The sequence below is a fragment of the Protomyctophum parallelum genome (assembly GCF_964188405.1).
Source record: "Protomyctophum parallelum genome assembly, chromosome: 12".
NCBI classification, from domain to species: domain Eukaryota; kingdom Metazoa; phylum Chordata; class Actinopteri; order Myctophiformes; family Myctophidae; genus Protomyctophum; species Protomyctophum parallelum.
In genome coordinates, this window is record NC_139712.1 from 18,788,429 (window position 1) to 18,911,035 (window position 122,607).

At 44.0% G+C, this 122,607-nt stretch overlaps 3 protein-coding genes across 3 annotated transcripts; 1 reads left to right on the forward strand and 2 right to left on the reverse strand.

Moving 5' to 3' along the window:
- Window positions 1–25,399: 25,399 nt before the first annotated feature.
- Window positions 25,400–41,986, reverse strand: cdk13 (cyclin dependent kinase 13). Its single transcript, XM_083777672.1, has 15 exons — window positions 39,613–41,986; window positions 38,571–39,155; window positions 38,282–38,449; window positions 37,753–37,892; window positions 36,487–36,657; window positions 35,804–35,993; window positions 35,349–35,405; window positions 34,990–35,091; window positions 34,801–34,878; window positions 34,541–34,657; window positions 33,332–33,463; window positions 32,571–32,770; window positions 31,500–31,937; window positions 31,058–31,183; window positions 25,400–27,106 (listed from the first exon to the last, which is right to left on the reverse strand). Exons 1-15 carry the CDS (start codon window positions 40,845–40,847, stop codon window positions 26,391–26,393), a joined length of 4,455 nt encoding a protein of 1,484 aa, XP_083633798.1. The 5' UTR covers window positions 40,848–41,986; the 3' UTR covers window positions 25,400–26,390.
- Window positions 41,987–47,997: 6,011 nt separating this feature from the next.
- ralaa (v-ral simian leukemia viral oncogene homolog Aa (ras related)) lies at window positions 47,998–55,640 on the reverse strand. The gene is made up of 5 exons (XM_083778515.1): window positions 55,537–55,640; window positions 51,781–52,031; window positions 50,417–50,625; window positions 49,189–49,363; window positions 47,998–49,096 (listed from the first exon to the last, which is right to left on the reverse strand). Exons 2-5 carry the CDS (start codon window positions 51,892–51,894, stop codon window positions 48,974–48,976), a joined length of 621 nt encoding a protein of 206 aa, XP_083634641.1. The 5' UTR covers window positions 51,895–52,031; window positions 55,537–55,640; the 3' UTR covers window positions 47,998–48,973.
- Window positions 55,641–73,040: 17,400 nt separating this feature from the next.
- On the forward strand, window positions 73,041–119,434 carry LOC310867906 (F-box/LRR-repeat protein 7-like; the record flags this gene model as incomplete). The annotated part of the gene is made up of 5 exons (XM_083778076.1): window positions 73,041–73,470; window positions 86,406–86,498; window positions 113,174–113,472; window positions 114,558–114,924; window positions 118,698–119,434. Exons 1-5 carry the CDS (start codon window positions 73,434–73,436, stop codon window positions 119,432–119,434), a joined length of 1,533 nt encoding a protein of 510 aa, XP_083634202.1. The 5' UTR covers window positions 73,041–73,433.
- Window positions 119,435–122,607: the final 3,173 nt, after the last annotated feature.

Genomic DNA, 122,607 nt, shown 5'->3' on the forward strand with positions numbered 1-122,607 from the left:
GTGTAAATCTGCCAAAAGAATAACATCCACCTTCACAACACTGGAAGAACTGGAAGAGAGAGGCAGAAACGGAGGCACCACGTGAATTATCAGTGGTGGAACTCAAGTATCAATAATGCAATGTAGAACTATACTCCGTAATTCAAAATGTACTTGAGTAAAAGTACAAAAGTATCGGTATCAAAAATGTACTTAAAGTACCAAAAGTAGAAAGTAGCCTGATCATTGTGCAGAATGTCTCATTTCAAATTTTCCAATGTATAAAAAATATTTTAAAAATAGACGATCTACAAGCCCACAATGCGTCGCGTCGCATCATTTTCAAATGACCGAAATGTATTATAGGGAAATGTATTATACTGTAGGGCTGAAGGGGTTAGTGTATGTTTTGTAATAATAACCATAATCTACAAAGTAACTATAGTAAGTAAAGTTTTCAAATAATTATAGTGGAGTAAAAGTACAATATTTTGCCTCTGAGGATGTAGTGGAGTAGAAAAAGTATTGGGAATTGGGAAAAAAAAGTACAAATACATAAAAGTTAGTAAGTACAGTACTTAAGTAAATGTACTTTGTTACTTTCCACCACTGAAAAAACAACAACCACCTTCACAACACTGGAAGAACTGGAAGAGAGAGGCAGAAAGAGCATTACATAATGCTGGTGTTTAAAGTGATATATATATGGGGTAAAGGTCTACTTATTATCATTTTATTATATTGTGTTTACTATCTGGCTGCATCAGCTTTACATTGGTTTTCAGTGCAGTAATGCATGAGTAATATAATATATCTTTGAAGAAACTCAACTTGTTCACTTTCTTTAATTATGCTGTCATACAGCTGCATGGTGTATTGCGGAGGGGTCTTGTTGCGAATTCAGTGAGCACTAACTATGAGACCCTGCAGATCACGTCTGAGTGTGTGTGTCTGTCTGTCCCGCTGTGACACCACCCGCCCGCCACCAGAGGGCGCAGCTGTAGCACACACACACACACACACACACACAGTAGAAAACTTAAAAAAATTACTAACTAAAAAGAAAAGAAAAGTACGTAATTTATTCTAATTGTTGTTATTGCAATTTACGAGCTGCGTTCGCTTCCCGCGTTTGCGCGTCTTACTTGTATAAATATAACATCTACTGATGCATAACCTTGGACACATCATTAGTGTTGTTATATCTGGAGTCATTGGATGTTTCGGGTCATCCAGGCGACTGGAGGCGGTTTCATGTTGTACTCTTGAGACTTTTACAGATCTATTACGGGTACATTTCGTTAAATTTTACGCCCTCAAGAGTGAACTTTGAAAGTGTCGCTGTGACCCAGGATCCATTAGCCAACGAGGATATTCGACGACAATCACAATCACAATCTTGAGAGCTGAAAAATAAACTGGATCATACCGTTCACTGAATGCTTTACCCTGTGATGCTGATACAAGCCAATTAAACATTTCATTATTCTATGCAGTTGCTAATGTTTATGAGATATGGTTCTTGTTATGACAGTCTCAAGGGCTTCTGCCTTCAAGGCTGATTGTGTCTTATCTCAACTGCTAAACTCTGCTTTAAAGTCACTGAGGAGAAAGATATATCCTTTGAATGGCACTAAATCTGACACGGAGGTTCAATTAAATGTAGATTATTAATCGTTGCACATAATATATAATATAATATAAATTTGGGAATACATTACATACAACAATATAAAATATATATCAATTAAAACCCTCAAAGGGCTATAAGGCTCTCATCACACCATCTTCATATCGTCTCTTAACCTCATAATGTCCAAAACTGTTTCAGAAGTCAAATTCAAGAGCAGCAAAAGCGGCATGTTTCGAGCTTGGGGACAGTAATGATGGAGTTTGATAAAAACCTGATAAGCTTATTGAGTACTCGTTATCAACATGCTTTGGGCTTATCAAGCCTGTTATCGAGCATAGCGGCCCATGACGTCATGATTAAACAATCAAGACAAGATCAAGAAATAAATGTAATCCATGCTGGCACAAACATGTCGCTCTAAAAGTGTATTCATACATCCAACCAGCACTGTCCGGGTAAACAAAATTACGCTTTTGAATTGGCGGTACACATATTAACCAGTTAACAGTTTCTTTAATATTATTTTATTGGTAAAAAGGTCAACTGCCTTCCATCTGTTAGAGAAGTACTGTATTTGAAGGCCCTATAGTAAAAGATACTGGTTCTGTTAAGAATATATTGTCTCCCGTCTTTTCACTAAATAATAGAAAATGCTCGATATGTTCGATAAGAACCCGGCTAATGGCTCAATAAGCCGATAAGGCTTATCGAGCCGGATAGATGTATAAAAAAAACTTTTGAAACAGCAGATCTAGAAGCTATACTGTAGCTCACAATGCATCAGACTGCTCTGACCCCCAGAGGACCACTACATTTAAAGGAACATTCAGTGATTTGGGTGATTTGTGCCTTTTACATGTTGTAAAAGGCATCTATTGCTGCCTTTTACAACATGTCTACTACTTAGCAATTAATTCCTTGTAAACAAAAGAGGGGAGATGCAACAGCGAAAGCCCTGTCCCCCCCCCCCCCCCCCCCCCCCCCCCCCAGGTACGGTACTTGGCCTTGTGGACCATCAGGAGGTTGACTTCACTGGACCTGAGGGGGTGGGAGGGGAACATAAGGAAGGAGGGGACATAAGGAAGGAGGGGACATAAGGAAGAAAGAAAGTCTCTTCATAATCTGCTGCACCATCAGGCTCTGCAGTGGTATGGGGCTAAATGTCTGTGTTGCGCCGATATGAGTAATTTGGATTATGGATGATAAACCCTGTGTCATGAGGCCTGCGGGACTCGGCATGCAGGCACGCGGGCCTCTTCCCCCCCGCAGTGCGAGCCAATGTGTCCCATGGACACGTGCACCGTGCACGTCCATGGATGTGCGCAGGGCAGCATTGCCTAATGGAATCCATGCAGTCAGCTTGAGGCTGATACAATCGTCGAGTCACACTACTGCCGAGGCTTGATAACGCCGCTCTCTCTCTCTCTCTCTCTCTCCCATTTTTTAGGAGCCTGGAGAGGCCCGGCTGCACGATGGTACATATTAATACTCCACGACGTTCGCTTGGCGATAAGCAGCTTGGATATAAGTATTCATTTTTATATGAAAGCACTTTGTTGGCGCCTGCAGCTGGCTTCCCTAAAGGAATAGAAGGCAATCTCTATAGTTATTTTCCTTTCGGCCCGATATAAGAAGCATTATCAGGAAAACAAATGTTCCGTCCCTCGGTAGCCTGCGTGCCACTGCCAGGTAAAGATGTATCACCTGAACCGTGTGGGACGGAAAATGCATAGAATGCATGTTCTGTCCCGGCTTACCACACTGGTTCCCAAACAGTGGGTCGGGACCCATTTGTGGGTGCCTTTCTTTTTTGTTTCCTATATATTTTGTTTGTGGCCTATTTATTATTTCAAAACATTTTCAAAAAGCATTAAAAATTGCAGATCTATAAGCTCACAACGTGCCGTTTCGCGCTGCGCTGTGAGCTTGTAGATCAGCTATTTTCACTATAGTGAGGGTCCCGGTCAAACGCCTAATTTCCCTTTTCAGTCTTGAGCTAAAAGGTTTGAGAAACTACAGTATACTACAGCCCTACAGTATACTATACAGTGAGAACAGGAGCTACACACCAACATGAGAGATGAATAGAACAGGGTACTCGAAAACTTCATCCGCTTCACTTCGGTTGAACCACTTACCCCCAGTCTGTACGCCCAGAGACCATACTCTCCCATCCAGATCGGGGGTGCTGCAGTGGTCAGGGAGTTCAAATTATTGGGGGTGCACATCACTGAGTTTGAGGATCTCTGCACGTGGGGCAGTACAAATGGAGCGGGTGGTGAAGGAAGCACAAAAACGCCTCTACTTCCTGAGAAGACGCAAGAAAGTTGGCATGGGCCCCCTCAAAGTCCTAAAAGCTTTCTACAGAGGCACCACAGAGAGCATCCTGACTGGCTGCCTCGCTGCCTGGTATGGCATCTGCACCGACCTCAACCGCAAAGCAATGCAGAGGGTTTGTGGCCCCCGTCGAAGCCGTGTACGACAACCGTTGTGTCAGCAAAGCTCATGGAGTTTGCCGGGTGGAAAACGTTTTCATCAAAGCCACTGGAAAAAACATGACCGAGTATCTTAGAGTAGCTGATTAGATTAGATTATCCACAAGGGAAGATAATTTTGTCTCGGGTTAAAGCATACATTAAAGACAAGACAATAACAATACGTAAAAATAAATACACCACAATTAAAACACCCAGCAAAGTACTTTTCTATTCTATAAAAGTTAAACTGATTCAAAATTTGTAAAAGCAATGTCCTCTCCACACTTGGAATGCTTTGTTTGTGTATAATCCTGTGTCCATGGAAGCTATTAGCACACAGAGTCCAGCCCATCCAGGCACCTGTGAGCTTGTGGATCATCTATTTTCAAATTGCTGAAATGCATATATAGGGCTGAAATGGCTGAAATGTATTTTTAAATAATTGTAATCTAGTTATTCACTAGGAAAGACCAAGCATGGTATGGTCGTTTATCGGTGCGTCGCATGCGAAGCATGGAACGTGCAGCATAAACGGCCACGGCATGGAAGTACGTTAGAGGAGCCAGCATGGAACATCTAAGGTCATCACTACACGCGAGCGTGTAGATAGTCGGGGGCACGCATGACATTGGGAGGTGCCGGCGTGATCATCTAAGGTCATCGCCACACGCAAGCGTGCGGCTTAGATGCACGGGCACGGGACGTGGGCGGTGGTGGGATTGAGGGGTTCGAGGGGTTGTGGACCCAAATACTTTGGCTTGGGGGGTCGAGGCGTGCGCCGTGCGAAATGTGTAGAAACCCCTCTGGAACCTACAGAGAAGATGGTGGTAGAAGAGAAAAGGAGAGGGAGGGTGGCTTACTGCAAACTATGCACGCCGCCGTTTTTTCAAACTGGTGTTTAAGTACCCAGGGTGATTGGTGATGTAGGAGTGGTCGGCCTGGTTGGAGGTGGGTGAGTGGTTGGCACGGGTGGCACAGGAGGGTGGTGATTGGTTGTCTTTTGCTTGGTCAAACCTCCCGAACATCAGTTGTTCAAACTCCATCTAAAGTTTCCAAATAAATGTAGTGGAGTAAAAGTAAAATATTTGGATCCGAGTTATAGTGGAGTAGAAGTAAAAGTATTGGAAATTGGGAAACACTCAAGTAAAGTACAAATACCTCAAGTACAGTACTTAGTAAATGTACTTAGTTACTTTCCACCACTGAGTATGATCAAGTAGACCATTAAAAAACACAAAAAGTTTGAGATAAGAGGTTTCTGCCCGACAGCAACAATACGCTGTATGCTACAGATAAGTTGACGGAGAGCTTTGACCTTGAAAATGCACGGATGGGCTCTCTGTCTCACTCTGCAGAGTGAAAAATTAATATTCTATTACTCTATAAAATATGAATGGGAGCCGCTTTATAAGAACATTCTGGTCACACAGCTCATGCATTCCTAAATACTTTTTGGGTAACAATAACAGGCTTGGCCTACAGTATAGCTTCTCTCACTGCACGCACAGACTGCATACAAAGAGGTTAGGACGACCACACTTATAAATGGAGTAGTTCGCCCCAAAACATGACTTATTTTATATAACTTAAACACCCCATGAAGCCTTAAATTCATGGAGATTTATTTGTCACGTTCCTGAGCCAATAACTTTGAAAAATATTGGCGTAGGATTGCAACAAAAACTACAAAATCTCCATCAAGTTGGGTTTCCTGAAGGGTAGAGGCTATCGTGTTGTTGATCCCCCCCCTATATCACCATCAACAACAACACACTGGAAGCCGTTAACACCTCCACCTACCGCGGGTCCACCATCACTGACAGCCTGTCACTTGATGCTGAACTCAGTAGCCGCATCGAGAAAAGCTTCCTCTACTTCTGGGAAGCTCACAGATGTTTCGTAGACCATTTAGGCCTAAAAAGAAAGTCATCTGAAAGAGTATATTATATTCAAAGATTTGTGCCGCATTCACGATTATTCAAAAATAGCAGATCTACAAGCTCATAGCGCGCCACCGAGTCAAGTGGCGCGCTATGAGCTTGTAGATCTGCTATTTTTCAATAGCTAAAGTATAACACAATGCTTAGTTAAAAAAACACCAAAAGGGGTTTCCTTTTACGCTCTCAAGAGATAAAGATCGAATAAGGGTCCATTTGGTTATGCCAGCTCTTCCATCATTTAGCTGGGGACCACCTGGAAACCCCTCAAGGACCACTGGTGGTCCCCTGGACCACTGGTTATGTTTCATCCAGAAACGTAGATAAACAGATATTTCTCAGCATCAGTATTGCATGAGTAATGCGATTTCCCGATGACTTCACTTGTCAAGGGCTGGCATGAGAGGACAGGTGGCAGGTGTCATATCTTATTTGAGCAGCCAAATGCGTCGTTCGCTTTTCGGGTGGGTGGTTTTCTATATACGGTGACTTCTCTTTATCTCTCCAATGTGTTGTCGAGCGGGTCACACCCCACCTCCGGCTGTTAACTGACACGGTTGTCTGGCTGGATGCCGTCTGTCCATGATGACGGCTGGTGTCCTTTCAACCCTCCCAGGTGGACAGAGCTCATCCCCAATCAGAATCTATTCCTATGAGTCACTATAAATAGAATAACTAAAAGTCAAACTAAAATACATGGCATGGGCCGTGGCTCAGTGGTCCAGGCACCTTGGCTGGTAATCCAGTCTGGCAGAGTGCCGCGGGTTCGACTCCCGATCCCGACGGACTTTACTGCATGTCTTCCCCCCCCCCCCCCCCCCCCCATCTCTCTCCCCATTTCCTGTCAGCCTACTGTCTGTCCCTCCATAAAAAATATAAAATAAAGGCGAAAGCCACAATTTTTATTTTTTTATAATACATCGCATGGATGCACCTGGGACGTATCCTCAGTGATGTATCCCAAGGTCATCAGGGTTTCGGGTCTCCCCACATCATACCCCTCACTCAGGTGACCCAGCCGGGGTGATCAAGTCCCGAATTACGTCCCAGTAGCTACCCTCGATCAGTCCCATTAGGGAAAAACCAAGGCCACACAATCCATTCCTCCTGAACTACTCTGCTGGGACTGGGAGGTACCATTCCACCCGTCTCTCCGGTGGTCACCAGACTATTCCTGGTTGTCACGTAGTCTATTCCTATGAGTCACTATACACAAAAATGCATTGCATGGATGCACCTGGGACGTATCCTCAGTGCTGTGTCCCTGTGTGTGTATCCCCCCCCCCCCCCCCCACACACACACACACAGGAAATTTGTAAAAAATAATATCTCTGTGAAGACTTGTTTCGTTTTTGAGCGGTGCCAGCCACCCCTACAATTAACCGACCAAGTGTGTTTGACCGTCCATATGAGCACGCCATCAACAGCGGCAGCTGATACAAAGATGCAACCCATTACACTAATTAAACACTAATTGACACAGTGCAACACATGCATACGCACAGACACGGCACACATGCGCGCACGCAAAGCAGGACCCACTTACCTGCTAGAAGAACGATCCTGGCCTGCCCTGTGTTTAAAGAGACATTTGTTAGGCTTGGGATGGAATTAAGAGTTTTTTAACCTGTAACATTTTTGTTCTTGGATATAAAAACATCCAATTAAAAGGTAAACTAAAAAGCTAGTCCGGAATTCTCCTATAAAGAGTGAGTTCCCAAAACGTTGGTTCCAGTCCTCCATGCATTCATCCGTCTTACCAGAGTGCACACTGGACAGCGGGAAAGAAAAGGTCATGCCGTTAATGCACAAAGTGACAGCAGATACATCACCTAAATCTACGGCGACTTTTGGCCATACATCCCCACACACGGGCACCTATAGTTTCATTGGAGAAATAAGGCAAATTGAAAAAACAGGAGTGATGAGAGATTGCCTGGTGACTGAATCACAAACATTCTGCTGGGACTCTACTTTCTTATTTACGATGTGAATGTTTGATGTATTGACTCGCACAGCAACACATTCATATACACAGCATATACTACTACTTCTTTCCTAGGAAAGATGATGGAATGTTGTAAGAAACCCGAACCACAGACATATAAAAGTCACTCTCCCAGTCATTTAACCCATTTTTTCAAGGACCACCAGAATTATCTGTATCTGGCCGCAAACCCCCATCTGAAAAAACAGAAGCAAAGATTTGAGTTAAAAACTTTCGCTCTGAAAGAATGTATATTCAAAGATTTGTGCCACAATAAAAACAAATATTAAAATATAATATTAAATATTAAATATAATGTATTATTTTTCAATAGCTAAAGTATGACATAATGCTTAAAACACCAAAAAGGGGTTCCCGTTCGGAATCCAGACCAAAACCCATGAATCAGCCTATATCCTATACATGATTGTTAGCCTTGAACTGTTTCGGATGCCCCCTGTTCTCCATTTCCCCCAACCCTCCCACAGCTAGAATGGATCTGAACGGAGCTGAAACAATTCAAGGCCAACATGCATGTTGGGACAGGATTCTATAGGCTGATTCATGGGTACTTGGGTCTGGATTTGTCCTGTAATAGGGCGACTCCAAACGCTGGACACTAGTTACTCCCATAGAATGCAGAAAAGTCTTTACGCAACCATTTTGTGATTACAGTCACACTAGGTTTTCCTCTTCCCCATGCAGCCCACATCACCGCCCGATCTCTCTCTCTCTCTCTCTCTATCTCTCTCTCTCTCTCTCTCTCTCTCTGACTCTCTCCATCTTTCTCTCCTCCTTTCCTCTCGCGTCGTCTCCATCACTCTTTGTCCTTGTGTGAGTGATTAGAATGCACAGAGCCTGTCCGTCTGCCGTCTCATTAATCAAGCTCAAGAGAGACTGTGGTGGACACTGAATATACAGTTTGTCCTCATCTCTCAGCACACTCGACACACAAAAAGCTTCCACTGCACAAACCCCTGCGTCTGCGTCGGGAGGTCATATATGGACTAATAATTAGGGCGAAAGGTTAGCGATCTGCTCTTATATTATACCCTCACTCGCTTCAACTGAACAATGAAGGACTTATTTTTTTTGAGAACTCGTGTCCCCATATCGTCTGTTAAACCATGTGTCCAAAACGTACATACTTTTCAGGATTCAAATTCAAAAGCATCAAAAGTAAACGGATCTACAAGCTCGAAATGGGGGTTGGGGTGGCCCGGGGCTTGCGAGAGAGACAGAGACAGACGAAACCCAACTAGGCTGGGCGCTGTCCTAGTAACACACCTGATACGTCCATATATGGGTATATATGTCACTATGACTCGACTAAGACAATATTAGTCGGAGAATGAATGAACAAATGAATAAAAACGTAGAAAATAAATATTGCCTTAACTGGGTATCTGGGCCAAGGTCTTTCTACAGTCCACTAAATGAGTTTCCACCTTGCTGGTATCAGCTCACCACAAGCAGCCTTTGTATTCCTCAGAGGGAGTGTACCGTTTCTTTTGTAATTCCTCGGAGTGAACTGTGGTCTTCTTCTTCGTACAGCAACATAATTTCCAATCCACTCGTTCCACGTTGCTGTTCCTCCTGAGACAAAGGCATGTGAGGGTCAATTAACCTTGCTGTCTGCTCTCATGTCCCTGCGTGTCTTTTTGGGGTGGTCCACAGACTCCACACAGGCCCAATTCTGCTGCTCCCAGAGCCATTAGAATTCAGCTCAACTCCTACTTCAACCTTCTGCCACACACACACACACACACACACACACACACACACACGCAACCCCAGTGGTTCTCAAACTTTTCTTTTTCATGCCAAGGAGGACCCTCAAATATTTAACCCCCATGTGTGAAAAAAAGTTGCGCCATGGGACTACCATTAAAAAGAAAATTGAAGTTATGTGGTCAACATTTTTCCAATACTTTCAAGATTGAACTAAAACATGTTCAAAAATAGCAGACAAGCCACATGTCAGATGTAGGCCTACGGCAAAAAACGGAGCTTGTAGATCCGATTTAATTTACACAGACAATGACAATTTCTAGGTCGTAAGTCTCTCTCTCTCTCTCTCTCTCTCTCTCTCTCTCTCTCTCTCTCTCTCTCTCTCTCTCTCTCTCTCTCTCTCTCTCTCTCTCTCTCCACACGCCACAGCACAGCGCAGTATACAAGCACACAAATGTAGGTAAATGTAACCATCCCACAAAGGCATATCGATTCCATTCATTTCAACCAGAGTAATTCTCCAGGGTTCAATTCCTACATTTCACGGTCCGTTTGATATTTCTTTCCACTCCTTACGGAAATGCATTTTGTGTTTTCTTTGCACAATTGACTTTAATGGCTTCTGGAGATTGTTTTGTCACAGTTAAGACAACGATAATGTGTTGGTATATATCAGACAGAGTTAAGACAACTATAATGTGTTGGTATATATCAGACAAATAACACAAGTAACTTGTTACAGGCCATCTAAGCCTTGTCTCAACATGATGCCCATAGTGAATGTTGCATGCTGGGAGGTGTAGTTGTTTTGCTGACTATCCACTCCTTCAGACCTTAGAGTATATATTAATAGACGGCACCCGGAGGAAACCCTGAGGCGAAATGGACATAGTGGCCGAGTTTGGACCCAAATCGTGAACGCGCTGGTCCGTTGCCTATCATTGCGCACGTTCATGATGACACGTGAACGCTGTTTCATAGGCTACGTGAACGCACGTGAACACGAGCAATGATAGTCAACGGCCCAGCGCGTTCATGTGTTTGAGTCCAATCCATCCCAGAATGCACTCTGTTCCTACCCGGAAGGAGGAGTGAAATCGCCTCATGCGCTTTTGAGCATCTTAATGCAAGTGGATGGGAGGAGAAACCCGGTGCCGTCTCTATTCATATATACTCTAAGCTTCAGACCTGTCACACTCACACAGCCCATTATTAAAATACATTTCCAGCCACTCACCCTGTCAACGCTCAATGACACAACACCATACACAACTACTCTCCATCCATCCATCCAGCTTCAACCGATTACTCCGAGTTGGGCAACAGTTCCAGCAGAGAGCTCTGCTCCAGTCTCACCTTTCCAGAGCAACATTATAGCCACTTCCTCCTGGGGGGGGGGGGGGGATCCCGAGGCGCTCCCAGGCCAGTGTGGAGATGTAATCCCCCTCCCCCCCCCCCCCCCTCCTCTGTCCTCTGTCTGCCACAGGGAAGTGCAGCGAGGATCTCCTTAGGGAGACGCTTGGGATGCATTTCTGTACATGTTTGTCACTAAGTTGACAAGGCCAGCAGTATATGAACGGAGTCAAGCTGCTGACTCCATGCTATTTGACAACAAGTGCATGCCCGAGTCTGTGCGTCAATCAACAAAACCCACTCTGTATCCTCTGTGTGTGTGTGCGTGCGTGCGTGCGTAATAAAAGGCAGAGAGGGCCCCCCTACAATGTAGGGGGGGGAAAAAACTCATTTCATTATAGTCCCAAAACATGTCACGTCAGATACACTCTACTCATCAATATTCCATCTCGTCTTGTAAAGCACAAACAAATTGGCTCTACTACAATACAAACATGGACTCAAGTCACTTAACCATGAGCCGGGTGGACTGTGTGGTGGAGTCGTTGGCCAAAGTGCTGAGTGGGGGACTTTACACAGTCGGGTCAGATCTGCGTGATGTAAGCTTTATCATTGCCGTGTCCTTCCAAAAGAGGTTTGGAGGGGTCCACATCGACAGGGACCAATCACATTTTAACATAATGCTGCTTCATAATGACTAAAGTGGCCTTCAGTGTCAACGGTCAGGTGTATATTATAATAGCCGATAGCGTGATGTTTATACGGGGCTGCCTATAATGGGCTGGAAGGTCATGTGAGCTTAGTTTCAAGGTTTGTATATAAAGCACTCCTAAACCGTCTTCATCTGAGGTAGAATAAGACCTGCACGCTCCAACTGATATCACAGGCTATTTATTTATACCCTAGAGCAGGGGTCCCCAAACTACGGCCCGCCATGTCATTTTATGTGGCCCGCCTGCCTCAAGCAAAAAAAAGAAAATGTTTTTTCTTTTTTTTTATAACCAAAATATAGGATTTTTTTTTTTTTTCATTAGCACTGGATGAGAGCAAATAATTAGAATAATAAATTAAGATAAATTTGTATTATTGCTCTTGTATTGCTATTGGAGACACTGGGGGGGACACTGGGGAGACACTGAGGGGACACTGGGGAGGCACTGGGGAGGCACTGGGGAGGCACTCAGGGGGACACTGGGGAGGCACTGGGGAGACACTGGGGAGGCACTCGGGGGGACACTGGGGAGACACTGGGGAGACACTGGGGAGGCACTCAGGGAGGCACTGGGGAGGCACTGGGGAGGCACTCAGGGGGACACTGGGGAGGCACTGGGGAGACACTGGGGAGGCACTCGGGGGGACACTGGGGAGACACTGGGGAGGCATTCAGGGAGGGAGGCACTGGGGAGGCACTCAGGGGGACACTGGGGAGGCACTGGGGAGACACTGGGGAGGCACTCGGGGGGACACTGGGGAGACACTGGGGAGACACTGGGGAGGCATTCAGGGAGGGAGGCACTGGGGAGGCACTCAGGGGGACACTGGGAGTCACTGGGGAGGCACTCAGGGGGACACTGGGAGGTACTGGGGAGACACTGGGGAGGCACTGGGGAGACACTCAGGGGGACACTGGGAGGCACTGGGGAGGCACTGGGGAGACACTCAGGGGGACACTGGGGAGGCACTCAGGGGGACACTGGGAGGCACTGGGAAGACACTCAGGGGGACACTGGGGAGGCACTCAGGGGGACACTGGGAGGCACTGGGGAGACACTGGGGAGGCACTGGGGAGGTACTGGACATTTCATATCACACACACACCATGATTCACTAGGCCCCTCAAAAAAGAAACAGCTTGGCATGGCGCGATTTATTTCAAGCATGGCGCAGCGCCATGCCAACAACATTGTGCAGGAAACCCTGGCACTATGCAGCCCTGTAGGGCTGCATGTACAGTACGTGCACTGGTTATTAATATTTGGTTATGTGTGGCTTTCTGGAGAAAAAAAAATGTTTACGTCGTCACACTTTTTCTGTTACAAACTGACCCCGGCCCCCATCAGAGAAGGGAAAAGTTATGTGGCCCTCACAGGAAAAGGTTTGGGGACCCCTGCCTTAGACAGACACCCGTGGAAAAACTGCAGCACAAAACAAATAATATTTCTAGCACAATACATTATAGGCCTAAATGTAATGAATTATGGATGTCCTTGTTGGCAGCCATTTGCTGTCAAAGTGTTCATGAATTGTCCATATTAATATATGTCCACATGTCGCATAAACACACACAACGATGCAATGACGATAACTGTACAAACAAACAAAATAACAGGTGACATACCGCGTGCGCCTTCAGCACATAGTTACGTTATTTTCTTTTTTTTATCTTGTATTTTGTAGAGAGCTGTGACATCATGTGAATAGCTCCTTTCTTCTCTGTACCTGTTTGTTCTGACAAGAAATGCACAAACCCCAACAGGTGAATGTAATGTCACGCTAATTAGGGTCTCATGATATTTTGCCCATACAACAGTCAGACCACAATAAAGCACATCAAATGTAGATAGCGCTGTACATACAAATACAAATAAAATACAGTTTGTCACCCGAAACACAAGCCTGAGTTATAGGCCCCTACTTGACAAACCTATAGTCGCCCAGGCACCTACTGTACCCTGTGCAGCTAAGGTTAGCACCATCCATGCCTCTGTTTAAGTCTCACATGTGAAACTAGTCTACACAGAGTGTTTTTCCTAATTTCCTAAACCGTTCTATAGGTTATTGTACATACTCAAATGCGATTATGTATTTATATATATATATATATATATATATATATATATATATATTTTTTTTTTTTTTTTTTTTTTTTTTTCAAAAAGGGGAAAAAACCTTCCAACCTGCACACTCCAGAGAACAGAGACGGACAACTTACTGCATCATCGTATTTATTAGCACGCCGCGTTTCGCCGTGAGCTATACAGAAGTGTGAGTGTGTAAAGCATAGCCTACATTGACATTCATTATACAGATCCACCCCCCCAGGCGTAGTATCAATGATTCAATTAATTTACATGTATTCGATCTGTTTGTTCTTCTGTGTCTGCATATATACCATCTTGGTCTGCAGAGACAGATGAACAAACAGATCCAATTTGATCTGTCTGTCTGTCTGTCTGTCTGTCTGTCTGTCTGTCTGTCTGTCTGTCTGTCTGTCTGTCTGTCTGTCTGTCTGTCCGTCTGTCTGTCTATGTGGCCTCATTCACACGTATCAAACACCAATCAAGGAAATGTTTTGTCGTTTTTACGACAACGACCAAACATTTGCTTGATTGGTGTTTGATACGTGTGAATGAGTCCTGTCTGTCTGTCTGTCTGTCTGTCTGTCTGTCTGTCTGTCTGTCTGTCTGTCTGTCTGTCTGTCTGTCTGTCTGTCTGTCTGTCTGTCTGTCTGTCTGTCTGTCTGTCTGTCTGTCTGTCTGTCTGTCTGTCTGTCTGTCTGTCTGCCTGCCTGCCTGCCTGCCTGTCTGTCTGTCTGTCTGGATGGGGTACAAACAGCTGCAATACCACTGGGTGACCTAAAGTGGCACTGTTGGGCAGCCTAAAAGGGCCATTCACAGTTTCACCCTGCGCAATATACTCATACTCATATCCATCATGATAGATAACTCTGTCAGGATACAGAATACATTTGAAATGGGCAGACACAACTTTAGTGGGCAAGCGGGATAAAAAAAAAGAATCGAGAAGGGGCCTTTAAATCAAGACATGCTGTCAAAATCAACACCGGGCCGTAGTGAAGGCTAGGGACCTAACTCTAACCCTTGACCACATGGTGACTGGATCTGCCACTGATTGTGTGCCACCGCGGGCAGCAGCAGCAGCAGCTTGACCTTTCAAACAGAGCCTCGGCTAACAGCGCGACGTGACAACATTATAGACCCGCTATATAGAGTTATAGACCCCCTGGAATGGAAGAGCTGCCCTTTAAAAGTCCATCATCATCATCATCATTGATCTGTTTGAGAGGCTTGGCCTTCTCATCGTATCATTCATTGCATGTTAACTAAAAATCGCCCCCCTCTCTAAAATCAAAGGGCTCCGATAAGATTTCATATTTAGATTTAGAATTTTAGATTAAGGACATCATGAGGCAGATATTCTTTTAAACAACATTTATTTACAAAAATATTTAGATTTTCATTATCGTGAGAACGATGGCTTCCATTTTCGCATTGCAACTTTTCAGGACTAGAAAGCCTGCAGTTTCTATTAGCTTGTATTCCCCATCGATGATGTCACTGGAAGACGGTTTCTGAACTTCCCACACAGCCCTCCTATGAGACGCAGACCGAGTAGAAAAAAATTGTGCAATTTTTTCATGATTATTAGTGAGGACCTATTATATGAAGATAGGTTGAAAAGTGGTGAAGTGGTCCTTTAAGTAGATCTTTAACTCCTGAAAAAGTAAAATGAAACGGACCCTTGACACACACAGACGTGTGCGCATGCACACGCACACGCACACGCATGCACGCACACACACACACACACACACACACACACACACACACACACACACACACACACACACACACACACACACACACACACACACACACACACTTTGTTTGAACAATGAGCCATGTAGTTTGAATAAAAATGTAATCACACCCGTGTGAAGTGAGGGGCGCTCTTATCATCATAGTATCATACATCATCTCATTCCGGCCAATCACAATTTGCATCCTCACCTTCGTCTTCAATGTTTGTGTTCACTCAAAGATGGCCATTCAAAGTCAATGGCATTCAATGTTTGTGTTTACACAAACTCTCAAAGCTGGACAATTATTGTCAATGGGAATTTATTCTTTGTGTAGGACAAGAAATAGCCAATTTGCTTTGTTGTTTTTGTTTGTGTAGCCTAAGATGAAAATTCACACTAATATATCTAACAAAAACTGTGCATTTTGTTGTCCAACCTACATTATATACACCATGTGATGAGAACTGTCTCCTTTAGTTTAGGGCAGGTATTACATTAAATTATAAAATACAACGTCTACCTGTCAGTAGAGCTTCATAAGAACATGCTTATGGGATGAAACCCTTAAGCTGTCATTGTTGGGTTCTTGGGGGGAAATCCTTGATAGCAGAGCTTTTCAATTTCAACACCTCCCCACATCTCGCTCTCTGGTGTTTCAGCACCACCCTGTGGGTGATTTGAACATTACAGCTGTAACAAACGTGTGTGTGTGTGTGTGTGTGTGTGTGTGTGTGTGTGTGTGTGTGTGTGTGTGTGTGTGTGTGTGTGTGTGTGTGTGTGTGTGTGTGTGTGTGTGTGTGTGTGTGTGTGTGTGTGTGTGTGTGAATGGGTGCGTCATGAAAGGCACAACCCCTGGCTCAGAAAATACTGTCACACGTCATCAGTAGGGATCTTCAACAGGGAGTCTGGGACCCCTAGGGGTCCCCAGAGTTTCTAAAAGCTTCCCATAATAATACTTGGGCTAATATTTGGGTGGCTGTGCATGCTCAGGAGGTAGAGCAGGTCGTCCAATGATCCCTGGGTCGGAGGTTCGAATCCCGGATCCTCCTGTCTACATGTCGAAGTGTGCTTGGGCAAAGACACTGAACCCTACATTCAGTACATTGCCTCCAATGAGTTGGTCGGTGTGAGGTTTCCACCATTGGTGTGTGAAGTGAGGACACTGGTGTCGACCGTTCGCCACTTCACCAAGCGCTTTGAGCACTTGGAAAAGCGCTATAAAAACGCAATTCATTCAAATGCAATTCATTATTACTGTAGCATCTTTTCTTGTCCTCATTTTACTCCCTGTGATCTCAGTCCCCTGGTGAGACTATATGATGCTGCCAATTTGATCAAATGCTGCTGTCAGTTGTCTGTAATCCATCATGCACACTGTATTAATCACAGACTGGCTTCCATCGACGCTACACGATTAGCTCTCTAGAATGCAATCAACTGAAAGTTAATCGCTTTCTCATCAGCAGCGACGTGATGATGTGACAATTCTGACAAATGTTTGGATGGCGAGGGTGTGTGTTTGAAATGAAATGTCATCTTTTAGGCCAGGCCCATGGGTTCTTCAACAGGGGGTCCATGACTCCTCTAGGGGGTCCTCAGAGTTAGTACAGAGGGGCTGCCAAATCTCTGTACGATAGGAATGTTTTTGAGGGGCGCTAGCCCCTCCAATACACATGGCTTTTGTAGATTACGTCATGACAGGCGACAGCCAAGTCTATGGGATTTTTGTTTAGGGCACTATGTGACAACGTAAGACGTCATGTGGCCGATATAAACACATCTTGTCATCTTGTAACTGATTTTGTTTCATACAAGAAACAAGACGGGATGGATAAAGGAAAGAAACAGTACAACTGTAAATAGTGTGGAAAAAGCTTCACAAGAGACTGCAAATTGAACCAGTGGTCCATTGAACCAGTGGTCCAGAGACCACCAGTGGTCCTTGAGCAGGTTACAGGTGGTCCCCAGATGAATGATGGAGAGTTGGTAACCAAATGGACCCTTAATAATTGAATTATTGTTAAACATCTGCATTACTTAATTTACAACTGTTACGAAACGGTTCAAGTCTAGGGGTTTTACTGCCCGTAACATGTATGAAAGAACAACACGGCTCATAAAAGAGTATTTGGTTTAATACTCAAATCAGAATAAGTTACAAAGTGGCTTAGTCCATGACAAAATGGTGAACAGAATGCCCAGAATTATGGAATGACTTACATGACTGATGAACAAACGACACAACCTAACACACAGACAAATGGAACTACAACTAAACCTGACATGAAACACATAAGCAGTCGGCTGGAGGGAAGGCCACACGCTGGAGTGCTCCCACACCACACGCAACAGTGTTCCCACCCCGAAGTCCAGGCATAGAGTGAGCTTTATAGTCCAGGAAGCAAGGCCTGAGCTGCCACAGGACCAATCCGAGGGCTGATCAGGCTCCAAGCCAGGCCCTCCTCAGGACGGCAACACATTAGGGACAACAATGCTCAGCACCTGCAGGGGACAGAAGCAACAACCAGTACCAGGCAAGATAATAGGCGCTCCTCCTATAACCTAGTACCTGCTAAACAAGCCTACTAATAAATATATATAGATATGATAGCATCAGCTCTATATATATTCATCATCATTAATCAAACATAATCAAAACAGCCAACAGCTGTCACAACAACGAATTTGAAAACGGGGTATTTTATTTTATTTTTTATCCCACAGTTTTGTAAGCCATTTTTTCACCCTGCTACTGCACATTTAACATCTTTATTTGTATTCACATTTTCTTGAACACAAACAATAGTGGATGCGCAAACTTTTTTTTTTGTTTTTTTTGCGGCTTACGCCTTTTATTGATTTTTGAAGGGACAGACAGTAGGCTGACAGGAAACGGGAGAGAGATGGGGGGATGACATGCAGTAAAGGCCGTGTCGGGTCCGGGAGTCGAACCCGCGGCACACTGCGACTGGATTACCAGTCCGGTGCCCAGACCGTTAAGCTACGGCCTGGGCCGTGGATGCGCAAACTTGAGAAAACTCTACAACAAGTGCTTCAGGATACAGATCACGGGTACAGAAAGCATCGCCTTCTCCATATATGGCGACTGCCAATTATTGCAGACACTGAACAGAATTTTGCCGATGCCTTAGCTCATGCCTGCAGGCCCCTCACGACTGATTTGTGGACATTACAGAGGCTTCCAAATATGAACACAAGTACACACACACACACACACACACACACACACACACACACACACACACACACACACCCTCACACACACACACACACACACACACACACACACACACACACACACACACACACACACACACACACACACACACACACACACACACACAAGGGATACAATACAAGAACACAAATATTTACAAGGTGCTGTACAGAGTGCAATCAGCAAATCCCGGATGGTGGAACAACATCTGGTGTGTTAGCAGAGAGAGAAATTTCAGTATTTTCAGTACAGAGTTTAAACATGGAAGGTTTGACACAGGAATGTTTGTACATTCTCACAGACGGTGTAAAATGTTTAGATATGTCCTTTGTTATGAGATCAACTATTCTGTCGTGGCGTGCTATGTAAAGCCCTTTTATAGGCATAACAGCCATTTCAGAATGTGTGACATGGTTTCTGTAACGAGCCCTGTGGTCAGTGTGGTCAGTGTGGTGTGATGCAAAGCAAGTGCCCCGAAACGTGAAGGAAACTCGCCAGAATGAGCTCACGTTGTGAGCTTGTAGATCAGCCTGCGGACTCTGAGAACATTCAGAAACTTGCAGCTGCAGCTGATGAAAGTGCCCCGAAACGTGACGAAAACTCGCCAGAATGTGAAGAAGCGTCGCCCCCGCGGCGACGCTTCTTCACATCTGGCGAGTTTTCGTCACGTTTCGGCGAGTTCTCAAGATAACTCGCCAAAAAGGGTAAATGTGGCGAGTGTTCTTGTTACCCAAGCAATGAGGTGCATGGGTGGAGGGGAACCAGAGGGAAAGGTTGAGTTTGGTGGGGAGGATCTGTAGCCTGGCTTTTACTGTAAAGGTGATTAAATGAGAATTCCATGCTAGAAGGCTTTCTTACCTTTATTTGTAGTCGTTACGTCCCCACCAAAGAGGTCCAGGTGTTATTTTGTGCAAAAGCGCATTATTGGCTATTTCCACTACCATAAGCCCTCAATGAATTGCATTGAATTGCATTGAATTGAATGGGGCTATGGGGTGTTATGCTAATTAGCTTATTTCCATCGCTCAAATATCTATATTTTTTGTATATATCCTCTCTTCATAATGTAAATAGTATCCCGAGCGGCACACTTTACTACTTATTTAGATGGAAATAAGCCAATTAGCACAAAAACCCAACCCCCATTGAGGGCTTATATTAGGGGAAATAGCCAATAATGCACTTTTGCACAAAATAACACCTGGACCTCTTTGTTGGGGACATAACAACTACAAATAAAGATAAGAAAGCCTTCTCATTGAGAGCAGTGTTCCTTAGAAATGAATGGGAAACAGAATGGTCAGCATGGGGAAGGCAAGCCAGTTTCCCCTGGAGTTTGACACACACACACACACACACACACACACACACACACACACACACACACACACACACACACACACACACACACACACACACACACATGGGTGAATGGGTGAATGTAATGCACAATCTCTGTAAAGCGCCTTGGATAAAGGCGCTATATAAATGCACCATTTACCATTTACACACGTGCTGATAATCTAGAAAGGAAATGATTGATGGTGGTGGATATTATTACACGTCACATGCTTTCTCTTTCCTTTCTGATAATCTGATCAGGAGAACTCGTTAGGACCCTCCCACCCCCCACACACCCCACCCCCCTGCTACTGCACACACACACACACACACACACACACTGTACACACACACACACACACACACACACACACACGCGCGCCCAATTATACATTCCTTAGTCACACTTCTGTTCAGGAAATGACCTTGTTGGTTTTGTCTTACTGGAAATCATAACAATGTAAACTTCCACATTGTGTCAGAAGTTGTTGCGCTGTCACCTACAGTATGATGTCAGTATGATGTCACCACATTCACAGGCAGCTAAAGTAACTTGTATTGAAGCGTTCCAGTCATTTCAACAGCTGATCGACTGACCTGATCTCTTTGGAATGACCGCCACTATTAGCAGCTCCACCATGAAAGAGCAGGTTGCTGTCTTGGAGGAGCAGAGGATAGAGGTGAGTCCATTATTCAAACTATAAGGACGATTATTCATTCTAAATGTGTTTTCATGCCAAGGACCCCCACAAGATTATAGGTATTCTGAAAATCTGAAAATGTTTTGTGTCCCGGAGACCCCAGAAGAGAAGATTTTTATTTATTTGTTTCAATTTTTAAAACAAGTCTAGACACAGTGTCACTTTGTACCGCGCTGTGAGCTTGTAGATCTGCTATTTTTGAGAACCATTGTTCTAAAGCACAGCTCCTAGCTTGCTCTAACATTTTCAATGAACTGATAGACACAGTGTGTCACTTTGTACCGCACTGTGAGCTTGTAGATCTGCTATTTTTGAGAACCATTGTTCTAAACCACAGCTCCTAGCTTGCTCTAACATTTTCAATGAACCGATCATGAATTTTCCTCCCTTAGCTCCTCTGTATTAACAGGAAATGGGCCGAGCAGTACCATTCCATGATTCAGTTCTATGAAAAAAAGGTGAGATGACAAGAACAAACACATTTCACTGTATTTTAGTTTCTGTTGAATTATATGTACAATGGATATGGTCGGATATTTATTTTGTATACTATTTTCATTCAAGATTTGTAAAAAAAAAAAAAAAAAAAAAAATCTTTTACCAATATAATTTATATACTTTTACCCAAGTAAATTTTGCATACAGAACTTTCTACATTGTGGTATTGATACTTTTACTTACCGGTAAGTAAAGCAATAATGTAATACTTTGTCCACCACATAACACGATGCCTCCTCCCAAACACTTGTAGGTTTATGGACTGAAGGCTTTATTAGCTCAACATCACCTCCACCTCCAAGCTGACGATGATCTGCTGCCTCAAACCAGAGAGACGGCCATGTTGGTAAAGACTGAAGATATACACATCAAAGAGAAGATGGTGAGTAGGTTACACAATTTGTTGCAGCATTTATGTATTACAATTATACTATTTATAGAACTACTCAGCCCTATAGACTTTTATCTGTTGTTCACTATATTCAGTGGTTCCCAAACTGGGGGTCGGGAGATCACTCAACAGTAAACAAACCGACATATACAGTTTAATACCAAAATGGCCAAATTGTCAAATATTACATAAGAAAGAGCTGAGGCAAACATTGTGAAAATAATAGGCAATCTACAAGCTCACAATGGCTTTGCGAATGCGAGGCGTTGTGAGCTTGTAGATCGGCTTGTAGTCAAGATATTTTCACAACATTTTGCTGTGGAACCGAGACAAAAATGAATGTATGCCTACAATTCCAAGTGCTTGTCAGGGTGGACAGTCCACAGTTCTTATATAATTATTCTGGGGACTTTGCGACCTGAAAATACCTGTAACTTTAGTTGTGCACTCCCCCCCCCCTCCTCCTCTCCTCCATTTCCTTATATGGGAATCTGTCGACTCATCAGAGGTCAAACCCAGAGTTACTGACCTCAACCCAGCAAGAAGAAGTCCAGAGGCTGAGAGAGCAGAACAGTGCTCTGACTAGGAGGGGGCAGCGACAACACGAGGAGATCAAACGGCTTAATAAGGTGAAGTTATGCAATGTTTACAACATATAACAATATTTATAACAGTTTTAACATTTGCTGTTATAAAAGGCCTATAACTGTGTTCTGATTGCACTAAACTCATCCCTTTTCAGGCTCTTGAGGAAAACTTTCAGTTCTCTGGCACTCCCAAAGAGGGCAGTGAAACACAGGAGTGGCTCTGGAAACATCAGGTAGGCCAATAGGCCCTGGCTTAGAAAGACAAGAACGTTTGTCCCAAAACATGCTCGCCCCGGGTCAAACCTGGCGACCCAAAACACGCTCACCCCAGGTCAAACCTGGCGACCTCGGAATGGTCGCCACCAGGTATTCCTAAACGTAACCTCAGTTAAACTATGCCCGAATCTAACCTTCTTAAAAGTAACCTCAGTTAAACTATGCCTGAATCTAACCTTCTTCTTAAAAGTAACCTCAGTAAAACTATTCCCGAATCTATAACCTTCTTCTTAAAAGTAACCTCAGTTAAACTATGCCCAAATCTATAACCTTCTTCTTAAAAGTAACCTCAGTAAAACTATGCCCAAATCTAACCTTCTTCTTAAAAGTAACCTCAGTAAAACTATGCCCAAATCTATAACCTTCTTCTTAAAAGTAACCTCAGTAAAACTATGCCCAAATCTAACCTTCTTCTTAAAAGTAACCTCAGTAAAACTATGCCCGAATCTATAACCTTCTTCTTAAAAGTAACCTCAGTAAAACTATGCCCGAATCTAACCTTCTTCTTAAAAGTAACCTCAGTAAAACTATGCAAAGCCTAACCTTATTCCTAAACGTAACCTCAGTAAAACTACAGTATAGGCTATGCCTAAACCTAAACATATTCCCTACCTTTTAACCTCAGTAAAAGAACATACATACGTAGATAGGCCTACAAGATAATACAAGAAACTGGGGGCGAACGTTCCAGTTCCCCTGCCAATGGCTAAGATGTCTTCAGTCTCCTTTGTTTACCTGCATTTTTTGTCCCAAAACAATATCTCTAATACCATAATAAATAGTAATCGTCTATACTGTCATAACGTCCTTGTGCACCATCATCAGGCCGATGTCTACAAAGAAGACTTTCTGAAGGAGCGGAGAGACAGGGAAAAGCTGAAGGAGAAGCATCTGGAACTGGAGAGGAGGTTCAGGAAAGTTCACTCAGAGTTACAAGCCCTCAAGTCCCCATTAGGTTCCTGTGGCTGTCGTAGCTAAGAGTTATGGCTCCTTTAGTTTTAAGGCAGTTGAGCTGTGGGCAGGTATGAAAGTACAAGAAAAATGAATAAAACATCTACCTGTCAGAGAGCTTTATTAAAGAACATAGCCTATTAATGGACCATGGTTACAAGTAAGACGCGCAAACGCGTGAAGCGAACGCAGCTCGTGTGTGTGTGGTTGTGTGTGTGTGTGTGTGCTACAGCTGCGCCCTGTGTGTGTGTGTGTGTGTGTGTGTGTGCGTGCGTGCGTGCGTGCCACAGCTGCGCCCTCTGGTGGCGGGCCGGTGGTGTAACAGCGTGACACCACACAGCGTGACACACACACACACAGACACTCAGCCCCTGCTGTCATAGTAAGTGGCTCACTGCGTTCGCAATTATGGGAAGAAACATTTCTGCTTTCATATTTCGAATCCAGTGATAGATTGACCCTTGCCCCCTTTCTGAAACCAGCTCCTCACCACTCGCCCTACACACTTGCCCTCGATATGCGCGTTCACGCGAGGCTGCGCCATATTAAGTGTCGTCCGAAACCAAGCAGCCTTGAGTGGAAGTGGCTTATAAAGCCCTCAAGAGCGAGTCTGTGACGATCTAGACTCGATTGCCTTGTGCAGCCCTGCTCTCTGTCCGCATGGAAACCGCGACCTACAAATGTAAGTACCACCACAAATAATTGATAAATAAACTCCTCCTAAACAATCTTCATCTGATGCAGAATAGGCAACGCTCCAACTGATGTTCACAAGGGCTCTTTATTTACCCCACCGTGAAAAACTATAAATGAAACCACACAAACAAAACAATTTAACAATGATTTATAAACACCATGGATGTATAGGCCTATGACATGTCATTTTTGACAGTCACGCTGTATTTCCTTTTTCCATATTAATGAAATCCACATGTCACAATACACGATGCAATGCAATATAACTGTACAAACAAAATAACAGGTAACACAATTGCATGATGGTAACCATGGCAACGAATGGTGTCTGTTTCCTGTTTCTGCACAAGGAGGGCGAGTGTATTTCCAAATAGTTTTTTATACCCAGCACCCTAATCAAGGGAACTTGATTCAGCTGGAGGGGCACTTCCAGACGAGGGAACCTCCCGAGAGCACTTCAAGTCAAGGGACTGGTTTCAGAAAGGGCCCTAAACAACCTCCCCACATCTGCTCTGGTGTTCCAGCACCACACTGTGGCTGATTTGAACATTACAGTTGCAACTATTAGAAATTGTGTGCGTGCGTGCGTGTGTGTGCGCGCGTGTGTGTGTGTGTGGGGTGGTCCTAACACGTTCTCCTGATCAGATTATCAGAAAGGAAAGAGAAAGCATGTGATGCAGGCTAGGTGTGGTCATGTCATGAATGGAACAACCCATGTCTCAGCCAAAACACCTTCATACATTATGCAATTCCTCAACCCTTTCATAAAATGTCCAAACTGTAAATATCCATTACGTTATATAAAAGATTAGAACAATAAACATAGCCTTGAGGCTTAAAGAAAGAATCATCATCGAGATCATGGATTCCACAATGCTACGCCAGACTACGCCTACTGAAGCATGTGTCCCTAGCGACGACACCAGGGAACGATAGCTTTCTACCTCTGGTCTGCCCTGAGGCAGGACTCCAGAGAAGAAGGGAAGATATAACCTCATTGTCAGCTCTGTAGCAGTGGCCGGCAAACTGCGCTCTTCTGGATCGGACCAGTGAAGAAACAAGGAGGAAGAAAGAAAACATTGTCTTAATGCATTGTTGGCATATTTTTAATAAACATTTGCCAAAGTGGGGAGGGTGGGGGGAACACAAACATTTTAGTAAAAAAAAGAAAAAATAAGACATTGGTGCTTGTCTTTTGAATGCGGGTTACAAGTGTTTTGCTTTTGATTTTACAACAATGGCTATTGGCAAAAAGGGCCTGTGCAATTTAAACTAAACACAGGCTTCGTCCGTCAAGTCATTCAGTAGCCATCAGTTTTACTGCAGTCGTTCCAAGTGCTACCGGCCTCTCTGGAACAGACGCTCTCTCTCCTCCACTTTCTAAGCCATCAGATTAACCGACTGACACCATCATTTCACCATATTCTTGGCAAAAAAAAGAAAAAAAAGAAACTACATTACTGGTCATTTTTCTACATCTTGTTGCAGATAATGCACGTCATTCATTTCAATTCCATAGCTAAAATAGTTTCCGCCTACTTGAAGTCAGTAGTGCAAAAAAGTATTAATACTAAGTCCTCTGCCCTGCTGGAGCATTTAAAGACAGGCTAAGGTAGAGATTTTAAAATACACCCGGCCTGATCAATGTACACTCAATCAATACACCTGATCAATACACCCGACCTGATCAATGTACACTCAAAAAAGGGGGTAAAAGTTTAATTTAAAAGACAGCAGAATAGATTACAAAAAAATATGAAAAATGGTATGAGCAAGAAAAGCTCTTCCTATGCAACTTTGCTGTGGTTCTTTCTGCAACGTACTTCACATTCCAGAGAGAGAGAGTACAATGCCTCACACACAGACAGACACATCTTATTAAGTTATTACAAACCAGGGCTGTGTGTGTGCCATCACCTCCAGATCCCATGGCCCAGAGGATCCTGAGAGGCCTTGTGGGGGGGGGGGCTCCATATTTAGATCGAGTCCTCTAGTCTATTCTCGATGCCCATTGGGTACCGACTGTGTAACCGCCAAAGTTCAGATCGCTCCGGTCGACGGGGCGCAGTCTTACCGAAACGGAAGGCCTCGCCCTCTGATTGCCGCCGTCGAGTTCACGTGAGGGGCGAAGCCCAGGGGGGGGGGCTGCTGGACCCCGGCCTGCTGAGACGGGGAGCCCCAGGCCGGGGGCCCGCCGATGGTCGGGGGAGCAGGGGGTGTGCGGTTGTACAGGTGAGAGGAGTGTCCCTCCACCACGGCGGGCAAGGGGCTGTGATTGTACTGACTGAAGCGGTGGTCTATGTCCCCGGAGAACATCATGCTGGGTCCCGTCGCGCAGGGAGGAGGGTAGGGGTCCTGGTGGGCGGCCGGGACCACCAGGGGGGCCGCGGACGCCCCGGGAGGCTGTCCGCCGAACACCTCTCTCAGGGCGGCATGGGGCAGGGGTAGCCCCCCTCCTCCTCCTAACATCTGGCCCATGTAACTGTCCCCAAAGCCGCTGGGGGGGAAGGATGGCGGAGGGGGCGGATGGCTGTAGTCGGCGGCTCCGTAGGCTGGCGGTACCTCTGTGCTGGTGGGGAGCGGCGGTGGGTAGTCTGGAGGCTCCGGGGGTCTCCCTCCTCCTCCGTCACTTCCTGATGACGACGATGTGTTGGGGGGTAAATTCAGGCTGGTTTGGGGGTCCGGGGGCTGCTGCCGGTAGTCCAGGTCTGCGTGGGGCGGAGGCTCGGGGGGTTCGGGGGGCCTCTGGTTCGGAGGGAGGATGGATACGCCGCCTGCCTCAGAAACTGGAAAAAGAAAAACATTGTATAATTTACTGCACCCTAAACCACCTGAGCTCTAGTGCAGTGGTCGCCCAAACGGATGTGTTATGATTATGATAGGCTGTGGACCCCCGTCTGAAAATGTTGTGCCAGGGACCCCCGGAAGAGAAGATTTGTGTTAAAATAAATACAAAATCTTTCAAGATTATAGGTCTGTTATTTAAAAAAAATCTAAAGCTTTGAAAAATCCTGAGCTTGCAGATCTGCTATTTGCTTAAAACACCAAAAGGGGTTCCCGCGCCAAAATGGGTTTAATTGGCATAACGACAGAGAAAAGGGGTGAAAAATAATTGGCTACTCAAAAAGACTTCACTACTCGTGTGAAGTCCACTGTGGCTGCCACATTCATTGCAGATTCACTGCCACTATATACGTTACGAGACATGAATGCAGTCAGTGTTACTGTATGAAATGAAACCAGTCACAAGATGAATTTATATTGACCACATGGCATCTCACGTCATCAATGTTTGTTTAACTGCTGCCCTATACAAACATTAATAAAAGTCCATAGAATTGGCTGTCACGAGTTTTGCTCTAAACAAACATTAACTCATACATAGCTAAATGGCAGTAGCTCAGCACAGGCTAACATAGATTTCTATTTTTTTTAGAAAGAGTTTTTTTTAAGTAAAATGTTAAAAAAAACGTTAAACACGTCTTTGGCCTGGATGGCTATTTGAGATAGGACATATTTTTTCATTGGTAGCGATTCAGGGCTGGAGCCTGGAGCCAGGCTACCTCTTGAGCATATCTGGAGCAGATCTGTCGCTGATCCAGGTGACAAGACCATAGACTGTAAAAAATATGGACAAAGCGTTCCCCGGGTCTAACATGAACGTAAAATGAAGCCTGTAATAATATGCTAATTCCTGATGTAAGTCGCCATCTTTGGTACCAGCTGGCCATTGGCTGGCTCCGTTTTGTATACCAGCTGGTCATTGGCTGCCCAGACAACGAGGCGGGACTTCCCCCCTTCTTCTCCGTTGGTTTTTATTTTGACTCGAGTGGGAGGGGAATCCCGATCATAGACTGTAATGGTAGCCACGCCCCTCAGAACATACGCGATGTTTTTTTTTCTTTATGGTCATTTTTTTAATTAATGGGACCATAATTTTCCAAAAAGAATATTATGACATTAGAAATGAGACTTTAAACTAGTGACTGGAAGAAGAAAGTATTCATGACCATGTTTATTAAGGTAATACAGTCTAGGTGAAGTTGGGCCAAAATACATGGGCCTCTATGGAGCTATGGGGCTTTTTGGGTCCGGTCCAGCGCCACAACAGGCCATTATATGAACTACCGATTTCAAATGAGGCTTCACGAAATATCTGGCTGACTGCCCCCCTGGACAAGACCTGCGTTAATAAGTACCTTAACTCTTCCTACTTCCAGGTGTTACCGATGATACTAATTAAGTATCATCGGCTCTGTTCCATTTAGTGTGCAGTGGTTCTCAAACTTTTTAATTTCAAGGACCAATATAACCCAAGAGTGTACAAATGGAACCAAATGGACCCTCTCAGAATGAATACACACCCGTACAGGGTAGTGATCGACCGATATGGTTTTTGGCCGATATTTCCGATTACCGATTAGTGGACAAATCAAAAAGGCGATAGCCGATATTATGAGCCGATTATTTAAGTTTAAAAAAATAAGTTTTTACAGTAACATAAATTCCAACACAAGAATTTCTTGAAATGCATTATTGATATTTATCGCTTATAAAAAAGGGCAAGAAGCACCAACATCGTTTCAGTAACACTTCCCCCCTCCATCAAATGCAGCTTTTTTTTTATTGCATGTACTGTAGCAGCATATATATGTATCTATGTATGTAACTATCTATATATTTATCTATGAATGCACCAAGTGTGTGTGTGTGTGTGTAATTGTCCAGAACCGCCCCAAAAAGGCCTCTGCCCGGGCTCTGGACCGGGCCCATGCCCAGCATCCATATATGGAGCTGGCCTGTTCTGACCTCACAGCACTCCATATTTGGGCATGCCTGACACAGAAGACAGAACTCCACAAGCTGGCTGCCTATACTCCCTATTTGGGCATGCCTTACAAAGAACTCCATATATGGGCATAAAAGGGAGACAGACATAATTACTGCGTGGGGCATTAATTTCCAACTTGCATCGTTCCAAGTAGGTCAGTGCCCAATGGGCTGTAGAGGCACTACTAGTTTATCAAAATTGGTGATCTACAAGCCCACAGCACATTGCAGCATGACATGTTGAGAGCTTGTAGATCTGCTGCCCAAACTCTCCAAAGCCATGTGACCTTGTTTGCCACTTTCAAGATCACTGTCCACTTTTTGAGTGGTGCAACCACTCCTACAACCAGCTTGCAATGTCCTCGTACTTGTTTGTGTGTGTGTCTGTCTGTGTGAGCATGAGTATGTGACTTAATAATAGCAGTAGGGGGCGCCAGAAACAGTGAGAGGGGTAGTGACTCTAATGAGAGAGAGTGAGAGAGAGAGAGAGAGAGAGAGAGAGAGAGAGAGAGAGAGAGAGGGGGGGGGGAATTGCACCACTCAGTTCACACGTGTGTGATTTTTTTAATGCATGTAGAATTTGAATTGAAAATTGAAAATTATCAATTCAATTATCAAATTATTGGCAACTAATTATAGCCAACATGCAATAATCATATTAGGCTGGTCAGGATGGGGGAAAAAACGGCTGACACACACACACACAACAGGCAATCAATACAACTTGTTACAGCTGTTGTTTGCAGCGTTAGCAGGCAGCAGCTAGCTTGGCTAACGTAGTTCTACCACTGCTCTCTGTGACTGTCCCTCTCACGTGTGGATTTTATTTTTGGTTAATTGAAGATGAAAACAGCAAAGCTTTTTATGGTTACAAGGTTAGTAGCCTACAAGTAAGACGCGCAAACGCGGGAAGCGAACGCAGCTCGTGTGTGTGTGGTTGTGTGTGTGCGTGTGCGTGTGTGTGTGTGCTACAGCTGCGCCCTGTGTGTGTGTGTGTGTGTGTGCTACAGCTGCGCCCTCTGGTGGCGGGCGGGTGGTGTAACAGCGGGACAGACAGACACACAGACACACAGACAGACATTCAGCCCTTGCTGTCATAGTAAGTGGCTCACTGCGTTCGCAATAATCCTTTCTCCTCCCTGCAGTGGCCCTCTCTCTGACTCTGTGTGTGTGTGTGTGTGTGTGTGTGTGTGTGTGTGTGAAAGAGAGAGAGGAGACGTCAGTCTGTAGAGCGGAGCTAAGCCGTGTCTACTCCTCCGGGGGTGGAGCACTGGGAGAGTCAGACACGCAGCTATACATTTCCTTACAACCGTACTCTACCGGATTTTCAATGAAAGTGGTTGTTTCACCATGTTTGCGCATTTATGAGAAATATAATAATCGGCCGTTTTTTTTCCGCTTATTTGTTTTTAGCACCGATACCGATATTAATTAAAATCATGAATATCGATCACTAGTACAGGGCCATTCATTTGGAACCCACAAAAGAACACCTTGAGACCCACTGGTGTAGCAGAGTGTTTCCAGTGAGCCAACATGCACAATAGCAGCTATTTTGACCAGAATGGAACAGAGCCTTCATTAGCATCATCGGTAACACCTTTGAAGGAAGTAGGGCTTTCCAAAATGGTGTGTGTGTGTGCATATCATAGAGTAATAAAAGAATAGAGACTGAACCGGAGCGATAGCCCCACCCCCGCTATTAATTTCAGTGGAAGTTGCTCAGTGGCGTTTTGAAGTACCTGTCTACTTCCTTATTTATGCATATGAGCGCTCAATGTTAAAGCCTGGCTGCACAGGGTTTCCTTGTCATGAATCCATGGGTCCGCCTGCAGTTCACACTTCATGCTGCATAATTATAGCCCTTTGGCATGAAAAAAAAAGGTTAGAGAACTGCACTGTCTTACCTGGAGAGACCGGGCTGGGCTCTGGGGGCTGATTGTCAACATCCACTGGTGGGAGAGGACCCCCCCCTGGTGGAGGACCCCCCCCTCCCCCTGCAGCGAGGTCCCCTACGTCTCCACACTCTCCACCTGCACGGAGGGGTGGCACAGTTATTACATCATCCACTAAATCACAATCATTTGAAATAATCGCAATTATTTTTGTCATAATCGTCTCCAAATGAAAGATTCATACAAAAGAAAAGCAATGCCAGTAATTTCTTGGTAGATTTCAGTTATTTGTCATATCTGACCTGCACACTTTGTTTTAATAACAATACTTAAAAGCAAACAGAAATGTAATTTCTATTCATAATCCAATATTCAATGCCAAAAACACAATTAAAATCACTAATCGCAATTATTTGCGTGACAATGAAATGGTCAACTTCAGCGTGTTAATTACCTGCAGGCTCCTGCCTCTGGGCCTGCTGGGCCTGGAGCAGCTGTGCCAGCAGCATGGTCATGGCCGTCTGGCTGGCGGCCGCCGTCGACTCCCCCCCCTCGGGGACACCACCTGCCCCCGGCGGCAGCGCCACCGCCGCGGAGGACAGAGGAGGCGGAGACAGAGGCTTGGGCATGGGAGGGGTCCGGGGCACTCCGGCCCCCAGGGGGGCCGAGGGCCTGCTGGGCGTGGTGTGCTGCTGGGGAGGAGGAGGATCGGTTCTGTCCGGGGGTCCGTGGTCCAGGGCCTTGGAGAGCTGCTGCAGGGTCTCCTGGGTGACCTTGGGGTCGAACTCGAACTGGGACACCGTGTTGACGGCGTTGTTGGGCTGGCCCAGGAAGTTGATGAGGACGGCGAGCTGCTCCTTGGTCAGTTGGGAGTTGATGGGGCCCTTTGGATCTGCAACACCATTTAGGGATTAAAACTTTGTCAGTCTATATAAAAATGGACAAACATATTTTCCACAATTAGACAAAAAGGACTGATAAACGCTAACTGTATCCTCGGGGAGGGAATAACCCACTGAATTAAACCCATATCTTGTAACCGTAATGCTACATCTAAACTTTTGTCGCAGATTCAATCAAAATTGGTGATTGAAACCACAATTCACAGTCATATATCACAGTCAACAAAATGCAATGCAATAATTTCCTTCAAAAAAATTAAATAAAACAATATTGTCACAAGATGATCATCTGTCAGGTCGAATATGTCCAAAACTGTCGCTTTGCACTAGGATAGCAAAAGTAGCAGATCCGCAAGCTCAAAACTGTGTTGCAAGCTAGGGGGGGGGGCGGGGAGTCAGAATAAAGGCTCATACATAGTCTGGATTTTCGGTGGTTAGGTGACCACCGAACTACAACATGACGTCACGAGCCGTGGTGAAGAGCAAACCACCGCCACCGCTCCAGCCCTTCTCTCTGTTTTTACTCACCACCGCTCAACGTTATTTCGCGGTGGTCAGCTCACCACCGAAAATCCAGACTATGAATAGGCCTTAAGAGGTTTCAGATATGTCCTCCTCCTCACCCAGCAGTGCAGAAGCAGACACATTGGGGGCTTTGAGGACCCCGGTGGAGGGGAACAAGCCCTGTGGGGTGTTGCTGCGGCTGTCGTCCAGGCCCAGCTCCTTACGGGGGGCTTTGGGGGCCTGCAGCTCCTCGGGAAGCTGCTTCTGTCGCCGGCGCTTCTTACTCCACAACTCATGGCAGTCCTGCCACAAGGGGAGGCTGGAGAGGAGAGGAGTGGGTTAAAAACAACATCTGTATGGCCATGTCCTAGTAGTGTGTGATTTGTGACACATTAACCCATTTAGGCATGACGTCGAAATTTCTAAAATGTCTTCTAAATCCTGACAGTTTTCTGTCAGGGTTTGAGCCACATTTTCACGATTTTTTCAAAAATAGCAGACCTACAAGCTCGTAGCGCGCCACTCGGTGGCGCGCTATGAGCTTGTAGATCTGCTATTTTTCAATAGCTAAAGCATAACATAATGCTAACACCAAAAGGGGTTGCTGCCCAAAATGGGTTAAGGAGCCCTCCACACTAGCACCGTTTCCTAAACAATTAATACAATATGTACAATCATGTTTTAGTAATATTGTTCCTTCTATACTGAATGAACATGTTTCAACGATTAGGCGACGTTGTAATAATTGTGAAACAGAACGACTTGCTGTAAAAATTGCAATTCAATATGATGAAATAATTGTGAAACAGGCCCAATAGTGTGTCTACAGATAAAGAGTTTGGACAGGCGACAAAACAAACACGTGCCGAAGGAGACTTACTCTGGCGGAGGCATCTTGTCAGGGTCGACGTCCTTGAGGAACTCGCTGACCAGCGCCTGTTCGGCCGTGCAGCGTTTGCTGGGGTCAAGGTTCAGCATGTGGTCAAACAGGTCCAGGGCTGTGGGCGGGATGCTGAGCAAAAAGAACATCTTAAAATCACACACACTGCTGAAAGACCCACGACTGTTGTTTCAGTCCAATAATAATGTTTTGTATTTTATTTTTATTGGTTCAAATGTCTTCAGTGGCCTAATGTTTTGAACTCGTTTAGACCCGTTAGAACCTTTGAGGCTGAATACGCCTCTGTCATTTTAGTTGTTGCTATATACAGTTGACACTGGCTCAGTGGCCTTAGTGTGGTTAGAGTGTCTGCCCTGAGACTGGAAGGTTGGGGTTCGATCCCCGGCCGGGTCAAACCAAAGACTCAGCATCAAGAGTTGGATTGGGGGTAAGTCCCTGACATAATAATAGTGTCATGTCCAGGGGGAGTACTTGTACATCAAGCTGCCCCACGCTACAGAAACAGCCGTTTGGGCCAAATGGACTGGCAAGGCTTACTTCTTAGAACATACAGAAGGGGTGGAAAATTAAATCGATTCGTAGATGAATCGCGATGCGGACATGGATTATTATGGATTGATTTACAAATGTCAAAAAGAAAATTGGTATGTTGGTATAGAATTATTTTTTTCTTTCTTTAAAGAACCCTCTTTAATGTTTGTAGTGTAATAAAAGAAGATATATAAGAAGTATATAATTCTGTTTTTATTATGGATCATTAGAAAGCTGTGTGACTACGTTTATTAGTCACACAGTGAGGGGGAAATCGAGATGAATCGAGAAAACAAAAGCCCACAATTTTGTAACCAATTTTTTCCACCCAGTGTCAATTATCTAATGTCCCCTAGGGTGTGTGTGTGTGTGTGTGTGTGTGTGTGTGTGTGTGTGTGTGTGTGGTTGGGCAGAAACCTCTCCAGAAACTATCTCCATATTCTAACTTTGCATATTTAGTTTTTTGGGACGTTTTTCAGAAAACTAGGATTTATACGGCGTTTTTAGAATGGACCTCAGGTCTAATATTAATCCACAAAACAGCTGCCAATAGCCATGTTAAATGTATTGGCGGCGCAACAACTGAAGAACTATTTGCTGGCTCACTGCATGTTGGCATCCATGGAGTAAATGTGGAAGATTTGCATATATACTTACAAAGCAAACTCCTCTCGTAACCGTCTCCTGTACTGCTTCTTTGGTTTCATGGTGTTGAAGTACGGGAGCTTAATAACATCTGGCCAAACAGCAGGGCACGGGCTACCACAGATCCGGCTTAAGGGTAGAGAGACACACATTAAGCAAAGGTATAGCAAGCAACGTGATCAGAGCCCTCAATAGGACATCAACTCTTTTCCCACAATTGTGATTTTTGTTTTTAAAAGATTTCTCAGACATCTGCAGGCATCTGAACGTACCTGATAAGCTCTAACTGAGCAAGCTCCTGATTAGCTTGAAAGATTGGCTTCTTTGTGAACAGTTCCCCAAGAATGCATCTAAGGGGCGGACAAGATGAGAAGACACTCATGAGTCGACTCTTCAAAACATGGATATTTTGAAAGATATCTATTGAACAGCCAGTAAGCCAGGCGTGTTACGTTACGTACCCACAGCTCCACACGTCGATAGCAGGCGTGTATCGCTCTTCTCCCAGGAGCAGCTCTGGTGGGCGGTACCACAGTGTAATCACCTTGTTGGTGTATGGTCGACTGGAAGTGAGCAATAAACCAGGTCCAATGGGAAAAGAAGAAAAAAATAACATTTGTTATCATACTGCACATGCACTACCGCATGTAGTGCCCAGGAAGTCTGGGCTCTACATGCGGTCGTTTTTTTTTTCTTTCTCAAAATGTCAAAATGTGGGTCAAAATGTTGGCACCCCACGTCGCTATTTTGAGAGAATGAAAGGGCACATAATGTGTCGACACACAATGAACACAATGTCACATAAGGAGGAGGCACACACCTCTCTTCTGAGTTGTATAGACGAGCCAGGCCAAAGTCTGCGAGCTTAATTTGACCCCTGTTGGGGACAAAGAGAAGAACATTTCACCAAAAGAAACAGCCTTTTCCATAACAGTGTATTTAGTCTGTCAGGTCTAAAATTAGCCTGACACTCTATTTTGTTAATGGTAGTGTTTCCGGGCTGGAGCCAGGCTAGGTGGAAATGTCATATGTTCAAAACTGTCACCTTTCAGGATTCTAATTCAGCAGATCTACAAGCTCAAAAGGTTTCGAGCTTGTAGATCTGCTGTTTGAGATACTTTTGTGTGACGCTGTAGTATGATCAAGTAGGGCATTAAATAAGTGAAAAGAAAAAAAGAATACAAGAGGTTTCTACTTTCTGCCCGACAACAGTGAAATGCATATCATTAAGGAATTATGGAAACGAGAACAGCTCCACCCCCCCCGAGCACTCACTTGTTGTTGAGCAAGATGTTGGAGCACTTGATGTCTCTGTGGAGGAAGTTCTTCTTGTGGCAGTAGTCCAGGCCCTCCAACAGCTGTCTCATGAAGGACTTGATGTGGCTCTCGTTGAAGTGGACCAGACCAGACTCCAGCAACCCCATCAGGTCATGGTCCATGTATTCAAACACAAGGTAGAATGCACCTGTTTGGAAAGGAACAACACAGAGAAGCTGTATGAACAACGGGCTTGAAGGTAACACTTCTAACGCTATGGACCAGAGCTACTATCTCAAGGCAAGTTTCAAGTCTCTGCCAAGTTAATTTTCCTACCATGTTGAAATGATCAGTCAGTCATCGGGCAAAAAATGCATTAACACCTGTATGTATGGTCCTTTTTACAGCATGATCTTTTTATTTTAAAGAAAGAAGAGGGAGATTGTTAACTCTATTGTACACTTTACGACAGTTCTATATAGTTTCCTTTACGGCAACACACACAAGGATATATACACATGCGCAGTGGGCACAGGTATTCAGATGTGATTTGTGGAGGGAACAGTGTTTACATGTTCAGCCGGTGTACGGTGAATACATTTAGTAAAAACTAAATGAACGTCGTGTTTATTAAGTCCTAATCAACAGATCACAAGTCATGCGAACCCCAGTGTGCCATAGTCGTTACCCATAAAACGTACCTTTGTCGTTCTTGAAGTCCAGGGCGTCTGCCTTGTCAGTGACGATCTCCTTCATGTTTATGATGCTCTTGTGGTTGAGCTGGCGGAGGATCTTGATCTCCCTGATGGCGGTGATGGGGAAGCCCTCCTTCTCGTTGTCCAGGCGGACCTTCTTCAACGCCACCATTTCAGCTACGGGGAAAGAAACATGGTCAACCACACAAAGTCGTATAAACTCATGGATGAACGTTTGTATGACTTTTCTGAAACTGTAAAAAAAAAAGCCCCCCCCCCCCACACACTAACGATGATTCCTCCTAAACATTAACACAATATGTAAAAAGTTGTTTTAGTAATATTGTTCGTGCTGTTCTACATAATGCTAACCAGGTGGAAACAAAATCACAGATTGAGGCCTTAAACTTTGTTTTTATATGAAATATCCGAGACTATTAAGATTTTAGGAAAGATGCTTCTGGACATATTGCTACTTTGACCACTTCAAAACCTCTGATCTTAAAAAAGAAAAGAGGAAATAGACGATCTACAAGCTCATTGAGAGCTTGTTGCATTGTAGATGGTGCATTAAAATACCTTTATCCAAGGTACTCTATAATGACTGTGCATTACACACACGTGCTGATAATCTAGAAAGGAAATGATTGATGGGGGTGATATTATTACACGTCACATGCTTTCTCTTTCCTTTCTATCTGATCAGGAGAACGCGTTAGGACCCTCCCACCCCACCCCACCCCCCTGACACACACACACACACACACACACACACACACACACACACACACACACACACACACACACACACATAATTATACATTCCTTAGTCACACTTCTGTTCTGGAAATGACCTCGTTGGTTTTGTCTTACTGGAAACCCTAACAATGAAAACTTCCACATTGTGTCAGAAGTTGTTGCACTGTCACCTACAGTATGATGTCACCACATTCACAGGCAGCTAATGTACTGTACTTATTATTTAGTCGCAAGCTATGCACACACACACACTCTCTGGGGGAGCCTGGGATCGAACTGGGAACCTTCTGATTCCTAACCCTGAGTCAATGCCGCCCCCCATATATTGGAATTTGTATATGGGCAGTTTTTACTGTGCAGCATGCTTCCATTGAAGACATGCTGGCTTCTATGGAATCAATATGACTGAAATCAGACTGAGAACTTTAATCCATGTTTATCATGTACAGTTTCTCACTTTGGCTCAAGGGCAGCAAATAAATGTCTACTTTCCACCATGGTTGAAACACTGACCGGTGTCTTTGTCTTTAGCCTTGTACACCTGGCCGTAGGTGCCCTCTCCTGTGATGCCAATGATCTCAAACTTGTCCACGCAGCGCTTGCCCCAATCAATCTCAGTCTCCTTGATCTCGCCAAACCGTGGACCACAGATTCTGGGGATTAGGGATTAAAACTCCACATTATAGCAAAGCATAGTAACACTTAATCCTAATTTATACTTGGTCACCAACGATGGGACGCAACACAAAGCATTATGATCTTAAAAATAGATTATTTCCCGGCACCAGTGAAAAAGTTCAGGCTTTAACAATAGAAAGCTCAGATCAATACATCAAAACGAGTAGGCCCGTCACATAATCGCAATTATTTGCGATAATCGTAATTATTTTCGCATAATTGTCAATCGTTTCCATGTTGAAAATTGTCCATACATTTTCAAACATTTTTCAAAAATAGCAGATCTACAAGCTTACAACATGTAAGATTGTAGATCAACAATTTATGCTATTTTGTACTTTTTTTGAACAGTTTAAAACCCTACTTGGGCCTGCGGTGAAGTGCCTTCGTCTTCTTTTCGTCGGGGGGACTGCAAGGGGACACCGCCAGGCCACCAGGAAGCTCAGGGGGCAGAGGCAGATCCGACAGAAGTTGGCGGACTTTTCGCTCTGGCTTCTTTTTCCCTGAGAGCAAGGACAAGGTGTCCTTGAGGCTGAAACCATGAAACAAAAAGGGAAAGAAGAATCCTGATTAATTATAACTGTATAATGTGACAAGACAACAGAGGACGTGAAATGTCAGAGACGGAATATAACCCAATCGGACAGCAATACCTTTCTCCTTTATCTATGTGCTCAAGGATATTCGGAGGCAGTGGGAGAGTGGATGTAATTGAGGTGACGGCGGGGCCACTCGATCGCTCCTTGTCTTTTCCCTGTCCGGGCGCCGGTGCTTTCCTCTTGTCCCGATTGACAGAGTCGTCCTTCCCCTTTCCGTCCCTGTCCCTGCTGGGCTGGTGCTCCGTGGTGGTCCTCTTGGAGGGCTTGTTGTCGGAGGGGGACTGAGGCTGGATGGAAGTAGGGGTCCTGGGACCCTTCTCGGGCTGCGGGGGAGGCGGAGACGGCGGACGGCCCTTCCTGGCCGTGTGGTTGGACTTGGGACTGGGCTGGTGGGCGGACAGAGAGCCCTTGGTGGGCGTGGAGGTGTTACTGGAGCTCTTGATGGCTCTGGCGGCCGCCTCTGCCGCCTTGGCTTTCTTCTGCTTGCTCAGCTCGGCCGCGAGGCTGTTCTTGAAGGTGATGGTGCTCGGCGACAGGCTGGAGGGGCGACTCCGGGAGCGGGAGTGGCGATGGCGGCTGTGAGACCGCGAGTGTCTCGTGGACGAGTATGGACTTCTGCTACGTGACCTGGCAGAACGCCTGGAATTGGAACAAAATACAACATCGTTTTAGGTCTGCTGCATGACGTATCATGATTAGTTTGAGCATTCAACATCAGTTTGGTTTATAATACCTGGCTGCATGTGTACTTGGTACTCTGAACATGAAAGTGAATGACACATTAAATACTATCTATAACATGTTTTCTTTCAGGTTTCTTCCCAGTGTTATGGTGTATAACTATGTTGTATATCAGTTATGCAGACAGTGGGTGATAGTACTCCCACTCCACCCCACTCCCTCTTCTCTACTGTCGCTCTGTCAATAGTAAGAACTCATTTAATTTCCTTTTATTTTTATTAGTGGGGCAGGTGAAACGAAAATGAAACTGGGTTTGTGGATTTCTGTGCAGGTTCTACCAAACTATACAAATAAAGTGATGACCATTATTTATACCTGTGACGGAGAACACTTTCTGTAAGTTATATGATCTCACCTGACATCTGGACTTGGGCTCAGTGACTTCCTGTACGCCGGGCTTCGGGATCTCTTGCGGTTTCCGTGGGGACTTCCACCGAGCTCCCCTTGTTCATATGGGCTGTGTTTGCCGTAACTGGGAGACCTGCGCCAGTTGGCCGGGCTCGTGGGGGAACGTTTCCGCTTGTTACTCGAATACGTGCTGGGCGACTTCGACACGCCATAGGCTCCATATAGCTCGGCGTCCCGGCCGTAGTACGTTGAACTCGGCGACGACTGTCTTTGTCTGTCTTTGTTCCCAAAGGTAGGGCTCGTTCTTCTAGATATCAGCTGGTTATAACTGCTGCCGCCGGGAGACTGGTATCCAAACGGGTATGTCGTCCCATAGGGACTTTCTGCTTTTAACCCAGGACTCCTCCTGTAAGCCCCCCGGGGGTCTTCACGGTCTTCTCTGTAAGACTGTGGAGCATCTCTGTACGCAGAAGGGGGCTCTTTCTCCGACCTCTCAGGTCTCGTTTTGCTTTTGTGCCGTCTCGGATCTCTCTTATCCGTCTTATCCACAGACACCGGCGCGGCCTGAGATGCAGCAGATGTCCTTTTTCCGTTCCTGTCACTGCTCCGTGTTGTAGCTTCCCGGTTGTTCTTAGCAACGCTCACGCAGTGACCTCCACCGCGGGCTGCTTTCGAGTCTCTCTCCCGGCTCGGACGGTCCTTTCGCCTGCTTGGTTCCTTCTCCTGCCTGCTCCTCTCCAATGGTCCCCTGGTCTGCTCATCCTTTGCGGGGTGAACTATGTCCCGGGCTCTGTGGTGCTTTCTGTCTGGGAGTGGGGATGCTGGTCCATTGTATTCCGCCAGGTCTGCCTCGCTGAGTCGGTCAACAGATAACCTGTCAGTATGTGGGTCTAGTTTGGGAGAGGGGCTCCCAGAGAAGCCCTCCGACTGGGAGCTTATGTCGTCGTACTCCACCAGAGTCCGAAGTTCACCCTCTCTTTGGAAAGTGCCTTTGCGTTCCCCGCCGCCGTCGTGGCCACCGGCGGCGCCGGCATGCCACGAGTCTCTGCCTCCTCTCGGCTGTCTACGTTTCTTCCTCCGGGACGCCGATGGGCGCCCCTTGTCGCCGCGGTGCCTCTCCCGCTGGGCAGCGCTGCTCCCCGGCTTATTACTGCGCCTGTCCTGCCCGGTGGACCGGGCAACGTTTCGGAGCGCAGAGGGGCTCCTGCCCCTGCCCTCACGAAGCACCTCAGAATTAGGCATCTATCTAATGAAATATGAAAAAAATATTTACACACCCTTTTCCCCTTTTGGAAAATGTCCTTTTTCCTATACGTTATGGTTTTGTCAAAGCTATGCTCCTCGTTGCACAGTAGCTAAACAAAACATTTGGCTACCTGAGCAGCAGGCTAGTGAGCTAACAACGCCAACAGGCAGCCAGCTAGCCCACCGACTAGCCGACCATTAGCATCACCACCAACTATCATTCCAAGTGACAATCCGTCATCATAACATGGTAGCAGCGGCTACGTACAAATCAATCAATGTCCACCCAGGCCGTGTTGCTACGGGTCGGGTCTCTTCGCAGATGAGCGAGGCTGGAACCGAGGCTAGGTCAAGTCAGTCGATCATCTAAAGCACTAAGACTGGACAACATCCCCAGCCCAGATTTATGTCTGCTAGCTGAATGCTAGCCTGCTAGGTGAATGTAGCCACAGCTAGCTAGCATGTGTAGCCCAGCTCCCCCTCAGACAAGTCGCATAACATTCCATTCCATGCCGACAATAGTATATGACAACAGGCCCGAAGCAACAGATACGAGGACCCTTCCGTTTACAAAACACAGCCCATCAGTTCCAAGTCAGTCCGCCAGTCAGTGTGCGCGAGCGGCGAATAGATCCATCCAACAACAACGACGACACAAGACGACGACGGGCTGAGAAGAACCGCAGCACCAGAACAACAACATGGACTTGTTCCTCACGCGCTCCTCCATCACCTCCCAGGCCAGCAGAACCTCCTCAGCTCTGACTCAGACAGAGCAACAAGGAAGTAGGACTAAATAGAGTCTGGTAGCAACAACAACAAGACAGAGAGTAGACAGCACGAGCTAGCGGCGCGAACGCGGCGGTTTAGCCCCGGTTAGCTAGCATCTACTAGCATCCCAGGCGGCTTTTCTTTCTCCTTGCGTGGTGGTGGTGGACTTCCAAGTCAAACTCCTCGTCCTCTCACACCCCGATACAGTCAAAAACACATATCCTTGTCAAAAAAAGGCGTCAATGTGTGCCGTCAAAGGGTGTCTGGCAGCCCAAGCAATCCTCAATTTCCGTCCGAAATGTGTTTGAACTTTTGTTTGGTAAAGTGAGCTAACGTTCACAGCTCGAGCGGACCAGGGGCCCCCGTTGAGCTGGTCGACTGTATAGGCCCCGTTTACACTCACTCACACTGCTGCCGTGTGGACCAATCACATCCGCGTACGACGTCATCCGGTTCAGTGCGCACGTCATCGCCAGAGGAAACCCCTCTACCAGAACCAGAGCCCCTCCATCGGCCACTCGCTCCCTCACACACTCGTTCACTCCAGCATGGATGGCAGTGATATGGAAAAATTGGTGAGGTGAGGAGGTGACCTGTCGACATTTGATTGACCATCTTGTGGACTAGTTCACACAACTTACATCATGGAGGTATTTAAATACGCTAGGCTGAACATTCGGAGTTTCGGATACTAAACCTGACTGTTTGTCTCATATCTCAGCAGGTCACCAATTTCACCGTAAGACCACTATGCTGGAGTGACCGAGGGTGTGTTCGGATTCGGAAATAGCGCACTGAGCGCACTGAACTTGCAATGCTCCCTTTTATATGATGAATTCCTGTTCTGTTCTTTAACTACATAGAAGTGTCTATTTGTATGTCTCTAAATGTTTTGATGAATTGAACAATGTGGACCCTGTTGTAAACAAGTGTAATGCTTAATTGGGTCGTCCACTCACAGTTAACAGTCTTTGTATTGAGTTTGTGCTTGAAATGTAAGCCAGAAATATCAATGTAGACAGCTTTAACAACGATCTAATTGCCATCAATTGGGATAGGTTTCAAATAATTCCCTCTGCTGAGGATGCATGGAACTTCTTCCACTCCGAGGTTACCAGTATAATTGACAGACATGCACCCTTCAAAACACTCAGAGTAAAAGGTAGACGTCTACCCTGGATCAACCCACAACCCACAACTACAAACAACGGGATAAAGCCTGGCTCAAACACCGCACATCCAATAATCCTGTTGACTGGGAAAATTACAGACTTCTCAGAAACCAATGCAAAACTCAAACAAGGAATGCACAATCAGATCACTATAAAAATAGCTTCAGACATGACTTCCATAACCCCAAACAGTTTTGGAATAAATTGAATCATTTTCTTAACAAAAACAATAAAAGCTCCATAAAACACCTCAAAATTAATAATGATATAATATCTGACCCACTGCATATTTCCCAAGCCCTTAACAATCACTTTACCTCTATCTGTGCCAACACCCCAGATGCAAACTCGTATATCACAGCCGGCTCTCCTACAATTAATACACACAATGGATCCTTTTCATTTAAAAAAATCACACCTGTAGATGTACATCGTGTCATCTGTGAACTGAAGGAAAGCTGTGGGGCTGGTCCGGATGGCCTTGAATCCAAATTCATCAAACTTGCTGCTCACATTCTCATGTATCCCCTTGCCGATTTATTTAACCTCTCTCTGTCAACCTCCTCATTTCCATCAATATGGAATTGTGCGAAAGTCACCCCCATCTTTAAGAGTGGGGACACATCTGAACCCAATAACTATCGTCCCATTTCCATTATCTGTACCACTGCAAAAATATTTGAAAAACTAATCTAATTCACCAGTGACGTACTCCTATCCTCCAGTAAAGGCCTCCTTACTGGAGCAATATTTATAGATTTATCCAAAGCCTTTGATGTGGTTGACCATTATCTACTTCTTGACAAGCTCCATGCCATTGGCTTACAGCGAAATGCCATTCTCTGGTTTAATGCTTATCTCCATAATAGGCGCCAGTATGTTGTACCCAATCCGATTATTCAATTATTGATAAAGGTGTCCCACAAGGTTCCACCTTGGGTCCACTCCTTTTTTCTATTTTCATTAATGATTTACCCGACATTTGCTCACACAGTCAAGTTCAGCTCTATACTCATATTCAATCATCCTTACAATCCGATTTCAACCTTGTTCAGAACTGGCTCCACAATAACAAATTACTGTTGAATAAGAGGAATTCCTGCAGCATGGTGTTTGGCACACGACACAGTCAAGCAAGCACACTTGGAATAGACATTCATTTTTCAAATGGCTCTCAACTTGAGAAAGTTGACTCCTTTAAATATCTTGGAGTGTGGCTCAACCCAGAGCTTACCTTCAAACCACACATAGACTACGTTACTAAAAAAACCTATGGTTGCCTAAGCTCACTTTACCGTTCTATTAATTGCTTCTCCTTTGATGTTAGGAAAAGAATTATTGCTCAAGTGAGACTTCCCATGATTGACTATGCAGATGTTGTGTATCTGAACACGACTGACTCTCATCTTAAACCTCTAAATGTTTTATACAACTCCCTGTGCAGGTTTGTATTGAGATGCCCATATGATACCCACCAATGTCTCATGTACAAATCACTAAATTGGCTGCAGCCTAAATCAAGACGGCAACTACACTGGTATCTCTTCACTTATAAATGCATTTATTTTAGATGCCCTGCTTACTTAAAACAGTACCTGACTCAGTCTACCTCATCCTATCCACTAAGACATCTACAATACCCTTACTTTAAAATCCCCAAAATCTCCAATGTGGTTGGGCGGAGGTCTTTCTGCTACAAAGCCCCATTCGATTGGAACAACCTCCCTCTATATCTTAGATCCATCTCATCATATAGTAGCTTCAGGACCTCCTTACATTCACATATAGACTCAACTTGTCTATGCTTCTAACCTGACTGTAACCTTTTATGACCCTGAAATATTTGCGCTGTGAACTTATCTACACTGTGTATTATGTGGTGGTTGGTGGTGTAGGTGGAAGATGTATTTGTATATCTGTATGTATCTGTGTACTGCATATTGTGTATTTGTGTACAGTATGCCTTCAATAAAAATCTGAAAATGTACTGTAATTCTACAAACTGTTAATAAATATTTCAATCAATCAATCAAAAGAGTGTGAGTGAGTGAGTTGCCGAGATTTGGGGTATTGGAATATGGCTCTACCTGTTACCGCCACTATTAGCCTATATGAGAAATAACCGAAGTTCTTGTTTTTATATTAATTTTCATATCATATCCTTATAATACAATTTTATATATTAGACTATGCCTGGAATTGATTGGGACTGAATTATAAAACATTGTGATGCTGAATATGGTATTGGGAATATAAAAGTAAGGCATACTGTATAGTGATTTACAAAAATAGGTCAAATTTGTATTTGTTGTATTTTCTTTGGTCACAAAATGGGCTATATTTTCCACAATATTACACTTGCATTTAGCATTACAGTGTACCCATAAGACTCCCTGATGTTGAAATACAACAATTACTTATTCTATTAGTGGTCTTCGTCTGGGGAGTGGAACAGTGGATGGCTATGATCTTCTGCATCGACTCCATGAGATTCCTCTGGATGTCCGATAATATGGGCCGGTGTACTGTAGGATGTTCTGTTGCACCTTATTGAGCCCTGATCTGCTCCAACGGGCCACCATGGTCTGCTGCCCCCGATGGGACCACGGGGGCAAGTTGCCCGCAATGACGCCGTCCAACTTGGGTGGGGGAGAAGGCAGGCTGAGAAAGCAGGCTGAGGTGGTCTGAAAAAAATCATTCACATGTTGATGTTTTTTTTTCCAGACCTCCAGGTCTAGGCAACACAGAATGGGGGGGACCTTTTTTTATTATTTCCACACAACAGCTCTAAGGTATATTAAATGACAGTCATAGCCTTTAACCACTTTCATTGGCATCCCTATTCTGGCCATTTCAAACATAATAAAATAAATAGATCTACAAACTCACAATGTCACATATATGTACAGTATGTACATTTTGAGCTTGTAGATAAAATCACTCCAGTGTGAAGTGACGGGCTCTCTTATCATCATCATATCATCATGTCGTTTGTTTACACACCAAAAATGGCCATTCATTATCAATGGAATTTAATGTTTGTGTTGTGTTAGGACGTTTGTGCTTGTTTTGCTCTTCTGCCTCAGATTTGAACCCGGCTTCCTGCAAAACTTTGACCATTGACCTAATGGAGCCCTCTGCTCAGGGGATGAATTGAAATTCATGTTGGATGATATCCCGTGTGTAGGTGAGACATGAACTTTGCTTAGCCTTTGACACAATCTAAATGTAACTAACCTAGCAAACAACGTAAAAAGTAATTCAAATTAAACTGATATAAACTAAAACTGTATATTAGTTACATCACATCCTGAACAATTCAAATACTAGGACTCCCAGTGAAGATTCGTTGTATTAACAATTCTCACTAAGCTATGAAGACAACCACCAGAGGGCACCACAAACATGTTTAGAAGATTTGTAGAATGTAGACAATGTTTGTATTTTTTACTTTTTCCTCATAATTATCTCCACCAGGCCGCTTGTGTCTGACTGTCTGTCTGAGTGTGTGCATCAGTCTTTGCATACACACTCCCAGGTCAAGGAAGACAAATATTTCAAACTAGATTCTCAAAGCCTACAAGTGTCAACTTCAGTTTAGTCAATAAACAACTCTGAAATTGAGGATTAGTTTGACGTTTGTAAAATGTTATTAGTAATATTCACTTTATTTATCATTTTCAAATAGTGCACAAAAATATTTTTTTGTTTTGTTTCTTGCCGTCACAAACATATAGGCTACACAGTGGTTATGTTTAAAGAAATTAAACAGACTACAAATTAAGTAACTAATGACATACATACATACAACCACCCAATCAAAGACAGATATTTCAGGTTTTAGTTCAAGGGTATTTATATAAAAAGCAGAACAAGGTTTTTTTTATATACCAAAAATAATAGTACGCTCACAGTTCTCACACAAACATCACAGAATGTTGTCGACCACTTAGTTATCACCCATTTGATTCCATACCAAAGACTTGGGCTCTGTTCACTTGTACACAAATTAAATGTACAAGTATGACTGAATGAACAGGGCAAAAACTGCAGACACTGCATTGTTAGTGTTTTAGAGGTAAGCAAACAATATGGCAATTGCTGTAAATATAGCCTCTGTAGCTCCTTTTCCTTGTGCAGTATTATTATATTTGAATAAATGGATGTCCTAAACAAACATAGGCAACACACAATGAACCAGTGATTCTTTGACTGCATCTCACGTGTACAACTGTCACTTTGAGGAGTGTTTACATCACAGTAAGGGTCTAAAGGAAAAGGTTAGCCCTTAAAATTGTATTCAACAAGTGTTTAAATATCGTCTGCGTTTACAATAGGGCTAACCACAACCAAACTATAGCTTAAGACATTAAGCCAAATATTTGTGTAACATTGTAGGTTCAAGTTTAGCTCAAGGCCATTGTCACATAACCTCCCTGATGGTCTTTCTCATCTCAGATCTCACATATGTGCTATTGAGCAAAAATGGCAGAAATGCCAAATGATTGTTACTTCAAGTTCAACCAGATAGTGGTTTGAAAAGCTTTGTTTGACCAGTGACCACCAAAAGGTATACAAACCATGACAGAAACTTGCTGCTATAATTTAGAGTATCAGTTTGGAGTAATTTGAGATACTATGTCATGGCTTTTAAGTTACGGGTAATCGTGGGTTTTTTGGGGTTGTAGTAAAATCTCTGGGCAAACTAAAATAACAAAACACTTTAATTCACAAACATTAATTTACCTTTCCTCACCCTCTTTGCAACTAAAATAAATCTTAGTCTCGAGTGTGAAACAATTTCAGAAGAGTGCAGTGAACACATTCAAGATGATGTGCTAGACCTTAAAAAGAAATACATTGTAAAATAAAAATGGCAAATAAGTGTGTGGCTCAGGTAAAAGGTAAAATTAAACAAAAACAAATGGGACAGTGTGCTTTGGTCTGTCATTAATCATATTCTCATTATCTACTCGTTTCCACTTCATCATATCCAGTTGTCATTCACTTTAATTATGGTAACAAGTGGGCACTTGTCTAGACTCATTATTTTTTGTTGACACTATAACTATGATTGATGCACGCCACCTTACCGACATAGCCCAAATCATGTTCTCACTTCTGTAGTCGTCCTAGATACGTTCACACAGCGTTATAAAAACGGGGCTTGCTTTGATTAAAGAGCCAGGGAAGATGAATAGGTATAAATTGTTAATAGTTGACATGCAGTCAATTTATTTTACCCACTCAAGAGATTCCTTCATGTCAGCAGAAAATTTAGTGTTATGGGATCATTATTCCTTCAGAGCAATCATTCCTCCATCAGAGCACGGTGGATTTGTTGATCCACAAAAAGGCAATTAAATTCTTTAATCAAGTGAGATTAAAAGAAAAGTGAAAGGTTAGGATTAGAAAATTCAAGTGATGCATACTTACATAAGAGTAAAGAATAACATAACATTTTCTCAAAGTAAACAATGTTAGTGCGCTCATCTTCTACAACTGGTTTTAGCCCAGTGGGATAGAGAAAATAAAAATACTCTGAATCCACAGACAAATGAAAAGTGTTATAAAATTACACAACAAAATTGAGGTCTGAAATGATTAAGTCGGAATGGCATCAAATCTCAAATGTGGTTCAAATAGATAGAACCCGATTACCGGGTGGCACTCAAAGAGTTGTTTTGTTGACACTGTTGAGTCTTAACATTAGCATACAAGTACAACCCAAAGCAGGCAGGCTAATCTATGGATTCCGGGCCCTTAAATCCAAGTTCTAGTAAGCACAAACCTCTTATTTAAACATTAGCTCCTCTCTGACCTTTTTTCCATCAGTTTAATCATGCTGCACCGTTTAGAGATAACACACACCAAATGCTATATCGAAAAAAGGTTTGTTAAAATCTCCAAGACTTTAGGCATAAATGAAAACATCCATTTTGCCATACTCTGTAAGGTGGTCATACTGTAGGAAGAGAAAGTACATTTAATTATTTGGAGTGTTTAAACTAGAGTTATAAATGATGTATGGGGTACCGCCACACTACTCCTGACATGTGTCTGAGGGCACCAGGTCAAGCAGTAATAGTCAGGAATTATTGGGCACAAATTAAATGCAAAAAAATAATCTGAGAAATGTAATATGTACAGAAGCGAGTCATTGCTTCTTCTCTCTTGCCACTATAAAATACAGCATCTCTCTCTAATTCTCTTAGCCAAACTTTTACTTTTCTTCTTTCCGTTTTTCTCTTTGCTGTCCTCCATTTTCCTCGCTCGGATCTCTCTCATCAGGTCAAAAAACACCTGTGAAAACATTATAAAATAATAAAAACTGATATTTTACTTGGTCAAATTTAAGGAAAGCCAACTTCACCGTAACGTCGCGTCGGACTTACCTTGTCGACATTGGCACGGGTTTTGGCGGAGGTCTCCACGTAGCACACCCCCCACTGCTCGGCGCGGGCCTTGGCCTCGTCGGCGCTGACCTGCCGTCGGTCTTCAAGGTCTGACTTGTTGCCAACCAGGAGGAAGGGCACGTTCTCATCCTCCTTCACTCGTAGGATCTGCTCCCTGCAAAACACCACGTCATCATAACACATTCAGCTACATAGCTATTAACCATTACGTGCTAGAAAATCAGACCCATCTGAACTGGCTGGTGCTGCTGTTGTGTCTGTGTGTGTGTGTGTGTGTGTGTGTGTGTGTGTGTGTGTGTGTGTGTGTGGGGTCACATTCCTGAGCCAATAATTGGATGACCAGCGGATTCAATTGAGTATCCTAATGACCAGCCACCCGGGCATCGAATTATTGGCTCAAGAATGCGAGAAAAAACGAACAAAATTCTACAAATGCCTTCTAAATCACTAGTTTTCAAACTGTGTCAAGGACCCCCAAACTGTATTTGGCTGCAGACTGACCAAGAAGATAAAAGTGGACTGCTCTATCTATGGCAGCAAAATTCAATTCAAAGTGACTGTCATGGTATAATGAATCTCTGAAATGACAAAAGGTCACATATTCGGTTTAGACATAAGAGTATCATGTTCCCAGCCTTTTCCACACTGTAGTGGCAAAGGCTGACACATCACTAAATATACCTGCTACCAGGACAGAACATGAGTCATGACCTTTAAATCATGACCGGCTTAACCCATTCTGACCGGGCACCCATTTTGGTGTTAGCATCATGTTATGCTTTATCCATTGAACAATAGCAGATCTACAAGCTCATATCAAAAATCGAAGAACGACGGACATTTTTTAAATCTGATCTCAGGTCAGAATGGGTTTAATCAGACCAGTGTGTGTCCAGTGGAAACCTCGTATGAATCTGATCTCAGGTCAGAATGGGTTAAAGGAGTAGTTCAACGCAAAAATGACTTTTCTATCAATTATGACTGCTAGCAAAGGGAAGATCTAACATATCGACTCCGTCGGGTGGAAACCTCATATGTTCAAAATTGTTACCTTTCAGGCTTCAAATTCAAAACTAGCAAAAAGTAGTAGATATACAGGCCCGAAACGTGCTATTTCGAAACCACGTTTTAATATGGAGATAGGAGGTTTCTGCCTGACAGCAAAATGTAAGTCAAGTATCAAGAAAACTATTTGGGATTTCCCCACCTGAAGTCGACTGTTGCTGCGAATGACTCCAGCTCTGTGATGGAGAAGACGCAGAGGAACCCCTCGCCACTGCGGAAGTAATTATCCCGGATGGCGGCATAGTCCTCTTGTCCAGCCGTGTCCAGGATGTCTATCTGCACCTCCTCTCCATCCAGCACCACTTTCTTCCTGTAGCTGTCCGCTTTGGTTGGCTCGTAATCCTCCACAAACTACAGACCGGCAAAAGATTGAAGTTTCAACATCAGTGTTAAGTGTAAGAAAGGTACCAAAATCACTTGAAAACCCAAGCATAAGAAATCCTTCCCCACTTTTCTATAAATCTCACACCCCATGATGTTTTTAGTTTTTGGTCGCATTCTTAAGCAAATAATTTGATGACCGGTCAATAGAGCACGGAAGTCTGACGTCAATATCGGTACAGGGCGCAAATCCACGGGTTCATGTACTTTTTATTTGCATTGTAATCCACATAGGGGGATTTTAGATCGCCTCATATAAGAACTGTGTTTGAAAAATAAACATGTCACCCCGGCCGTTTCATTCATATGGATATGAAGAATCAACTGACTTAAGGGCAGTCCATACTGTCTCCGACCACCGAACTTTTCCTCGGAAAGATCAGACTTTTATTTTTTCTCCGAAGTAGAGTTCGGAGAGTCACAACATCTGGGAGTGCAGCTTTCAGAACAAAAAATCGGAGAAATGCGTTTCAGAAGTTGCGAGTGACGTCATGTTGTAGTTGTACCGGAGCTTTCCGACGAAAAGTTCGGTGGTCGGAGACAGTATATGGACTGCCCTTAAGAGTAAACGCTTTTGTTACTGCTACTGAATTAGTTACATTTTCGCTAGAAACGGACTATAAGTGTGACTGACTGTCGCAAACGATACAGAGACACGTCCCTGACAACAACACAGAGACAGCTTGATTATTTTTGGACCACAACGTTTATATGAAACGATTTTAAGATGAGCCCATGTTATTCTCCATAGAGAAATTAATTCCCGTAAACCAGGCGGTTTGATTCTCCTACTGGAGACTACACCTGTCATCAAATTATTGGCTTAAGAATGTGACAATAAAAACCTGGTGAACTACTCCTTTAAGCAAGTGTGTGTGTGTGTGTGTGTAGATTGATTAAAAAAAAATATATATATATATATATATATGTTTATTGCTTTTCGTCTTAGTGGTTTATCCAGGCATTCTTCTTATCATACTCATGAATGACCATGCAATTTGATTATGTGACACGTCATTTCACTGATTGAGAAATACCAAATAAATCTAATCAAATGCAATTTAATACAATTACACACTCAGTACATTCTATAAATATACACAAAGACGCAGCCCTGCTTCTTACCTCGTCGTACATGAACTGGAGCGTCAGGGCCGATTTGCCCACTCCTCCGCTGCCCACCATGATCACCTTGTGCAGGGCCAGAGAGTTCTGTCCCTTTGGCTTTGCAGCTGCCATGGTTCTGTTCTGTGTTCTGTCCACCCGGCGGTCCAAGTGTGATTAAAAGAGAGGTTCCCAGTAGGAGACGGGTGGGGGAGAAGAGGACTGTAGGATCTGTATGGATTCCTGCTGCAAATGATGGCTCAGTTTGACTCCTGGGGGGGGAAAAGAAAGCGGGTTGAGCCGCTGCATCATAATTGTGTCACAACACATAAAAGACTGAAGACAATAGATAATCTACAGTATATAAATACAGAGTATATCGTTGCTGTCGGGCAGAAACCTTTCTGACCTGAGATCAGATTCTAAAAATGTCTGTTTGAAAATGACAGTTTTCTGAAAAAGCTATGTTTCTATGTCAGTCGTTCGATTTTTCAAAAATAGCAAATAGCTCATAGCGCGCCACCGAGTGGCGCGCTACGAGCTTGTAGATCTGCTATTTTTCAATAACACCAAAAGGGGTTCCCGGCTTCCCGCCCAAAATGGGTTAAATTAACGCCTTGATCGTACTACAGCGTCACACGAAAGCATCAAAAGTAGCAGATCACAGCCTAAAGCGACGCATTTCGAACTTGTCCATCTACTACTTTTGCAATTTTTTCTTATTTTAATCCTGAAAAAGACGTATGAGGTTTTTAACTGACAGAGATGAGATATATTAACATGAATTTGTATTTATCTTTGCCTATAATGAAATGCGAAAAAGTGTTTAAATACCACCACAACTAGGAACACTCTCGGGGGCCCAACTGTCAGCAACTCAGCATTAAGGTATGGGGATTTCTAGATAACTGTCCTGCATAGTTACTTATAATCATTGTGATAATGAATGATCATTGGCATGCTATACAGTACTGGGCCTGCAATCTGCCTTATAATATAAGGCAGATATAAGGCAGAAATGCTTATATTATAAGCATTTCATTCATTAATCTTTCTTTGCACTAGGTTTGACACCGAGTTCCACACTGATCCTAATCAGATGACAAAACAAATTACGAGGCTAATGCAATTTTGGCTTTTGTCTTTAGTTTTTTGCCGTTACAACTATTTTATTTTCCCCATCTAATCGACTGTATATCATGTACAAAGCCAACCCACTTTCTATTGTATTCAAATTAACCCAGTTTCAAGTTCCGTTGCAAGTTAGTATGTTAATGTTTCAATATTACAATACACAATGAATGGCTAAATTCCAGTCAGCAAGGAGGAACAAAAACACAACCTGTACCAGTCATCAGGATGGGGGTGGGTTCACTTCTTGGGTGACACAACAGTGCCTTATGAAATCGTTTTGGCTAGATTGAAAACATTGTGATGCACTGATGCCCAGTCAGTGTCAAGGACTGGTCATTTGGTTATTTTCCACAAAAACATTTCCATACCATTAAGGCTGTGTCATGCTCCGGTTCATTTCCAAAATGGAGTCTAAAGGCAAAATAGTATTGTAGTGTTTTTTTTGTTTTTGTTTAAGCAGGCCTGTATTACACAATCGCAATTGTTCATTGTTCATAGTCATACATTTTCAAATATAAAAAAGTAGAAATAGCAGATCTACAACCTACCCCGGCTATATTTGTGTGACAATGAATTGTGTTTCATAATGATGACAGTCCTAGGTATTAGCAATGCTGTCCCATTTAAGACAGTGGTTTTTCCAACCCTTTTTATAACAACAAACATTATTTATTCAGCATTTGAGCCACAGACCACCATTTGATGAGATTTTGCCTCTCACTTACTTAGAATATGTTGTTGTCGTTGGACAATTCCATGCTGTATTGATGTGGTACCATTAGGAGAGACAACAGGCAAACGTTGATCCAAATAACAATTCTTCCGGGTCCCAAATGGACCCGGCCATAATGGTCAAATTGGTTTAATTTTACACTCTCAATACAGATCTAATAAGGGTTCATTTGGTTTACCAACTCTCTCTCATTTAGCTTTATTTTTTATTATTTATTTACCCAGGGAAGTAGCTGAGCACAGGTGCTCATTTTCAGCAACGCCCTGCACATAGAAACACTCATTTAGCTGGGGGACCACTGGTTGAGAACCACTGATTTAAGACACCCAAAATGACCCACACCCTTCCCCTCCCCTCCCATGGCGGACCAGCTGATTACAAATACAAAGAGAACCTCAATACAGCATGACAGAATGTGGGAGGATGGAAAGCATAACAATGATTACTGTTGTTGCTTTGACACCCATGATGGTGTCATTTATTTTGACTTCTTCTGTAGATTCTGACTCTTGGGAGAGAGTTGGAACTGTTGTTCATGTTTGAAAATACAGACTGTCCCCACCCCTTTTCCCCCCTCACTGTAGGCCTATACGTTTCTTTTCCCTTTTTACCTCCTTTATGATGAATTCCTGTTCTGTTCTTTGGCTATATAGAAGTGTCTATTTGTACGTCTCTAAATGTTTTGATGAATTTGAACAAGGTGGACCCTCTTGCAAACAAGTGTAATGCTTTATTGGGTCGTCCACTCACAGTTAACAGTCTTTGTATTGAGTGATGTACTGTAATTCTGCAAACTGTTAATACATATTTCAATCAATCAATCAAAGCCATATCACTTTCATCACAGCGCTACTGTAAAATGCAGGCAGGTACAGCCAGGGTCAAATTTTCCAATAGCTGATGATACTGGAAGGATCTTATTAAAAGGGACAATTTATTAGGGATATATTATGGCGTCATGTGACGATTTTGCAGAGGCGTACACAACAATAGCCAGTAAGTGCAGCTAGAATAGGATTTCATATCGCTATAACCCCAGAACTAATGGCAATTGGCATACATAAATGTTAAAATTAAAACGTCATCATACTGAATTGGAACTAATACGCAGGCACTAATAATACAAGGGACTGAACCAGCTCACGAGCTTTTATTTAACAACACACTCCAATCACGAGACAGATGCCAGACAGACTGAGCAGGTATAAATAATGCAGTAAAAACAACAAACCGTGTCAACTTAATCCCATACACTGACCTAGTAGCCATTTAGCTGCACTTAGCTGGTGAGTGACATGACAACTAATACAGTCATTAGTCGGTGAGAGCAGCACTGCACAGCCAGCCATATTCTGCTTTTAGTGATCTATACGCACATCACCGTGAATTAGACTAATTATTCACAAAGGAGTGTTCATTAATTAAACAATAACGGGTCGCTTAATTGCAACAGCTGTGTGTGTGTTTGTCTGGATTGCTTCTCAACTCACCCACTGTGTGTCTGTCTGTTTCTGATGATATCTAGCCATCTGGGACGAACATACCCAAGGATGACTCAATGGCGTCGCGCTAAAGCGTTACATTTAACGTGACTCACGTTTATTTTTTATTTTATTTCATTTCATTTGATTATTATTTTTAAACATCCGATCCGTGAGCTTGTAAGAACCTAAAAATCACTCATACACCGCGCACACGCGTTTAGCTTATTCTATAAGATGTGACACTGTCGCATCCTTGGTATTCTTTAGAATGGCCAAACTAAAACAAACTAGCTAGCATTTGAACACAAAGCTAAATAGAACCACCACCGCAAACACAATGCCAAAGTGTGGAAAACGCACCGAATAACAACATGACCACCACCAGCTGATGTGGGATATATAGATTGAAACGGAATAAAAACCCACCTTAAATTGGCACAAGAGATTCGATTAGAGTCAGGCTAACTTGTAGCTCATGGCTAGCTTCCTCAGAGCTCCGTCCACCAGCAGAGGCTGTGGTCCTGTTGGGTTTGGCCGCATCTGTCTGTCTGCCGGCCGGCTGGGAGGGACGTGACAACGCCCGCCCACTTGGGAATGAACATTACTTTGCTTTACTTTTCATGCCATTCATATCATATGTTGCCATTCATTCATTTATAGCAAATAAATCTAATTTATGATGATGATGTTTTTGTGGAAAATAAATATAGTTGAGTATAGGCTCTTATCTATTTCATTGAGGATTTTAAATAGGAGGAAAATAATTAGAAAATTTGGTAAATAAATATGGAGTAGGTTTTGCTTCAAATATGCATGGTTCTGGTTCAAGTTCAAAGTTTCAAGTATAAGGAACAGACAGCCTAATCAAAGACATAAGGCGCCTAATGGCATTGATAATCAATGATTGATTGATTTGCCCGCCCCCCCCCCCCCCCCCCCGTGTTTGTCAGTTAAATCCTGGTGCGTGTCAACTTAGCGCTTGATGCAAGTTCAAACACAAAATGGACTTTCAAAAGCCAGGTAATTTGCGGCAAAGTTAATTATTTCGGCTATTATCCTTTTGATAAAGAAACGCGATAATTCAATATAATATTAACCTTGAATCGAGCTAGCCCAAAATTTGAACTCTCGTATGTATTTATCGATTCTGAAAATTTCAATCTTGTCTGAATCGATAAATACATCTACGAGAGTTCAACATTTGGGCTAGAAATCGAGCTAGCATGCATATTTGATCGAATCTGACTTTTACTTTAGAACTTTCGAGTGTCAATATCATAGGCCTATACTACTTCTTGATCAAATGCTTATTAATTTGGTTGACCAAAACTAGAGTCCAAGTCCAGACTGTGGCTGGTATTATAGTTAATTTAAGGCTGTGGATGGACTAAGAGCAAACTATTATTCTGTTTTGTGCTGCAGTAAAGATCATTTCTGATCTGCATGTGAAATATGCAGAGAAGCCGTGGAATGAAACCTTCCGTCTTGTCCGCAGATGCATGGTAAGCCAAACAACATTATGGAGCATATCGACGACCATTGCAGGGAAATGTTGAATTTCCACGCTTGTGAAATTCCTCTAAAGCCACCAATTAGTCAGGCCTAAGGGAAATGATGGGTTGGCTTGAACCGAAGGTGCCTTAATAGTTTGTGCATCCGTAGATGTTTTATGAACAGCTTTTAGTTTTATTGTTTGTGTGAATACAATTCTATATTTTATGAATAGCTAGCTGTGGAAGGGTCATATCTTTCATAGACTGATATACATACATAGTTTATGATGCATTGTGATGCTTTAGGAATGAGAACATGAAACCCTTAGTCATAACAGCGACCTCTCTAGAGATTTGACCCTTGTCTAGGCTACTCATTTATGTTGTTGGATTCAATTGTGATGTTTAGTAAAATAAAAGTTATTATATTATTTGACATTTTCTAGTTCTTTTTGGGTCCAGGTCGAGGCATATTGAAACTTCTAGCATCTTGAAACTTCTAGCAATGCCTCATCCTGTCCTACATTTGTTTGGATCAATTCAAAATGAAGTGCAAGGTATGAGATTAGAACTGGGGTCTTCAAGATCCCCTTAGGAGGGAGAGAGAGAGAGAGAGAGAGAGAGAGACTTGTTAAATTGTTCATGTGCATCTTCAGACATTTGATTTAACCACCTGAAACGTCAATACTTGGTCAACTTGACCCTTCAGTCTGTACTTGGTCCAGGTCGAGGCATATTGAAACTTCTAGCATCTTGAAACTTCTAGCAATGCCTCATCCTGTCCTACATTTGTTTGGATCAATTCAAAATGAAGTGCAAGGTATGAGATTAGAACTGGGGTCTTAGAGAGAGAGAGAGAGAGACTTGTTAAATTGTTCATGTGCATTTGATTTAACCACCTGAAACGTCAATACTTGGTAAACTTGACCCTTCAGTCTGTACTTGGTCTGCTCTTTTCCACCCCTCAAAACTCTTTGCCAAAAATAGCTGATCTACAAGCTTGTGAGCTTATTGAGCTTGGAAGTTGTGCTTGGCAGTGGTCGGTCTCAGGGGTCTGGAAGAGGAATTGGGTATACTGGACAGAATGTGTAGTTATGTGTGGTCCTCCAGGGGATAGAGAAGCTGGCCAGGCCATACAGCCGTCTGTCTGCCAGAACTAGTGCTCAGTATTCAGCTATGGAACTTTGTTATGCATAACACAGCTTTCCTTAACCCAACTTAACTTGACCTGAGGCCTATTCTACAAATGGCAGTAGTTCTCAAACGTTTTAGTGCCAAGGACCCCCCAATTGATATATTTGGCCACGGGACACCAATCTGAAAATGTTTTGTGCCCCCCCCCCCCCAGAAGATAACATTTGTGTTTAAAAAGTATTCAGCATTTCAAACATGTTCAGAAATGGCAGATGCACAATGGCAGTGCGGCACGAAGTGGAGCGCTGTCTGAGCTTGTGCGTGCTATTTTTGAATAGCCAACACTAAAATCTAAAATGACATGGATGCTTTCCCGCTTTAAAAAAAGTAAGTAGAGCTCTGTCTGAGCTCTTCTTGGGATGACATGTAATTCACAAAATACATTGTGTTTTTTCAGCAGACCAAAATGTATACTGATTGCATAAATGATGATTCCCGTGTTTAACAGCATTTATTTGCCCCACAGTGCAAAGCATCCAAAGGTCAATCCCTGCTATCACCCAGGAATTACTGCTTCACAAATTGTAGTCGTGTCGCACAGCAGGATGCCTTAAGCTGCTCTGTGGTATGTGCATCCCCTACCGATAAACAAGGGCAATTACTATCGTAAGCTGTTTAAAAACAAGCACCATGGTGACTCAGAGCCCCGTGCATGTCGCACCGGGTGTCATATGGCTAGTACTGTAATCCTTCCCACAGCGGACCCCATGTAGTTCAGGTCTGCCCCGGGGTTTTTAGCTGCTTGTCCTATCCAAATCTGTCTCCCGTCTCTGCCCTCTGTTCACCGTCCAGTAAAAATCTCACCCACGATCCGCTGCCCTTGTCTATCGAAACTTCATCACACAATAGCCAAATGCGAGACAAACCTAGTGACTGCTGGCAAGCTGTTTTGGTATCATGCCAAGTAGGTACTAGTAAGCCTTGCCGTGCCCTGAGGCCCATAGGACCTATCTCCCTTAGCGTGAGGCAACTTTATGTACAAGTACACCCCTTAGCTTAGATATGGACAACATGATGCTAGTATGTCGCAGTGACTTAACCCGATCCAACCCTTGATGCTGAGTGGCAAGCAGGGAGGCACTGACTGGGTCCCATTAGTAGGGTCTTTGACTCTTTGGTATGACCTGGGCAGGGATCGAACCCTGCTCTCCCAGTCTCAGAGTGGACACTCTAATTACAAGGGCTACTGAGCTGGTTATTTATCTCGTTTTTAGCGTTTTTGCTACTCACCAAAACAAAGATGGGTTGTGTCATTAGTCATCATGGAGATTGTTTTGTTTTTGTCTCATTCCTAAGCCAATAATTTGATGGCTGACAGAGTCTCTGTACTGAGCAGCCACCTGGTCATCGAAATAATTAAAACAACAAGAGATCCATGAATTCAAGGCGTGTGTATGTGTAACTCATTAGAAAATAAGCCAATGTTTCCTTAACGACTTGGAATATGATCCACTCTGTATTGTAGGAAAGAACCAGAGATCCCTCCAAACCCTGCGAGCCTATGTATAGATGTCTGGAACGACTTCATGAAACTTTAACTGGTGAGAAATATTAACTCTATAAACTAATGTTGAAAATGGTCACACCATCACTAACGTTGGGTATATTTTACCCAATATAATACATTCCATAAAAAAAATATTTCTCTTCAAAATATATTAAAGTACAACAATGCAATGACAATTTTAGGTACTCTCCTTTAATGTTTCAACATGACATTTCTTCATGCCTGAAGAAGGTCTGGAGGGACCGAAACCTTGCATTATTTAAATGAAAATACTCATGTACCGAGCAAGTGTGCGGTGTATTCTATTCCTTTAATCAACATGAAATTTAAAAAAAAAAGGCTGGGAACTGCTCCATAAACTGCCTTTTTTAAAATCACTAACGATGGGTGAAAATCACTCCAAGACCTGCCTGTAGAAAAAACAGGGATGGGGTAGGGAGACAAACCTACCTTCCGGTACATCAGCGAGAATCCTGAAGGTACCCAAGGACACCCACATCAGCAACATTATGAAAATTACAATGTTAAATTCACACAACGTTGGTCTTCTAGGGTTAATTCTGGGTTTCCCTTTGCAATGCATGTCATCATATATCATATTCATTGTATACTGTTAGTGTTATTAATAGCCTAGCTGTGAATAATCTAAATGTATCATTTCTAGTGAATTCCGTGAACACCATGATGTCTCGTCTGGAATTGATTGCAAAACAAACTGGGTACAAAAATCTACTCCTTCACTCTCTTCCCCCCCCCCACCCCTAATTATACCAGTATGTTTTAAAATAATGAATACAATTTGCCTATTGATTTAAATAAATTATGTTGTATCTGTCTTAAGGGCAGCTCACCATAACTATAAAAATGTTTTAAGATGTGTTCTAACTTCTAAGTCAAGTGGATGGCAGAGTTCAACTATACAATGGTGAACAATATACTTGCTCAGTGTCGACAGTCTTTAAACCATATGCCAATATAGCCCGCTCTTATTCTAATCCAATAGTAACGTCACAGTGAACACGGTAGCATAATGTTTCTGTCCTCTGCTCTGCAGAATGGGCTTCCACTTCACTGAAGCCACGTGCTACCTGACGGCGGACATGTTCTACATGGAGGTCTTGTTGCTACCGGCAGGTCGGGTGCAAGACGTCAAGCTAGCCCTGTGTGGAGAGAACCCGGAGGTAAGGAACATTCTGACACTGACTGGGACATACATTCAGCCCTGCTGACATCTTCACCCAGACCAGCCCACCACAACCAGGCGCAAACCCAACATAGAATATCTAAGTCTGCGCGACGCGTTGTGGTTCGTTTGTGGATTGTTTGCCTGTCTACTGACCTGATTGGTTAGTCATTGCGACCAGGTTTTTTACGACAAATTGGTCACTTCTTCACCGAAAACTGGACTATGAATTGAATAGGCCTTTAGAGGCCAGCCAATCATGACAATCTCTTCACTACATCTACAGCTACTAGACCACGTGACTAGACTAGAAAGTCAGACCATTGATCAGCTCTGCACGCTGGCCCACATTATGCCCAGTCCACCCCTGAACACTGTGTGGAGAGACCCCAGTGGTAAGGGGCTCTTTGTTCTGTCAAATTGAACATTCTAACACAGGCCAGGGGTCAACAGGCCAAGGACCCCTTAGCTGAGAGGGATGAAGCAAGGACCCCCCCCCCCCCCCACTACATACTGTGTAAAATGGTGTTGCAGATTAACCCTTTTTAATGCATGGCTTCATGGACTTGTTTGACAGCACTGTTGGATTCATGTGAATGTGTATTTTCAGACCGTAAGTAAGTAGCAGATCTACAAGCTCACAAATTCTCGCAGCACGAGGCGCTGTGAGCATGTAGATCGGCTATACTTCCGACTAATGTTCCATGTTCCCCTCAGAATGGGGATGACAGGGTTCAAGTGGTCAATGTAAAAATAAAAATCACTAAAGATTGAAGATCCCTGTAACAGTTTACTTTAATATTCCTCCCATCATGATTACACCATGACACTGACCAAGTTGAATTGCTTTTGCAGTCTAATGAGTCCCTACTTCAGTTGCTGAGGTAAGCTGTATTGTGAACATTTAAAATGTCTTTCTAATAATTAATTTCACTGTGTGCAATATCATTTCAGTATTTATTTATTTTAGCCCCACTATAGTGGCAGGGCTGCGCTCATTCTAAATCATGCACGGCTTGTGCTTATTAACAACTGCGGACATTAATTTGTTTTGTACTTAAAGTACCGCGACAGAGCGGAGGCACGCCGATTCACACGAACTTGAGCCTTGTGAAGCACCACCGAGCTAAAGCGAGCGAGTTGCCACGCCGAACGTTGTGAAGTTCGATTGTGAAGTTCGATAGCGCCGTTCGAATTGCAACCAGATAGGCAAATCATGTTCTGGTGAGAGCGTTTGCCCCGACTGCCACTCAATGTGGCCACTGGCCAATCACGGCGTGTCCTTGTGTGCAAGGACTCTGCACTGGCCAGTCGAATCGCAGTGCCTGTTCGCACAAGCCGTGTAGAGTTTTGAATGGCGTTGCTCTGTCTCCTAAATGCGTAATTCACGGATTGTGGTTAATGCTGACGGTTAAGGCATGTCAAACGATAGAGCCCGTAGTGTGTTCATTGTTTCCTTTTCACCACTTCAACAGGACAAAGGATTTTGTGGAATTCTCGCTGAAGTTGGCGGACCTTTCTAACCTCTATGGCCTCTTTAGAGACAAGTAATGCCTCTGAACTTTTATTTGCTTTTAATTAGGGTTGTCCTGATCTGACAGGGTTGTGTCGTCATTTTGATCGTCAAATGATCGGAATCTGATCAGAAGCAAAAACAAGTGATCTATAGTATCAATATTACCAGTATATCCATATCATTAGACTGGATATTGTTTGTGATTTTGCATATTGTACTGTTGTGGATATGGCATCTGGCAAGTGTTCTATAAAAGTACAAATATCGGATCGGGAAAGTCTGTATCGGCAAATACTCAAAATCAAATGATCGGAATTGGATTGCAAAAATGTGATTGGGACATCCCTACTTTTAATGGAAGCTAAAACATAATGTATCCACAAAGTTAATTAGAATGTTTTACCCCCCCAGTGAAAGAAAGCTGAAATTATTTGCTTCCCTACAATTGCTGGGGAAGGACTTGCAGAAAATATCACATTTGCCAAGGTGAGTAAAATAGAATTATTAGGCCTAAAATCGATGTTGTATATATTAATCCAACACTATAATACAATCCAACACTATCTCTCCTGTATTTCAGGGCGATCAAGGAGAGTGACCCCCTGGTGGACACTGTCCTCAATGGCAGGATTGGGTATCTGATGGCAGGAAAAGGAGGTTCATAATTCATATTGTCACTCCCTTCACAGACGAGACAGGTTGCTTTTCTTTACTGGTGGTTTATTAAGCGCTTTCATCACTCAAAGACCAACGTCAAACTGGTGACACACAAAATAATAAAGACATCAGAATAATCGCCAACTATACAATACAAACATGATGATATGGAAAATGTGCTTGACAAATGAATGTACCTCGCTGGCTGCATAGCGATGTAAAGGGAATGAAGTTCATAGAATGCCCAAAACGATCACTAAACTGTCGAACTGAAACAAAGGTAAATCGATCAATTAAACTCATAAACAAATACAATATGGAACTTATAATGTAGACTGAGAACTCAAAATGTTGACACAAAACAATTAAACAAACCTTTTAAGCGACGTGTTCTCAAACAAACAAACTGCCTCCCTCTCACAGAAGCGACAACTCTGAACTAGTGAGCCTTACTCACATGACCATATAAGGCCTGATGGCCGGAAATGACGTGAACACAAACATCTGGTACTCGACTCTTAACAAAATAAAATAATGTATCAGTAAACAAAATAATGACAGAAATAATAACTACAGCAGCAGTTATACATAATAGTCTAGAGAACACCGTTCTGTAGATCTGACATTTTCACTAGTTTGGGTCGCGGACAAACGTCTAACTTATCTTTTGGGCCTTGACCTGAAAAGTTTGGGAACCACTGGTCTAGAACATTACAGAAAACAAAATATCCTGGTCTTCAAATGTCTTGTCTTAACCCATTTTGGACTGGAAAAAAAGGCTTCTAAATCCTAAAATCTTTCTGAAAAACTATTTTGTTTCTATGTCAGTGGTGCTCAACCTTTTTCATGTCAAGGACCCCCAGAATTATCTCTATTATCAGAATTATCTCTAGACTTATAGCATGTTATGTAGACTGCACTATAATTGCATTGTATAGTCATAGCACGTCATAGTATGTATACTATGTATAGCATGTAAATCGCTCTGGATTAAGAGCGTCTGCTAAATGCCTAAATTGAATTGGGCCACGCACCCCATCTCAAAATATGTAGTTCCAGGGACCCCCCAGAAGCAAATACTTTCGTTAAAAATGTTCGCTCTGAAATATATATTCAAAGATTTGTGCCACATTTTCACAATTTTTCAAAAATAGCAGACCTACAAGCTCGTAGTGCACCACTCGGTGGCGTGCTATGAGCTTGTAGATCTGCTATTTTTCAATAGCCAAAGTATAACAAAATGCTTTAAAACATAAAAATTGGTCCCCGCCCAAAATGGTTTAATACAAAGAAATATAAATATGTTGGTCTTTAAATGTCTTGTCTTAATACAAAGAAATATAAATATCTTGGTCTTCAACTGTCTTGTCTTAATACAAAGAAATATAAATATCCTGGTCTTCAACGGTCTTGTCTTAATACAAATAAATACTGTATGGTGTATACATTCCTCCAGATGTTCCAGTTACTATCCTGTTCTACATCAGCCCTTCTGCCATTTTGAAATCTCCCAAATCCAGTAAGTTGACCAATGTTTAAGCACACACTTCTACCTCGTAATCGTATATCTCACAATCTGAAGGCCTGTCTCATTGAGGGCCTCTCTCCCAAACTCGGACAAAGCAAGCATGATCCTGCACCGTTCTGTATCGAGTGATTTTTATATTTGAAAGAATTTCCGTAGTCCAGGACCACTCTGCCTGAAGTACAGATAAAATGGATGGCCTTAATAAATCAGTTTGACCAGATGAAGAGCCTTGGCTCGAAACGTTCGTCATAAATAAACCTTTCGGAGCATAGGCGTGTGCGGGTTCCCTTCACTTTTTGAACCCAGCACCTCCACGAAGCGTATTTTTACTACAGTTTCTGGCCTTAAGGACATTGGTTCGGTTGTACTTGGAGATAATGATGACCCCTTGCATTTGTAGGCTACTAAAACAATATTGTTCTTTGAAGATGTTCCGGAGATGAGGGCGGTCGGCCAGGCAGCACAGGTTCTGGTCGGGCCCAGTGATGTCAGCCACACTCTACAGATGGCATCGGTGATGCCACAGCCTCCTGAACTGGATCCTCGGGGGTAAAGGAAGGTGGTTCTCTACCGTGGTTGAAGGAGTACTTTAATGTTTTACTGAACTGGATCCTCAGGGGTAAAGGTGGTTCTGTACGGTGGTGGAACTTTAATGTTTTACTTAAGTAAATGTACCAGAATTAAAAATGTACGGTACTTCTATGATTCCATTGAAGACATGCTGGCTTCTAGTTCTAGGGAATCCATATATTGCAGATACAGAGTGAGAAGTTCAGTCACACGAGAGAGAGACTCGGAGTAGAACCGCTGCTCCTTCACCTGGAAAGGAGCCAGCTGAGGTGGTTCGGGCATCTGGTTAGGATGCCTCTCGGGCGTCTCCCTAGGGAGGTCCTCGACGCATGTCCCACTGGGAGGAGACCCCGGGGCATCTGGTTAGGATGCCTCTCCAGTGTCTCCCTAGGGAGGTCCTCGATGCACGTCCCACTGGGAGGAGACCCCCGGGGCAGACCAAGGTGCAGTTGGGAGGAAATGCATCGACTCACTGGCCTTGGAACGTCTCGGGATCCCCCAGGAGGAAGTCACTAATGTTGCTCTGGAGAGGGAAGTCTGGAGCACTCTGGTGGAGCTGTTGCCCCCGCGACCCGACTACGGATAAGCGGTTGAAGATGGATGGATGTATTGCAGTATATACTTGTTGTCTGTGTGTGTGTTTTGCAGTGTTCCAGTGATGTACCCTTTGACTGAGATCCCCCACGAGACACTGCCAGCCTGCTTCCTGCTCAAGCTTCAGCCACCACTTCCACTCTTCCTCTCTTTTGTAAACAATCTCCGCCAAATTACAGGTCTGGTAACCTTGCACTGTAGAAATGTCCACTAAAACGTCTAAAAGAAAAGTGGATAATATGCAAGGTTTATTTTCTTTACAGATGTCCCCATGGTGTCTGGGAAAAGACTTTGCCCGAAAATGTACATTCATGCTTTTTTCGGAATTGCACAGCAATGACCACATGTTGTTCTTTTGTATTGTTGGCCAATTGTTGAGCAATTCAGGGACATTTAGGTGCATAGACTCATTGGCGGCACTTTAACCTAGTCTGGCGAGCATCTTTGACTGCCTTTTAGTTTTTTCTTTCTTTTTCTTTTTTTGGGACATGACTGCCAGTATTGCATGGGCTTCATGATATTGCACACTAATCTCTTGCTGTGCTGGTATTCTATAGAGGTTGACATACCAGAGGTTCAACTGCAGTGGGCGCCCTTTCCCAAGATTCTGACGAGAGATTCATCCTGCACCAAGACTTGTGCAGAAACACTGGACAGCTCACAGGATGCGATCTTTAAAGTGGTACGCCAAGCTTTGAGAATAGAGAGGATTCGGATGTATTGTTGAGCCACACACAAATGTTTAAACCCGTTTAGACCTGAGGACGATTCTACAAAATGTCTTCCAAAATCAGTTTTCTGAAAAAAAAACCTTTTACAATATCAGTGGTTCTCAAACTTTTTCATGTCAAGGACCCTCCAAAAATATAATGTAATTGGCCGCTGACACCCATCTGACTATGTTGTTCCAGGGACCCCCCCAGAAGCAAAGATTTGAGTTAAAAACATTTGCTCTGAAAGAATATATATTCAAAGATTTGCACCACATTTTCACAATTAAAAGAAAATGGCAGATCTACAAGCTCATAGCGCGGCACTCTGTGCCGCGCTATGAGCTTGTAGATCTGCCATTTGTCAATAGCTAAAGTATAACATAATGCTTATAACACCAAAAGGGTTAATTGTGCATACTGCAGATCTATGTGATGAAAAAGGTGGTGGGGGGGGGGAAAAAGTGCATTATCTTTTTTTATATCCAGCATCTCCCCGGCGAAACCGCACACAGCTATGTTCTCCCTGGCGGTGCCTGGGGGTCGGTTGACCTCAGAGGGACGGTGGTGGACACCGTTCCCTTCACCCATCCTGGCCACGTCCCTGCCCTGCTGGAGGCCCTACGGCACCAGTGTGCCATCAACACTCTCCTGACCAGCTGCATGACGTCACCGTGGGCTGCTTGTTCGGGTGAGATGTCATATGTTCTGATTATGGCTATATTCTGATCGGGTGGCTCAACCCAAAACATGCTCACTTTAAAAAAGAAATGTTTTTTTGCCGAACCATCGCACCCAGCTGTTCTTGTATTGATTTACAGTTGGGCATAGATTTAACGAGGTTAAGTTTAGGAATAAGGTTTGGTTTTGACACTTTTTTTACTGAGGTTAAGTTTAGGAATAAGGTTTGGTGTTGACACTGTTTTTACTGAGGTTATGTTTTGGAATAAGGTTAGGTTTAGGCATACCGGTAGTTTTACTGAGGTTAAGGATAGGAATAAAGTTAGATTTTGGCACAGTTTTACTGAGGTTTAAGTTTAGGAATAGGGTTAGGTTTTGGCATAGTTTTATGGAGGTTATGTTTAGGAATAAGGTTAGTTTTAGGCATAGTTTTATGGAGGTTATGTTTAGGAATAAGATTAGATTAGGTTTAGGCATATAGTTTGACTGAGGTTATGTTTAGGAATAAGGTTAGGTATAGGCATAGTTTTTCTGAGGTTAGGAGTAAGGTTGGGGAATAATTGTTCTGAGGTTATGTTTAGGAATAAGGTTTGGTTCATGAGCTTGAAGCTATTTTCAAAAGATGTTTAATAAAAACTCTTTGAAAACTTGTGAAATGGGACATTCTGCACAATATAGTTACTTTCTACTTTGGGTACTTTTTTTTATATACAAATACTTCTACGTTTGTACATTTTACTTTTACTTAAGTAATACATTTGAGTACTTTTTGGAACGCTGGTATTCATTCTATAATGTGCTCAAACATGTCCTTAGATGTGGTGACGTGTGACCTGCTCTTTGAAGTCCTTCCAGTGTCGGACAGGAGTTTCTCCGTGACCTTCTACCAACCTGACCTGGACTCCCTCGTAGTGTGTGAGTGATGATCAGCGGGTCACCGTGTGCAACAATGTTTTCTCACTCGTCAACAAACAAACCAACATACCGTATAAGTGTATTACAGGGTATATCTTCACATTTATAATGTGACAATTTAAGCCATTTTGACCTGAGATCAGATTCTAAAACTGAAAAGTTTTCTGAAAAAGCTATGTTTCTATGTCAGTCATTCTTCGATTTAAAAAAAATAGCAGACCTACAAGCTCATAGCGCGCCACTCGGTGGCGCGCTATGAGCTTGTATATCTGCTATTCTTCAATAGCTAAAGCATAACATAATGCTAACACCAAAAGGGGTTCCTGCCCCAAAATGGGTTAATACCAAATTGGCCAAATTGTCAAATATTATAGAAAAATCACACCTGTGTGAAGTGAGGGGCGCTCTAATCAATTATTGACCTTATACCAACCTTGAAACATACCTTTAGTTACGTCACCAAGAATGGTGGTTCCTTATTGGCCAAAGGGTTTCCCCTGACATACTGACAGCCGATTTGCTCAGACACATAACACGTAAATTCTCTATTCATTGTCAATGGCATTTAATGTTTGTGTTAAGACAGAATCTACACTATAATGTTTATAGGAGGCGCTAGCACCCCTCAAAAAAGAGGCAAACCATGTGAAAATAACTGATCTACAAGGTCACAATGCCTGGCACTGTGCCTACGTTCACAATATGTATCTGTTTACTAAATGTAATGCCTACAATTCAAAGTGCTTGTCAGGGTGGGGGTCCACGGTCTGAATTTATTGAAGTTAATTCATGGACCAGATTTACTACTAGTATATCTCTCTGCAGTGTTGGTGAACATTGAGGACGGTCATCGTCTGACCTGCAGTGTGTTTGCAGCAGGCCTGCAGGATCCCTCTGTGAACGACTACATCTCCAGAGTTATGAGTCGGTATGTACAGTACAGTATGTACAGTTACAGTATATACAGGTATGGTTACAGTATGGGCTTGAAACGTGTTTATTCTCCTGTGTCTTCTTTTCTCCGTCATTTACCACTTTAGTCTGATACAGGGCTTAAAGTTCTCAGTCCTGGGGACTGATTTCAGTCCTGAGGATTTCATAGGGGTCATTTAATGAGATCACTGCAGATTTGCAAAAAATCATTTTCAGTCTTGGGATTTTTTGGGGCTTTAAGCCCTGCTGATATGTATGACAGTTTGAAAGTGAACAATTTGGACGTTTTTGGAAAGTTGTCACCTACTGTATAAATGCTGGATAAATGGAAATTTATGGATTTATATGTGGGTAAAATATGCTCACGGGTTTAGTGATGGTGTGACAAACGTTGGGTTTAGTGTTCTAGGGTTAAACGGTTTTGTAGTTTATAACGGTAGTGAGCAGTGGTTCTCAAACTTGTTCATGTCAAGGACCGCCAGATTGATGTGTATTTTGCTATACGGACCCCCATCTGAAAATGTTGTTGTTCATGGGACCCCCAGAAGAGGATTTGTACAAAAAAAGAGAATGTAAAAATGTCCAAACCCGTTCAAGATTTTTCAATGTAAAAAAATGGCGCAGACATACTACAAGCTCTTGCAGAACTGCTATTTTTGAATAGCCAACGCTAAAATCTATGTTTTTCCATTTGAATGAATGAACTGTTGAATGAACAGTATGATGATTACAGGTGATGACTGTTTCAGGCGTGTTTCTTAATTCCATTCACATTTTGATGTCTTTGCAGCTGCATGTCCATCCCACTGACCATGACAGCGTTGTGTGGTAAGCTGGAGGAGATCGCCACTCGACGACGACCGCCGCCTCCTCCTCCTCCCGTGTGTCCTCCGGCCGACCCAGAAGTCGAGGATGAGCACCGTGCAGCAGCGCCCTCGCCCGTATACCATAATGTCAGCGGTGTTGTTGCCGAGCACCCAGCCACCACCTCCTCCTCGCCTCCCGCGTGCCATAATGTCAGCGGTGTTGTTGCCGAGCAGCACCCAGCAGCCACCTCCTCCCCGCCTCCCGTTTACCATAATGTCAGCGGTGTTGTTGCCGAGCAGCACCCAGCAGCCACCTCCTCCTCCTCGCCTCCCGTGTGCCACAACAACATCAGCACAGCTGTTGTTATCGCAGCGTTGGACGACGAGTTGGACAACGTCGGCGAAACGCAGCGAGCGACAGACGGCCCAGCAACTCCCTCCGACTCGCCCTACTATCTCATGTCTGTAACCACGTCGTCTCAGCCTGTTGTTGTTGTTCCGCCAATCATCAATACAAGTCCTCCTGTCAACCCTTACACCTGTGTTCCACTTCCTGTGGGATTGTATTCACACTGGGGGCCACAGTTGGGTCCGCAGTTGGGGCCACAGTTAGGGCCGCAGTTGGGGCCGCAGTCACAGTTGGGGCCGCAGTCACAGTGGGTCTGGAGGTAGAGGTAGGCCGATTGATTGGGGTATCGCACGGATGGGAAGCCTGATTTATACTTGGTTGCATGCTGGCGTTGAATGCCGTAAAGAGCAGATTATGCTAAGCTCACGACGAACGCGCCACAAATATGACGTGCTGCTGTGAGCTTGTAGATCTGCCGTTCCCGAGCACGTCACCGCCTCCGGCATGCACGCAAGTATAAATCGGCCCTAGTTGCGAAGTGTCCTTGAGCAAGACACTTGACTCCCAATAGAGTTCTGTAGTTCCCTTTTTCAGAAGTTGGCATTATCAATTTCCTGCTCCTGGTCAGTTTCTCCTACAGATATTTCTGGTCACAGGGGGAGGGATTAAGTTATGCACAGAGCCTATCCCCCTTTTTGAAACCAGCTCCTCACCCCTCGCTCAACACACTTCAATAATAGAGACGGCAATGGGTGGGAGGGGAATCCCGGTGCCGTCTCTACTATGTATATATCTATGCTCAAACCGAGTGGAAGTGTGTAGGGCGAGTGGCTAGGAGCTGGTTTCAAAAAGGGCCCATTGGTCCCGCTGAGCAGGTTGGTGCCTGGTTGTGAACGGTTGAATGTACACGGCACTTTGGACAAAGCTAGTATATGCAGTTTAGAGTTTACCATACATACGGGATAGGAAAGCACAGCACATGTTGTCAGAAGAGCCTTTAGTTCAAAGTGCATTATTTTATAAGCCTTTTAAATTGTTGCTAATCTTATTTGGAGTTGAATAAATAAATATATTGATGATTATGTATAGGATATTTCTGTTCATCCACTGGATCTGCATAATTGGCCTTTTGACATGCAATCTTTTCTTTTGCAGTTGTCACTGGCAGAAAACGTCAGCCTTTTTTTGGCACAAGATTATAAGGCTCATTGTCTGCATTTAGATTCAGTCGTGGTCTTTGCTGGCCTTTAAGGATTGCTGAGTAAGAGACACATCTTGGCATTTGAGCTGTAACACTAATATATACTGTACATTCTGACCTTTGATAGACCTAACGGTTGGGAGAACTTTAATCCGGAATCTGTTTAGCAAAACTACTGTTCTGTATTTGTTGTTGGCCCATTAAAATTGGGAAAGCATCTGTCATTTTAGCGGGTGGGGACCTCATGTCAAATGTTTACTTTCCTGCATTCAAATTTAAAAATGGCAAAAAGTATAAGATCGAGCTCAAACCGTGTCGTTTTCAACTTGCATATATGCTACTTTTTATGCTTTTCTGCGTAATAAGTATGATCATGTATTGCAGCCATATGGGCATTCATTTAAGGTAGAACAACAAATTTAAAATATGGAGGATATTAGATATTAAATTTAAACCACATGAGGTACAGTAAGACATTTAAGACTAAAAGCATAACGCAAACGTGTCCTGCATGGGATGTGTTACAGTGTTTCCATGGTGGCGCTATATGTTTCTGCCCGGCAGGAACAATGGATAGCAACATAGGTTTTTCAGAAACGATCTGTTAGGATTTAGAAGGCATTTAGAATCAAGCCTGAGACCTAAATGGTTTGATGCACTTCGTTCTCACACTCTCATCCATCCATACTAGTAATCGGGGGATGCAGAACATACTCTTTGGTACATAACATTCCAGTGAGGCAGAAATGGTTCCTTGTAAAGGGCCTTTTGAGGCTTGGCATTTGACCCTGTGGGTGCAGACTGCCAGCGGCCTGGTTGATTGGTACCATGCGAGCCAATCAAACATTGTTAAAGATTAATGTAAATGCAGGAGGTTGCAAAAATTACATTAAAGTTTAAATGAGACATTTTTCTGGCTTTGACAGATCACCCCCCGGTCCCCCCAAATATATTTCCTTGATTTTAGACTTTTCTTTTTATCCGTGATGTAATGGAGTATAAAAAAAGCCAGTTGATTTGGCAGTTGACTCTTAATGTTATTCGAAAGTATTATTGTGATCCGTTTGCACTTTGATCACAAAACAGACAGATTAGTTTGTAAGAAATGTTTCCATGATCTGAAAAGCCGTGATACCTCTTAATCACACATAATCTAGACCTGTGGTTCGCAAAGTGGGGTCCTGTGGGGTCCCCATCCCCGTGTGACTCACTCACCATGGTGGAAAGTAATTAGAGTAATTAAGTACATTTGCTTAAGCACAATTTTGAGGTATTTGTAGGCCTACTTGAGTATTTCCAATCTTCAATAGGCTACTTCTCTCATATACAAATATTGTACTTTTACTCCACTACATTAATTTGAAAACTTTAGTTAGTTACTTTGTAGATTTTGATTATTACAAAACATTGTACACCACTAAGGCCATTTGAAAATAGCCGATCTACAGGCTCATGAGCTTGTAGATCTGATATTTTCAAAAGATTTGTACTTTTGAAAAAGAGTAAGATTTGAAAACTTAAATGGGACATTCTGTATTGAGTATTTTCGGTACATTAATTACATTTTTATGCCAACACCTTTGTACTTTTATTTTGACTTTTACTATTTCTACATTGCAATATTGATACTTTTTAAAACGTGAATACTTTCTTGACCACACATTTTTAACATAATCTCTGGGGTTCCTGATCTTGACACCCAAAACATTTTCAGATGGCTTTGGCCAAATATGGGGTGGTCCGTGACATGAAAAAAGTTGGAGAACCGCTGATCTAGACATAACTGATATCGGAGTTTTCTTGCGTGGCGGGTCTTCTCTTCATCATTGCCATTTTTGAGGGTGTTTAGAGTGCTTTTGAGATAGATTTTGGTAGTAGGCCTGTGCACTTAAATAACCAGAAATCCTGTCTGTCTCTTGGTCTGCGGTCTCTTTAAATCCAGACGCACTGACTGGACGTCCGCGCTCTCTCTCTCTCTCTCTCTCTCTCTCTCTCTCTCTCTCTCTCTCTCTCTCTCTCTCTCTCTCTCTCTCTCTCTCTCTCTCTCTCTCTCTCTCTCTCTCTCCCTCCCCCCCCCCCCCCTGGTCGAGCTGTGATTGCACGCACTCAACCTGATCAACAGCTGCTTGCCATTTAAGGGCGTTTTTAAAGAAAGTTTTCACGAAACCCCTCGAATCCGGATTTTTGTGAAGAATGCTGCTGCCCAGTCTAGTCCATGGTCTAGTCTAGAGGATGCTGGGCAGCAAGCCTGCAGTTCTTCTGGAGGAAGCCGAAGTCTGGATTTTCGTGATGTGGAGAATTTCTCTCGACTTCAACTCAACATCTGGATTAACTATTTGGAGTCAACGGTCGCGCAACAATACTGCATGAACTCGGGTCTTTATCTCCCCGTGGTGCTAAAAGGACTGTCGCTTTATGGTCTGAAATCTGACTCCTTTTTGACAACCCGAATTATGTAGCATACAATAGATTATGTATTCTTTAAAATGGGTGCGAACAATGGAAAACAGTATGGAAGCGAGGGTAAGTTAACTTGTCATTTTTTGTTTCACGGAAAAACATCTGTTTTTCGTTTTCCTTAAAAAAAAAAAAAAAAACAAGGGAGGAAAAAGGAAAACCGATCCATCTTCAAAGAATGTATTTTTCCGAGAAAAATATATCGACTGATGATAGTCACGATTTATAATGCAACACCTAATTGTCCTGCATTCGCTGATACCTCACTGTCTACAGCCTATCGTCCAAAAACTGGACTATTATAGTGTTCATATTTGGGAGTTGCCATGTGCAGCTACATTTAAGTCAATACCACGTCAGAATTGTCATTCTGGTTTACATTTAAACCTAAGTTATTGTTAGCTCTGGTCCATGGCTCGTTATTGTGAGGTCTGTAGCCAGCTGCGGCTATAGATACGTTCAGTGATGCAGTATTAAAGTTGCGGTGTTCAACACGTACATTTCTTACTTTAATATTATCTGTGTAGTTTATTCATTTCTACAGTAATCATATATTTCTTCGCCACCACAGTAGGCTATACACCAAAATAACTATGGCCACATATTTCTGTATAAATAGACCTAAACACCAGAGCATATCTTTGAGATGACTTAACCATGCATGTCTACTAGCTGACTTTATAGATTAAATGACAACAGCATTGTTTTTGACATGGCGGCCCAACGCTATTCTTATCTTGATATGAGCTAAGGCCAGAGGCTTGTTCACAATCCTTTCTCCACTTTTGGAACATTTGGATGCCATTTTGTGCTTTGTTGATCTTCAATGCAAACAGCCTAAACAGGGCTTTTTTCATGTAGCTTATAGGTACTTCAGAAAGCAACAGACACTTTGAAACTAATTGAATGTGTGGGTCAATGCCATGCTAAGCTTCTATGTGCCATTCACTGGTTGTTCTGTATAGACTTTGTATCTGAGCTGTATATGGCTCTCTGTATCTAAGAACAATCTTCCCTGCCTGGACCCAACTTAAGGACCCCTTAGCTGAGAGAGAGAGATGAAGCAGGGACCCCCACTAAAGGGGCGGTGGTGGCTCAGGGGTAGAGTGGCTGGATGGTAACTGCCAGGTTGCCAGTTCGAACCCTGTGGGCTCTTGAGCAGTGGCTGTTGAGCAAGACACTGAACCCCTAATTTCTCCTGATGTGCTGGTTGGTGCCTTGCATGGTTTCCGCCGCCATCGGTGTATGAATGTGTGTGTGAATGGGTGAATGTAATGCACAATCTCTGTAAATCGCCTTGGATAAAGGCGCTATATAAATGCACCATTTACCATTTATATACAGTAACGCTGCAAATTAAGCTTACTTCATAGAGCTTCATTGACTTGTTTGACAGCACTATGTTTTTTAACTTGTCTTTACTATTAGTATGTTGGCAGACACTAACCACTAGTCTTAGTCCCTCAATAGGCTGCTTCGTGAACTTGACCTTTGGCCCGTTTGGACTGCTCTTTCTTTCCTCTCTACACCAAACCTCTTTGTTGAAAATGGCTCACGATGCTTGTAGATCAGCGATTTGCAGTAAAGTGAGGACCCCCAAAAAGGAGTCACGGACCCCCTGTTGTAGACCCCTGCTATAGGGCACTAGGGCAATGCTGACGTATAGCTATACAATTCATCCAATGTATTAAATGTTCCCTCAAGGACCCACTTTGAGAAGCAATGCTATAGGGTGCCTCAGAATACTTTGAGAATATTTGGATTTCATCATGTCACTTCAGTTTATTACCACGTAGAATCTTAGTGGTAATCCACTGCACTTACTGTAGTAAAATGGAACTAGTTAAACTGTTCTTGGTGCGTTCTTTTTCAGCCTACAGTACTGCCCTACAAAGCCAAAGTGAAGTAACTACGAAAAATAAAATCCAATATTGGGTTTAAAAGGTCGTATAAACATGGTCATATAAGTTAATTACACTAATTGTATATCTGTTCTTGAGACGTTTATCCCCCAAAATCACGAAGGCTAACTTGACCTTTGGCATACACAAATAGGTCAGTGTGTCCAAAAACGTAGTTAATGCATTTTGCTTTGTAGGGCAGAGTACACCAAGTCTGTTCGCCAAAAATAGCAGATCTACAAGCTCACAATTTGATGCGTTGTGAGCATGCTATGGTACTGTAGATCTTTGGTGAATGCCCCCCCCCCCCCCCCCAGAATAGCGATACTGGGGTTTAAGTGGTTAAATGCCAAGAGGATAAAAGTTATTTTCAGTCTGTCCTCATGGGAAACGGATCTCCTCTCCAGTTTTCCTCTCGACATACTGTATCTTTGGGGGGAAAGGGTTTACATAATTATTTACGTACTGTTAATATGACAAAAGGTGCAATAAAGTAACAATGTAACTCAGCAGTGCTGTGGACGAAGAGGTTATTTACAGGGGAGAGCTGAGCCAAACATGTTGGAGAACATCTGCAATAGAGAGATAGCAGATGACATCCTAATGGCCTCCACAGCACTGCTGTTTTTGGCAGCAAATTCTGATTTTAGTTGTAGTCATAGTCATAGTTTTGAATAGCTTTCATTTAGTTTTAGTCACATTGTAGTCACCTGGAATGTTTTAGTGTTAGTCGACTAAATGTCATAAGATTTTAGTCGACTAAATCTACAGTTGATTTAGTCGACTAAAATGTATTTTGTCCGGCCTTGATGCTGTCGTAATGACACTTGCTGAAAATAGCCAATGGCTATTTTCAGCATGCAACCAAGTGTAAAATGACTTGACCAACATTTTAGTCTAGTTTGTATTTGCTGACCAGCTCAGTGGCCTTGTGGTTAGAGTGTCCGCCCTGAGACTGGGAGGTCGGGGTTCAATCCCCGGCCGGGTCATACCAAAAATGGGACCCAGTGCCTCCCTGCTTGACACTCAGCATCAAGGGTTGGATTGGCAAAGTCCCTGCGACATACTAGCGTCATGTCCAGGGGGTGTACTTGTACATCAAGCTGCCTCACGCTACAGAAACAGGAGATAGGCTCCTGCCTCCTACCCTATGGGCCTCATGGCTCGGCAAGGCTACTTGTATTTGCTGACGAAATTGTCAGTATATTTAGTCTTAGTTTTACCGTAGTCACCATAGCTTCGTTTTTATTTAGTTTCCATTTAGTTTTTGTCAGTGGAAAAAGGCAGTCGACGAACAACACTGCTCTACAGCACTGTTTCCCAAACACTGGGTCAGGACCCATTTGCGGGTCACGAACACATTTCTATGGGTCCCTTTATTTTGAATTATATTTTGTCAGTAATTTCATGAAAAATCAAGAAATCCTACTATAATTGCGCCACATCTCTGCGTGCGTGTGTTGCGTATGTGTGTGTAATGCGCGTAACTCAAGGACCATTTCACCCACCGACTTCACATTCGACACGTGAGTGCCCGGTATCGAGTCGGTCAGACCCACGGTTCTCCAAAACCTGATGAGGCCAACTCCTTTCACCTGTGCAATTTCCAGCCTCTGCCTCAGCCAATTGAGGCTCAACCAATCAGGCTCTGCCAGTGGGCACAGGCACATACACAGATCTCCATGTGGGACACCGGCTGACAGTTAAAACGGGTGCTATGACAACATAAATCATTAGGTTCCCAAGTAGGCCGGTGGCCAACTGCGACGGGCACGTACAGGTCTAGTAAATTAAAAAAAAATCTTCACGCATTAGTGAAAATAGCCAATCTGCAAGCTCACAACGTGGCACGAAGCTACGCATTGTGAGCTTGTAGATCTGCTATTTTCACTGGTTTGGTTCCTGGGTAGACATACATTTTCTCTTTTGGGTCTGCGGCCAAATAGAGATAATTCTGTGGGTCCTTCACATGAAAAAGGTTGAGCACCACTGACAGAAACATGATTTAGAAGACATTCTGTAGAATCGTCCTCAGGTCTAAATGGGTTAAAACTCTGACATTCATCACTCATGGTAGTAATGTTGTTATCTAGATGACTTCCTGCCTATCATCCCACATGAATCCAGCATCAGTTCTCCAATTTCTTGCTATGGATTTCTCACAGACATGGACTAATTGGACTATCCTACCTCTAGATCACTGGGATTATTATTTTTTCAAACCGAGTGGCCTCCTTTGCGGAATCATGACATTGTCAGACATTTGCACCTCAACGGTTACCGTGCCATTTTGTATTAAACATTGTGGGCTTTTAAACATCCATTTAAATATACCAATAAGTCTGTGGGGTTGAGGAATGTGATAATACGAGCGTTGAAGAACACCGGAAAAGTCATGGTCCGTTCATCACACAAAGTTGAATATGATGTCAGAGGAGAGGAATTCACACATTCTGCCCCAGAGAACTGGAGGAAAACAGACTGTTGGAAGAACTGTCATCATTGTTGGTTTTTGACAGCAAATTTTGATGTAGTTTTAGTCATAGACTTCTGAATAGAATCTCACATAGTTTTAGTCATATGAGTACTACATATGCGATTTTAGTACAGTTGATTTGACAAAGTATTTTGGCCGGCCTTGAGGCGTCTTACACTTGGTTGCATGCTGAAAATAGCCTTTCTACAAGCTCACAACGCATCGCGCTGCGAACAAATGAAAGTTCACATGATGACTGGACACCGGGGATGCACCATGACGCTTATCGTTGGCAAATCTTGCACCGGAAGTTCCATGAAATACATGGCAGTGAATGCAGCTGGCTGGACCAGCTCTTAAACAAACACTATTTGAATGATTGCAAATGATCCTTTGTCATACAAGTAAGACGCGCAAACGCGGGAAGCGAACGCAGCTCGTAAATTGCAATAACAACAATTAGAATAAATTACGTACTTTATTTTTCTTCTTTTTAGTTAGTAATCTTTTTAAGTTTTCTACTGTGTGTGTGTGTGTGTGTGTGTGTGTGTGTGTGTGTGTTACAGCTGCGCCCTCTCGTGGCGGGCGGGTGGTGTCACAGCGGGACAGACAGACACACAGACATGATCTGCAGGGTCTCATAGTTAGTGCTCATTGCGTTCGCAATAATCAGTACAGGAATATATAAAGGAAGACATATCACAGGTTGTTTTATAATCGCTTGCTTTTCGATGTGCACCAGTACATCATTTCATTGGGGCATCTATCTAAACAGTGGCAGGTGTCGTTTCTGTCTCTGAGGTATCGCAATATTTGGTTGCCAGACAGGAGGAAACGGTGGACAGTCTCGCGATACTTGGCACGTTCAGAAACGTACTTTGTGCTTTATGGGCTCTATGTGCTCTATAAAATGACAGTACAGTACACATTGAAAAGCAACACAGCAGGCAATAATGTGTTATATGTCTTCCTTTAATTATTTTCCAGTAGCGATTATTTTTACACTGGTCTCATCGTTTGTTTATATGCTTCATGTCCACTGACTCAGCTCCATTGACTCCAATGCATTCCACCAGAGGTTCAACTATCAGTTTGACACAGAGTGTGACGAATCTGCCGGCTGGAATTGCAGGGTAAAGAAAGAAAATGACTCGACATTGTCAACCCTTCCTTTAATTTGATCCTAGATAATATTCAGGAACACACATGTTAACCCATTCTGAACGCGTTTCGTTTTGGTGTTTTAATCATTATGTTATACTTTAGCTATTGAAAAATAGCAGATTGCGGCACTCGGTGCCACGTTATGAGCTTGTAGTTCTACTATTTTTTGAAAAATCGTGAAAATGTGCCTGAAATCTTTGAATATATATTGTTACAGAGTGAACGTTTTCAACTCAAATCTATGCTTCTGGGAGGGTCCCCGGAACAACATATTTTCAGATGGGGGTCGGCGGCCGATTACATATAATATTTGGGGTCCTTGACATGAAATATTGAGCACCACTGATATAGAAACATGAGGTATTTCAGAAAACTGTCAGGATTTAGAAGACTGTCAGGATTTAATACTGCTCTGCATGCCAAATACCGAAATATGTAACTGCACAGTTTGAATCATATTATCAATTAGTGCATAGTAGTGGAGCTAACATCCTCATCCTGTCAACACTGCTCATCCTGACCAGTGTTGCCATGTCCGCTTATTATAAGCTAATTTGGGCTTAGGCTACTTGTCTGTAAAGTTGCTTGTACATATTGGTAGGACTTGCAGGTTTTGAAATTATTATTTAAACCAGTGGCTCTAAAATGTTTTGTGCCAGGGAGCCCTGTATGTTTGAATGTTTCAAAAATCTTCCAAATACTCCATTTTATTTTATCATTATTAGTTTATATATATAGTTTTTTTCAATAGCAGATTTACAAGCTCACAGTTGTGAGCTATGTAGATTTATACAATAAAAAAGTGCTCATGTGGCCTATAGCGGCTAGCCACTTCTTTTGGGCTTGTTTTCCTTGACCTGGTTGCTTATTTCTCTCACGAAAAGAATGGCAACTCTGTTCCTACAACAGTGGTTAAGACAAGAGTTTCAACCCGGCTGTGATTGAACTGCAAAGTCCACCAGCAGCACATCTGTTTTCAAGTCCTCCTACTCAACGATTAATTACACATTGTTTCACAAATATGCAGCAAATCTCCTCCAACACTTATATAAGCAACAAGACAGGAAGCGGCAGGAACCCTTTCACAAGGTTGTTTTCCATAGAATTATCACCGACAAACAAGTTGCAGACACTTGGTTTAACTCCCAAGTTAAATGGACTTTTATTTGCCAGCGCAAACACAAGATTCTTTTAATCTGATGAGCGTTAATAATCCTGGCATCAATTCTCTGTAATTTGCTTTTGTGAGGAATAACGCAATGCTGCATATCTTTGCCATGTTAGTGTTTACGCAAGCTTAAAGCCTTTATAGGGATCGAAGGCTAGGTTTATGAAAGGAGGATCGGTCTTTGGAGTGGATGCCATCTGCAGCATGCTCCCTAAACGTGACGTCGTGACTCATTTGTGAAGAGCGTTGGTGGAAGCTGTAGCAGATGTGCTGCTGGCTCACTGATGTCACCACAACATGTCATGTCTGTCTTGAACACATCCCACACTATGAGCTGTTTGTTGCATGTGTGCGTGTGAGAGTAAGGAAAGGAAAGGAAAGGTACTATGTTTACCCAGGGTAACTGGACTAAGCTCAAGAACTTGTTTACAGCCAGGCCCTGCTCATATAGAACATTTCATGGTAGGGGTTCAATGCCTTGTCCAAGGGCACTTCAGCGGTGGTAATTTTAACGTGCCGGTCCGGGGATACGAACTAGCGACCTTCCGATATCGAGACCGCTCCGCAAACCGTCCGGCCACCGCTGCCCCACGAGTGTGCATGGACTCATGGTTGGGGCCGTACGCGGCAGTGTAAATGGGTTACTTATTATCCTTGAAATGTGCCGGTGGGTCGGTCAATTGGAACCTTTTGGAGCATATATTTTGGCTTTCGTGCGAGCGAGGTTTTAATGCACACCTGACTGATCACCTCAGAGATGGGTGCGTATAGGCACTGGGATCAGACGTCTAGAATGGTGGTTTTCAAACGCTTTTCATAACAAGGTCCATTTTTTGAGACACAGACCACCATTTGATGGGATTTAGCCTCTCAGACGCAAAAATATTTTGTTGTTGTTGGCTGATTTAGGTCATTTTAGCTTCATTAAGCACACTTGATCAGCTTAGAGATGGCTGTGTATAGGGCTTTAGGCACTATAGGCAGGGATTAGATGTCACAATTAAATTACCCGCACACAGTCTACACTTGGTAAGGACAACTTTATTTAGTTTCGTTTTGTTCAATAGACCTTAATTCTTCAGGCATCTGCTGACGGGTAACACAGAGTTCTACGACAGGTCTCACTCTTTCGCAGAGTTTTCGTCGAGGTCACCACTCATTGACAGGGATAAGGTGCAACAGGTGGTGATTCCATTTGAATAAATGATCTTTCTCATCACTGACAGTCTGTTTACAATTAAATGGTAAATGGTGCATTTATATAGTGCCTTATATCCAAGGCGCTTTACATAGATTGTGCATTACATTCACCCATTCACACACCGATGCCGGAGGAAACCATGCAAGGCACCAACCTGCACATCGGGAGCAATTAGGGGTTCAGTGTCTTGCTCAAGGACACCTCGACACTAACTCTGGGGGAGCCCGGGTTCGAACCGGCAACCTTGCGGTTGCCATCCGGTCGCTCTACCCCTGAGCCACTGCCAATTAGAAATACAGGTCAAGTAACTCAGTACAACATGCAATGACAGTGGATGCGAGCAATGTTTAGCATCTCCATTGGCTTTGAAATCTATCGTGTAGCACCAATAAGCCCCAGAGGTACTTTTCCTTTCAGCTGTATGTGCATCGACCATTTTTGTTTTCCTGCAAGCTGTCCGGTTCATTTTAGATGGTTGCCCTTGACGTGTGTGTGTGTGTGTGTGTGTGTGTGTGGGCGTGTGTGTGGGCGTGGCTGTGTGGGAATACCTCTCTGTCTGGCTGGCTTGGGTACGAGGCACATACTTTGTCTCAGGGAAGCCACAAAGCCGCCTTTATGATGTGACAGAGGAATGAAGCACAATAAACAACTCCTTGACAGGCAGCCTGCAGTCGTCACACAGGAGTCGTCGAGCCTATAACGGTCCGGCGTGGCTTTTTAGTAAGCGTCGCAGCGTTTAGCGAGGCAGCTAGCTTCCCCGGGGTGACGCCGTGGTCAGAGAGCACGTATCCCATAAAATCGAGAGGTCTGCGATTCGGTCTCCATATAAGAGCCAATGTTATCCCCGTCAGCAGCCATGTCTCTCCCCGCTGAAATATCCACAAGCGAAACATCCCTGCTGTGATTCACTCACTGGAAGTCACTTTAGAGACGCCTGGAATGTCAAATTAAACCTCAGCTTGGAAAACCGACCGCGTCCAGCTGAGATCACCGTCTCTCCTGTTCCTCTTGATTTACACACAGGGGCTAAAAATGCACACATTTATCGTATCGGCATGAAGGAAAAGATGGTGCATCAATTTATAGGCAATAACATGTCTCTCTAGCAGGCCCGGATGACCTGAGAAGTATGCTTCTGGTCAACAAATGCAGCCTGCAAAGCCTGCAATCATCGATGAAATACAGTGATTACTTAACCCATTTTAGGCGGGAAACCGCCTGTTATAATTTAGCTATTGAAAAATAGCAGATCTACAAGCTCATAAGCGCTACGAGCTTGTAGGTCTGCTATTTTTGAAAAGTCGTGAAAATGTGGTGCAAATCTTTGAATATATATTTCAGAGCGAACATTTTTAACTAAAATATTGGCTTCTGGGGGGTCCCTGGAACTACATATTTTGAGATGGGGGTCCATATGGCCCAATAGAGGGGTCCTTGACATGAAAAAGGTTGAGCCCCACTGACATAGAAACATGGGTTTTTCAGAAAAAGGTTAGGATTTAGAAGACATTTCTTTAATCGACTTCAGTCCAAAATGGGTTAACTCTTATGAGTCGTACTGTATATCCTCTGCGTACTGTATATTCCCTATGAAAGTTCAAGGCCAGAGAGGATTCCGGGGAATGTTATTTTCTCGCGGATATCAAGAAGGGACATACTTACTCATGCAAACGAGTCAGAGACTCATGCAGGCAAAAACTCTTCATCCAAGAATCGAGGAACATAAAAAGTCATGAAAGGAGAAAGGAATGAGGCTTATATTGTATAATCTTTTCACGCAGCCCATACCGTGCTAAAAATAATATTTTCACAAGCCAGGAGATCTGCTGCTTGGTTTCAGGTACTTTATAGAGCAGTGGTTCTCAACCTGTGGGTCTGGACCCCCTGGGGGGTCATAACCTCTAAGAAAAATAAGAAAATTTCTTTGTCAAAATAAATCAACAAGCTATAGAGAGTATGCACATGCATGCATGATTTTCCCATCAGGACACGCCCCCCTCATCTAGACTGAGTGGCAAAACATTGAGCAGCATGGATGGAGTGTTGGAGTTTGGAAGTGCTTGTTGGAAATCACTCAACCGTCCTGCGTACCACCCGTTTCTAAATGTCACATAATGCAGGAGGCAGCAAAATGTTGTGTTATTGAAAACAAGCACTTCCAAACTGACACTCAAATGCAGGGCATTTCTTGACAGAAAGTAGCTCATAACGTTTCTATGGTGGATTTTTATGAAACAAAAACTTTGCAGATAGAAAGAGGATAATTCAAGCTTTTCGTACAGCTGCAATGTTGGTGAGTTTAGCATTGTTTAATGTAATCAGATTCATCCAAACTTTTCTGTTTGGATGAATGGGCTGTCAAGGCCAGAAAGTAGTTTTTTGCCACTCAGTGGGTGTTTCCGCATAACTTCCAGGTACGATGATGTCACGCACATACCCTCTATACTATAAACAATAATTGTCAAACGGAAACTGTAGAAGCTGGGTAGAAAATGCATAGGTGAAGGGAGTGAGGTCAGAGCACCTGCAGCAAAGCACAGGAGTAAATGGTACTTCCGCATACTGCACGTCGTATACATGGTCTATGACTTAATTGGTCACGCGGTTGTGAACGCAAAACGTGAGCAGCTCCGATCCTCAATTCTTCCTTTGTCAAGTCCCGCCCATGTTTGTGCCCCTCTTCGTACCCATTGGTTGCTGTTTCGTGGTTGGACAAAAATCCTTTCTCTCTCCATCCACTACCATTGAAATATAACATGCTTTTTCAGCTGCTTCGTATCGATATTCTGTGTGTTCAATTCTTATTTTAAACTTTAACCCATTTTGGGCGGGAACCCCTTTTGGTATTAGCATTACGTTATGCTTTAGCTATTGAAAAATAGCAGATCTACAAGCTCATACCGCGCGGCGCGCTATGAGCTTGTAGGTCTGCAATATTTTTTTCTAATATATTTTTTATCCCACGATTTTGTAACCCATTTTTCACCCCTGTGTCAATTATCTAATGTGATCCTGGGCTCTACACACCCTCCGCCAACCTAGTCCCCATATATGGGGGACATGGGGAGAGCAACGGACTTGAACTCATGCTTCCTTCATGCCTGAGTGTCCAAGTTGCTCCTTTACACCTGACAGGGGGGAGTTTCCCTGGTTGGACGTAGCGCGTGGAAGGAACACGTTATTCCAACCTTTCCCCTCCCATCAGGCGCCCCGGCTGGCCAGGGGGAGGCAGTTTAGTGACCAGGATTACTGCATGTTTTTTGTGAGGGTACCTACCCTAGGGGACACGGGGAGAACATGCAAACTCCACACAGAAAGGCCCTTTCGCCAACCCCGCCTTCGGGTATGGGCACTGATGACGCGGAGGAGGAAACACGCCGCCAGCACCCACAGCGTCCCGAGCGGGAATCGAACCCAGGACCTTCTAGCTGTGAGGCGACAGCACTACCAACTGTGCCACCGTGGCCCTTAGGTCTGCTATTTTTTTTAAATCGAAGAACGACTGAGATAGAAACATAGCTTTTTCAGAAAACTGTCATGATGTAGAAGAGCCTGCTGGTTGGTCAGTCAGGGACCAATCAGAAGGCTGTCAAAGGGTGAACTGTATGATTGAGACACAAGAAAGAGGCAAAAACATCTATCTGTGTCAACTCCTACACCGCTGTGTGTTTGTCAGGGCGTGCGGGGGGTTCAAGTATGATTATTTTGGGGGTTGCGGCCTGAATAGTTTGAGAAGTTCCATTATTGCTGAACTGTGTTCTGACTCCATCCATCCAGTGTCTGGTCTCTCTACTCTGAACTGTGTTCTGACTCCATCCATCCAGTGCCTGGTCTCTCTCTACTCTGAACTGTGTTCTGACTCCATCCATCCAGTGTCTGGTCTCTACTCTGAACTGTGTTCTGACTCCATCCATCCAGTGCCTGGTCTCTCTCTACTCTGAACTGTGTTCTGACTCCATCCATCCAGTGTCTGGTCTCTACTCTGAACTGTGTTCTGACTCCATCCATCCAGTGCCTGGTCTCTCTCTACTCTGAACTGTGTTCTGACTCCATCCATCCAGTGCCTGGTCTCTCTCTACTCTGAACTGTGTTCTGACTCCATCCATCCAGTGTCTGGTCTCTCTCTACTCTGTCTTTCTGTCTATTTGTGTTGCAGGCCACGTACACTATGTGTCTCTTCCCTTGCCCTGGTAGTGACTGCATGCGCAACAAGTCAAATTGTCCAGCTGTTTAGCCTCAAACACACACACACGCGCGCACGTACGCACACACACACATGCACGCACGCACACACATGCACGCAAATGCATGCAGGCATACATGCACACGCACGCACACACACACGCACAGTCGCACACAGTCGCTTTCAGCTGGTGGAGATAATAACAAAAACCTTTTAGTAACGAAGGGGGGAAAAATACATATTTCAGGTCAACAGAAATGGGTGTGGTTATTGAAAGGTCAGTTCTCAGACTGTGTTGCAACTTGCAGGGTAATTGAACCCGACTCGTGCGGTGGAAATTTTGCTCTCTTACGTCATAACTCAACCTCAGTCTTCGTCTCAAAGTTGCTGCAGCGTACTGCTTTCCCTAAGTTAGGGGTCTTCTTCCAAAAGAGAAATCAGGCCAATAAGGACCCCTTATATTCGAGAGAGAGATGAAGCCGGGTTTAGGGTTAACCCACTGCATGTTGTATAAAATTATCTTGCAGATTAAAAGTTTTTATAGATCCAATCGAAAGCTTCACAGACTTTGACAGTTGTTGTCAGTGTTGTGTAGCGTTGTGTTGGATTCATTCGTGTATTTTCAGACATTTAACCACTTAAAACGGCCAATACTTAAACTTGACCTTCCACTCTGTACATGGTCTGCTCTACACACTCTTGTGAGCTTGTAGATCTGCTATGTTGATTAAAGTTCTCCTATAAGGATGCTATCCTATGACACAAAGATTTGGTCAAGATTTTGGTCAAGGCCCAAAAGACACAACATGTCGCTTTGCGCCACGTTTGCGAGCTTGTAGATCAGCTATTCCCCTGTTGAAGACCCCCTCTGCCCCTAAACGTCGGTCTGTCTTCATCTCCACCTCCAGGTAAAGGGAGTTCCAGCATCTCTTCTGACATCAGCTCGTCTACGGATCACACGCCGACCAAAGCTCCAAAGAATGCGACTACCACCACCGAAGGTAAGGATCTGGCATCTGGTGCTCATTAGGCTGTAGCCCTCAGACCACCCCCTCAACAACCCCCCCCTCCCTCCCTCCCTCCCATCATGCACTTCTCTCTCTGTTGCTGCTGCTGCCTATTTTTGGACAGACCTGTGTGTTCTCCTGTGGGACGAGAGACCAGACATTGAAAACAAACTGGCTCTGCGCGGCACCGACCATCAGAACCGATGGAGAGCCAAAAGTGTTTCATTGTGCTGCTTATTGTCTAACAAAACGCTTTTGGGCTTCTTCACTCACTGCGGAAGAATGCTTGTCCAAACAACGATGATATTGGGTCCTGTGTGTGTGTGTGTGTGTGTGTGTGTGTGTGTGTGTGTGTGTGTGTGTGTGTGTGTGTGTGTGTGTGTGTGTGTGTGTGTGTGTGTGTGTGTGTGTGTGTGTGTGTGTGTGTGTGTGTGTGTGTGTGTGTGTGTTAAAGAGACAGACAGACGGAGAGTTGGTGATGTGGGAAGCAGTGAAAATGAAAGAGAATGGTTCAACCGCGAGTGCTAATTCATACGTTGTCGTACGACCGTGTTGGCCGGTGAAAAACAACGCAATTCCGAAACAAACAGTGGAATATCTGTTGCTTTCTGTTGCCGTGTAACGGAGCCACACTGCTGCTTCCAAGTTTCAATTTGGTTTCAAACCATCTAATCAGATGTTGTTGTTACTCAGTGGTGTGAAGTAACCAAGTAAATTTGGAGGTATTGTTTTACTTGTATTTCCAAGTTCCAATACTTTTACCACTACATCTGAGACAAATATTGTACTTTTACTCCACTATATTTATTTGAAAACTTTAGTTACTAGTTACTTTGTAGATTTTTATTATTAGTGCAAAACATACATAAATAACTTCAACCATATTATATACATATGAATTCCCGTACTTTTACTTACAGAGTATACATCTACATTGCAGTATTTTTAACCCATTTTGACCTGAGATCAGATTCTAAAAATGTCTGAAAATGACAGTTTTCAGAAAAAGCTATGTTTCTATGTCAGTCGTTCTTCGATTTTTCAAAAATAGATCTACAAGATCTACAAGCTCAAGATCTACAAGCTCATGGCGCGCTATGAGCTTGTAGATCTGCTATTTTTCAATAGCTAAAGCATAACATAATGCTAACACCAAAATGGGTTAAGTAAAAAAATGTGAGTAAGTTTTTTTCCACCACTGTCGTTACTTACTTGCAGCGTTGCCTGTTTCTCCAAAGCTCTGGCAAACTGTGTTGCGCATGGTAAGCTGCTCCTCGTTGAGAGAGCATCAATGTTATGGATGTAAATTGCACGACTGACATATAATAGTTTTGAAAAGACTTTACAGCTGACAGATGTCCTCCGAGGCCTCGTGTCGACAGCTGTCTCCAATCAAGGGTCTGACGTCTGTTGTATTCTGCGATAACACTGTCAATCACCGGAGTTGATTAATCCATTCTGGGCGGGAACCCCTTTCTGTGTTTTAAAGCATTATTATGTTATGCTTTAGCTGTTGAAAAATAGCAGATCTACAAGCTCGTAGCGCGGCACTCGGTGCTGCGCTACGAGCTTGTAGGTCTGCTATTTTTGAAAAGTCTTTGAATATATATTCTTTCAGAGGCATCAGAGCGAAAGTTTTTCACTCAAATCTTTGCTTCTGAGGTGTTCCTGGAATAACATATTTTCAGATCGGGGGGGGGGGGGTCGGCGGCCAATTACATATAATGTTTGAGGTCCTTGACATGAAATAGTTTGAGAACCACTGATACAGATAAACATAGGTATTTCAGAAAACTGTCATGATTTAGAAGACATTTGTAGAATCGACGTCAGGTCAAAATGGGTTAATGTCGACGCGCAACTTGTCAAAGCGTCCCCAAAGTGCTTCATCACAGAGATTGACAGACGGACGGACAGCACCCGGCCCCGTCCTATAAATAAAACACCTTTCATCTGAAGAAGTATAAAACGCTTCGGCTAGTGAGGGATAACTGGGTGAATATTTACCACTCCAGGTCAATACGTTTTGACCTGCTAGGTGTGGACGACGTCAAAGAACACGTCGGTTATCCATGAAGTCGTGTTTTCCTATAGAATGTACTTGGCCAGTGATCCAAGTGACGAAAATATCATGACACTAATGGCAGTTGAAGCCTCCAGCTGCTGGCGTTCACACACACACACACACACACGCACGCACGCATGCACGCACTCACACACACAAGCACACATGCACGTGCACATGCACCTATACTAGTAGTTCTCAAAGGTTTTTGGCTCACACCGGTAAAACGCATGCTTCATCCGAGGCACCCCTGAATTACATTGTTACTTCATAGAACCTTACATTTATGTCATATCACGGGACATAGGCTACATATATAAATCTCTCGCTCTGAGATACAGTATGTGTCACGAGGAAAACTTGAGATAATATCCGTTTCCATTAAGACGGATTGAAAGAAAACAACTTTCTATTTGATGTTTAACCCCAGCATCCCTATTCTGAGGGCAAACATTAGCCAAAAATAGAGGAATAGCCGATTTACAATTGCTTACAACGCTTCACAACGTTGTGAGCTTGTAGATCTGCTTTTTCTTTTCTTTTTTTTTTAAATATTTTGTAATGCCTTTATTGATAGGTATACAGTAGAGTAGACTGACAGGAAATGGGGAGAGAGATAACCTCAACATTATACAGTACTTAAGTAAATGTAATGAGTTACAGGTCGGGAGGGAGTCTGGGTGTCGATGGGATGGGACGCTTGTTGTACAGCACCGGGCCACTGTATACTCACAAGAACTATGCCTACTATAACCTTAACCCTAAACCCTAACCTGTCAAACAAGCGCCCCCTCATATCGACTCCCAGGCTCCGCCAAAGAGAGTCTCCCGTTTCAGGTCTGTGTCCACGAGAAAACTAATGGTAGCTCCAGGCTGTAGCTCTAACTGTCACTCAGCTCTAGATGTCAAGGTGTTGCTGAGAGTACAGAAGGCAGCAGAGAGAGAGGAACGCTGGAGGCAGCGAGGCTCCTCCAATGACAGATATACAAAACTGCTTTCTTTCTGTGTGAATAAGTGTGCTATTCAGTATGAAGAAACTGTGTGTACTCTCAGTGGACTTGCATTTGGCTATAGTCACAACTTACACTTCTTCACCTTCAGGTTGGTGATGATCCACCAGTGATGAACAGAATCAAATGATCTGTTTTGTTTGTTGTTGCTTGTTAATGTAGTATTGGTATTGGTTTTGGTTGATATTTATTTGAATGTCAAAAGGGCAGGCACAATAAAAGGTGTATAGGCTTTCACTGATTCGTGCCAAATGAAGGCATTTTATTTAAATGCTTTTTAATGACAAAAATAAAATGACTATTACTACTACTAACTGTGGGTAAGTTTCACCATCCAGTCAGTCAACTGAATGAGCTGGAGAGAGATATCATGTCGTGTGTGATTATAGACGCGGCAGAACATTGTTCTGCTTCCAGACGCAGCAGAACATTGTTCTGCTTCCAGACGCAGCAGAACATTGTTCTGCTTCCAGACGCAGCAGAACATTGTTCTGCTTCCAGAACTCGGCAGCTCGGCACAACAGGAGGGAATGCTGACTCACTGACGGGGCCTCGGTTGAAACCCCCAACACCCTGGGCTCCTGTACATATTGGGCTGAATGCTGACTCACTGACTGGGCCTCGGTTGAAACCCCCAACACCCTGGGCTCCTGTACATATTGGGCTGAATGCTGACTCACTGACTAGGCCTCGGTTGAAACCCCCAACACCCTGGGCTCATGTACATATTGGGCTGAATGCTGACTCACTGACTGGGCCTCGGTTGAAACCCCCAACACCCTGGGCTCATGTACATATTGGGCTGAATGCTGACTCACTGACTGGGCCTCGGTTGAAACCCCCAACAACCTGGGCTCCTGGACATACAGTATTCGGCTCCATCTTTGCGCCACCCTTATCCCTAAACGTATTTGCCATTTTTTACTATTTTGAAAAACATTTCAGCTAGCCGATCTACATTGAGACATTGTGAGCTTGTAGATCTGCTATTTGCACTATTGTAAAAGGTTATTTAGAAGATGGCAAAAATTAGTTTAGGGATAAGGGTTAAGGGGTGGCGCAAGATTTTTTTGCCACTCAGTAGGCTTTCCCGCATAACGTCTGGGTATGATGGTGATGATAAGCACATAGCCTCTAGACAGACAGACAGACAGACAGACAGAACGAACACACTGTGGACGGTGGCTCCCCAGCCATCATTTCCATCCTGTGTTATAACCAAAGTTGTTATTTTTATTTTTTTTCTCCCAGCTAAGTGGGAGTAATTACATGGTTTGGAACCACTACGGCCACAGTAACCCCCCCCCCCCACCCCCGGCTTACACACACACGCACACACACACACGCACACACACAGTGTCGTGTGGTCCGCTAAACTAATCAGGAAGCTGTCTGGCCGGCTGTTAGCATGGATACATTAGAGGCATTAGTATGGATACGTTAGAAGCCATCAGGCTTCATAGCAGGGTTTTCTGAAAATATGTTGTTCCAGGAACCCCCTCAGAAGCAAAGAGTTGAGTTAAAAACATTCGCTCTGAAAGAATATATATTCAAAGATTTGTGCCACATTTCACGATTTTTCAAAAATAGCAGATCTCCAAGCTCATAGCGCGGCACCGAGTGCCATGCTATGAGCTTGTAGATCTGCTGTTTTTCAACAGCTCAAGTACAACATAATGCTTAAAACACCAAAAGGGGTTCCCGCCCAGAATTGGTTAAAATCAGTTTTTGATTGATTGATTGATTGCAGAGGCGGACTGGTCTTTTGACACAGCATGTTTATTTTCAGTTTTTTTATAAATAAGGATAGAGACTGATCTGGCGCGAAGCTCCGCCCCCTCCGCTATTCATGTCAGTTGAAGTTGCTCAGTGGCGTTTTGAAGCACCCGGAAGAACCGTCTCAAAACGTCTACTTCCGCATTGGACCACCACATTTTGGTGGTCCAATGCGGAAGTGCAACCGAGTGCTCAATGTTAAAGCCCAGCTGCACGGGGTTTCCTCGTCATGAATCCACGGGTCCGCCTGCAGTCCTTCCTCTTACCACTAGGGCCCAGGGCTTCAACGTTGGAGCGCCTCACTGGCCCCTTGGTTTTTTCCCCTATTTTAGTATCACCACAGTAACTATCAGAACTTCTCAGTAAACGTGGTGGTATTAATTAGGGCTTGTTTATTTGTATATGTGCCTCGACAAGAATGGGGAGGCAGAGTATCTGCTATCTGCGTACCGCCCGGCTGTGGTGGGCCTGAAATTCTGACCCAGTCTATTGTGGTCCTGGGACGGGTCAGTCTGACCTAAATAACTGTCTGTTACAGACGATGTGGACAGAAAGTATTTTATAATTTTTATTTGTCACTCACCAAGTGGTCTGACATAATATGTGGAAACTGGACTAATTTCAGGGGTGGGGTGGGACTAGACATGTCTCCCATCTCACCCCTGAAATTAAAGCTATAGGAAGCTGTTGCTCGTTTGTCTTCTTTGTGAAGGAGTTGGAAACAAAAGAGTTTGCAGCTGGCTCCTCCGCTGTCTTGTGATGAAGTCATCTGGTGTGTGGGTTTTACGCAATGTGGCTCTTTTTTATTTGTTATTCAGAAGAGACTGTGGGCTATACTAGCCTGAGTCGGGCCGCGTATTAGAGACTTGAAACGCTCTGCCTTAATTGTACAACAAATCCTCCCCTAATGGGATGAAGCGCAGTGTCTCGCAGGCGTATTATGGTCTCTCTGCCAAGTGGAAACCTCATATGTCCAAAACTAGCTGTTACTTTTCAGGATTTTAATTAAAAAATAGCCAAAGTAGCAGATCGACAAGCTCGAAACGAAACGTGTCACGACAAGCTTGTGAATCTGTTACTTTTGATGCTTTTGTGTGACGTTGTAGTCACTACGCTGTGGTATGATCAAGTACTGTAGTCGCTATGCTGTGGTATGATCACGTACTGTAGTCTCTATGCTGTGGTATGATCACGTACTGTAGTCGCTATGCTGTGGTATGATCACGTACTGTAGTCTCTATGCTGTGGTATGATCACGTACTGTAGTCGCTATGCTGTGGTATGATCACGTACTGTAGTCGCTATGCTGTGGTATGATCACGTTTTTTTCTTTTTTTTAAACCCAAAAAAACCACCAAAAAGTTAGAATATGGAGATCATACAAGGTTTCTGCCCGACAGCAATGATCTGATCCCGTTGTGTTCTACTCTGGGCATTGTTTGGGCACACCTCTACCAGATACCACAGGGTGCCTCAGGAATGCGTCTCAAATATGGCAGAAATGAGTGTGTGAACAAACCGACACCACCTTTAGAGGCTCGGTCGATGGTCCATTGTTCTGATGCCTCCGTATTATCACGTTTCAGATTCACAGGCAGTGGCGTGCACAGATAGACACTAAGGGGTGCTGGAGCACCCCCTGCCCTTTTGGCCATGTGCCCTTTGAAAAAAGAAAAAAAAAAAATATTTCCCCCCCCCTTTATTGTACAGTGTACGTATAAGTGTACAGTGTACAGTATGTGGATCATTATGTGACATTGACCAATTATTGATAAAAAAGCTTCTAATATATTATTTAGGCCCCAAAATCTATAAATCTCACACTATTAAACCATTTTGACCTGAGATCAGATTCTAAAAGTGTCTTCTACATCCTGACAGTTTTCTGAAAAAGCTATGTTTCTAATATGTCAGTGGTTCTTCGATTTTTCAAAAATAGCAGATCTACAAGCTCTGCTATTTTTCAATAGCTAAAGCATAACATAATGCTAACGCCAAGAATGTGAAGGCAACCAGCCAGTTCCACGCGCTGCACAAGGTGCCCCTTTTCACTTGAGCTCCTGCCCCTCTAAATGTCTATACTTTACTGGACTATTTCCATTTTTCTGTACTTTTACTACTACTTCCACTGCATCTCAGAGGCAAATATTGTGCTTTTAACTTAGATCATTATTACAAAACACACATTAACCACTTAAAACTTTGGCTATTTTCCAAACATTTGATAACTTGTGAAATGGTATACGTTCTGCATAATGAGTCAGCATATTTTGATCTCCGGACTTTCACTCGTAACAAAGTGTTTCTACATTGCAGTATTAATACTATAAAAGTAAAAACTAACTGACTGACTGACTGACTGACTGGCTGGCTGGCTGACTGACTGACTGACTGACTAACTAGTGACTGACTGACTGACTGACTGACTGACTGGCTGGCTGACTGACTGACTGACTGACTCTGACTGGCTGACCTACTTTCTGACTTTCTGACTGACTGACTGACTGGCTGGCTGACTGGCTGACTGACTGACTGACTGACTGACTCTGACTGGCTGACTAACTGACTGACTGGCTGACCTCTTTCTGACTGACTGACTGACTGACTGACTGACTGACTGACTGACTGACGGGAACTGCAGGATGTGATAGTAAAAGCGACCACAGTCACAGTAACCCTCTGGGTTTGACGGTGCAGCCACGGCTAAGGGTTGTAGAGCTCCTCTGACCATGTGTCATGGCACCAGGAAATTAGCCTCATGGTGGGGGAACAATGCACTGGCCTGGCCGGCTTCCTCTCCGACTGCCAAGGACCAAAGGAACGTTGATACAACGGAATGAAGGGAAATGTGTTTTCTGCTTGTATAGTATAATATAAAACACCACTTTAACCCATTTAGGCCTGACTTAGAAATGTATGTCTTCTAAATCCTGACAGTTTTCTGAAATACCTCATGTTTCTGTATCAGTGGTGCTCAATATTTCATGTCAAGGACCCCAAAAATTATATGTGATATATGCCGCCGACCCCCATCTGAAAATATGTATAGTTCCAGGGACCTTCCCAGAAGCAAATATTTTAGTTAAAAACGTTCGCTCTGAAAGATTATACATTCAAAGATTTGCGCGACATTTTGACGATTTTTCAAAAAGTTGCAGACCTACAAGCTCGTAGCGCGCCACTCTATTAAGTGTTAATGTTTACATACAGGCAGTTGAAACATAGCTACTATATTTTGGATCTTGGGGACAGACAGACAGACAGACAGACAGACAGACAGACAGACCTCGATCCTCGTGGCTAACTTGCAAACCCACACACAGAAACACATTCCTTACACTGATTAATTTAATCAACTTGTGCCTCAGAGAGTTCCCACCACTTCACACACACTCAGGGCAGCGAGAGGGACAGACAGACGGCCAGGCAGTCTAAACACTGTTTGGTAAATAACGCTCCCATGTCTCCAAAGATGTTAATATTTTCACTTTCCCCAAGAGACCAACAAAGTTCCCTTTGAGTTCGTCCAATAAACTAACCACGTTGCTTTGCAAGTCGTGGTCTCTGTCCGGTGGAAAACCATATATGTCCGAAACTGTTACTCTTCAGCATTCAAATAAAAAAATAGCAAAAGTAGCTCGTCGACGCGTTTTAAGCTTGCAGATCTGCTACTTTTGATAATTTTGTGGGATGCTGTAGTGTAGTGTAGTGTAGGGTAGTGTGATCAACTACGGTCGTTAATTTACCAAAAAACACAAAAGGTTAGAATATGGAGATAGGAGGTTTCTGGCCGACAGCAACGATATACACCTAGTATTCTAGTTATCCTATGTTGGGCGGGAACCCCTTTTGGTGTTTTAAGCATTCTGTTCTACTTTAGCTATTGAAAAATAGCAGATCTACAAGCTCACAGTCACCGAGTGGCACGCTACGAGCTTGTAGTTCTGCTACTTCTGAAAAGTCGTGAAAATGTGCCGCAAATCTTTGAATATATATTTCAGAGCAAACATTTTTGACAAAACTATTGGCTTCTGGGGGGGTCCCTGGAACTACATATATTCAGATGGGGGTCCGTGGCCCAATAGAGATAATTCTGTGGGTCCTTGACATGAAAAAGGTTGAGCACCACTGACACAGAAACATGGGGTTTTCAGAAAAATCTTGGGATTTAGAAGCCTTTTTTTTTTTTTTTATCAACCTCAGTCCAAAAAGGGTTATTTGGCTGTTGATGTTACCTGTGCCAGATATGAGTCCACACATGCACACAAGGTTGATAAAATGTATGTTTCCCCATGCAAGGGGCTCAGTGGAGAGAGGCTGGACTTGGACTTGGTGTTGGGATGGGAGTCATGTTGATAGGTGCCTCAAGTGGGTGTAGACGTTTGTTTGGAAAGGAGGGAATGCTTGCTGGAGATAAATGCTTGGCAGGCGATAAGCTCCTCCGGTTGTAATGGACTCTCCTGCTGACCCCTGTATGTCTAACTGGGTTATAGAGGATTTGGAGGAGCAGTGTCTTTTGTGAGTGTATATAGTCAAAAGCAGTATATGTTAAAGAATGTAAAGCTTGTGAGCTTTTTCATGCATGGACAAAAACACGTCAAGTTGCAGACGTAAGAGAGGCATGACAATATCCATCATTGTTATTAAAGGGATAGTTCACCTCCTAAATGACCTTTTCTATCAATTACTCATTTTTTTGTGTTTTTCCTTGCATTCCTAAGCCAATCATTTGACGAGATTCTTTGTCTCTCTGTAGGGAGCAAAGGAGACTCGTGTCTCCATAGGGAACCACTAGGAAACACATTTTTGGCTTAGGAACGTGACAAAAACGAAAAAGTATATCCATGAATTCAAGTCTCCATGGGGAGAGTAATCCATAGATTTTTTTTAACTATGCCTTAAAACTGGGAAAAGAAATCGTATTATTTTCATGGAATATCAGCTGTGAAGAGAAGTCTGTGTTGGCAGTTGACTATCAGCTGTGTTCCCAAACTACCCCATAACACCCCCCCCCCATAACACCCTATCAGCTGTGTTCCCAAACTACCCCATAACACCCCCCCCCACCCCACCCCCCTCCCCTTCACTCTCCCTCTGATCAATCCTGCAGGCAGGAGGACATTTGAGTGAATATGCACAGAAAATCACACCTGTGTGAACTGAGAGGTGCAACTCACCTCTCCCCTGCCTCTCTCTCTCTGTAATTAGCAGGCAACAGTGCAACACTATCTCTCTCTCTCTGTTTCTGGCACACACAACAGCGCCACTTTTGCCCCTACTGGTACTCTAAACATAGTCACGTAGGTTAGGACGGACATTGCTGTTCCTTGGAGTGGTTGTTGCACCACTCAAAAAAAAGAAAAACGAAAACAAGCGAGTGACCGTTTACAGAAGGAGGAGTGTGTGTGTGTGACTGTGTGTGTGTGTGTGTGTGTGTGTGTGTGTGACTGTGTGTGTGACTGTGTGTGTGTGTGTGCGTTCCATCTCATAACTCTTCTCTGATTATTGCCTAGTCTTCCTCCCCTCTGTTTCGGGACAGGAAACACACAGTCCCTCTTGTTTTGAAATGCGCTTTGCCATTTTTTGTGTGTGTGTGTTTCTCCTCCAGAGTCCCATTTATTTTCCTGCGTTAAAACCGGAGCACGTTGGACTAGGCTAGGGTTTCGGGACGGATGCCACTTGGCCTGAAACAAAACAAAAAAGAAAACACACACACACACACACACACACCCCCCCCCCCTCCTCTCTCTCTCTCTCTCTCTCTCTCTCTCTCTCTCTACTAGTTGTGCTGCTTGTAAGAAGTTTGGCCTACAAGCAATGTTTTGACTCTCATACACCTGGTGGGGTTGTTTGGGACTTGATGTGGACAATATGCCAGCAATTATGGTTATGCTCTGCACTGGTTTAAATGGCACGTACTGGACATTATGCAGTACTATGCACTTGTTTTATTTTTTTATAATATTTTTTTTACATTGCATTTCAAACAACAAGCACGAAAATAACACCAATTTCACTGACCATTGGCATCTTTGGATTGAACCAAAGTGGTTCTCGGAGCTTCTTCTCTCTAGCGTTTGTTTAACTTTGGACAGGAACCTCTTTTGGTGTTTTAAGCATTATATTATGCTTTAGCTGTTGAAAAATAGCAGATCTACAAGCTCATAGCGCGGCACTCGGTGCCGCGTTATATGGGTCTGCTATTTTTTTAGGTCTGCTATTTTTGAAAAATCGTGAAAATGTGCCTCAAATCTTTGAATATATATTCTTTCAGAGCGTTTTTAACGGGGGGGGGGGGGGGGGGGCTTCCCTGGGGGGCTTCCCTGGAACAACATATTTTCAGATGCTGGGCGGAGGCATATAACATATAATTGTTGGGGTCAGTGACATGAAATATTGAGCAACACTGATATAGAAACATGAGGGTTTTCAGAAAACTGTCAGGAAGTTTAGAAGACTTTGTTTTTTATTTCGACGTCAGGCCAAAACAGGTTAACTGAATGGCCATTTAAACCCTTCCAGGTGCTCCTAAGGAGCAGCAGCCATGTTTATGCTGGAAGTGTGCATGGTTTATTTGAGGTGTAACCATATACGGTATGGCAGATGCTTGGCAATAATGCTCCATTCCTGAGTTTTGACTCAACAACCATTTAACACATAGCTACTGTATGACTGAGTGTTCCCTCTAAGAACTGATAGAAGCTTATCAGCCTGCTGAATAAATACAGATCCATCACTAATGGAAAAAAAATACAATGATTTATGTTTAGAATCAACGTAGTAGTACCTGTTTGGGTCAAGTGGGCTAAGCATAGATTTGTTTCCAGTTTGCCATGGATGGCCTATTAGATTCATATAAAACCGTGTAGTTTTATAATGTGTAGCACTTCACATTATAATGATAATTTTATTAATATAGCACCTTTCAGAGCAAGGTTCCAAAGTGCTGTACAGTACAAGGTTAAAAAACACAAACAACATATGGCAAACCATAATCAAGGGCAGTTTAAAAACTAGAAACATAAAGAAAAGAAGACAACATAGCAGCAGTTAAAAATGAACAATCTCTTATATAAAGGGTAAAAAAACATTCTGTGTAATATATGCTACCCACATATAGAGCATTGGTTACGAAACATTTTAGCCCGTGACCCCAAAAGAGAAATTAGATGTTTGCCCAGAACCCAAACTAGTGAAAATTGCATCGGCTATTTTGCCTATACTTCTTAAACATTTGTTTTCTAATTTGTTAGATTTTACTTAATTTCATTTATGGAATTTGTTAGATTTTACTTAATTTCATTTATGGAATTTGTTAGATTTTACTTAATTTCTTAATGTAAAAAGAACCACCGCTGATAAAACTTAAGTGAGGTGCTGGAGCCACAAAGGGAACATGAGAAAAATAAAGGGACGCTCCGCACACTCCGCTTTCGCTCTACTGCCTGCCTGAAGAAAGTCAGTAGACCGAAAGCTTGCTAAATAAATACATTGATTGTGCGCAGATCTGAGTGTGCGAAGCTTCCCTTTATTTTTTTCACTTAATTTCTTAATGAGATTACTGAAAAAAGTAATTGAATTTGATTGTTTTGAAAAAAATTAAACAAATTAGGGATCTGCGACGGGTCCCGACAGTGTCATAGGGTCAGACGCTTGGCCAAACCAGAGGCAATGTGTGAACCCCTACAGTACTCTGTGGTGGGCAGGTATTTTACCCATGTGTCCACATAACATGAGTGCAAGCCTTTTTACAAGTAAAATTAACGGCCTATACTTTGACCATACAGTATTTCACAAAAGCATCGTGGCACACTTCAAGCTCATAGATCTGATACTTCGGCTATTTTGGAAATTTAGTTTTTGGACATATAGATGAGGTTTCCACCCGACAGAGACGATATATTTTCTTACAGCGGTTGCTCGTATAGCATATGTGAATAACTTTTCTCATGCTCTAAGATACAGGTATGTAATAATAATATTATAGCCTTTCTGTTCAGCTCATGTCCTGGATCATAGAAACGGGGTCGGGCAGCAGTTGGAGTCCCCCATGCACCACCCCACCACTTCCTCTGTTGTTCTGACCACATGAGACGGCCCACACGGCCTACATTTGCTCCTCATCAGAACCGAACCAGCCCTTTGGGATGGATGGTGTGTACTGTGTAGGACTGTGTGTTCTTCTGCAGTGACAACGTTGGCTGTGCATGGCTAACGTTGTCCCCTTCAGTCGTTCTAACATGCATGGTCAGCACGTGTGAGGGTAACCGGAACTCTCTCCCCTAAAAACACACTCAACCCCATGTATTTTACGCAGACCGTTCACCCCAAGCGGTTCTTTTATTTATTTTATTCGTTTTACAGAGGACACATTTAGGAATAAGGTTAGGTTTAGGCATAGTTTTAATGAGGTTAAGTTTAGGAATAAGGTTAGGTTTAGGTGTAGTTTTACTTATAGGAATAAGGTTAGGTTTAGGTGTAGTTTTACTTATAGGAATAAGGTTAAGTTTAGGTGTAGTTTTACTTATAGGAATAAGGTTAGGTTTAGGCATAGTTTTGTTGAAATTAAGTTTAGGATTAAGGTTATAGGTTTAGGCATAGATTTACTGAGGTTAGGAATACATGGTGACGACCGATTCGAGGTCGCCGGAGTTGACCCCAGGGCGAGTGTGTTTTGGGGGCGAGCATTCTGGTCTTCCTCTGGAGCAAACTCCACAACACCCCTCCCACCCGTCCACCCCCACCCCTCCCCCAACCCACACGCAAGCTTGCCATCCTGATTTGACAACCTATGGCATGGCCTAAATGTTGAGTAACCTTCTTAACATTTCAGCGTCAGTGATTTACTAAACATTGGATGGGTTTCGCCCCCCCACATTTCTGTTGTCATCCCATATTGTGGAGAATTGCCGCTGTGATAAATAGACGTGCGTAAAGGAGGACTCTGTCCGAGGGATTGAGCGTTGAGCAGATCGAGGCTGCAGTCGTCCTCGGCTATAAAGATGTAGAACGTGGAGGAGAGCGAGACCGCAGAGGGGTTGGTTGGGCTTTGGAGTTACAAAGGGTACAGAGGGGTTACAGAGGGGTTGGTTGTCCATGGAACAAACTGACAGAGTTACAAAGGGTACAGAGGGGTTACAGAGGGGTTGGTTGTCCTTGGAACAAACTGACAGAGTTACAAAGGGTTTTTTTTATCTGAATCCTGAAAAGTAATAGTTTCAGAGTAGACCTATGTACTGTATGTGGTTTTCCACCGACATGCAGCAACAATGTTGAAACCGAGTGCGGGGGGGAAAAGCTGACCAGGCAGTGAGTAGTTCCAGAAGAAGTGTAGTGGGGGTAGCTAGCATGGAGCTTTACTTCAAGAAGAAGTGTAGTGGGGGTAGCTAGCATGGAGCTTTACTTCCAGAAGAAGTGTAGTGGGGGTAGCTAGCGTGGAGCTTTACTTCCAGAAGAAGTGTAGTGGGGGTAGCTAGCGTGGAGCTTTAATTCCAGAAGAAGTGTAGTGGGGGTATAGCTAGCATGGAGCTGGGGAGAACTAGCCTCTGTTTCCGGTCCCAGTGAGCACATTGGGAACAAACCCACCAAGGCCCCCTATTGTCTGGAAGCTTGTCTAGTGACACATGAGCTTCCTGTAGTGAAGGCCTGGCTGATAGCCGTGTGCCTTGCCTGTGTACGGTAACATCAACTTCCACGTATTCAACAAAGAAAACACAACATAATACTGAGTTTATCAACAAATCAAGGACGTTAAATTATATTGTTGCCAGTTCCAAATTTGCACTGAACACTGCAGGCAAATCACAGCCTGTTCACCACCATTCATTCATTCATTCACCTAGTCCATTCATTTCTTTATTATTCATATACAAAACTGGACATGCCCTTTAACCGTGTGCAGTACTTTGATCCGACGGGGCATTGGTCCGAACGACAACCTACCTCCTCCCCTCACCCTAACCCTAACCTCCCCCGGGGCAGACACCTAAACCTAACCGCAACCCTCCCCCGACCCCCAGCGCACCTCGGAGCATTGCTCCGTCGGATCATAGTATGCCTCCCCCTTTAACCGTCTCAGATCGGGATGTGTTGTGAGCTTCTAAATCGGCTATTGGGCTCAAGCGTGTATATGTTTTGTCAAAATAATTAAACTCTACAAACAAGTAACTAAAGTTTTCAAATAATTGTAGTGGAGTACAATACTCGCCTCTGAGATGTATAGTGGAGTAGAAGTAAAAGTATTGAAAATCAGAAATACTCCAGTAAAGTATAAAAGCACCTCAAACAACAGCACTTTACTTTAATTTTAATTTTAATTTGTTTAAAAAAAATCTTTCCACCAAATAATGAATAAATGAACAAAAATCAAACATATGAATCCCAGAAAACAAAAACAGAAGAAAAAACATAAAAAAACGCACAAAAGTAAACAGAAAAACAGCTTGACATAACTACAACAGTACAGCATTTTTCAAGTTGAGTGTAAGACTAGGCAGGAAAAGAGCAGGAGACATTGCACTTGACTTTAATGTACTCGGTTTCTTTACACCACTGCCCTGGAGGGCTTCGATCATGGCAGAAAGACAGAGAGAGGAACAGGAGAACGTGTGTCACAGGGGTTAATGGCATTGAGATAATGGATGGGTCTGTTTTCCGCCACATGCGGTGCCAATAATCCCACTCTACTAAAACACTAGACAACGTCTTAGAGGATCCTGAAGAGGACGAACAACCCCACCGGCTGTACTTTATGGCCAGGCGGCGTCAGGGTCTGCTCTGCTCTGACCTCGCCTCGTGCACTTGTCTCAGTCTCTGCTAAAGTCTGCAGAGTCTCCTCTGCCAATTTATCTTCCCTCTTTTTTTTAAATCCTTCTCCTTCTACTTCTTCCTCTTCTTCTTCTTCTTGCCCTCCACCTTTTTTTCCCTTTTCTTGAGGCCCTGAAATGATTCCGTGAACTCTCTCACTGTTCCTGTTTTCCATCCGCTCGGTTAATCTTACCGGGGTTTCTTTTTCCACCTCTTTGCGTGTTATACTTTTATGAAATGTATCAAGCTTTGTGTGTGTGCGTGAGTGTGTGTGTGTGTGTGTGTGTGTGTGTGCGTGCGACCGTGCGTGCGTGCGTGCTTTACAATGCACACGCAGAGCAAACCAGCTGCATCTCTTCATCATTGCAGTCGTTGTGTCGCTGCGGTGATTATTCCGATTGATTTACATTAGCCCATTCTGGGCGGGAACCCCATTTTGGGTGTTTTAAAGCATTATGTTATGCTTTAGCTGTTGAAAGATAACAGATCTACAAGCTCATAGCGTGGCACCGAGTGCCGCGCTATGAACTTGAGCGAACGTTTCAAGTCATATCTGTGCTTCTGGGGGGGGTCCCTGGAACTACATATTTTCAGATGGGGGTCGGCGGCGAATTACATATAATGTGGAGGATGTTTTGGGGGTCCTTGACATGAAATAGTTTGAGAACCACTGATTTAGAAACATGAGGTTTTTTGGAGAAAACTGTCAGCATTTAGAAGGCATTATTTAGTAGAATGGTTCTCGGGTCTAAACGGGTTAAAGTTCTGGGTATCAAAGGATGCTTCACATGTGTCCCAGAAGTTGGAGTCGGGGCTTATATGTTAATGGGATCCTGCTGGGGGACTGCGGGAAATCGTCATAGTTCTTGGGCATTAGTGGCGAATGATTTCAGCCAAGTATGCTTTGCTGTGGCTGCGAGCGCATTTCAGAATGCATGAGTTTCTTTTTCTTTCTCCACCACTGCCCGTTGTTCTTCGTCCAAGGTAAAGACCAGATGTTAGACTCCCCCCCTCCTCCGATCACCCCCCCCCCCCCCCCCTCCAAAACCAAAATGAATCTTCCACCATCTGTACTCAGCGTACCATAATAATACTACCTCTCAGATGAGTTTAATCAGCTGCATGATATATTTGTTGTGGCAAGGAATCAGGATACACATGCAAATGACACAGAGGGAAACAAGTTGAGCTGTGCAGCCAGGGATCTGTGTCTCCATAGGAAACACCATCAAATACTTTCAACAAAAACGTTATTAAAAAGTTTTTTTGTTTATTTGATATTGATATAGTATTGTATAAGAATTTCTGTAATAAAGCAATTGAGCGTATGCACATGCATAAAACGAGTGCATGGCAAATCGAGTGGCAAAGTGAGTTTAATGTTATATTTAACACATTTTGACGTGAGATCAGATTCTAAAAATGTCTTCTATTCTAAAAAAAAAGCTATGTTTCTATGTCAGTCGTTCTTCGATTTTTCAAAAATAGCAGACCTACAAGCTCATAGCGCGCCACCGAGTGGCGCGCTACGAGCTTGTAGGTCTGCTATTTGAAAAATTGTGAAAATATGGCGCAAATCTTTGAATATATATTCTTTCAGAGCGATCGTTTTAAACTCAAATCTTTGTTTCTGGGGGGGGGGGTCCCTAGAACAACATATTTTCAGATGGGGGCCGGCGGCCAATTACAGATATTTTTGGGTGTCCGTGACATGAAAATGTTTGAGAAGGACTCATAAACATAGGGTTTTTCAGAAAACTGACAGGAATTTTAGGGCATTTGTAGAATCGTCCTCAGGTCTAAATGGGTTAACTCTTTCTTTGCCACACTAGGTGGCAGCAAAGTGTAGCTAACCCTTGCCAGCCGATCCAGTGATTTTTTTCCTCATGTTCACATCCTGTTGACCAGCCTCCAGACCACCATTGTTACCATCGGCTAGCTATAGCGTTAGCTCACGCTGGTTTACCTTTCGCCAGAGACGTTTACATGTCGGGAGCGATGCGAGTCAAAATCACAAATGATTAGATGGATGGTGAATTGACCATGGATGGACAAGCGCTCGTATTTCCACAGTTATAAGGCGTTGAATTGAAAATCCTACTTTGAACAGAAGTCTATGGGGCCGTGTGCAAAGATCCTGGTGCTGGAGGTTTTGCTGACAGATCTCTGCATGAGAAACCACACTGAAGAAAGTTCTGACGTGTGCCTGGATCGGGTCCCAGTAGAGCAGTCCGTTTGGACCATATAATACTGTGGTTCCAGACCTGTGGATCTTAACCCATTTTGACCTGGGAACGATTCTATAAATGTCTTCTAAATCCTAACAGTTTTCTGAAGAAGCAATGTTTCTATGTCAGTCGTTCTTCGATTTTTCAAAAATAGCAGACCTACAAGCTCGTAGCGCGCCACCGATGAGCTTGTAGATCTGCTATTTTTCAATAGCTAAAGCATAGCATGATGCTAACACCAAAAGGGGTTCCCCGTCCAAAATGGGTTATAACCACCACATCGTCGCAGACAAGACAATATACTGTTTCTACCTGAATGGCTTTGATTGTGTCTTTTTCAGATCCATTTGTTTTGGCTGCATCGTTGTGTTATGTCTGGCACTTAGATATGTCTGTCTGCAACATCTTTATGTCTTGAGAGTTGGCTCCTGTATTTGACAGGCTAAAGGCCAGCTGTCATAGAATAATAATTTGCACTGGCAAAAAAATAGTATGGCGTCTGGCATAGTTCTAAAAGAGACATGCACACACAAGGCATTGTCTGTCTTCCCCCGATTGAATGTCTCTCTGAACACTCTAGCAGAAACAATACATTATATATGGAACCACAAAAAGAAGTTCCAACTTTCATAAGTTCTTGCGCTTAGATTGAGATGACTGAACTGAACTTGAGTCTGAGGCGAGACATCTTGTAAAACTCTGTTTTCAATCAGGCGTTGCGAAATGATCAGGACTGCTGAGGTCAGTTGTTCTTTCGCAAAACAGTAGTGGGTGTTGTTTTGTGAAAGGAGTTGGATGACAACATGCTGCTCCGCACGGCGCCGGTCCCCATTGTGATCCTGCTAAACCGTTGCACTCCATCAGTGGTTTTTTGCTGGTTGTTTTTTAGAAAACACAGATGGGCCAATCAAGCCGGCAGCTTGGGCCAGCCCATAGCTATAGCTGGGAAAGCCTCTGGGAAAGCTTAAGTTCTCTGTCTTTTTCGTCCCTCCGACGTATTATCCATCTCTTCAAAGTGGTGGTTCTTCCTCAAAGACGTCCCAGGTGCTCCGTGGCTGCAAAAAGGCAGCGGAAAACAATCAAGTGGGAAGCTGTCTTCATTTAACTTTTCCCACCAGCTGTGTGAAAGCAGGGCTCAGAGTGAAGGGAAGAGTGGGGCGGGGATGGGGAGGGGGTTACCCTGATTAGCACTGTGATTCTCCCGGCTTGGAGCTCCTATGATCAGTGACACGTGTAATTACACAATTGGTGTGTTGCTCCTTCTTGTCCAGACAGATGGAGTCCATCTCCCTCTCCTCCATGTGAAACCCTTTGCATTAGCTCGGCTTCGGATTATTAAACTGCTGCTGCCTCGTTCATCCATCAAACCTAATGGCTCAGGCAGTGTGTCAGTGTGTGAGGAGGAAAATGTGAACTTGTTTCTCGTGGACGTCATCGGGTAAAGCAAGTCCATAGTAACCTGGGGTCCACCTCTGCTTTCTATGGCATAGGCAGCTCCACCACGGACCCCCTATAGCCTGGGGTCCACCTATGCTTTCTATGGCATAGGCAGCTCCACCACGGACCCCCTATAGCCTGGGGTCCACCTCTGCTTTCTATGGCATAGGCAGCTCCACCATGGACCCCCTATAGCCTGGGGTCCACCTCTGCTTTCTATGGCATAGGCAGCTCCACCACGGACCCCTAGCCTGGGGTCCACCTCTGCTTTCTATGGCATAGGCAGCTCCACCATGGACCCCCCCTAGCCTGGGGTCCACCTCTGCTTTCTATGGCATAGGCAGCTCCACCATGGACCCCCTATAGCCTGGGGTCCACCTCTGCTTTCTATGGCATAGGCAGCTCCACCATGGACCCCCTATAGCCTGGGGTCCACCTCTGCTTTCTATGGCATAGGCAGCTCCACCATGGACCCCCTATAGCCTGGGGTCCACCTCTGCTTTCTATGGCATCGGCAGCTCCCGGCAGGATCCGCCGGGAGAATTTAGACACAGCTGCGCGACATGAGATTAATTAGAGCGACAGAGAGAGAGAGGTGTGTGTGTGTGTGTGTACGGGTGTGCGTGTGTGCGTCAATTTAACAAAGGTGCAGTCGATCAGAAATCAGCAGAGAGTGATCAACGTTTGTGCTACTCGAATTTTCCTCCCTGGAAATAAAAACGTCTGGGTTTCCGAGGCTAAGCCCATAGTAACGTGTCCTTTTTCTGTATTTGGATACCATATATGTTGTTGATGTTTTATAGATTTATTATATTCATCATCTATGTTATTTAGTGAGGCAGGTGGAATTGCATTATGGCCATGTTCGTTGCAGTGTGTAGTGCTCTATGATGTTGGATAAAGCCAACAAATAATACTAAAGGTAGCTCAGACAGATTTATCAAGTTCCTGAATAAACAGACTCGGTGGTGTCTCTCTTCGCTCAAGTTCACTTGAGACGGCGCCCCTCCATCCCGGTCTAAAACCTTCATGGGAAAGTCCCTCCATTCATGGCGTGGAAAACTGTGTCGCTAAGTAGACAGGGATAACCATACACAGGTGACTGACAATCAACATAGGGATTGGCTGGGAGACTAACGGGACACAGGTGGAGAAAACTAGTAATCACAGGGAGGTGAGACAACACAGGTAACAATAGCAACAGAGGAAACCAAAAGACACTAGATACTACAAAATAAAGGTACACATGCACCACAAGGAAGATAGAGCCCTAGATCTTACCCTTATCCCTAAACTTATTTGCTATTTTTTACTATTTTAAAACATTTCAAAATAGTACAAATAGCCGATCTACAAGCTAACAACGTGTCGATGTAGATTGGCTATAGTTGAACTATTTTTAAATGTTTTAAAATAGTAAAAAATGGCAAATAGGTTTAGGGATAATTTTACACTCTCAAGAGTTGATGTTGTTAAACATCTGCATTACTTAATTCACAAGAAGTCTGCACAATTAGAGTATGTAGAAGAATTGTAATTTTGATCAACGTTTGCCCTGTTATCTCTGGAATTGTGGACAAAATCCCATTCAACGACAACAACATATTCAAAGTTTGGGGTCTGAGAGGCTAAATCACATTAAATGGTGTTCCGTGGCTCAAATACCGAATAAATAATGGGCCTTGATATGAACATGGTTGAAAACCACTGGCGTATAGCATAGCATTCAAAGCATGCCACATATTTCATGTGGAATCCAACCATGGACAGGCCACCCGTGAGACAAGTGACATGGCTATATGTCAAATCCAGACCACGGTAAATCATAAACCCCCATGAATGAACGTCACAAAGTCACAACATCTACATTTGAATAATTTGAATAAGATGTGTACAGTGTACCACTAATTGAATTATGTCTTAATGGGCTAGTATGTGCACCACTGCATGATCTTTTGTGTGTGTGTGTGTGTGTGTGTGTGTGTGTGTGTGTGTGTGTGTGTGTGTGTGTGTGTGTGTGTGTGTGTGTGTGTGTGTGTGTGTGTGTGTGTGTGTGTGTGTGTGTGTGTGTGTGTGTGTGTGTGTGTGTGTGTGTGTGTGTGTGTGTGTGTGTGTGTGTGTGTGTGTGTGTGTGTGTGTGTGTGTGTGTGTGTGTGTGTGTGAGCGCGCGCGCCATTGTAGATCGGCTATTTGTTTATGTCCTCACAAGTAGAGTAATACAAGTGTGTGTGTGTGTGTGTGTTGAGGTCTCCAGTGAGAGTGTGTAGCTAAGCTGTGGACAGAATGATATTCTGAGGACCTTCCCCCTGGGAGATGGGATGGCTCTGTGGATGTCATCACCAGTGTTGCCAGGTTGTGCGAGAGAAACCAGCACGAAAAGAAGCCCAAAAGAAGCGAGCCCTTTGCCATGTAAACTAGCCATGTTCATTGGCTATAGTTGAAAATAACATAACATAATTACATATCCTAATAAAAAAAGAAATACTGGTAGTAACAATGATCTTTTGAATATTTATTGAAAGATTTATTAATACAATATTATTAATTTTGGGCGTCCTTGACGTGAAAATCTTTGAGAAACATTGGTTTAAATAACATTATGAAACAAGCAAGCCGCCATAAAAAAAATACAAAAAAATACAAACAACTTTGCAGGAAAAACAAGCCCAAAGTCACTTATAATAACCAGACATGGCAACCGGCCTGGCCATCATTCAGCCTATAGGAAGTATAGACTGACCCGCAGCTCTGGAATACACATCTGGCAGGAGGTCAGTCTGTGTAGGCGGCGCGTCACTGCCTGCCTGGCCGTCTGTCCTAGCCCATTCTGACCTGAGATCAGATTCTAAAAATGTCTTCTACATCCTGACAGTTTTCTGAAAAAGCTATATTTCTATGTCAGTCGTTCTTCGATTTTTCAAAAATAGCAGACCTACAAGCTTGTAGCACGCCACTCCGTGGCGCGCTATGAGCTTGTAGATCTGCTATTTTTCAATAGCTAAAGCATAGCATAATGCACCAAAAGGGGTTCTCCCGCCCAAAATGGGCTAGTGGAGCACAAATCTTCATGACAGACACGGTCCATTTGTCACGCGGACATGTCATACAGAACCGGCCCACAGTCAGCCTGAGAGCAGCACCTGCCAAATCTGGACCGCTGAGGCTGTTTTATTGGTTCTGAGGAAGTCCCTGCCGGGTCCGTCTGTCTGTGTCTAATCTCTCCAGCTACAATGTACAGTTATGGTAGAATCTACATTAACTATACATGTTATACCTATTCAAACAATTAACACTTATTGAGGTCATCCTAAAACTTTGTCAAAGAAGATACTGATTAGTACATTCCCCGTTTTTTTTTCTTCTGCTGTGCGCACGCACACACACACATCTTTGCATGCATTCATATTTAACAAGAAATATGAATTAAATATGAAGTAAATGTGAACACAAACAATAGTAGACATATATGCAGAAACTTGGAAAACTCAACAAGTGCTTCGATCAGGATACACATCACGGGTACAGGAAGCATCGCCTCCTCCATATATCACAGAAACGGAACAGAATTTCGCCAAAGTCTTATAGCTCTCGACTTGGGCATTCCTGCAATCTGCAGGCCCCTCACGACTGATTTATGGACATTACCGAGGCTTCCAAGTATGAACACAAGTAGTTTACATTTGTAGCCAAGCTGTATGCATCCTTAAGACGCTATACTTAAGCACCTTCTGTCCTCCTCAACAACAACAACATCTGGTGTAATAGTATCATGGACTGTAGCACCCGACGAAGCTCACAGTGAAACGCGTCGTGCTAATAAATAAGTTGATGATGCAGTAAGTTGTCCGTCTCTATTCCCTGGAGTGGAGTGTGCAGTCAGTCCCTTCCTTGGAAGGTCTGCTCTCCTTGTTTTAAGTCTATGCCTGCTAACTAGACTTGACCTCTGACCTCCCACAGGGTTTGTTGGATGTGCTACATCTAGCCTAACCTGACGCTGCCAGATCCAAGAAACTTGCTACACAAATTTGTTTCACAGCTTATTGGGATCTGGGAAGCAAATTCGATGACGGGGCTGTTTTTTTCAAGATACTTGGTAGATGATTGGATGGGACCGTCTGTCTATCACCGTGTGGGCGTGCAAACACAACCAATCATATTGACTTGTCTATATAGCTTCACATCCGGTTTCGCACATATCCCGCCCTTAGCTCACGCTGATTGGTTCGGTACGGAACGGATTGGTGTCAGCTCAACTCCCTGAGAGATCCCAGATGAGTGCTGTGTTGGGGAACATGGTTACCCAATACCGCCCCCATCTGGCAGCGTCAGGTTACATCTAGCCCTAGTCTCTCAAGACAGACTGTGAACAACAGGGGTCGCTGTTTTCACGAATATTTGCCGATGGTATGCTCAGATTGATCTAACCCTTACCTCAGTCTTAACTGGGTTAATTCTGGGCTAATTCCCTTAACCTCATATCAGTCTCCGTGGCTCAGCGGTCCGGCCTCCGGCCTGGGCCGTGGCTCAGCGGTCCAGGCACCTTGGCCCGTAGCCCGAGTCTGGCAGTGTGCCGCGGGTTCGACTCCCGATCCTGACGGCCTTCACTGCATGTCACTCCCTCCCATCTCTCTCCCCCATTTCCTGTCAGCCTACTGTCTGTCCCTCTATAAAAAATATAAAAGAACTTACTGGTGATTATTATACAATAGGTTGGTAACATTGGAAGCGGGTGGAATGGATCATGTTTGCGGGTCTCAACCATAAGATTCCCATTTACTAACACCTAGTTCTTCATTGATAAGGCAGTCCCAGAGTGCCTCAAGGTGACTTCATACTATTAGCAACTATACTTTCAAAGGCTTAGTGTTGGTGGATGATGATGACTATCTATCCTGTGAACTATGAGTCTGGACCGAGGGACTGACGGCCGGGGGAGACGTTGTGATAGCATCACCGGAGCGACCACTCACTGTCCCCAGAAACCCACGGAGCAATCTGATCCAACGCAGACGCGTTGAGGCCCCCGGAGCCGACCCGGGAAGGGATCTCCTCCGTCTCACGCAACAGCGGATTAAGGGGTGATGAAGATGATGGGATCCGTGCAGCCAACGACGCTTCTCACGGCTGCATCTCCCAGACGTGGCGGCAATCAGTGCAGAACATCTGTCAAGAAGGCCTCATTGTTTACAACGAGGGAAAACCCTCCGCTGTCTGTCTGTCAGCTCGCACGCCTCCAACCTCCTCCTCCCAGCTTTGAACCCAGCCACCTCCTCTGATGAGGAGGAGGAGGAGGAAGAGGAGGCCTCCAACCTCCTCCTCCCAGCTTTGAACCCAGCCACCTCCTCTGATGAGGAGGAGGAGGAGGAAGAGGAGGCCTCCAACCTCCTCCTCCCAGCTTTGAACCCAGCCACCTCCTCTGATGAGGAGGAGGAGGAGGAGGAAGAGGAGGCCTCCAACCTCCTCCTCCCAGCTTTGAACCCAGCCACCTCCTCTGATGAGGAGGAGGAGGAAGAGGAGGCCGGATCTCCTCCTCCCAGCTTTGAACCCAGCCACCTCCTCTGAAGAGGAGGAGGAGGAAGAGGAGGCCGGATCTCCTCCTCCCAGCTTTTAACCCAGCCACCTCCTCTGATGAGGAGGAGGAGGAAGAGGAGGCCTCCAACCTCCTCCCAGCTTTGAACCCAGCCACCTCCTCTGATGAGGAGGAGGAGGAAGAAGAGGCTGGATCTCCAAGCATGTGCCAGATACACTCACGATCGCAATGCGCACCACACAGTGTTGATTTTGATGGCAGATTCTGATTTAGTTTAAGTCATTGTCTTTTTGAATAAAATTCTATTTAGTTTTAGTCATATTTTTTGTCATCTGAAATGTTTTAGTTTTAATTGACTAAATATCACTTTGTCGACAAAAATTTATTTTGGTGGGCCTTGATGCCTGATCTTACACTTGGTCGCATGCTGAAAATTGCAGATCTGAATAGTGAATAGTGTGTGTGTGAGTGGGGTTGTTAAAACCCTTTTGGTGTTTTAAGCATGTTATGCTTTAGCTATTGAAAAATAGCAGATCTACAAGCTCTATTTTTGAGAAATCGTAAAAATGTAGTGCAAATCATTCAGAGCGAATGTTTTTAACTCAAATCTTTGCTTTTTGGGGGGGGGGGGGGGGGGGTCATACATATTTCAAGATGGGGGTCGACGGCCAGTTACATATAATTCTAGGGGTCCTTGACATGAAATAGTTTGAGAACGACTGAGATAGAAATATGGGTTTTTTCAGAAAACTGTCATGATGGGGCATCTTATTATTATTCTGCTCATGGACTATATGACTCATGGTAGACGTGACGTGAACCATTTTCCAAAGTATACTATATCTGTTTATTTTGTTTCTTAGTTACAAATAAAAAAATGTCATCTGTGTGCAAGGGCCTTAACAATGACTCATAACATTGCTATTCTAACTGTATTCTTATACAGTTAGATACCCCCCCCCCCCCCCTCATCTAGACAAAACATTGAGCTTTATTGGAAATCAGTGAAATCACTCAACGGTCCTAATTGTCACATAATGCAGGAGGAGGCAGCAGGATGTCGCGTTTTGGAAAATGGGCGCTTCCAGACTGCAGAATTTATTGGCAGAAAGTAGCTCAAATGGTCCTCGTATGGTCTACGATGGTTTTTTCTGAAACAAACAATTTGCAGATATAGGCTACTGATAAGCGTGGAATTGTGGACAAAATCTTGTCCAAAAATGACGACAAAATATTCGTACGTTTTGTGTCTGAGAGGCTAAATCTCATCAAATGGTGGTCCGGACCGTATACGTGGCTCAAGTACCGAATAAATAATGGGCCTTGATATGAAAAGGGTTGAAAACCACTGCTCTATTATTTTATTTTATTTTTATTTCTTTATAGAGGGACAGAAGTCAGTAGGCTGACAGGAAATGGGGGAGAGAGAGATGGGGGGGGGAGTGACATGCAGTGAAGGCCGTCGGGATCGGGAGTCGAACCCGCGGCACGCTGCCAGACTCGGACTACCGGCCGAGGTGCCTGGACCGCTGAGCCACGGCCCAGGCCTCACTGCTCTATTCTGTCCCATTGTATGAATTAACCCATTTTGGGCGGGAACCCCTTTTGGTGTTAGCATTATGTTATGCTTTAGCTATTGAAAAATAGCAGATCTACAGGTCTGCTATTTTTGAGAAATCGAAGAACGACTGACACAGAAACATAGCCTTTTCAGAAAACTGTCAGGATGTAGAAGACATTTTTAGAATCTGATCTGTTTCTGTCACTCTCTCTTTCTCCCCCCACCACCCCACCCCCCACCAAACGAACCCCAACAGGTGTGGACTCCGGCCCGCGGACCCTGAGCACCCCCAGCCCCGGGGGCCTCATCCTCCCGTCCAAGTCGTCCTCCGTGTCCTCGCCGCTGTCCCTGTCCAGCAACGGACACGAGACCCACTCGTCCTCCTCGTCGTCGGCGCCCCCCGGTGGCGACACGGTGGCCGTGGTGGTGCACGCCCAGCCCCCCCCCACCACCACCACCACCACCACCACCTCCAACCGCTCCACCCGACACCCGTCCAAGAGCCACCACCAGCACTCCCCCGCGGACCTGCTCCCCGACCACGCCCTCCTGCAGGTATACAGCGTTGACTATCGTCGACTAAAAACTGAGAAATGTCAGTCGACTGCCTTTTTTCAATGGCTAAAACTGGGGTGCATACTTAGTTTAGACTAGTCATTGGTTAGACAGGGGTTAAGGTTAGGTTTAGGATGAGGGTTTGAGATAGGTTGTAGTTGTAGGACTAATGACGGGTCTAACCAGTGACTAGTCTAAACCAAAAACTGTCTAAACTAAGTACTGCACTCCTAAAACTAAAAAATGAATGAAATAAAAACTAAGCTATGATGACTCAAAGGCCCAATCCCAATTGCCTCCCTCAAGCCCTGAGCCCTCATTGACTTTAGTGACGTCAGCTGTGAGTGCTTGAGGGTGAGAGGCTGCAAGGGCTCCAAATTGTTGTGAAAGAAATGGGACAGCACTTTGAAGATGAGTCCGCCATTCATGACACTTTGCATCACTTTATAAAAACTCCTTATTCACAGCCGGTGCCTACATGCTTGGCCTATTTATACATGTCTATCACGTCTATTTTAGTATTTAAGCTGATCGTTTACACTTTCGATACACTTTCCTGTGTGATAGGGGTTGTAATATTCATATATAATAATAATATAATAATAATTCATTATAAATTGCATTTCCATATTATTTTACTTTGATCATTAGTCATTTCTCATCATGTTTCCCTTATTATTATTATTGTTATTAAATATATAGCCTATCCTTCCATTCCGTCTCCTTTTGAGAACAGTGAGAAAGCACTATTGTGTTTGTTGACATTCTAACCACAATACATACAATAATACAAACTCATTTGCATACTTAAATGATTGACGTTCGGAGGATCCCCCTCATTCCCCTGGTAACGCTATGAACTGTGGGTAATTTCTTTGCCAAAATCAGCATCGATGCCGACTTTGGCAAAGGGCACATAAAGGGGCGGGGCTGAGCCCTCACCGACTTACCAATTTCAAATGGGACATCCCTCAAGCCCTCGCAGACTTCACATGAACGCGCAGGGAAAATGTGGTTGCCTCACCCGGCTCACCGATGCGTATATCTTTTCTACGTCCCTACGTCTCCCCCCCCCCCGCCTGCAGGTCTTCTCCCACCTCCCGACCAACCAGCTGTGCCGCTGCGCCCGGGTGTGCCGGCGCTGGTACAACCTGGCGTGGGACCCGCGGCTGTGGAGCACCGTGCGGCTGACGGGCGAGCTCCTCCACGCCGACCGCGCCATCCGCGTGCTCACGCACCGGCTGTGCCAGGACACGCCCAACGTGTGCCTCACCCTGGAGACGGTGGTCGCCAGCGGCTGCAAGCGGCTGACGGACCGCGGCCTGCACGTGGTGGCCCAGTGCTGCCCGGAGCTGCGGCGCCTGGAGGTGGCCGGCTGCTACAACGTCTCCAACGAGGCCGTGTTCGAGGTGGTGTCGCGCTGCCCGAGCCTGGAGCACCTCAACCTGTCGGGTGAGTGTTTGGCTGTTAGGTCGCTGGGAGCGCTGGTTTCTCACAGTGGGGCACCCGTGATTCTGAATTCTCTCTTACTCTCTCTCTCTCTCTCTCTCTCTCTCTCTCTCTCTCTCTCTCTCTCTCTCTCTCTCTCTGTATGTGACATTTAGCCCAGCGGTTCCCAAACCTTTTCATGTCAGGGACCCCCAAATTGACACTGATGAGCCCGTGGACCCCCAGTTGAAAAATATATGCCAGGGACCCCTCCATAAGATCTGCTCCAGCAGTGATTCTCAACCCGTTTAATTTCAAGGACCCCCAGTTTGACATGCATATTAGTCTATAGACCCCCATTTAATGGCATTTCTAATTCTGGGACCCCCAATTTATATTGTAAAATCAATGTTAATGTAACTCTGTAATGTAACATTTAGCTGGGTACTCCCTGGAACTCCCTTTGGGAACCACTGATTTAGCCTTTGAGGTGTCCTCCATCGGCTGTCAGTAGCCTATAGTTCTGACAATAAAGATAATGACACCAGCTGACTGTGCTGTGTCACGGTCACAGACTTTGCCCATCTATATGTCGCATTTCTGTTATGTTCTACTTGTTTTGATTCTATGTTCTGCTCATATAGATGTTGTATTTCTATGTTCTTGTTCTAGTTGCTTTGGTTCTATGTTGTCTTCCCCAGGTGTTTCTCATGTGTAATCAGCCCTCATGTGTATATTAGTCTTGTTCACCAGTCAGTCATTGTTTGGTGTCAGTTCATCATGTTAGTTTGAGTTATCTGTCTCTGTTCACCTTTATTAAAACACCCAACCATGGGTTTGATCACCACCACCTGCCTGGCTGTCCTGCTTTTGGGCCCTCACCTCACCAGAACGTGACAAATGGTTGATAAGAGTGGATGATGGATTGCTTATGTGACGCTGAAAAATAAATATGGCTGATCGCGATGCAATCTCCACGATGATTTGTAGGCTAAACAAAGGGAGGTGTCATCAGACAGGAGTAGGCTACCCTAAATTAATATGGCCTGCACCCAGCTGTCACTGACCGAGAAAAGTGGCTTTAGTCTTCAGCGAGTTGGAGAAGTCATATGAAATGTAGCCTATATTTATTTGGTAATTTAAGTGTTTTAAAGACCAAAGAATGCGCTGGATCAAAAATCACAGCAGAACGACAAGTGCAGGGCATGATCATTGATCATAATATCTAAATGCACCAAGCCTCTGTGTGTGTCTGTGTACGTGTGTACGTACATCTGTAATCCACGTAACTCGAAAATCGTTCAGCCCAACGACTTCAAATTCGACACACGTGTTCCACACCCCCACAGGGAGTGCAGTGCCTGTTGTCGAGTCCGCCGGATAGCCGGTTCTCCAGAACCAGCACAAAAGCCCTTGTCCGGATTCTGGACCTGTTCTCACCTATATCTCCAAATATGGAGCTGAGTAGCTGACATCACAATGTTTGTTCTGACAACACAAATTGGTTCCGACATCTGCGTAGACTCCATATTTGGGCATGCCTGACAAAGAACTCCATATATGGGCATAAAAGGGACACAATAACTGGGTGGGGCATTGATTTCCAACTTGCATCGTTCCAATTAGGCCAGTGCCCAACTGGCACCGCTCTAGTTTCATTAAGAAGCAGTCTTATTAGAAGGCTACTGTTGACTGTAGCCTATACTACAATATGACTTGGAAACAGATGGCATTGAACATGAACTTGGATTTCTGACCTGCGATGCTTCCGTAAGGGCCCATATAGCGTGAGTATAGGCCTAACAACAATCGGAACATTATGAACGAAATGCTGCACAGATGTACATTGTTGGGGAAAATGCCCCCCTCCACCCCCCTCTCCCTTCTCTCTCTCGAAAGCAATTGAATGGACTGGAGTTGTGTGTGTTTGAAAAGCCTATCGGTCGGTAGACTACTTTAACTCATTTTGAGCGGGAACCCCTTTTGGTGTTCGCATTATGTCATGCTTTAGCTATTGAAAAATAGCAGATCTACAAGCTCATAGCGAGCTTGTAGGTCTGCTATTTTTGAAAAATCGAAGAACCACTGACATAGAAACATAGCATTCAAAGCAATTGAATGGACTGGAGTTGTTGTGGGTGTTGAAAAGCCTGTCGGTCGGTAGGCTACTTTCAGTTTTTGCGGCGGCCGGGGCAGGTTATGAAAAAACCTGCCCTGCGCATCAGTATACTTCCATCTGCAATCTTAACCTCAAGAGTTCTTCTTCTTCCTCCTCGAGATCCTTCGAATTCTCCTCCGTTTTCTCTTGAAGCTGGTAGAAACATTAGAGGAGCTAAGGGGGGGGGGGGGGGGGGGGGGGGGAGGGGGGGGACGCTCTGCCAGCTTTACGCTCCCATGTGGGAGAAGAAAGGCTTTCTTTAGCTGAAAGCAAGACTTTGACTCGACACAACTTAGTAAGAAGACCAGTCTGGTGCTTTCATTAAGGAAGTGACGCACGCACGCACGCACGCACACACGTCTCGCACGCACACACGCACACACGCACACACGCACGCACAAAAGAAAAAAGAATGACTGTCTTTTTGGACTGAACTCTGGTTGGCCGAGCAAAGCCCTCCAACCATTAGCGAGAGGAAGTGAGCCTTTTGTTGTAAAAATAGCCTCAAACACTTTGTGGCTTTTTTTTTTACTTTAAAGGCACAAAATAATGAAATAAAGTCTATTTCTTTAACTGGAGAGAAGGAAGGATATCCACTGCCAAGGATTTTAGTATTTTTTTTTGTCTTCCCCTGAAAACTGAGCCGCTCTTGGTTTTCTACCAGCTGTTTGCTCACAGCCTCCATCCAGTTCACTTCAGCACAAGGCAGGCATGTGGCCAAGAAGTGCAGGTTTTTACCCTCTGGCGCCCCCAGGAGGCCCTTTCTGACTCAGCATTCAACGCTGAGCACTGTTGCCACTGTTGTCTGCTTATTATGAGCGACTTTGTCCTTGTGGTCTCCTGATAGATGTTTGTTCAGGCCAATTTAGAAAGAAACCAGTATTACACATCCTCTAGTTTAATGGATGGCGTCACATTTTGGTCATGCGTAACAGAATGTCATAAGCCTTTGTTTCTGGGTTGATTTATTGTACAAATAAACTGAGCTAACTTAAACCACTTCCAAACTAATCTGAGTTCCCAGACATTTTCACCAGCTCTCACATATAAACGTGGAGCCTGCATGGGAAAAACTGACATCTCTATTTTGAGAAATGTCATTATTGGCAAACATTACATTTCCCCAAATCTTCAAAGAAGCTTGAAAAAATAATGACAACCCGTCACGGTGTGAGGAATTATGAGCTTGCAGATCGGCTATACTGTATTCCCTAGCACAACAAAATATAGAATAGGGCAGTGGTTCTAAAAGTCTGGTCTGGGGACCCCCCGGGGGTCCTTGGGGAGGTCCCAGGGGGTCCCCAGGAAAATGTGTTAATACAACATCACAATAATTCTACTCTTCTGGGAGGTCCCTGAAATAGGCCTATAGGCTTTTGAGGGGCACGGCATGGCTTTTGTTGTGAATATGGCAGCCAAGTCTATGGGATTTTGAATGTTTGTTTAGAGCACTTATGACGTAAATCGTTGGCCAGTCAAGTCTATGGACTTTAATGTTTGTTTAGGGCACTACATGATGACGTAAGATGTCATGTGGCTGAAAACAAAATACAGTAGTAGCACCCGTCACTTCACACAAGTGTGATTTTCTTTGAAAGAACTCAACCAATAAGCTGCTCTCCTCCGCTCTCCCGCCCAGGCTGCTCCAAGGTGACGTGCATCAGCCTGACCCAGGAGGCGTCCCTCCAGCTGTCTCCTCTGCACGGCCAGCAGATCTCCATCCACTACCTGGACATGAGCGACTGCTTCTCGCTGGAGGACGAGGGCCTGCGCACCATCGCCTCGCACTGCCCGCGCCTCACCCACCTCTACCTGCGCCGCTGCCCGCGGCTCACGGACGAGGCGCTGCGCCACCTGGCGCACCACTGCCCCGCCGTGCGCGAGCTCAGCCTCAGCGACTGCCGCCTGGTGGGCGACTTCGGCCTGCGCGAGGTGGCGCGCCTGGAGGGCTGCCTGCGCTACCTGAGCGTGGCGCACTGCGCGCGCATCACCGACGTGGGCGTGCGCTACGTGGCGCGCTACTGCCCGCGGCTGCGCTACCTGAACGCGCGCGGCTGCGAGGGCCTGACGGACCACGGCCTGGGCCACCTGGCACGGAGCTGCCCGCGGCTGCGCTCGCTGGACGTGGGCAAGTGCCCGCTGGTGTCGGACTCCGGCCTGGAGCAGCTGGCGCTGTACTGCCAGGGCCTCCGGCGGCTCAGCCTGAGGGCGTGCGAGAGCGTGTCGGGCCGCGGGCTCCGCGCGCTGGCCGCCAACTGCTGCGAGCTGCAGCTGCTCAACGTGCAGGACTGCGAGGTGTCGCCCGAGGCGCTGCGCTTCGTGCGGCGCCACTGCCGGCGCTGCGTCATCGAGCACACGAACCCCGCCTTCTACTGAGGAGGGAGGGGGGGGGGGTTTCTTACGACAAATGGTTTTCTTTTACGTTCCTGCTATCACGGTGGTTGATCGACTGAGTTACCTACGCGGGCACTGTTTACCAAACCCCTGGGTCGGGACCCATTTGTGGGTCTCTGGACCAATTTTTATACGTAAGTCTCCCATTTTATTTTTTTACATATTTTTCTTTTTTTATATATTTCAACAGATTGAGATTGAACAAACCAACAAACAAATCTTAAGAAATTTCATAAATGAAAATTATGATAATTAAGAAGTTAGTGTAAATAGCTGATCTACAAGCTCACAGCACCGTGCTGGGCACTTAGTATAGATTTACTATTTTCACTAGTTTTGGTCCCGTCTAACGTCTAATGTCTCTTTTGGGTCTCGACCCGAGAGGTTTGGGAGCCACAGACCTACAGGGTTAATTAAGATGCCTGCAGGACTTACTTGGTGGAAACTGGTGTGCAATATTGGCAAAAATTGCACAGTAAAGTCCTTTGTGTTAATTAAAGGACCACTTCACCACTTTTCAACTCCTCTTCCTATAATTGGTCCTCACTAATGTTCATGATAAAATACCACAATTTCTTTCTACTCAGTCTGTGTCTCATAGGAGGGCTGTGGGCAGTTCAGAAACCCGTCCACCAGTGACATCATCGATGGGGAATTCAAGCTAATAGAAACGGCAGGCTTTCTTTTCCTGAAAAGTTGCAATACGATAATGGAAGCCATCGTTCTCACGATAATACAAATCTAAATATATTTTAAAACAAATCTTGTTTAAAAAATATCTGCCTGTTGATGATGTCACTGGTGGACGTGTGTCTGAACTTCCCAAAGCCCTCCTATGAGACACAGACTGAGTAGAACAAACAACAAACAGACTGAGTAGAACAAAATGGATGTGTTTTATCATGAACATTAGTGAGGACCAATTATATGAAGAGATGTTGAAAAGTGGTGAAGTGGTCCTTTAAACTATGAACAATCAGTGGAAAATAATTACCCCACGACGAGCATCTATATTTTTTCACGCTCTCAGTTCAATTAACACTGAAGATTTTGCTGCGTTCTTGTTTTTAGTTTTGTTTCTTGTTTTTGTTTTTTTTAAACCCGCATGGTTGTTGATGATGCTGTCCTCCGCAAATACTTCCATAGAATGTATTTAACAATGTATTGTATTTATCTGTAAGAGGAAAAAAAAGAAGAAAAAAAAAGTAGAGAAATTACAGGCATTTCAAATGTATGCATTTTGTTCCACGTGTCACAGTAGGCGATGTAAACATCATGCTATGATGTTGAGCACTGGGGGTACAGAAGTGTCATCATTTAAATATTCATTTTTATAACAGCTTTGTCTTTTAAAACTCATCACCAACCTTGAGGCCCTTCTTAACATCACATTACTACACCTATTTAGAAATAACTTCCCAAGACCACCACTAAAGAATGTAACTAATCCACCAAGCATTAGATCGGATGCACAAGGGAATTAAGAGGGGCATCTCGTGTAAAATTGGTTATTTTGTCCAGAATGTAAAACATGCACGCACGCACACACACACACAGTCACACACACACACACACACACACACACACACACACACACACACACACACACACACACAGTGAACATGATGTGAACATGTATGGCACAACATTATCAGACTTACATTTACCCTTGGAACTTCTTTTTTATGTCCAAAAATGACTGGATATACAGGTTTTATAGCAATTTGTAGAACTATTAGGCCTTAATTATCAAATGTCCAATCATGTTCTAATCAATGTAATCATGTATACTTTCCTTCTTTTTTTGGGGGGGGAAAAGTCAATTTTACATGGAGGTGCCCAGTCTTCTTGTCATTACCATTAGATCAGGTGAACAGAGCCTAATGGTCAGCTAAGTACTTCAAATGTTCATTGATCTATGTTTCGTGCATAATGCACTTTAAGCAAACTAACTGACAATCACTTCCGTTGAAGCTCCAAGTGTCTCGCTTCAGGTTTCAGACGATGGCCTTCTTTTTTTTTTACATATATATTTTTTATCCCACGATTTTGTAACCCATTTTCACCCCTGTGTCAATCATCTAATGTGATCCTGGGCTCTACACACCCTCCACCAACCTAGTCCCCATATAGAGCACCGAAGTCCTGACGTAACTCGCTCATCCCGACCATTCCCCTGGTTCGCGGAAGTGATTTCTCTATGGAGAATAACATGGGGTGATCTTAATATCGTCTACTATAAGCGTTGTGGTCCAAACATAAACAAGCTGTCTCGGCGTTATTGTCAGGGAGGTGTCTCTGTATCGTTTGCAACAGTCAGTCACTCATATATGATACAGTCTGCTTCTAGCGAAAATGTAACTAATTCAGTAGCAGTAACATTAGCGTTTTCTCTCAGTCAGTTGATTCTTCATATCCATATGAGTGAAGCGGCCGGGGTGACATGTTTATTTTTCAAACACAGTTGTTATATGAGGCGATGTCAAATCGCCTCAATGGGGATTACAATGCAACTAAACAAATACATGAACCTGGGGACTGACGCCCTCTACTGAAAGTGACGTCAGACTTCGGTGCTCTATATGGGGGACAAGGGGAGAGCAACGGACTTGAACTCATGCTTCCTTCATGCCTGAGTGTCCAAGTTGCTCCTTTACACCTGACAGGGGGGAGTTTCCCTGGTTGGACGTAGCGCGTGGAAGGAACACGTTATTCCAACCAGTTCCTTTCCCCTCCATCCAGACGATGGCCTTTTCAGGTCATAACAGTAAATGTGGGTTGTTTTCAGTTAAGTGTCATCATTCTGAAGTGCAGTTTTACCACCACTGAGGGGAGGAATCTCACTGACAATTAGAAATAAAATGTGGGATCGATGGACCAATTGTTAAAAAATAAACAAGAACACATTGCTGCTATAATTACACCAAATAAATGCCTTAACAAATGAACCACGTGCCGTAAACGCACCATCTGCGACTTGTTTTCCAAACGTTTTTGAGGGGCCCTCCTATGCACAGCTGTGTGTGTGTGTGTGTGTGTGTGTGTGTGTGTGTGTGTGTGTGTGTGTGTGTGTGTGTGTGTGTGTGTGTGTGTGTGTGTGTGTGTGTGTGTGTGTGTGTGTGTGTGTGTGTGTGTGTGTGTGTGTGTGTGTGTGT

What these genes read in the sequence shown, in the direction of transcription:
- ralaa (XM_083778515.1), bottom strand. Translation starts at nt 51,894, where the DNA reads ATGGCAGCTGCAAAGCCAAAGGGACAGAACTCTCTGGCCCTGCACAAG. An exon ending in TCCAGTTCATGTACGACGAG is followed by an intron (nt 50,626 to 51,780) that starts GTAAGAAGCAGG and finishes GCCGGTCTGTAG; the next exon opens with TTTGTGGAGGATTACGAGCC. An exon ending in CCCGTGCCAATGTCGACAAG is followed by an intron (nt 49,097 to 49,188) that starts GTAAGTCCGACG and finishes ATGTTTTCACAG; the next exon opens with GTGTTTTTTGACCTGATGAG.
- cdk13 (XM_083777672.1), bottom strand. Translation starts at nt 40,847, where the DNA reads ATGCCTAATTCTGAGGTGCTTCGTGAGGGCAGGGGCAGGAGCCCCTCT. An exon ending in CTATACAACTCAGAAGAGAG is followed by an intron (nt 35,092 to 35,348) that starts GTGTGTGCCTCC and finishes GCTCACTTCCAG; the next exon opens with TCGACCATACACCAACAAGG. An exon ending in GCTCAGTTAGAGCTTATCAG is followed by an intron (nt 34,658 to 34,800) that starts GTACGTTCAGAT and finishes TCTACCCTTAAG; the next exon opens with CCGGATCTGTGGTAGCCCGT.